The 101,542-nt window shown below is 44.6% G+C and overlaps 2 protein-coding genes across 11 annotated transcripts; both read right to left on the bottom strand.

Annotated features, from left to right (window-relative positions):
* Positions 1 to 34,147: 34,147 nt before the first annotated feature.
* Positions 34,148 to 72,153, bottom strand: LOC133402865 (filamin-C-like). 3 transcript variants are annotated; one of them, XM_061677097.1, is made up of 47 exons: positions 71,569 to 72,153; positions 66,667 to 66,915; positions 63,155 to 63,252; positions 61,804 to 61,954; positions 61,521 to 61,639; positions 61,362 to 61,439; positions 61,100 to 61,262; positions 60,734 to 60,934; positions 60,480 to 60,587; positions 59,853 to 59,990; positions 59,585 to 59,711; positions 59,361 to 59,497; positions 58,988 to 59,181; positions 58,807 to 58,920; positions 58,469 to 58,612; positions 57,136 to 57,259; positions 56,758 to 56,969; positions 56,577 to 56,667; positions 55,502 to 55,671; positions 55,301 to 55,418; positions 53,806 to 54,068; positions 52,226 to 52,823; positions 51,496 to 51,669; positions 50,324 to 50,486; positions 49,917 to 50,245; positions 49,677 to 49,800; positions 49,055 to 49,211; positions 48,787 to 48,976; positions 47,986 to 48,009; positions 47,658 to 47,899; positions 46,473 to 46,572; positions 46,255 to 46,395; positions 45,793 to 45,921; positions 45,512 to 45,685; positions 45,263 to 45,427; positions 43,708 to 43,911; positions 43,463 to 43,615; positions 43,149 to 43,271; positions 42,702 to 42,950; positions 41,746 to 42,015; positions 41,264 to 41,401; positions 41,003 to 41,118; positions 38,242 to 38,374; positions 36,859 to 37,035; positions 36,550 to 36,768; positions 35,363 to 35,587; positions 34,148 to 34,733 (listed from the first exon to the last, which is right to left on the bottom strand). In XM_061677097.1, the coding sequence occupies exons 1-47, from the start codon at positions 71,933 to 71,935 to the stop codon at positions 34,546 to 34,548; spliced, it is 8,271 nt and encodes a 2,756-aa protein (XP_061533081.1). In that variant the 5' UTR covers positions 71,936 to 72,153; the 3' UTR covers positions 34,148 to 34,545. The 3 variants fall into 3 exon arrangements, with proteins under 3 accessions (XP_061533081.1, XP_061533082.1, XP_061533083.1); XM_061677098.1 differs by having other exon boundaries at positions 56,758 to 56,918; XM_061677099.1 differs by lacking the exon at positions 60,480 to 60,587 and having other exon boundaries at positions 56,758 to 56,918.
* A 4,668-nt stretch (positions 72,154 to 76,821) lies between these two features.
* LOC133402977 (coiled-coil domain-containing protein 136-like) lies at positions 76,822 to 99,214 on the bottom strand. 8 transcript variants are annotated; one of them, XM_061677373.1, is made up of 9 exons: positions 95,796 to 95,882; positions 90,837 to 91,046; positions 90,022 to 90,096; positions 89,143 to 89,445; positions 86,808 to 86,925; positions 84,904 to 85,198; positions 84,596 to 84,727; positions 80,775 to 80,887; positions 79,433 to 79,537 (listed from the first exon to the last, which is right to left on the bottom strand). In XM_061677373.1, the coding sequence occupies exons 1-9, from the start codon at positions 95,869 to 95,871 to the stop codon at positions 79,525 to 79,527; spliced, it is 1,335 nt and encodes a 444-aa protein (XP_061533357.1). In that variant the 5' UTR covers positions 95,872 to 95,882; the 3' UTR covers positions 79,433 to 79,524. The 8 variants fall into 8 exon arrangements, 7 of the variants coding, with proteins under 7 accessions (XP_061533358.1, XP_061533357.1, XP_061533361.1 ...); XR_009768599.1 differs by having other exon boundaries at positions 79,513 to 79,537; positions 80,775 to 80,838; XM_061677374.1 differs by lacking the exon at positions 80,775 to 80,887 and having other exon boundaries at positions 76,822 to 79,537.
* Positions 99,215 to 101,542: the final 2,328 nt, after the last annotated feature.

Raw genomic sequence — 101,542 nt, 5'->3', positions numbered from 1 at the left:
AACTACAACAAACGTGCGTATGTGTCTTGCGTGTTTTGTTGGTCATCTGGAGAACTGCACGCGCTGTCTCACAAACTTTTTTGTTTGTTTTTGTTTTCCTTGACATGAGAGGTCTCTCAAATATTAAAAATCTGTTACGATATTAAAAATCGTCGCATGTGTGTGCCCGGCTTTAGCGAGATTCAGGCTTCTGTTTTTTTTTTTTTTGTGGTGATTCAGCACCAAGGACAGCAACAGAGCTCGAGCACGTCCTGCCGACGAGTCTCGCGGCTTCCTTTGGCTGTGGATGTCATATTTTATTCATATTTCCACCCCCCCCCCCCCCCCCTTCTCCCCTAAGATTCAGCTGAGCTCACAGGGGTTCAGAGTCCCGCTTAAGTCCAGGCGCATCTGTGCGCATCAAGTGTGCGAGCTGCCTCGGTGTCTTGCTCGCGCAAAGCGCGTCGATCATTCATTTCATATCCTTCATATCCAGCTGGAGATAGGTTGAGCAACAAGCGAGGGGAAAGAGCATACTAGTACATGGACCTGAAGAAGGATGGCAAGGATATCGAAGCGGTTTCAACGTTTTCGTCCCTGTCCCTGATATCTAGCCTGAGGTCAGACTGGTAGGCCAAAACTGCCTGTAGAAGTGGATTTTTTTATTTATTTTACTTCTTCTTCTTCTTTAAAACATTTTTTTTTTTTTTTTTTTACTAATAATACACCTCATTGTACTAGTGTGTCCTAGCTGTTCTAGTAGTACAATTAATAGCGCGTAGACAAAAAAGCGTACGAGTACACGGACCTTAAGATAGAAAGGTTACGGAATAAATGCTCAAATGGCTTTTAATATCAATTTCCTTGATTCATGTGCCGGTAGGCCAAAAGTGGCACTAGTAGTGGAAAAAAGTGTGCGAAATTGTTTTGCTAGTGAGGAACAAGAGCGCGCTCGTAAGGATATATTTGTTACATATTCCTCACATCCAATTTAAGATTGCGCAAGTACAGTGGACTCCCACATACTCACGGTTTGGCACCCACGGATTCACCTATGCGCAGATTTTTTTAAATTCTTGAGAATTGTTTTTATATCAAAAAATATATATATATTGACATTTTTTCCCATTTTTTTTTCTTTTTGGGGGGGAGAACCGACACCGACCCCGAAAACACTTAGTTGCAGTTTATCTCCGTTTCTTTAAGAATATTGAGTGTTTAAAAAAAACCCCAAAAAAACATTTTTCTTTCAACGCAATTGTAATGGTCAGTCAGTTATTTTCGATTTTTTTTTTTTTTTTTTTTTTCCCGCAGGTTCAATTCTTCCTAATGAGGAGAAAGAGCGTACTAGTGCGTGGCGCTTAGGCTGCATATGAAGGCTATGGAACAACTGCTCAAACAGCTTTTTCCATTCTCGCTCAAGGGCATCGCGACGGCGCAGCGCGCGTTCCGACACATAAGATGTTGCGTCAGTCCGACCTGTGGCCTCGTGCTTTTTTGTCGTCCTCCCAGCCCAGCGTTCGCACCGCGCAGCCTCTGCTCCCCTCTGGCACGGAGCCGACTTTGGCCTTTTTTTTTTTTTTTCTTTCTTTCCTAGGGATGAATGCACAGGAGTGTCAGTAGTCCCATTAGTGTGCGCCGAGCGCACTCGGTGTTCAGTGGCGGCAGTCGGGCCCGGGGGCGATGTGTTCATCAGGGCATTTAAATATTCCAGCGGTTGCCAAATGGCACCGAACACGGGCGAGCCGGGCGAGCTGCGAGCCTTGTCAGATAGCCTCAGTGTTCTCATGTAAAATCGCAAGAAAATGCTTGCTTAGCATTTAGATCGGCTCCGAGCTATGTGAAGATGTTTGCAGAAAAAAGAAATAGCTGCCTCAATTCAAATAAACCCCTACGATAAGATATCTGTTCAGCTGTCGTGACTATGTTTTTCTAGCGCATAGTATAATACAGTAATGCCACGAGATACGAAGTGCAATTCATCCGCTTCAGCCTTCTTGACTTTTTGGAGAGAAACGCTGCAAGCAAATTTTGCTCTGCGATTTGAGCCACTCCCCATTTTATGGAACGTAAAAAGTATCCCTCACATCATTTTTCTGCCAGAGCTCGGGTTTTCGAGTTCGAACGGAGCAGTCGGCTAACCGGAGACGAGTTTTCCGATCAGAGTTCAGGTCGGAAGTGCGCCACGGACCGCGTGCCTGGAGTTCAGAAGGCCCCGGTTCGTAACCGGTTTGGGCTTAGGGCAAAATTTCCAAGGAAATATGATCTGGGCTCGAGCACTATGCCCGGGTTCATAAACACTCTCGGCACGGACGTGGAAGGCTCACTTCTGCTTTGTCTTGTGCTGTTTTGTTTTTGCTCTAAATTAGCTCTCTGGTGGCTCCAAAAGAAACGGAAAACCGCGAACGATCGTGCTATTATTAGAAAGCCTGTTGAATGGTGAAAGAAGGAAGTTAAGAATCCTTGAAAGTGTTGAGAGTGGCAAAGCTGTCATTTTAAGAAGAAGGAGGCCACCCGGGGTAAAGACGTAACTGTTTTGAAGAAGCAAAGATCGGAAATTATCGAAGAGAGCGGAACAAATATTGCCGGTGTGGTTAAATGGAAAAAGATCCTTGGCGATAACGTGAGTGTGGTTACACTGTAATACTATATGCGCAAAGGCTAAGAATGTTGCTCAGTGATGTGTCAGCGAACACACCGTGTTATTTCTTCTTTTTTTTTTTTTTTTTGTCATTTTATTCATTGTTTGTCCCGTTCGCCTGTGAGGTCAAGCAGAATGGAGAATCTGGATCCCTCTCTTGATTTGGAGCGTATACATTGACAATTGTAGAAAGCTCGTTAAATATCGTAGCCTGCATAATCGCATAGCGGCCTCCTGGATCTGCTACTGTAGTATTTTATTGTAAAATGTAGTCTTTTATGGACTAGTATTGAGAGTCCTCTTTGTCTACACTTATAAAAGGCCGAGATAAACTGAGTGATATTCGAGTCAATGAGGCATTTTTCTTCTGACTTCGTAAGGTGTGTTTCTTGTAATAAGACGAGGTCTGTTTTAAGTTTAGTGGTATAATCCATCATCGTAATTCTCTTTGCCTGTGTTCAAATTTCTTCGTTATAAGGTGTATTTTCACTTCTTTCTAGCGTGTGTAAATACACACTGATGAAACACGCACACACAAAAACAACTTTGTTCATAAGATGGAACGGATTACTTCTTTTTCCATTCATTTGAACAAGAAACACTGCTTCGCTTCGTGAACCGACTTGTGACAGATGAAGTTTTTCTGACGCACTGTACCGAAGGCTGACCTGCGAGAGGCGGCACGGTGCCGTTGGGCAGAAGAAAAAAAAAAAACTAGTCGCGGAAGGAGTATCAGAAGAAGCTAGGCTAACGGTTAGCATGTCTAGGATTAGCGCACTTGCAAATTCTTGTCGTTTTAATAATGTACGAACACTCGACACAAGCAGTCGCTCCCCTATTTTTGTCGGGCAACAGCGCCATCTTCAGGTAGCTTTCGAGTTGCTCACGGTTCCTTTTCCTGTCGTAATCACAAAGGTCGCGGCTCGGCCCGACACAGGATTTCGCCATCGCGAATATCGAACAGCTTTCACATCTGCGATGGTTTTCCGAGAAGAAAAATCGTTCTCGGCACGGCACAGGATAATCGCTCGGGATAATCTTTTCGAGACATCCGAGATTCGGGCCTCGGCGGACCTCGATCCGACGCATCCTGATTGTGGGAATCGGCAAGATTTCCCAGCGTCTTTTCGGGGAGTTGTGGTCTGCTTATCAAGAAGAACTTTTACGAGGTCAGCGAGAGGCCCCCGGGATGAGCGTCTCCGTCGTACTTCCCGAAGTTTTCCCGATCTGCCGAGCACAACTTCGCAGACCTTCGTGGACACAAGAAAAAGAAAAGAGCCTTCCACGAACTGTCCTCGCAAAATCTTGCTCAGAGGAAGACCTAAGACCAAGGAATCCATTCCTAATGTTTATTGATTCATGAATTGATTGTTATGTCAAATGACTTGGCTGTAAGAAAACACACAAGATGACACGATTTAGTATGTGGAAGACGTTTATGAATGTGTTCTGTTGAAAGAAGTTCCAAGGTCATTTGCGATTATTAGTGTTGACTCAGGCCAGTGCGGACTAATGAATTGCCTCTCCGTTTATGGATTTACACTTTGGATCGAAGTAATCACCGCGTGTCCTGAACAAGGTTGAACAATTCATCTTGGCATTTCGCTGTTATTTTCAAGAAAGGAATCAACCAAGGTCTCCGCATCGATTTGTTGTTGTTGTTGTTGTTGTTGTTGTTGTTGTTTTCTCTCTCTCTTGTTTTTACTACAGCAAATTCAGATTGATAACGAGCAGCCGGTAGGATATGAGGCATGAATGTAAACACGGTGTAGGAGAAAAAACAATCACCGTGGAGCAACACAACACCTAATACGGTTGCACACAAAGACACACTAAACGGTCCGTTTTGGCGTAATTCGGACACAATTAAGGTTAAAAAAAAAACGACAACATTGGTTTAGGCATATCACGCTCAGAGGATGAATGAAAATTCATGAATGAAAGCCCAAATATTAAATTAAAAACTAAGTGGGCTTTCCTGCGAAATACACTTCTTAAATCATAAACGCCCCCTGCAAATAGGTTTGGAGACATCGGCGTGGTATTTTCCCCTGGCGGTTTCCAGTAATGACATAACCTGGCCTCCCGTGCTGCCAAATTGCGTTGGCTGACATTTTCAACCGCTATCATTCCAAGTCTTTCGGGATTAGATTGTGTAACGGGATGACGTTTGTAAACAGCGTCCTTAAGGCTGCTTCGTGTGGTGACGTCCAGGCAACCCACCAAAAACAAACACGCACGCACTCTTGGAAATCGGCCATCTCGGCGCATGACACGCACCCAAAGGCGCCTTGTTCGCGTTTGCTAGCCTTTCAGCTGATTTGTGACCTTTTTCGACGTGTTAGTCATTTTCTTTTTGCCCAGGATCACCAAGAGTACCGTTTGTATTCCTATGTTGCTGCAGCGTTTGTGTTCCAATAACGCCGCCACACGGATGCGAGTCGTTAGCTAGTCTATGGCGTTTCCCATCATGTGTTAGCATTAAGCTAGCGGACGTCAAGGCCAAGGTACAGTATGTTGTCGTTTTAAACACACAACCTGGAATTGTCTTTGTTCGATGGTAAACCTCAAGTGGGACCCAAACCCATTTTATTCAGATTGCCCGATGTAGTTTTGTTTCACGTGGCCACAATAGAGCCAAAAGGAACAATTTATTATTGATATTTTTAAAGAGCCGAGTTAGGGACTGAGAAAATCAGATCAAACTCCCCACCTTGGGGAAGTTTCCTTCCATTTGTATTAACGTCGCTACAATGTTTGCTAAAAAGGACACCAATGGCCGACGTACGTCGTACTGTGCTGCATCTCATCGAGCAATACAAAGTCTATCCTGCCTCGGCCACATTCTGCCTTCTGTGTTCTATTTTTAGCGCCGCGGAGTGACGGCGACGATAAAACAGACGTTTCCTCTTCCAGTGGCCAAGTCCGACCACCGGAGAACGGGACGGCTACTATTCAATTGCGGTCGTCCATTCGAAGATTTTGAAGCCCCAACTCATGAGCGAACAACGACTGCGTGATAAATATTTTTAGGCGCCGCACGGGATCACGACAGGTGACGAGGGACACGTTTGACCTTTATAATAAACACATTTTTATAGGGCGTTTCGGTCAAATGCAAAATAATAAAAGGCTAATCAAGAAAAAGCCAACAGGAGGCGCATTTAGGATCCGAGTTCAGGCCCGGAACGACCCCGGCGTGTTTTATTTCCATCCCGCTTAATGAAGTCATGAATCGTCTCCGTGACCTGCGGGCACGGCAGCGTGCTTTACTCCTCACGTAAACGACGCGCAGCGGCCCGGCCTCCTCGTACGCCGCGTCATCGCTCAGCCGCCACCCCGCCTCTAATGAGTTCTTGACCCCCTGCGGATGTGTAAAAAAAGGAGGGAGTCTCCTTGGTTCTTTATTGCGTGTGGCAGCCGGTGTGTTTTGTGTATGTGTGTGTGTCTCTATTACCGCCTGTGTGCAATCACGTGTGACACGATTCCACATGTTCATGTTTTAGTGACGCATACTGCTGGGACGTCCACACTGGGAGTCTGAGGCTGCTGCGTGAGGAGGAGGCCAGATCCACCCGCAAGAGGTCAAAATCCACGATCCAGAGAGACAATCCATCCACTCATCCTTCCATTGTCTTCCGCTTATCCAAGGTCAGGTCGCAGGGGCACACAGACTTCCCTCTCCCCAGCATCTTCCGAGGGGATCCCGAGGCGTTCTCAGGCAAGCCGACAGACGTAGTTTCTCCAGCGTGTCCCGGGGCGTCCCCGGGGTCTCCTCCCGGGGAGGCGTCCGGGAGACATCCTAAACAGATGCCCCAGCCACCTCATCTGGCTCCTCTCAATGCGGAGGAGCAGCGGCTCTACTCTGAGCTTCTCACCCGTTCTCTAATGGAGAGCTCGGACACCCAGCGGAGGAAACTCATTTCGGTCGCCCGTATCCGGGCTCTCGTTCTTTCGGTCACGACCCGCAGCTCGTGACCATAGGTGAGGGTAGGAGCGTAGATCGACCGGTATATCGAGATCTTCGCCTTTCGGCTTAACTCCTTCTTCACCACAACGGACCGCATGACTGCAGATCCTGCACCGATCCGCCTGTCGATCTCCCGTTCCATTCTTCCCTCACTCGTGAACGAGACCCCGAGATACTTGAACTCTTCCACTTGGGGCGGGATCTCATCCCCGACCTGCAGAGGGCATGGCACCCTTTTCCGACTGAGAGAGAGAGAGCTGGTCCACTGTTCCACGGCCAGGACGAAAACCACAATGCTCTTGACGGCATCCCTCATCGTTGGTGTCCGCCAACGGGTTCGGGGATTGCAGCCACGACAGGCACCGACTACCTTACGGCCACAGCTCCGGTCGGCCGGCCTCGGCAATAGAGGCGAAGAACATGGTTCTGACCCTAACCCGAGACGTGGGGGAAGTTCTGCCGGAGGTGGGAGTTGAAACTCCTTCCGACATGGGCTTCTGCCAGACATTCCCAGCAGGACCCTCACAATACATTTGGGCCTGCAAGGCCGGACTGGCATCTTCCCCCACCATCGGAGCCAACTTTTTTTTTTTTTTTTCCTGAGTTCAGTTGTTACGGAGGATTTTAGAGGCGTGTCGCCTCATAGGGCTGCATGCAAGCTCTTCCACGCCTCCCTGTTGAAAAACGTACTTGACGAATATGTTCGTCGGCGGCAGTAAACTGTCGGAATCCAGTTGACGAGTTGAAACGTCGATGGGCAGTGAATGAGTCAATTACTCTGCGTCACTTCCATTAGAGCTCAGTGCTGCCTGGCATGTTGTGGCACAACGTGGTACTGCGCATAACTCTGATTTTGGACTTGTCTGTGGACTGTGAAAATCATTTAAAAATCTGCGATATAATTATATATCTTTGGCGTGAATGATATATCGCAATTATAGCGGGAGGTTTGCTGGACTACGTTAATCTATAATCGGCATCTGTGTTTTGTTAGTACAAAAACGGCCGGGCGACGTTCGCAGCCCGCGACGTCCTCTTTGCGTTTCTCGGCATTTGAATTCGATTTATGTAGCGTCGCTCCCCGCCGGCGATTGGAGACAAAGGCTCTCTTGTGCCATTAGACGCTGAACAAAAACACAAAACTGTTATTTGGATGATGGACATACATGGATAAGAATGGGGGGGGGGGTTAATTGATTTTCACCCAGCTCATTCTCACTCGTGGCCATAAGGAAAATACGTTGTCATCTATGTGCAGGGGCCTCGCAAGAGGAAAGGATTAGATGAGAGGGATGTGTGTAACTGTGGCGGCATTGGAACACGTTGAGCGCAATACCTCACCGAACACAAGGACACGTAAAAAAAAAAAAAAAAAAAAAAAAAAAACGGCCCTGAAAGAGAGCCCAGCTCCACTTTGCCTCACCTTGCCTTGTCACTGTCAAACTTGCGGTATTTCACCCGGCCAGAAAGCTACCTTTTTGTTTGTTTGTGTGTGCGCGTCTCAAGACGGGCAATTCAAAGCCGCACACCTGATTGTTTCTCTTTCACAATCTTTCTGTCTGTAAAAGAGATTCCCGTTCAAGGTCGCGGCATCGGGACAACGCCGTCGTCATCGCGCGAGGCGCGGAGAATTTAAAGTGACGCCGCTGCAAACAACCTTCGCTCCAGCTGCTTCTGATGCACTCCGGTGCAAAGCTGAGAGGAGGGGAAAAAAAAAAAAAAAACAGAGATTAGCCACAGTGGTGCTCTTCGCTTATGTCAACACGTGCGCAAAAAAATAAAAAATAAAAAGGTGTACAATCTGTTGGCTCTGCGGCGGAGGCAAAGAACGACACGCCGCACTAATGGCATTTAGAAAAACATCCGTTCGTTTTGTCATCATTTAGTCCTTTCGGTTTATGCCTATAAAAACAGGGATGCGAGCTGTTAAGTGTCGGCCGGAGCGACAGGTGGCGCGACAACCCCTAACGATCGATATTTCCTGAAAGGCGCAAAAACAATGACGGTCAATCCAGGGAATGGGGAACATCGGCCAAAATCTCCTTTCTTTGTTTCGTCGCGACACCTCAAAATCACGTTTTATCGCCAATTTAATGTACTAAAAAAATCACGACGGTCTGCACGACGTTGGCCCGCCAACCAGAAAGAGAGAAAAAAAAACCAAAAAAAAAGCCTTGAAACCTCCCAAAAGCAAACGACTGTGTAACATCACCTTTCTTCTCCAAGGACTTCCAGTCTTGAGTTGCTACAACAAAGAAAATGATGAGCTGGAACAGGAACAATGTACAAATACTTTGTTGTTTTTGTGTTTTTTGCAGCTGATTGATCTTTAAGGCCAAAAGCGGAGCCACCGAATCCATTTTTTTTCTTTTCTTGTGGGTGACGCGAAGCGACCTGCTGTATAAACAAATACAATATGCAGTGCTACCTTGGCTTGCAAGTTTATTTCGTTCTGTGACCAAACTCATAATTCAAATTATGTGAATATCAAGTCACTTTTTCCCATTAAAATGAATTGAAAGTGAAAAAAAACCCAGCACTGAATAAAAACAATGTTAGAAAAAAAAACAAGCAACTAGTTTGCCAAACTGTAATTATTGCACATACTTTAGTGTCCTTGCGTTGGGTGTGCGCATTTAAGGGGCGTGGCCTCGTCAGTGACATCAGGCGCTGGCGTCGGATCGCTCAGTTCGTCTGCGTGTGAGCGTCTGTGCGTGAGTCGTGGCCTACAGCAGCTCCTTGCCAGTGTTCCAATTTTGGTTTTTGTATCCACACATTCTGCGTTGCGGCTGCAGTACCGGAAGATGTCTTAAACTCGAGACGCTCGCTCGTGTCACTAAAAGCTTCGTCGGTACGCCCCTTAATAATAATAATAATAATAATAATACGTAAAAATAAATGAATAAATGCAGTTCGAAAGGAGGTAAGGGTCATCAGTGGGCCATAGTCGGCGGCGCGGTTGTTTATTCAGGCGTCGCAGCGTGGCCTCCTCCTGACGTCATTTGTCAGGCCTTGGCATCGGTCGGCCTGACCGGCGACATTTGCTCTCCCGCCATGTGGCCCCCGTGCGCTTTGAGGCCAGATGGCAGATGGCGCCTCCGAAGCAGTCGACCCGCAAACACTCGCCCGCGAGTGCACTTCAGCACAGGCGCGTACATGCGTGCGGTCACAACAACAACAACAACAACAACAACAACAACTTTCCCTTTACTCAGCAGAAAAAAAAGAGGGAGAAAGCAACAAAGCGACACGTCGATTTATCACCCCAAAATAATTCATGAAGTGCTGATGGAATGCCAGAAAGTGAACTCGGGAGGGAAAGTAGATGTGTCGCAGCCGCAGCCGCGGTAGATTGATGCTTTCTTCGTTGTGGCTGAAGCGTTGTCACGGAGGGACGTTGCGCCTCACCTTTGCCCGGCTCAATCCATCTTTTGTCTCGTGGCCCTCGCCGTCTCTCCCTGTGACCTTTGTCCCCGTGGACGGCGAACTTGAATTTGTCATTGAACCGAGCGTTTCCTGCTGAGGGCGTCTGGCTCAGGGAAGACAAATGGGATGGGCGGAGGATTCGCTGTTGACTCAGCACTCCTGGAGCTTAAACAACCGACCGGAAGTACAACTTGGAAATCCAAATGTGGCACGAGTCGCCCTGCCGTGGCGCCAACACGGCCCTGAAGTCAGGACGAAAGCGCCGGAGGCGGCGGAGACGAGCGGTCGGCCGTTTACTCGCCGCTTCAAGATGAAGCAAATAAGACAACTTGACAACAGCGGGATCGGTGAGAAGGTACATTACATCCCATCGATGGCCCCCTGTCAAGGCGCAGTCGCGTCGGTGTATGCGCCTCTTCGGAAAGTCAAATCCTGATGTTCCCTTTGCGGGAAAACGTCCCGGCGAGATGAAAAGGTGCTCGTTTTTCCAACAGAGGAAAGGGTCAGCGCTGTTTCGACAAAAGAATTTGTCGTCGCGCGACAGGGAGCATTGCTGACGTAATTCTCTAGCGCCAAAGTCGTTTTTTTTCCGAAGGACTATAAAAAGCGCCCTTTCCGATCCGTGCGTGCTTGTCACATTTACTTCAGTCACGTTGTCGCCGGCAGTGACAATCACGACATGAAGCTTGCGTCGATGTGGAAATTCACTGCCGCCAGTCGTCGTTCATAATCGCGAGGTTGGCATTTTCTTTTCTTTTAGCGTAAATTATGGGCTATGAAAATAACGTTTATGTCCAATATTGGCCACATAAAGGTATTGTTTTGTAGCGTAACAGTAAGTCACGATTTCTCTTCTTAGTCATCATTATTTTCGGCCCAAATATCGCCCACTTAACCGATTCTAAATGCTTCAACATACCGAGATATTTTAGACAATTCTAAAATTCGGGAATATGTTGGTACTGAGTGCATGTTATAAAATGTTGACACAACAAAAACAGCTTTTTCTAAACGGTTAGCATACACCATTACCGTTAGCGTGCTAGTGATTACCATTTTAGGTATAAAGAAAACGCTAACTACCACTCAAACCGCTCACACATCATGCGATATGTACGTTACACATCCATCGGTGTCTTAAAAATCACTTTGGCTTTTGGCAAAAATGGCCCAACACTGCGTCCGTCTGCAATTAATGTCCGTGGGAAAACATTGGTTCCGGCGCCACAAACATTGGTTCCGAGCGGAACTTTTTTGCCAGCAGAGACTCGAGACAGAATTTGTGCGTCCGGAAGAATGGTTTCAGAATCCCCGTCTTTCCTTAAATATCTAGTGTCCTCGATCTGGTCTATGTTGCATTTACTGGGACTTCGGTGTAGGAAACATTTGGCAAGGTAATAACAAATGCAATTTCACACAGGAACGACGTGCGAACAGATGCACAGACACTTGGAAGTCGCTCGGAGCGTCGCGCCGAGGCTAAAACGGACCAAAATAGAACGGAGGTAATCACGGTAGGGACAGGTGGCAGGACACACGTGCAGGCCTGGAAGGCGATTCACACACGGCCAAAAGCGAACATCGACAGAAAAGGGCGGCCATCGAAAATAGACGCATGTTGTTTTTACATGCTCATTTGACTTTGCTGAAGGAGAAATCAAACAACCTGAAAGCAGTTTCCCGCAAATCAGTTCTGCCTTGATTGTTTCATCCATCAAGAGTATCACAGCTTAGCGGAAAACACAGGAGAGTTTCTCTCTCAATACATCACGCCTTCGCTCCTTCGAGCTGCTTTCGAAACTGGCGGATAGCGACGCGCCATCGACTCGTACGAAACTTGCGCGCTCGCTTCGACGGAGTCACGGGCGAGCAATTATTTTCACGGGAAGCTGAGCCCGATGACTCCTCGAATGCAGAAATGGCGCCGGAGGAAAACGGGATTCATTTAGCGGGGGGATAGCAAATGCATAAGCCCTTTAGCTGACTGGCGCCGATTTGGGGGGGGGATTAAGACACATCTGTCCGTGGAAATGTGGGCCGGGCAGCGCGACGTGAGGACGAGGAGCGCGCACATGTGGCGCTCCCCGAGTGTTATTTGCACTAACTGCTGTAAAAAGCGACGTGTTCATTCACAGCTGAACTGGAGCTTCTGTCCGGGAGCAACAACTTCCTATAGTCTTCGCCGGTTGCTTGGCAACAGCTCCGAGCCAATAAACGACCTTGTGCGTAGAGTAAGCCCACCGTAAAGAAAGAAATACAACTGGAATATCACCTTTCTGATTCACTGTAATATCACCCTGAATTAGTGAACTTTGGCTCGCTTTATTGCACTTTGACCCATTAGCTTCTTGCTCAGCTAGCACGAGGGGCTGCTAACCGCGGCCTTATTCTTGGACATGCGCAAGAGCGATATTGATCTTTTGATTTCAAAGCCCTGCAGGCGTACTTCTCAAAACTTCAAGCCACTCTATTACACTTTATTTCAGCCTATAAAAGCTGTCGCACGGAAAGGATTCGCACAGAATGTGAACGCGAAGGGTAGGGCATGTGTCATAAACGCAATTGTATTAACCTTTGAAGAAAATCTTTGCACGTAAGAGCCTTATATAAAGATAATGATGTATTTCAGCCCTGGCAGAAAGAGCCGTGTAGCATCTGAACGAGTGAGCGGCGAGGAATTAGGCGATAACCCGCCTATTAAAGATAACGGCGAGGTGTCGAGGTCGCCGGTTTTGAGGGGGGGGGGGGGGGGGGGTGGGCGGAGCGTCCTTTGAGAGTTTTGTAATTCATCAAAGTCCCTCTTTTCGGCGCAAACTATTTGACGTGTAGTTTTATCTGATGGTCTCCCACGTGCAAAGCCCTCGTGTGATGTGAGCCCTGTTTCTTAATTACTCTCAGATCACTGATACCCCCGCACGCACACGCGTCTGCGACTTCTTCAAGAGACAGAAAATCATTTTACAGCTGTAGATAAGTCCCCGCTGCTCCTTGGACACCTGTTGGCAGTATCTTATAGACAGACAGATATACACGGAGGCCGTCAAAACTCCTCAGGAAGCGTCAGTAATATTAGTCATTCTTTGTAGAGGATAAAGAATACATGCCTGTGTGTATTATGCTATTTGGTTACATGTGTTGGTCCACCGTTTGTGTTCAAACGTGTTGCTCAAAGGGGTTTAATTTGCTCGTATTTCAAGGCGCCATTGTACTTCCTTGTCACCAATTACTACGTCCATATTGTCCAGGGCTTTGGCGCCATCTCGTGGCATCTTAGAGCGCTACAGAAAGAGCACCAAAAAAAAATGCCAATTTGTGACGTGTCGCGCTTTCTTACGGACGGGGTCTCTCCGGCAGTCGCAGTCGGCGGTGAGCGTCGGAGATGTCGTGGTTCTTCGTTTTCATCAACGTGAAGGAAAAGGTACATATAACGTCGGAGAACGTTGGATGCGTGGCGCTAAAATCAAATCACAGTCACGGTGAAGCCCGAAAACTGTCATCTTTTATGACGCAAAGCCACGCGTTAATCTTTACTGTGAGCTGCTGTTTCTTTTGATGCGGAAAACTTTGAAATATACTTAGCGCTATAAATAAAGCTGCCACATGAAATAGCATTGCTTTTTATTTTTGAAAATACGCTAAGCCGTGTTTTTGTTAAGCGCAGAGGAAGGAAATGCCCGAGGGCGACGGGGTGGCTTTTGAGAGTAGCTCAGGGGCGACGCTGTGGTGGAATTAAACAAGACAGCGAAATAATACGAAGTGAGCGACCCGACGTGAACTGCGGATACGTCACACAAAAAATGTCAGTCAAAAAACGTCATTGGAAAGTATTCACAGCGGGCCACCTTGTTGAATTCAAAATGTATTCAATTCATTTCCCCCCCCCCCCCCCCCTAGAAATGATATTGGCACGCTCTAATGACAATGTGGGGGGAAAAAAAAAAAGAAATGTATTCAAAATGAAAAATAAGAGAGAATTTTCCAGAAAACCTTTTTCCACTTGTCATGCTTTTCTATTTTTATTCATTCCAAATAATGTTAGGACACGAAATAGGATACTCTTGACCAAATCAAATTCAACATTTACATTTTGTGCATTCACAACACTTTTGAATACTTGAAGACGAAATATGAACACATGAGTCTGCAGTGACATTAGTTCGTGTGGGAAAACGGTCAATGCAAAATTTTGCGATTGTGCGAGTATATATGTACGATTAAAAAAAAAAAAACGGCTCTACAGTAGACCGCATCAAGTGAACCGCGATACGGCGAGGGACGACAATATAATAACAAAATGTGGAAAAGTGAAGCGCTGTGAATACTTTCCGGATGCATTGTAAATTGTATTCATTATACACCTCTAATGTACCTACCTCACTTACATCCTATTTATGTATATACCTATAATGTACCATATATTCATTATATTTAATGTCTATTTACCGGTAATGGATATTTACATGTTAAATGTCTGCAGAGCTGTAATGAACAATATTTATTTATATGTTTATTGACCTGTAATGTTCATCCCCAATTCCAATGAAGTTGGGACGTTGTGTTCAACATAAATGAAAGCAGAATCCAGTGATTTGCAAATCATGTTCGACCTATATTTAATTGAATACACTACAAAGACAAGATATTTAATGTTCAAACTGATCAACTTGATTGTTTTTAGCAAATAATCATGAACTTAGAATGTTATGGCTGCAACACGTTCCAAAAAAGCTTTTTAGATAATCGATGACAGTATTCGTTCCGAGACCTTCTTTAACTTAAAATTGCCCAAATCCTCGGAATTTCACCCATGGAAGCAGACCGATTAGCTAATGTTTCATCAAGGTAAGACATTTGTAAACATCTGCTTTTACTTTGGAAAAGAACGATCAACATTTTTGCCATTGTTACAGACAAAAGCTGTAGCTAAATCATAATCAATTTGAATTTGTGCCTTTTCTGCACTGTTACTTTGAAATAATGTCCTGTTTTTTGTTTTTTTTAAATAAAGGGATGGAAATGAAAAAAAAGTTTTATTCAACCCAATTCATTCATTAATCCAAATATAATTAACAGACAGATTAACAGGTTATTGAAATATTCGTTAGTCTAAAGTTGTGTGGGCTCCATTCTCCCCTGACCTCAACTCCATTGAGAACATTTGAAGCATCCTCAGGCAAAACATCTATGAGGGTGGGAAGCAGTTCACATCCTTTTCTGATGTGGAAAACCCCCCAATTCAAGCATAAACCCGCCCCCCCCCCACCAAAAAAAAAAAACCCACCAGTCCAGTGGATTCAAGAATTGTGCAACAATTAATCAAATAAAGGCTCCTCCTGTTTGTTAAAACGTGACTTGGCCTGTTAAAGATGTGTTTGGCTAAAACAGCTTTTAATCGGATTTAATATGACTTCCTAATGCTGCACATTCAACAAACGACTATTTTCGGTACTTTACAGCTGATCAAATGTCTTGAAACTCAATTGTGTGTAAGAATCTGGAACAGTTTTTTTTTTTCCATTCATTTTTAGAAAAAAGAAGTTATACTCAAACGGACGATGTCTTGGAAATGACGCTGAGTGTCATTTGCATGGCTATTTGGGGAAAGATGAATGATGATGAAATCATTTGGAACGTGGCGACACTTTTTTTTCCGCAATCTTTTTTTTTTTGGGGAGCACGGAGCAAAGGGACGCGAAGGGGATGTTGCCTTCGGGGACCTATAGGACCCTGGAAGTTTCCGCGCTTGGCTTTACAAAGACACTTGCTGCTTAAGGATGCAGCGAATGCAATGACCCTCAGAGGATTAACGACGCTGTTTTCCATCGCACACCTCACTTCCTCTTTCTTTATTTCCTTTTCACCTTCCCAGGAGAAGAAGAAGAAGACGAAGAAGAAGAAGAACTCTGAGCGCCGCTGTCGGAAGAGACGGAGAGGAAGTGAGGCGCACGACTGCAGAAGGTGCGTGTTTGTGTGCCGGCTTCCCGCAGGCTATAAAATGCAAGAAAAGCTAGCGTACACCTGAAACCGGATTGAACCAGTATTATGTCTGCTTTATGGCCTGTGACCACCCCATCGAAGCTCTAATTAGGAAAAGAAGGAAAGAAAAAAATACAAATAAAGAAGAAAGGCCGTGGGATTGTGTCCCCTCACAGCCGCCCGCCAATCTCCTTTCGTTGTTTCCGAGAGCGAAAAGGTTGACGTGGCCGCCGCGGCGTTATGATGAGCAAACACGCGTTTGCGCCGGCGCCCTCTCGGTCCGCGCTTTCCGTTTGGCTTCCGTTTGAGCGACAGCGCGGCGGAAATGACAAATGCGGAAAGCCGACTGAGGGGCCTCCGGGCCACTAATGCAAATAACAGATATGAATCCTCCTTTTTTGCCCAACACGTCGCACTTGCCTGTCACGCTGCCACTGTTTGTGTGTGTCTGTGTGTGTGTGTGTGTGTGTGTGTTTGCCAGCGTCTCTCTCTCTCCGAGTGCCGTCAAGTTGTTGTCTTCGTATTGTTTGCGCACTCTGCTTGACGTTCTTCATTCATTTTTTTTTTACGCTCAGGTGAAGAATAAAAGTAATGCATTGGTGCCATTTTGTGGCATCTCGGTGCCATTGAACTGTGTTGAAGTGAGCGGAGGAGCTTCTGCCAATCATAAAATCATTTTTTTTATGATTATTACATCGTTGATATAGACATTTTGACTTTAACTTTGACCCCTCTACGATTAGCGAGCAGCTCGAGAACTATCAGCCTTTTCCTCTTTCCGTCAATGCCGATGGCCTGTGGCACCCCGCTGCCTCTCACAGGTCACTTTTAGGTACTACACCGGACAAAGTCGGAGGGAGGAGACTCGCGATTGTCGTTGGAGATCCTCATGTGTGTGTGGTGTTCTGAGAGCAGGCGTGACGATTATTTTTTTCCTCGTCATGTGTGGAGTCTCTCACATTGGAAATTTCCGGTTAAGATGCTAAAAAATTGTTTTTAGCCGACAGTAGAAACAATTTCAGTTTGCTTTGCATCTATTTGCTGTATCAGGACGCTCCTAACTTTCTGACTCTCACAACGGGCTGCCTGCCCCCCACACACACACACTTAGAGGGAACGATAATAATTGCTAAATATTACAAAGTGTTGATTTGAACTTTATCGGCATCACGGCAAGGCGCGAGGAGCAATTGAGCCGACGCACACCCTCGCCCTGCCGGCTTAATCGCAACCGGGGGGAAAGTAATTTGCAGGCGGGAAAAATACGAGCTGACAATCGATCCGCCGTTTGTCGCCGCAATTAATGGGCATTTCCCTCCGATGGGGAGCAACAACACAACAAGGAAACATGTTTGCCGCTTATGGAAACGGAAGAGCAGCGGGGGCAAAAGTACAAACGCCCCCGTGCGAGACGCCCGTTAGCCGCCCCTGCTGAAATGCGGCCACTGGCTACCCAAACATTCTGACAAATTCTGAACCTTTGACCGTATCAGGTTTTTTTTTTTTTTTTTAAATACAGTATATAATATTCATAAATATTATGTAATTGTTTCACATGCAATGATGGATTGGTTTTAGCGTGATAAGTCTTTTTTTCCATTTTTTAATTGAGGGTAATTGTTTGATTTGACGGGATAAAGCCCGGTGATCGGAAAAGAGGAGATGCGCTGATGTGGTAGCACGTCGTGTACTGTTGCCGCTGTCTGACTGAAACGCGGCAAGATTTGATGGCCAACGGTCTGACACAGCACCATCGTGAGAGACCGAATTAGTTTTCTCGTCTGTTCCAGGTATAAGACAAAAGTCGGACATGCGTGATGTATAATTGGGAGCCTTTAAGATCTTGCGCATTGCAGCTTTATTTGCTCAGCGCACAACAATTAAAAAAAAAAAAAAAAAAAAAAAAAAAAAAAAAGGGCTGCACACGTATTCATAACAGCACACAGACAGTCCGTCCGCCCAGCGTACCGTAGAGCTTTTCCACCGGCGGCAATCTATACATAGAGCCGAGCGGGGCTGAAGCGTCGTCGCCGAGGAACGCACGCCGGCTGTCAGCGGCGAGGAGGAGGAGGAGGAGGAGAAAATAGCTTTGGTGGCAGAAGGGAGGCGCGGGCTGAATCACTCAAATAAATTCTCACGGCTCAACTAGAATGGGACCGCGGGGACGGGCGGCGCGGCGCGGCGCGGCGCTCATCCTGCCCAGAAAATCCGATACCGATCATGAGAGGAAAAACACAAATCCTTGTTTTGCGCTCCTGCAATCCTGCAGACGACAAACGTGAGGGACGGTGGAGGCCATTTCAAGGAGAATGGCGGGCCTGCTTGTTGATTTTCACCAGCGCTTGCCAACCTTTTATTGCGCTAAGGTACAAAATACCGAATCGCAAAATGTTCGCGATGTTGGCCTTGCGGGTGACGTTTCAGGAAGAATGAAAAATGTCACCTTTAACCTTTACAGGCCAACCTAATTGGACTTTCTCCAAACTTTTCGCACAACTTGATGTTCTCTTGCCGAACAGCAAATTGCGCAAGAGGTGTCGATCCATGAACATTTCAACGGATGTCCGCTTATACGCCTTTCTGTGACTCTTCCGGTCTCTGCTGACCACACTCTGTGACACTTCAATGTCCTGTTTCAGTTCAAATTGGTATGTAAACAGTCCTCCTCGCATTTTGACATCGTGAGACCTAGACGACGTTGTGAGGCTTCGCGCAAGTTGCAACAGAAATACAGGGACTGTCGCTATACATCGCTGGCATAAATAGATGATTCGCAGTCAATAAGCAAAATAATTTGGGCCAATGGAATGAAGTTGGATCCTTTCCCACAGGACACCTGATCATCTCCCACGGCGCAGTGCTTGCAAATGACTGTTCGATATATATTTGTATGGCAACGCCGAAGTGGTAGTTTGCGACTGCGCGCTTTGCCTCGCCCTCGTCGCTGAATTTATTGTTGATGGACAAAATTACGGGATTTGACTAAGAGGATTAAAATGACATCAGTTAATAAGACACAGCTGGGACACTGGATCACAGCAAACAACAGTGTCAAACCCCCCCCACCCCACAACATCCCTCCGAGTTATAAATCCATCATTTCACAAACGCACGCTCCATCACGTTCTCGCTCTCGTCTTTTTTGTTTTGTTTTCTCGCATCCAGAGGCCAGAAGACGAGCTGCCACTCAGCCACATGCTTCTTACGTACACGCGCTTTAGGAACCAATTCAGATCAAACCAATTAAGTCGTTTTTTGGTTGTTTTTTTTCCCCAACAGGATTTAGCCCAAACGGGACACGCCGGGAATAATAGCATAATTGTAAGCCTCCCGGTTTCTTGTGTCAATTGGGGCAAGTGTGCCTTTTAACGCAGGTCGGGGAGGAAACGGGGGTCATGTGCAAGCGCTAATGAGGCCTCTGATGCCGGAAGCTCATTTGAAGGATGATTGCCGTCACGTTACCACGTTGGGCATGTGGTCTTTATCTGGATTTGACGAGCACAGTGGTGCCTTGAGATAAAAGTGAACCTACTTCAGTTTTTCGCGGTACAAGCCGTATTTATTATTATTTTTTTTTGCTTTGACTTGCGAGCTTGTGATACAACGGCTTTATGGTGGCACGTGACTCAACTTACTTCACGACAAGCGGTCATTATAATCAGTACGTTTGTATTTCTTTTTTAAAAAGGCCTCAACCTGTTGCCGCTCTCAGCTAACGGTTACTGTCAAACTAAACATAAAGCAAAGAGAATCACCCCTCGTGTCTTCAAAACAACCACATAGCCTCCGCTCCCTTAATGCTAACGTGCAATGAGAAGCCCCGTAGGCACACAATTAGCATCGGTGTGGGTGCAGTGTTGGCACCCTTTAAACAACAGATATCTGAAGACAAACAGTGAAGCAACACATGTAGACAGATATAACAATACTCACAAGCTTATATTCTTTATCCTCTGCAAAGAACGACAAATATTACTGCTGCACAGAGAAGGCGAGAGAGGGGCTGAGTTTCGAGTACAGTACTGTATATCCGTATGTCTGTCTTATACTGCCCCCAGGTGGCCAAGGCACACACACGCGAATGAGCAGCGCGACATGCATTGAAGGAGTAAGTGTGGGAAAAAAACGGTTGAAATCTTTATTCTATTTAAATGTCATTACAATATAATACATTATAGAGTGCTATGTGGAGTTTTACTATTAAATGTTATATCGATCGGAATTAAAACATTTTATGGGATGTGCAGTCCATTCAAAATAAAAAAGGCGATAAAATTGCCAAGCAGAAATGTTGCTCATTCCGCCTCGCCGCCTGACGTCCGTTCGCTCGGCTTCTGTTTGCTTGTCCCGTGCCCAGTTGTAAGCAAATGTGGCAGGGGCCTTTTTTTTTTTATTTCCCTAAGGTGACTATTCCAACATAGTTGCAGCAAAGCTCCTGAAGCCCAAGGTAACAGGTAAGCACGAGGCTGCAAGGGGTGCCGGCGACCGGCTATAAATTTGCCCACAGTGTGTGGCAAATGACTGTTGACACCTCGTCAGTGTCGCCTTCTATATTTGATAGTTTGCTTATTTTCCCGGGCGCGGTTGTTTCTTAAAAATCAAATTGGAGGTACAAAGTGGAGCCAGGTCGATGTTTTTGTTTTTCTTTTCTTTTTTTTCTTCCCCCCCCCCCCCCCCCCCCCCCCCCCCCCCCCCCCCCACCCCCCCCCCCCCCCCCCCCCCCCCCCCCCCCCCTACACATCATTTTACTAACTTACTACTTCCAGGTCAGATTGACAGTTTCAACAAACAACCCCAAACTTCGCCTTTCAGCCGAAGTGTACGGATAGTCAAGCTGCGAAGAAATACTGCGGTAAAAGTAAAAGTACTGATTCAACACTTTCACTTTAGTCAAAGTAGAACAAAAGCGAGTAAGATCACACGAGAGGCATTAACAGCAAATAATTATTGTTGTCTCTTCTAACTCACAAGATCTCAATTGGAAATCGTGACCCGCATTTGACTTTCCGTCTTCTTTTTCCGCGACGACAAGACAAGCAGGAGTATGTTGCACTGCGACAAAAAAGAAATGACGGCCTCTTATCCGTCGTCTGACATTGATTCATCGCCGATGCTTAAAGCGGTTTTTTATCAACTGCTTCGGCCGCTGCGAGGCAACGGAATAACCGCTGCGCATTATGTCTAATTTATCGAGCAACAGATAACAATTTACACATCCGCGAAATAAAGAAAAATGTGGCCAATCGTGTTTTAGACCTCCTGGTAAATCCAATAGTGGGATTACTTTTAACTTGATTTTCCCTGCCTGGAGGATATAATTGACTCAGCAGCACCGTCCTCCATGTTCTCCATATCCAATATGCGGATAATTTAGTTTATGTCCACCACGTGGGGCAAACAGTGAATATCTTTGTGCCTGCAAAATGCAGACAACGGCAATGTTGTTGCAAATGTACACTACACAGGGGCCCCTGTTTGCGACGGAGTTCCGGTCTTACAGTGGCGACCTAACGAGAACGACTACGTAACAGGTGTGCTTCGCTCGTCGACGTTAGTTGTAGCGGCGAACTTGAAATCTGATCGGTTGAAGAAACAGTCCCTTTTGCTAATCTAGTTACATGGGCCAGAACTACAGATTCTGGGCAGATTCGATTGGCATGGCAACTCACGGAGAAGGAAATCTGATTGTACTGGAGGCAGCGCAGCTAAGAGAAACGCTACAAAATGAAGAGAATAGACTGTTGGCAATACATTGATAAAATGTCAAAGAACAAATTATTAGACTTCAGGTTTAACATTTTGCGCGAATGTAAAAAAAGGCTACACACCCCTGTTCACTTTAAATGGTGGCAGGAGTGTGCTGACCCCCCATTTAGCGGGTTTGAATCGGATTGGTCGCTTCGAACATTGCCACATCCCCAGTTCCAAGCGGGTGTGTACACTTGTGCAAGCGTCAATTGTCAATCAATCATCGAAATAGGCCATTTATAGTGAAATAATAGAGATATTTTTACATATAATTAAAAATCAATACAAAGTGGTTCACAAAACAGGTGTTAAAAGATGCAAACAAGCCCCCCCCCCCCAAAAAAAAATATATTGATGGATTTAGTTAGTCATAATAACTTCAAAGCTAAACCAAAAAGGGTGATTGAGTCTCCTCTTAAAAATACCGACACTGTCTGCATCCCTGAGCTCCTCCGGTAGGCTGTTATATAAACGGGGGCCGCCGTGGGTCTTTGATCTGACTCTGGGTATTACTGAAAGGTCGCTGCCAAAGGACCTGAGGGTCCGCGAGGGTTGACATGGTATACGAATATCCCTGAGATAAGAGGGGCCAAGACCATGAAGGATTTCATGAACTAATAAAAGAACTACAAAATCGATCCTGAAAAATACAACGAGCAAACGCTGGGCCTCTAAAACCGGTGTAATGTTCTCTTTCTTTGTAGTGTTCCCGTCAGCAGGCGGGCTGCTGAATTTTGCAGTAATTTTAAGTTATTAAGAAGTTTTTAAGTTATTTTATTTATTTATTTTTTAAGGAAGACCAGAAAGGAGGGTGTTGCAGTAATCAATGTAGCTGGAGATGTGTTATCTTGAGAGAGAAATGGTTGGACTCTGATGATGTTTTTGTCGGTTGGAAAATCCAGCTTTCGCCATGTTATTAACATGTGAGATAACATTTCATAACAGCCATGTTTTTGACTTTGTCGGGAGTAAAAGAAAGTTGTTGTAATTTTGACATAAATTTCTTCCAGGACCGATAGCTGAAAAAAAGCATTTTGTCTTGGTTGAGCTGTATGAAATTTTCCATACGCCATCCAGGGCGTAATTCGAAAATAGTTTTTAAAAGGAAGTATCAATCAAGGTGGGTTCATCAGGAGAAATATAAAGCTGAGTATCATCAGCATAAATGTCACTATTGGCAGCATCTACAAATTAAAAAGCGTTTGGACCTAACATAGAACCATGGGGAACACCGCAATCAGATGACCTCCTGTCATCACCCACGGTAACATAAAATTCTCTGCCAGTCAGGTAGTGTTAAAAATGTAACTCAGGGGCCGATCATCCATTCATTCATTCATCTTCTGTAGCGCTTATCCTCACTGTGGTCGCAGGCATGTAGGCGGCTATCCCAGCTATCTTCGAGCGAGAAGATAGCTTAATTTCGTGTCGTTTTTTTTTTTTTGCATCATGCAAATCTTGCATTTGAACAGGGGTATTCTGACTGTACTCGGATTATAATATGAAATAAATGACAATTTTTTTCCCCCCTGTGATATTCTAATTTCTTAAGATGTCCCAGTATCTTGAAACTTAGCCAATGTTGAGTACCTCTAAAGCCGAGTTAAATATGAATTCCGCTCCCTGCGGGTGCATTCTTTTCTGTAAATGGGACCAAGTGACGTTCAACACAGCCTACGTAGAAACCCCGATGAGGATAACCGCTAGCTCATCATGAAATGTTCATCAAATAATATCCTATCAGAATCAAAGCCATTATCACTGTCAGCCCACATGTCCTCCAGTTTCTCCCAGTAATCCAGTCTTTCCATCATTTCTCTTATCTTCCCAGCTGCCAGTAACGATAGCTGCAATGCGCTGTGTACACACGCAACGATGCACAATATGTAATGCATATTTCACATTGATGACACAGTTACGGGACGTCCTCGTGTGAAGCCTGCAGCAAATCTACACACACACACACACACACACACACACACACACACACACACACACACACACTATAGACAGCATGCGTGATTCAAATTACAGGATGATGCAGGCCCGCATGGCACTCATGCGGCCTCAACATATATGCAAATGCAATATGAATGTTAATAAAGAGGCATCTTGTTTCCAGAGTCTAAATAATGTAAGCGTCACATCATTAATGATGGCTGAGAGTGCACAGAGAGGAGACCAAGTGTCAGCAAGGCATGGGGCGTGAATCCATACTGTGTATGTGTGTGCATGTGTGTGTGTCCATGTGAGCGGGGTGTTAATGATGGAACAATGATGCATTTCATTAAAGTGACATTCCCAGGGTCAATGTGCACTGCTGCATTTATTGACTACAATGGACAACCTCTACGGTTGAACGTCTGCGAAAGGCAAGCCAGCCTCTGATTGGTGTAGATCTCAAAGCAATTGTCCCCCCCCTATATCGTGTTTTACAGTACAAAGCATCTTGTACAACCAATTCCTAAAACACCTCCCCCTCACGAGTGGCACTGCGAAAACTTCGGGCATAATAGTAAAGACAAGAGATGAATGCACTAATTTCATGGTAGTCCACTGCAAATGTAATCTGAGCAACAAGATTTCCTAAACTTGTTTGGGGAGGAAAAAAAAGATTTTGCCCCAGTTTTGCAGCCAAACCCATTGACAGAGCAAACGGTGGTGGCTCACTGAAATACACTTCTTGCATAACGGTAAAGACATAAACAGCTTCGTAGCAACCATGTGAGTTGCACAATTTACATGTGCTGCCCTTCAAACTCTTCGGATACAAGTTTATAAATGATCCTAACTGCTCACTAAACCCGTTGCACTCTTGTCTTTATACAAAGCCCATTTCCAATGAAGTTGGGACATTGTGGAAAACCTAAATAAAAACGGAATACAATGATTAACAAACCCTATTCAGCCTATATTCAATTGAATACAGTACAAAAACAAGATATTTAATCTTCAAACTGATACTTTTGGGGCATGTTTACCACTGTGTCTCATCACCTTTCCTTTGAACAACACGCAGTAAGTGTTTGGGAACTGAGGACGCTGTAGGTGGAATTCTTTACCATTCTTGCTTGATGTACAACTTCAGTTGCTCAACAGTCCGGAGTCTCTGTTGTCATATTTGGCGCGTCGTAATGCACCAATGAGGGACAGGTCTGGACTGAACTCACACTCTTTTACTACGGAGCTACGCTGTTGGAACACGTGCAGAATGTGGGTTGGCATTGTGTTACTGAAATGAGCAGGGACGTCCCTAAAAAAGACGTTGCTTGGATGGCAGCATATGTTGCTTCAAAACCTTTATGTACCTTTCAGCATGACTGGTGCCATCACAGATGTGCAAGTTACCCATGCCATGGGCACTAACACACCCCTATACCATCACAGACGGCTTTTCAACTTTGGATTGATAACAATTCGGATGGTGCTTTTCCTCTTTGGGCCGGAGGAACCCGCGTCCATGATTTCTAAAAGCAATTTGAAATGTGCACTGGTCAGACTACAGCACACTTTTCCCCTTTGCGTCAGTACATCTCAGATGAGCTCGGGCCCAGAGAAGCTGTTGTATCACAGATATTCACCTATTGCGGGTTGGTGTGAAATGTTTTTGGGTGTTGTTGATATATGGTGTTCGCTTTACATGGTAGAGTTTTAACTTGCATTTGTAGGTGTAGCGACCATCTATTTTAACTGACATTGGTTTTCTGAAGTGTTGCTGAGCCAACGTGCAGGCAATATCCTTAATACAATGATGCCGGTTGTCAATGCAGTGCCTGCCGCCGGAGGTATCGAAGGTCACAGGCAATTTTTGAAGTGCATAATCAACTGTGGCCCTTTACCGTAAAGGTTTGACCACTCCTGTTTCAATATCATTGACAGTCGCTTGAAAAAAAACGTTCAAATGTAGATTAACATTTTTTTAGATGTAGCTTCAATGGACAAAATGCAGGTTGAATGCAGAAGGAGTGAGTTTTGGCTACTCGCTCGGTGAAATCTAGCTTTCGATGTCAGCTGTCAAATCAGGAAGATAAACCGTTGTTCCTCTTTTCCGCTGGTCAAGCCTGCATGGCGGTCTGACAAATTCTCCCCACACTGCACAGTGCCAGCTCGTCCAAGTCCAACAGTTAAGCCGAGCTCTTGTTTTGGCTACAAATGATCGATCTGCTCAAATATTTGGGAACATTTTGCCCCTTCCGAGCTCAGGGTACACACGCATTCAACAGGGCTCGCTGCTGTGATGAATTAGTGAAATTTCTTTCGGGTGTGCTCTGAATTCCATTATGGAAATATCAACAGACGGCCGGCCCATCTGCAGTGAGAATCAAATGAGATGTCTTTCTGTCCAGCCATTTCAAGCAGGTGGTGCAGGGAACAACCACCTGTGCACAGTAATGAAGAAATATTTCTCGATAAGAAGAGGCTGAGATGGAAAACCAAAAACAAAGCAGGTGCTTCCCGGGGGGCCAACGCAGGCCCAGGACGCTAATCTCTTGTTTTCAGGAGCGGGTTGGGACCAGTGACTCATATTCCCAACAGGGATCCAAAGAAGTTATGCTTCCATTTCAAAGCGGCCCGAGTCTCCGCCCCCGCACAGGACACGCTTCAGTGGTGTGAGAAATTACAGGATAGCACACCTTCCAATTTCCCCATCAGCGGACCAGGCTGTTGCAGCCTTTTGAAACGATTAGCCCAAGGGGACCACGGTAACCTTGTTTATAGCTCATTGAGCATCCACAGCTCCAAATAAACACGGGTAATTACGACCGTCTCATCTTCACCTAAATCTTCAACCAAAAGGCAGTTGTTTTCTGTTACGACCCCCCCAGGAAGAAGAAAATAATTTAGGACCCACCCGCAGTCCCTGCGAGTACACCTCTATGTAACATTAAACAAAAAACACTACTACGTCATAGAGCAAAGACTCCGAGAGAAGCGAGAGCACTACTGCCATCTACTGTAGTGGATGTGCAATTACACTTGTCGTACACTAGTACGACAAATCTTCTTCAGGATCTCACATGCACCCCCCGGCATCGCTCCCCACTATTTGAGAAGCACTGCTATACAGTAAGGCTGCACGTTAGTGGGAAAAAAATGAAATTGCAATGTTTTTGTTTTCACCTTGCAGTATATGTTATGATTCCCGATGTTAAAAAACTAATTTATAACATACAGGTAACATGTGAAATCCAGCATTTCTTTTTTTTCCCTCTCTAGATAAACTATGCTCAGTAGAACACAAAAGTATGGAGAGTCATTTGTATGAAGCCTACCTGTATTTAAATGCACTGTTGTGTTGAGCATTAATCCAGCCAGACATGAAATTTAAATCATTTGATTTCATGCCCAGTTATACTGTAGAGTCATTAGCACATTCCTAACACCATTCATTTGTTTTTATTCAATCTGTTATTTTACACCTGTTTTAACATATCCGTTAGCATTTCACTATTTAAGTACATTAGTTCAAACAAAACATGTTGTTTAGTACACCACAAGTTTGCCCCTGCAATAATGTCGTGGCTCTCCCCCCTCCCCGCAAGTGTAATCTGTTGCGACATGCATTCGTTCGTCACATTCTGCAGCGATGCAGCAAATGCAGGCGTGTTAGTTTCCTGTGTCCTTATTATTAGTTATCATACCCAAAAATAAGCATATAACACTAGGCTGTTTGATGGGTTATAATTTACCATAACATCAGTGCTAATCTTATTAGAATGTCCAACGATGTCCCTCTGCTGGTCACTTATTAATATTACAGTTGATTGACTGCATATCAATACACCAACATTGTGCAGGACCCTGCGATGTGACTGTTGCGCACACGTATATTGTGATGACGATATCTCAAACGATATATTGTGCGGCTCTATTTGACAGTGTGGCCTTGATTTACAAGTTTAATTCAATCCCCACCAAGCTCCTAACTCAATGTATTCATATATCAAAGCAACTTTCCCTATTTGAAGGAATTGAAATGCTGTTAATCCGTTGGAGACCCCCCAAAAATGTCTCAATTGTTTTTGTAAAAATGTATTTAAAAGTGTAATTACTGTACGCATCGTAGTATTGGTGTGTTGGATGTGTGCCTTGAAGGGGCGTGGCCTAGAGAGTGATGTCAGGAGCTGGAGTCGGAGTCGCTCCTCATGGCTCTTCTTACTTTGCATCAAGCTGTTTAGCTTTTTAGCTCGCTAGCTTGTTAACTCGTGGGCTAGCAAGCATAATAAACTTCAACGTTCCCTAAAGTGTCTGTGTTGTGTGGGTTTACACGAGGCACACTAGCAAGGCTGTGGAGGATTGGGCGGAGCCAAAACCAGTCCCCCGACATTCCACGAACCCGCTAGCGGCTAATGACACAGCCGTCCAACTCTCCGTGAGCCGCGTGCCGGCTCACCACAACAGTGACAATTTATCGAGTCCGTAAAAACTATCGTGTCCATTTTATTTCTTGAACAATAAGTCGATATAGTAATTATCGTCACAGGGCTAGGTGTAAACCACAATTCACACCTAGACTCTCACACGTAGACTAACCGGCCAATCTGGTTTCAGCTCCTGACATCACGTCAATTCACACCACGCGACTTCGAAGGACACAAATACTACATAACGCACAGTAATTACATTTTATTAAACCATTTCCCCCCCCTTATTTTATAATGTTTTCATACAATACAGTTCTGTCACCGTGACCTTGGATGACTGAGAATCCACGCAGGCATCAGTCACACTCTGTCGCATCGGTCCAACCCAATCTAGCTCTCCCTCAAACGTCCTGACCCCCTGCATGAAAGAAGACAAACAAGTTGTGTGACTTGCCTCTGATCTGCAGTCCGCCCTCAGCATGGGCCAGCGTCCGCCACACATGAAGGACGGCCACTCGGCGGGAGGGCCATCCATTAGCCCGCCAACCTGCCGCCGTCGTAGTGCCGCGGGGCGACAGGGGCGGGCAGACGGATTGGCTCTCATTAGAGACGGCGACACGGGGACTTTGGCCCCCGACGTGTACCCGCCGCGGCGCGACGGGATCGGGAGCGAGACTCGCTCGCTCGCTGGGAAAAGGCCTCGCTTGTCATCGGTTGCCAGTCGCTCGCCACACGGAGGGCGGCCCGTTCCTTCATGCCGCTTTTCATGAACGTGAGCCTGGAAACGGGAATGAAGGGTCAAGCTTGTTTGGCCGTTTCGATGTGTGGCGTCCGTGCGCGTGTGTGTGATATGTAGGTCGCTAGATACTTTATTTTGCATGCTCCAGTAGGGGGGAGAGACTACTAAGACTGAATTACTAATAGTGTTAAACGTATTGAAAAGTAGAAATATTAGCATCGTAAAGATCTGGAAAATAGTAACCAATGTCTACATAAGTATTTTTTCCAAGGGTGGGACTTTGACGCATTAATCACAATTAATGAATTAGTAAAAAAAAAAAAAAAAAAAAAAAAAATCACATTTTGTGTTTGAAACAATGCGAAACCTTTTGTCAGTGCACGATGTAGTGGTACACTGATTACACTGACGCACACGTCAGAGGTCGGCTACCAAAATGGGGGAATGGGATGAAACTGCGCTGCTCGGACTGATGGAAGGCTAACTTAATTTTTTTTTTAAATACCTGATGGAAGCCTTAATAAGCGTGATTTTGTGCAAAATGCGCAAAAAGTTGTTTTCATACCACTGAAACACTTCGGCCCTCCGATGAGATTCAACTTTTCAATCGTCACACGGAAACCATTTTTAAGGCAGTACTTTTCTAAAAGAAATTTTAAAACAAAAAACAGTCCTAAAATGGCACTTTCATTGTTTTTCTATTAGTTTTTCTAGAGTTTTGTATTAAAATGCAATTAAATGCATTTTTCCAGAGTTAACAATATTCCTGTTTGTCGATTATTTCATTCAGTAATCCACTAAAATCTATTCCAGTTAAACCATGTTGCTTTTTAGAAAAAATATTATGTGATTAAAATGCGATTAATTGAGATTTATTAATTACAAAGCCTCTAATCAATTAGATTACCGGTATTTTTTTTTTAATCGAGTCCCACCCTTTTTTCCCTTTTTTGTGTGTGTAAGTGCGTGGCTGTTTTAAGTGCGTGCGTGTGTCTGTAAGTGTGTTGATAAGAATCAGAATCAGAATCAGAATCATCTTTATTTGCCAAGTATGTCCAAAAAACATACAAGGAATTTGTCTCCTGTAGTTGGAGCCGCTCTAGTACGACAATTAAACCCCCTAAACTTGTCTTTTGAGTATTTATTACAACGAAATCAAGGAAACCGATTTGCAAGGCTTGGATCGAGTTGGAGCAGTTGGACTCCCTTGGTTCTCTCGTGGGCTCCGGAAGCCGAGTGGCTCTACTTTTCAGAGCGCAGTCCCTTCCTTAGGGGCTCCTTATCAAACCAGTTCTCGCCTGCTCTCAGCCTGAATGTTTTCAGTATGTCTGTGGTGCGCATGTGTGTGTATTCATAACACAGTGCGATCCGTTTTAACAAACAGAAACTAGTGTGTGCGTGTCCAAGTGTTAGCTGGGGTATGTATGTGCGCAGTGAAAAGCGCTGTCTCAACCTTTTGGCACACAGCTCTCACACCCCCGTCTGCCTTCCGCACAAATCCATCCCTCTTGAAAGGAGGCAAATTGTAGATGCACAACATGGCCAAAAAATGCTGGGGCACACATGGTCATTGCATTTATATTACTGCGACAATGAACCCCCGTTTTTCGAAGGGCATCCACCCGCAATAGGTCAATATCTGTGATATTGAGAGACCTTTTTTCTTAATACAGTACTTTCAACCTTCCTGCATGCTTTAAACTCATTTCAATTTATGAAAACACACCTTTTCAACTTTGAAGTCTTCATTAACACCTGTTCTCTCTCTCTCTCTCTCCCTCTCTCTCTCTCTCTCTCTCTCGCTCTCTCGCTGTCGTACTTTGAAAAAAAAACAAATAAAAAACCCCACTCTGTTATGAATATTTCATATTTGTTCTATATGAATAATACACGGCGCGACCCGGATTCAGCCGCAGGCCAACCTACCTTTCGTCGGCACCGCGTGTACGAGGAGGGATGAGCGCTCTGCCGGCAGCGTGTGCGTGCACGCCCGTTAAAAGATGCCAGGCTGCCCCACTGGCCTTTAAATGGAAGTGCATTCGTGGACGTAAACGCAGAGAAAATCAAGGGTATTTGCTTGACCTTACGCTGTATCAACAATGCATGAAGCAATTACATAGAAGGCCTGGGGGTGCCAATGGCGCCCAAATGGATGAATTCATACAGCAACGCCCCCGGCCCCACCAAACACACACACACACATACACACACACGCACACAACACCCCCCTCTCACTCTTTCAACACGTCCATTCATTCATTCATTCAACATTCATTTCGCTGTTTGTTTTCCGCTGCATTCGTACACGGGAGGTTTTCCCTCTTCGGCTTCTCCGAGAGAGGTCGCCGTCTTGTGAAACTCTCTTCAGGGATTCCCATTTGAAGCTGAAGGGAGCCGCCGGGCCGACAAATAAAGGTCAGAGGCACAGTCGGGCGGTGAAATATTGGAAGCTAGAAATTGCGAACGTGAATGCTGAACAGCTGACGGCTTGAAGCTGGAATGGTTTGAAGTGGTCAAGAAGTGCGAAAAGAGGATTTACATGTGAAAAAGAGCTCTTCATTTGGGAATTTTATTGTGATAAGGTGGAAATGCTTACGCCCTGAAAATGCATCTTTCTTTCAGGTAATCCACTGGTGTGGCTGCTTTAGAGCGCCTCGTTGTCATCTGTGAGTGCACACGTGTCACGCTGAGAAGGACAAAAGAGCGAGGAGCCGGGAAAACATTTTTGAAAAAGTGTGTGGACCGGAGCTTCGAGCTGGCGTGGCCGCTTTAGAGCGCCTTGTTGTCTTAGCATGGAAAAGCCCCGTGACAACCTGGTGGGACATATGTACCTTTTTCTTTTTTTTTTCTTTTTTTTTTTTTAAACGCACATATCTGTACTACTTCAATGCAGAGTGTGAGTACTTTTGCGACACCTGCGATGAGTCGTGGCTCGGCTCGACTCACAGACCAGGCAGCGGACGCCCACGTGAGCATTTACAAGGGACCGCAGACGAAGCGAAAGGCTGAACCTCCCTTCTCCTTTGTGGTCTATTCCTGCCTCTGCAGGTTGTGCGCCTCCAGCCCCTTGAGCATGCAACAATGGAAACAACCTCCACTCCCATAACACAGCCGACAGGATTAATTATGGGCACAATACAAGGTGACTCGTCTGTTTTCTTTCCGCTCTACAGGCTCCGGTGTGTAAAGGGAATGTAGTTCATCTTCATTGGGGTACAATGGACCTTTGGATCTGCTATGTAGATATGGAGGACAGCTTGACTATGCTGCCATCTTGTGATTGCGTTTAGACAAGTACAACATCTAAATGAGGGAGCATAATGCACACGTCACGTTCTCTTCGCGCCACGTTCGCATTTGGTTCGGCGAGAGACTCCCCAAAGCTGTTGGAAAGGGTGCCCACTTTTTTTTTTTTTTTTTTGTCCTGTTCGGCTGTTAGGTCAAGCAGAATGGAAAATCTGTATCCCTTTCATGCCGGAACAGTTTTACTTTGTCACAGTGGAGTTTTGAAGCTTCTGCTGTGGTATTGTAATTGAGGTTTATTGAGAATCAGACTCGATCAGTCGAACAGAACATAGTTTCTAGAAGGGAGAGAGAAACAAAGACAAAGCACTCATTGTAAACAGGATGAGAGAAGTAAATCATTACATTATCTTCAACAATGAAACATTAAATATGAGTGTTGCATGGGGCTGTAGTGCTTCACCCTGTGAGGGAAGGACAGGACAGGATAGAACAGGACAAGGTCAGGAGGGCTACCAGGCACTACTGCCTAGCAGCCAAACCCCCGACCCCCGCCATCCCCCCCACCCCCACCCCCACCCACGACCCACAGCCCCCAAGCGATAGGTGTATGTGGTGCATTAAAACATGGGGAGTGTGTGTGATGCATTTAAAATCCAGGAGGGCAGGCAGGGCGGAGGGGCAGGGCGCACGGACCGTGAAACAGCACAGACGTGCTGAAACCCGACCCGGCACCCACACCCTCCAGATACCGTACCAGTCCCCCAGGAACCCTTTGATACGTGTATGTGCCCAGATGTGTTTCGTGAGAAAAAGATATACAGTGAATGGTGTGAGTGTGTGCTAAGTGAGTGATTAAGAGGCATGGCTCCTGCAGGTCGGGCCCATTAGGCCGGATAACCACCGACTTAGAGGGTCATCCCGCCCAGACCCGCAGCACCAACTACCCCCCGCACCCACACCCACACCCACACACCGACTCTCAACGTAGAGCTTCTGTTATTAGGAGAAAATTGCCAGTCAGCAGCCCAGAGGGAAAGCAAGCGGTGGGCGTAAATCATTGTACAAGTTCAAAACAGCGAGTCGGGCTGAGCTGTGAGTCAACAGCAATGAAATCTTATTATCAAATTATCAGTGAAATCTTTATGAGGTCGGCAAAACTTGGGATTAATCCACAAATTTTGAAAATGAAGTCAGGACAGTGACATGCACTGGCAGCATATTGTCACCCATCTTAACATAATGTCACTCTGCAATGCAACGCAACACAGTAGGGTTTATGCGCAACCAACTTCCACGTTGGGCAAAACAGGTAGAAGCACCTCCTTGCGGTTCGGGTAAATGGCAGCGCCCTACAGCAGGAGACCGGGACAGAGCACCCGTAGGAACTTTAAACGTCTACCCCCGGTGCCGACCCGGGCAGGCGTACGTGCCCGAACACCAGCACGAGGCTGGCTGGCAGAGGCCTTCCAATGGCACGACATGATTTTACCTTATAATACATACATTCGGAACATGAGACATATTTTATTGGAATGAAAGTACGCCTTTTTCACAACCCCTTGGTACCGGTTTACATCCATACAATGTGACAATATGGTTTCTTTTTCCTTCTACCTATGTATATTACGCAGCCTCGATTTGTAATAATTTTTTAGGGGAAAAAAAATTGCTATACACAAAAAATTACTGTCATTAAGATTCGATAAATATAGTGTTTTACTCCCACAGGTGTGGTCTTTGTGGGTTTTTCGGGAGACGATGCATCCGCATGCCTTGTCCGGAGGAACACAACAAACCATTTTGCGAAAAATCCACTTTAAAAAGGCCAAAAACTGACCAAGGCTAACGCAACGCAACGCACTGCCGGGAATAGAGTGGTTGACAACACGACAACCATAAACTATGTGACATGGATTTAACCAATGACAGAGCAGTGCGGTTAGTTGAGATAGTGTCAAGACTGTGCTTCCAGCAAGCAATCGTACCCTAATGCTAACCCCGAATCGGACTGAGTTGGGAGTCGACAAGCTTTGCAATCAAATACATTATGCATTGGGGAGATTTATCCATGAAGTCTTTATTAGGTTTGCAAAAATAGGTTAATAAAAAGGCAATCATTCCTTCTTCAATTGTAGAAAAACCACAGTGCGCCTCACTTCAATGCTGTCGATTACTTTGGCTATTCCCGATTAACATTCGCAACATATTACACTTGCAGAACAGAGCGGAGGAAAAAAAGGTAAATCGCCAAACAAGCATCACTCAGAATCGTAAAGCACACTTTGTTTGCAACTACGCTTATTTGTAAATGCAGTGTCTGGTATTTCAAACATAATTTGACACACACACACACACCTTCGCTCACTGAAACCGCTTTTAGTCTTAGTGCAGTATATTCTGATCAGTCCAAAGTGAGATAAAGACAATTGGTGGGCTGAGCTTTGATGCGTTGATTTTAAGGCACGGCCACTTTGTAGGGGCTCCCGGGGACGTTGTCGTCGCCCCACTTGACGATGACGGTGTAGCTGCCCTTGTCCTTGACCGTGTAAGTGACGTTGTAGAGCTTGTTGCCCATGTGCTTCACGTACACCTCCTCGCACGGGGCGTGAGGTCCGTGCACGCCCACCATTAGCATGTTGCTGCCTGCGCACAAAAACAGCAAAGGTTAACGTGACAAATTAGGCTGAAGTACAAATACTTCATTTCTGTACTTAAGTGGATTTTTCAGGTATCTGTACTCGACTGGAGTATTTATTTTTCTGACGACTATTTCGGTTCCCGGAACCATGACTGCGCCACCAGAACCGGTGTTTCACGCTATTTTGTTTTTTTTTTATTTAATTGAAGAATTTGTATTCTAGAATTTCATTTGCAAAGTGGATCCGATATGACATTTGAAAGAGCTCCCCACAAATTAGCTCAAGTTCTTCTATGGGAAACGGATGTTTCCCCTTGCTAATTAGAAACAACTTACGAGGAAAAGGATGAACAACGACAGATGCCAACAAAATGAATCTGACTTCTTTTCAGAGCAAATTTGCTCAATATTATTGAGTTTTATCATCTGCTGCCTCTCTGTGCTGTGTTCATTGCCTTGATGTGCGTGCCGCTAAGAATGCTAGCAATAAGCTTGCATCTGGAGCAGACAGCTTGTTTTGTTTTTTTTTTAAACAAAAACAAAACAAAAACACATACACACAGGAGCAAATGAGGCCACCTACGTGGCTCCTGAAACGATGGCTCGTTGATGTTCGAGTACAAGATCAACTCACCTGCATTGCCGCAGTCGACCGTGAAATTGTTTTTCTGGCCCACCGTGGCCTTGCTCAGGCCCATTCCGCGGCAGACCACCTTGCTGGCGTCCGACGTCAGCTTGGACGAGGCGGCCGTTGCGGAGGAGCTGAAGGCCCCGCCGCCCACTTTGGAGGATTTGGTGACCGTCTCCACCAGGACGGATGACGTCTCGTGGAGGCTGTGTCCGCCCGACAGTCGGGCGCCTGCAAGACGGACGGCAAGGTCATCAAATAGGTCGGTGCAGCTGCTAGACCGGTGGTGGTTCCCGTTTTTTCTTTTTTTTAAATCCCACTACCACAACGTCGAACTATTAAATGGACAACAAGACTTGAGTTGTAAACTTACAAAAATAGTCAAGATATACAACTTTTTTTCCCCTCAAAATATACGGCTTTATCCTCCAAAGATTAGGACTTTAATCACTGAAATACAATGGACAACTTTCTGTCTCAAATACAAACTCCTGAAAAATATAGGACTTAAATCTCAAAATCCATCCATCCATTTTCTTCACCGCTTCTCCTCACGCCAGTCGCAGGCGGGAGGCGGCGTACACCCTGAACCGGTCGCCAGCCAATAGCAGGGCACATAGCAACGAACAATCATTCGCGCTCACATTCATACCTACGGGCAATTTAGAGTTCCCAATTAACCTACCGTGCATGTTTTTGGGATGTGGGAGGAAACCGGAGTTCCCGGAGAAAAGCCACGCAGGTACGAGGAGAACATGCAAACTCCACACAGGCGGGGTCGGGAATTGAATCCCAGGTCCTCAGAACTGTGAGGCAGATGTGCTAACCAGTCGTCCACCGTGCCATAAATCTCAAAATGACGACTTTAATCATTGATAATATAGAAGTTTTGATTTGGAAAGTTTAATTTTTTTTTTTTTATTACAAGCATTGACGCCATATGCTTGTAAAACATTTCGGAAATATGCCTATTTAGTCTTGTCAAATTATTTAACTTCCCCCGTGCCCTTAATACTACTTCTTTATCCTGTAGAACACTTCATGCCAGGTGCCCTTTGTCTTATTTTTATGTTGAAGTTTTTCGAGGTTGACGAACTAGAAAAAGAAGCCGTTGTTGCCAAGACAAGTAGCTGAGAAGTTTTTCTGACAACGAGAAATTGCTTCCATGACGGGTGAGAATGACAGGCGGTCACCTGTGACTTTAGCTTTGAAGGGGCTCCCCACGATGTGCTGCGGCCCGCCGTATTTGATGGTGATGAGATAGTTGCCGGGCGCCATGGGGATGTAGCTGACTTTGTAGCCTTCGGGGCACTCGCAGCAGTCCATCTTGACTTTGGACGGCCCGTCGATGTTCACCGACAGTGTCCCCGGGCCGGCGTTGCACGTGTTGACCACAAACTCGGAGGGCACGCCTACGTGAAGAAATCAAGGACGCCGACGGTTAAAGAAAGTCCCGCTCACCGGACGTGTTGAACCCACTCTGTGGCGGAGGTCGCGCCCACCCGTGTTTCCGCCCAGCAGTCCGGGTCCGTGTGCCGTGACCATGCCCGGATCTCCGACCAGTCCCGGGTCTCCCACCCGCACGTTGAAGGGGCTTCCGGGGATGTGGCAGCCGTTGAACTTGACGTCTATGGCGTGAACGCCGTTCTCCCGGGGAATGAAGCGCACGGCGGTTTTGTCTGAAAGGAGCAACGCACACACAATGTCAGGAGGTTCTGAAATATCAAGATTTTACAATCGGGATTCTGTCATGTTAGTGATGGTGTCGTGGTACTTCCGCCTGACTTCGGCGTGGATTCAGTCAATGTGGGTGACAATGGTTATCCGTGTCTATTGTGCCCTGCGACTAACTGGTAACCAGTCCTCGTTGTTGTCCGCCTGTGGCACGGAGTCAGTTGGGTTAGTCTCTAGGTCCCCGCAACCGTGAACAGAATAAGTGCTACAGAAAATGGATGGATTCTTTCAATTGGTGCGCTTCGTCATTCACAGATTTTTAAGCGCCTGTTACATTGTACAGTTTCACTTTCACGCCTTCAGTGTAGTACATTGGTCTCAGGCCGCACTAGCGAAAATCTGCGAGTAACTAACGCCCACACAAAAAAACTTTGGAATAGATGCCACAAAGCATTTTTTTCCTGTTAAACAAGGCTATGGCCAGACTAAATGAAGCTCCTCTCCGCACGTCAATGTAGTTGCTTAGCCACAAGAGGGTGCCAAAGCAGCGGTTTATATTAGACGTGGCTTTGGCCAGAGCACAAAAACAGCAAATAACGGAGGATACGTTCTGCAAAAAAAACATAAACAAAACAGTGGATAGGCAAATTGGTGAATGCCAAACTGCGAACATGCGGGCTTCACTGTGTCTCTATGCCTGTGAGTATTATGTAGTATTATATTGTAGTTGTAGTTGTTGGATGCTCTGTTTGTGTTGCCACTACGAGTGTGGTCAAGTAGCCGTTGTTTTAAGGTTATAATTACCGTAACATCTTGGCTAATTTCAGTTAGCCACTCTATGGGGCTATGCATTAAATGTTAGCATAAAGCTAGGGGACTTTCCTGAGACAAAATTAGATGGTTTGGTTGAACATTTTGGTGTATAACTATGCAATGTTAAGTTCGTATTTTTTTTTTTTCATTTTGATGTCAGACACTAAACCTCAACTGGGAGTGACAAAATAAATAGCTTGGAGCATGTGTGTGCTACCGGCTTTATGTTTACTTGAATTTTGGTGCAGGTTATTTCAATTGTAAACATAAACACTGTGGTATTTGATATGGGCTCCTTGAAGTAGATAACTATTACCAAAATAAATATCTGATCCCAGTCTTAAGTCCTGCAGCGGAGTAAGCTGAGACGAAATAGCGCTTTGAAGTAAGTGGCCTACCGCCATCCAGCTCGGTGACGTAACACTCCTCGGAGCAGCCGGACGGGGTGTGGACCTTGGCGTCCACCACACCGCGAGTCCCGTTGCGCTGCACCAGAAACGAGGCTTCTTGGTTTACCTTCAAATCCTTCTCCTAAAAAAAGATAGGTAAAAATGTGATCACATTATGTGTGTGCGTTTGTTTGTGTGTGTGTGTGTGTGTGTGTGTGGCCCTCCAGGGACACCGAGTGTGTGATTCATCATAGCCGGACGAGAATAGATGGAGCAGTTGGGCGTGCGAGGCAGGAAAGGTCAGAGTTTAGCACGCGGCGTTTAGTGTTTGTGGCCCGCGGGCGGACGAGCGGCCGCCGCAGACATGAGAGCTTGCCTGACATTTGAAATCCTGCTCTGATATTGAACTTCATCAGGCCTCTTGTGGCACAAAACGCTCTCAAGTGGCATCCCCCGGCCCCCCAGCTCCCCCTCCATATAAAAAAAACAAAACAAAAATAAATGGGAGTTTTAATATTGCTGGCTGTGAAAAGTGTGAAAGCAAATAAAATGTGCAAGTGTGAAGAGAGTCGAATCACTGACCCTGTATTTTTCGACACGTTTACGTGGACATTGGCGGTATTCCCTCAGTATCGCGCAGTGCCGTTCTACACACTAAAAACTGACTAATTTGTGTAAACTGTGCTATCGTTCTTAATCCTTGCCGTATTTTCGTGTCGCAGACACGTGGGAACTGTTTTCAATTGTGAGGGGGGAAAAAATGCACAATACATTTTTCACCAAAAGCTAGGGATATTGAGTTTTGGGGTAAATTTTCAGGATGAACCTAAAATGCCGCGTCCCTCTCAGAACAATATAAACTCAAACTGTGACTATCATAACCTTCACAGGTCAACTCCATTTGACCTTTGATTGCACATGTCCAACCGTTCAATGTTTCCGTACTTTTTTGCTAATGCTGTGTGATATTGCGAGGTTTGGTTTCGATCTGATACCGAGTAATTACCGAGGCCAATATCGTCAATACCAAACACCGCTACTTCTTAACAACGAAGGTTGATGAGTCATGGAAAAGCTCAATTGAATTTTTATTGTCCCCCTTTGGAATGTTCATTAGTTAAACATAAGGAAGGTATTTTAGCAACATTCATAGGTAAATATAGAAAACAATGATCATAATAGAAGTTTGTTCTCTTGCTATAGTCTAAATATAGCATGTACTGTATACAGTATTCTGTTTATAGTTTACACTTGCCTCGCCTCAGTGTGGGCAAAGTGGCGCAACCGCTCCCCCTTCCATTGTTGACGACTTTTGCCCTTGTCGAAAAGTTGTCTCTTCGTAATTTTTCAGTAGAGGAAGGCTAGCAAAACGTGCTTATGAAGAGTGGCCGCAAGGGGAGCTAATAATAATACACGATATCACATTCGCGAGAGCGCCACCCATCACCCTTCATCATCACTCGACAACTTCAAGGTAATATATCAATATAATTCTGTCTTAAAATGAACGTTTGCAGCCAGCTATGAGAGTTGGTATGTCTACAATCTGTCACATCAATTCTAGCGACTTGCTACCAAGGCAGCTAACTAGCTAACTACCACGACTAACATTAGCTCGTTTCCGCTCTGACGTTACTTTACAAAGGGGCGAAGAACAGAGAAGTCGCTACTCATTTTACTTTCTAAATGTAACAGATATTCTATTTGTTGTAGAAAAATGAAATTGATTGTGTTCAATGGGGGGAAAAGTTATTTACCCAAACATTTCAGAATATAACACATTTTAGAAGCAATGTAACAACAAAACATGGAATAATCACTTCAAAGGCCTCTAAAATCCTCCGTACCAAATAAATTCAAGAAAAAAAAGGACTAAAGTACATGCCCTATTCTACTGCCCTTTTACGGCTCGTCTCACGAATAATGTTCAATTTGCTATATTTAATTGGCGTTTATAAGGCAAGTGACACTGTTTGAAACGTACATGCTAATTTTGACCCGTCCACTTGAAGAACTCCTCAGATTTTCGGCCCGTGCAAGCTTATTGGTGGATGTTTTTAACTGGAATTTGTCAACCAATTGGAGAAGGGGCTCCCCAAGTAGCAGAAACAAAGTGGTCGAGGGCCATATGTTGAGAAATAATAGTTATACTGTTTTGCTCTAATTTAAAGGTGCGGGTTTTTTTTTTTGGTCAGATTTTGTGTTGGCGATACCACAAAAAAAAACTTGCCAAAACGGCAATTTTTTGCAAACTCTATTTCTCTGCAACCCATCATCAGATTTGGGACGTCTTGGCGCGTTGCTAATTTCAGCGCTGTAACTGCAACACTCTGATACCGTGAGACGTCAGGTAAAGTTATCCTCCCTTCTGAATCTGTCACCGGCCCATTGCTAATCTTGAAATTTCACCCCCAAGCACAATATTATCCGAAACATTTTGTGAGTCGTGTACAGTATGTCTGTTTTACCGTGGGATTGTGAATGAAACGCTCAGTAAAACCACGTTCTGGATTAGGTTGTGTTATTGTTGTCCTTGTCGCCATTGACGAGCCGACAGTCCACACGTAGCCCAGCGTGTGCTGATCGGGGGGAACAGTTAATCCCGACCTTTATCACCGTCCAGCTTGATCGTATTCCTCCCGTGTCTCTGCTTCATTAACACGTCAAGGGCAAAGAAACGGCTCCAACCGCTCACGCTGCCGCTCGACGCGTTTTGATTATTTTCGGCGACAAATTAGAATTCTCCCCGCGGGCGCGTGGAAGTTCTCACCTGCAGGCTTGTGAACGTGAGCCTGCGGGCTTCGTCTGACAGCGTCGCGATGGGAACGATGAACGGGCTGTCGGGGATGTGCTCGTTGTTGAACTTAATTGACACCTCGTAGTCACCTGAGGAAACAGATGGCTTTTTAGTTTTCAGCGCCACGCAAACTGGAGAGAAAAACACTGAGAAGAGGACAGACCAAACCGGGGGAAGGACACGCTTGGATGAAAATGAAAATAAGGACAATCAAGCGCCATGCGAGTTTGTTACCAGGTTCTTTCACGATGTAGGAGACGCCGCAGGAGCCGTCCTTCCTGTCCTCGAAGGAGATTTCCGCCTTGCTCGGCCCCTCCACGGCAATGGACAGCCCGCCGGCGCCGGCCTCTCTGGTCCAGATGCTGAATTCAGCTGGCGAGAAAAAAAAACAACTCGTCGAAAAAGTCCAATGCCATATCACGATTCATCGTGATGGGGTCTTCTTTTTTTCTTCAAAGTGATGTTATCTCTTCACAGCGAGTGTGACAAGTGAGAAGGAATATTCTAAAAAGCGTGTTTTGACAAGGTTCATAGTGTCTGAAGCGTGTGGGAGGGTTCAAACTACGTTTTGTAGTCATAGTGACCCTCTAAGGGAAACCATAACTACAATTTGGCCCTTAACAAGAGTGAGTCTGACACCACTGACCAATAGTTACGCGGGTGGTTCCCTCGCGATAAATGGAGGTTCACTGCACAGAGACGCAAACGTGACTTACAAGGTGCTGCGGCCACGCCTCTCTCCAGGCCAGGACCTCCCGCACGGACCTTGTGCGCCCCCCCCTCGCCCATTGGCCCCACCGTAAACTGGAAGGGGCTCCCGGGGACGTGCTGGCCTCTGTACTTGACGTTGACGGTGTGGGGTCCCATCTCCTGGGGGATGAATCGCACACTGTAGGTGCTGCTTCCACTGTCCACGATGTCGGCGTCCACCGTCTTCCCCCCGGGGCTGGTCACCTGGGCCGTCATGGCCTGCGAGCCCCCCTCAGCTGGCGAAGCGGAGAATCATAACGGGTTACAAACAAATAGGGCTAAAAGATATACAGTAATAGTAATATTTATCCTCATCAACGAGTGTGTCCAACTTGCTTTATCAGAATAAAGGGTTACGTGTTTTGTGCGCGTTGAAATGCCGTGCCCTCTTTACATCGAGGAACAAACTCCATTTGATGCATCAGCCTTTCAGACATGGGACTGAACTAATTTTCCCAGTTTTTTTGTAAAACTGGCTGGCGGTCCAAGGTAAATTTAAACTAGCGTATTGTGAAGTTCAAATAGTTTCATTGAACGTTATACTTCTGTTTGCTAGATTAAGTGCTTGCATTCTGTTCTCAGTCAATTAATCGTATGTTACTTAACGATGCATTTACACTACAACCGTGACGATACGAAAACAGTTTATCATTACAAACTTGTCTTACATTACCCTGAAAAATGAACAGATTAAAGATGATTTTTTTAAAATTATTTAAATCACTGGACGTGCCTGTGTACAATTTCTGCGAACAACTCTAGCTATACCTAGTTTCTCTTCCCCAACTTAGAAAACTTTCAGTCAAGACGAAGTACTTCAACATACTACCTTGACACCAATTCCCAGTTTTTCAGTGAAAAGTTAAGTTGCAGAGAAAAAAAACCCGAATGACTGAATTTGTGGGTCGTGAAGTGAGCTCACCTTCAGGTCTGGCCGCGATGCCGGCGAAGCTGCTGAGGCTCTCGCGGCCCAGGAAGTCTCCAAAGACGTCCCTGAAGGGGCTTCCTCCCCCGCCCACCTGGGTGCTCTCCTCCACCCGGACCTCCCGCTTGGTCTCGCCGCCGCGGGTTTTGCTGATCTCTGTGCGCTCGGTGCGCGTGTAAGTGTGGCTGCTGCGGGTGAACGTCCGGGTCAGCCTCTCCTGGGCGGACACCATCTGGAACCAGTTTCCTACGAGCAAAGAGAAGGTTGGCTTGCCCCTAATGTAGACTCTTTGCTCTGGACACATTGTTTGGAAATAACCAAGCTGCGCCATTATTTTTGATGTCACATTCCCTTTGATTGTTGTATTCCTTAGCTAAACATTTCCAAACCGTACGCTGGGGAAGTGATCTGTACTATTTTTGCGGAACTGGCATGTGTGCTGACCTGGAATTTTCAGGTTGAGTCCACAGGTGCTTCCCACCGAAGCAATCGAGGACGCCTGCCTCTTTCTGGTTATGCTCTCCTTCATCCTTCCTTCGCCGGTCACCTTCACTGTGAACGGACTTCCTGGAGGAAACAACAAAACGACAAAAAACAGAATAATATATTTTCCCTGTGGTGGGAGGTAACGGAACAACTGCTTTGTTCTGAGAACTTTTTGTTTTTCCATTTTGCCAAATTATCAAAACAGGAGTATCAAGTATGTATACTTCTACTTAAGTACAGAGTGCAGAGTACTTTTGCCACCAATTCCTAACCTGGGATGTGCTTTTCGGCAAACTTGATGTTAACGGTGTAATTTCCAGGTTCTGTGGGACAGTAGGTCACTCTGCACGTCCCGTCCTCCATATCTTCACAGTTGATGTCCACTTTGCTCGGACCCTCGATTGACAGCGCCAGCCCGCCGTAACCTAAAAGGACGAAATCGGCACTTTGGTGTTTTCTACATTTTCCACACTTATTTTGCCGTTGAAGCGGCAGGTGTTGTTTCTGTGGTGAGTACCGGCATTCCTGGTGTCCACGAAAAATTCGGCCATCTCAAAAGTATGCGCCTCCACCAGGCCTTTGCCGAAAGCTTTGACCCGGCTGGCCTCGCCGATCTCCGATTGGCCGACCATGATCTTGAAAGGGCTGTTGGCCACGTGCACGCCGTTCTTCCTCACACTCACTTCGTGCTCGCCCACCTCTTTAGGGGTAAACGAGATACCTGAGAGAAAAAGGGAGTAAGTCAACCAAGGTACACACATGCTGACAATCGGGACACAATTCAGCATTTTCTCTCCCTTCCAATCAAAGTCAGCAAAGGTCTGATTATTGGATGTTCATGAAAGATTATCCTGAGTGATTATCCTGTGGTGTGGGGTGTGTAAGAAGTGATTTTCCCTCCCCAATCAGGACAGATAATGGTAAATGATAAGGTGAACTCCCGCTATATTGTGATACATTGTTCCCGCCAACTGCCCTGCGATTGGCTGGCAACCAGTTCAGGGTGTACCCCGCCTCCTGCCCGATGATAGCTGGGATAGGCTCCAGCACACCCGCGACCCTTGTGAGGATAAGCGGCTTGGAAAAATGGATGGATTGATGGATGGATGTTTGCGCCAACGTTTTTCGTGGGTTTTTACAGTATACAGGCAATTCCCAATTTAGAGTTGCACGGCGTCTCTGTAGTAGCTCATTGTGCCACTACATGCCTGGAACATAATTAAGAGCCAGAAGAAGAGGCAGAGAAGGTCCATTATTGTCATCATGATTCCCACAGAGCAGAGAGAATGGATGCCTGTGAGTATTGTTTCTATTGCCCCGTTTGTATGTATTGCTCCTCCGTTTGTGTTTAGTAGCTGTTGTTTGAAAATTTATGGTTACCGTAACATCAATGCTCATTTCTGTTAGCCCATCTGTGGCGTTCTGCTTTATATGTCAGCAGTAAGCTAGTGGACTTACATCGGACAAAATATGCTTTGGTTGAACATTTCTGTTTAAATACAGTATACAATGTTTAATTCTTTCTTGTTTTATGTGGGAGTTTTACAGTAAACGTCAAGTGGCAAGTGACAAACAAAACAGCTTGAAGCAAGCACACTTTGTTTCTTATTTGGGGAGCTGTGCGACAAGAGTCTTCTTTTCGCTTCCTCTAAGTGACGTTATATGATAGTCTCCCATTTCTGAGGGACAGTGAGGGAGTGAGAACAGGTGCTAAGGGATCATTTTAAAAGTGGGTTTTAATAAGTATATGTGTATATCAAGCACCTGGGAGGGGTAAAACTACACATTACTTTTTTACCCATCGCTGGTGGGTCTGAAACACCCTGCTATATGAGGGTTCACTGTAAACCTGTTCGGTTTTTCCACTGGGAAATCCTTGTGTATGGTCAGAACAGAGTCAGGCCGAGCCAATGACAGAGCCAGAATAGGGACATGACAACAATAGCCAATCAGGATGCTTGGTGAAGCTTGCGCTGTTGCCGGACAAATAAAGGAGCAACCGTGAGGGGGTCTCCCGCAATTTCCAAGTCAGTTACGACATGAAAGATCGATGTGTGTGAATGTTCTGTCACCGAGGTGTCTGTTGGGCAGCCTCTTGAGCAGGCAGGGCTCCTCGTTGCCCGAGGGCGCTCGGATGCTGGCGCTGAGTGAGCTCAGGTCCGTTTCGGCGATCTTGAGCGACACGTCGGCGGCCGTGCCCACGTTCAGCTGTGACGTCCTGGTAATGGCGTCGTCGCCTGCAGGTGAGACAAAGGTGTTTTCTTTTGAGATACTTGAGCGCCAGTTGACTTGTAGAGGCCAAACGGAGCAATTTTCCTCACCGGTGATCTTGGCAATAAAAGGGCTGCCGGGAATGTGCTTGTTGTCAAACTTGACAATGATGTTGTAGTCTCCGGGCGCCGTGGGAAGGTAGGACACAGTACAGGTGCCGTCTTTGTTGTCCTTGCAGGTGATCTCCGCCTTCGACGGGCCCTCCACTGCCAGGGAGAGACCACCTGACAAACGCAAACAACCGGTCATTTTCTGCTACTTACGTAGAAATCATGTTTACTCAATACTAAATGGCAAGCCGCCACTGCCTTCGATCCTTGTTGGGTCATACCTTCTCCTGCGTTCTTAGTGACCACAGTAAAGGTGGCAGCTTTGTTGACCATGCCGTAACTCAGGCCCGGACCGTAAGCCGACACCACTCCGCTGTTCACGGCATCCACGAAGAACTGTAGAGGACTTCCTGCAGTGAGCAATGTGGTTGTTTTGTCGTTTACCTTTGTTAATTGCAGAAATGAGCAATGTCTTATTAATTGCTTACTCATGGAACCTGTTGGCATGTTACCTCAGGCATGAAATTGTTTTGGACATGAATTGATGCGTGAACAGTCAACGGACTTCATTAACGGATGTTTTATCTAATTCTATTTTGTTCATGAAATGACTTAGTCACTTACGTGCGACATAATACTAAGAATTACATTAAAATCCTCAGTAAGAATTCATGAATTGGGAATTTGCAATAAATTAAGTACAACTCTATTCAACTTTTGCAATACAAAGCTTTTTACTGGACCTGGGATGTGGTTGCCGTCATATTTGATGTCCATCTCGTGCAGGCCTCGCTCGGTGGGTTGGTACTTGATGGTGATGGTGCCATCTTTGTTATCCGTGATGTGTGGCCTGGCCGTCTTGCCCGAGGGCATCCGGACCTCGCCTAAGAGTGACAGTTGAATTAGTTGGTGAGCGCATGTGAGTGCAGGCCTGAGGTTTTCGTATGTTTGCGTGCGGCACCTGATATTTCTCCTTGCTGCGGCGTGAACGGCACGAGGAAGTTGACCGGTCTGAAGAGAGGATCGACCGTGTCGCGAGGAGCGACCGGCTCGTTTGAGGCCTTGCGGACACAAGGAATTTTAGTGGGATTTTTGCAAAAAATGAGCCCAAGATCAATCATTACAACATGAGATTTATAATTCTACACAGCTCAATTGAGTTGTTTTGATTCATTTTGAAATGGGAAGTATGTGTACACCGTCTGAAAACTGGGATGTGGCTGTGTTCTGAATTAACCAATCACATTAAAACTCATGTTAAATGGGAGTCAGCACACAACCATTGCAAGTGCCTCTGATTCAACCAAAATGAGTTTCACATGTTCTAGTAGGCTTTTCCTGACTTTTATAATTCCTTCTACCAAAATCTCCCAAACCTATGTTGGAAATGTGTTATGGCCCGATAAAACCAAGGCTGAAACTTTTGGCCATAATTCCAAAACGTTTGTTTGGCGCAAATACAACACTGCTCATCACCAAAAGCATCACACTGCTCATCAGTTGGAACTAGGACCTCAGTCAAGGTGGAAGTGGGAATTATCAGCAGGTCCAAATAGCAGCCAGTGCGAGTACAGAGCCTTCAGGCTTCAAATAGAAAATATAAAAATGTCAGGAATGCCTGCTAGGTAAATCAGGGGCACTTTAAATGGTGGCAAGTGACTCCCATTAAACATTAGTTTGAATGTGATTAGGTCATTGTGAACACATCCACGGTTATGAGGGTGTGCCCACTTGTGCAACGATATTATCATTTACATTTTTTTTCCAGGTTCCAGACCACATTAATAGTGGAAAAGGTTTTGAAATTTCTCTCTCTCTCTCTCATATATATATATATATATATATATATATATATATATATATATATATATATATATATGCCTATTTTGTTCCACAAAAAGGTCAGGAGAGCAGGGCTGTGCAGACCTTATCTATCAATCATTTAGCTATCTATCCATCTACATACACCCTATATCATAAAATAGTTGTCAATTTTAATAGATTTGATCTTAAGAGTGAGTTTTTGTGTTCCAGATAGCCAACATTATGAATTGCTGCTCTTTTCTAAAGAACAACTAAATGCTGTAACGATTTCTTGTGGTTGTTTCCCCCATGTGAAAGAACATGCAGCGATTTGTGGACCCACCACCACATGGAAGGGGCTCTTGGGGATGTTCTGTCCTCCAAAGCGAATGGTGATCACATATTTGCCAGGTTCGGGGGCCGTGTAGTAAATGTCGAAGGTCCCGTCGTGATTCTCCACCACGTCCATGTCCATCTCCATTCCTTGCGGGGTCAACACCTTGCACGTTACCTTGCCCTTGCCGGCGGCCTTGGCATCCACCGTGATTACCGTATCCTCCGAGGTCTGCAGCTTCTGAAGGCCCGCTGTTGGGAAAAAAAAACACGTGTAAACGTATTCACTTTAGAAGGTTTTCTAGCAATACAACAGAGGAATAATAAAGCTTACTTACATACACCATGTCCTCCTATGGACACTGCAAAGTAAAAAGGTTACTTTGTAAATAAATAGAAAATAATAACTTGAACAAAACCATCTGGATTGATGTTAAAGTGGACCCGTGCTATATTATTGTTCATCTTTCAATTTTGAAACAATTGTTTTTTTTTTTCCAGTACACAGGTACGTCAGAATTTAGAGGGTAGGATCACAGAGCGCTACTGGATGTACTCTACTTTAGGGCATCATATTTAATTCAGCAATTTTTATTTTAGCGGCTACTTCTGGTGCTTGCCCGCGGGCACCATCTTGATGACCCCTGCTGTAACATATATGCTCATTTCCGTTAGCCCGTCTAACATATAATGCAATTCGCATTATATGTTAGCATTAAGCTAGCTGAAGACAAACTGAAATTTTTTGGTTGAACATTTTTGTGTTCAAATATAAAATGTTTAATCCTCTTTTTTGTGTGTGTGTTGTGTTGACACTTAACTTCATCTGGGAATGACAAATTTGCCTTTTATTTGGAGAAGTGAGAAATGGGTGCGGAGGAATACATTAAAAAGTGTGTTTTAACAGGTTAACATGCATTTTAAAAGGTTTTTATATAAATGTGTTAAAAGCTTGTGGGAGGGTACAACTAAAATGTTTCTATATGGTCTGTCTATTGCCTGGATTTCCTAGAACGTATTCCTCACCTGATACTGTATACTGTACAGGATCCTAAACTACTTTCGGATGCCCGGTGCGATACAATGTGCTCATTAGCATCTCACTTAGTTCTGGCGTAAGGAGGAATCGATGGATTTACCTGTGAGGCGACACTTGCTGGCATCTCCAGTGGGATTCGACTGAATCCGGTAGGGGGAGTACGGAATCTCGTCCCCTCCGTATTTGATGGTGATGGTGTACGGGCCGATGGAGTCCGGTACGTAGGACACCGTGTAGGTTCCGTCCCTGTTGTCCTGGATGCTTGCGTTCTTTGGCTTGCCTTCTGGGTCCTGTCAGCACAGGGTTTCCGGTTATGTCATGCAGTTGAAGTGAAAAACGCGGGAGAGGCAGGTGGTGGGTTGACTGACCAGAATCTGCACAGTGAGCAGCCCTTCGCCAGCATCTCGAGCGTCAATGGTGAACTCCACGGGAAGGCTGGCCGACACACCTTTGCTGTCCAGACCCGGGCCGGTGGCTCGCACCTTACTGGCGTCGTGGCCGGGCTGAGACATTACCTTGAATGGACTGTTGACGGTAGAAATAAAATGGAAAGAGAGTCATCAATCCAGCGCTGTTTGCTGGCAGAGAATAGACAAGTGTTCTGTTATGTCGCAGATGATTAAGAAATCATTTTTTATGGGTTGTTACTAGATAAGTCACAATCACATCCCGAGTTCAAGTCAAGTCACTTGATTTTGAGTATCGACCAATACCGAGCCTGATCCGATACCTCGGCATTGCATTAAGAAGGTAATAGATGGATGAATGTACGTGTCTTGATTAAATGTATGACTTCATGCAGCTACGTAGTTGGTTGCTTAGCGCTCGACTCGGCTCATCTACAAACAACACAATTGAATAATTGTCTTGTCAAATGCAAGCAGTGGGGCACAAATTAGATTGTCACAAGATAATACGTACACTATCATGGCCGATTACAACTTGACGTAGGTTGGCAATATAAATCATTTGGTTTCTATGGATACATACCTATGTGGGATCTCCTGATCTGCATATTTGACAGCCACCGTGTACGCTCCATCCTGAGCTGGGGTGTAGTGAACTGTGTGGGTTCCATCACCGTTGTTTTTAACCCCCACTGGCTCCATGGTACCTTTAAATAAAACATAAGGCTAAGTGTTACTTGATGTACTGTTCATTAGCATGCGGCTGAGTGTTCAGATAAAAAAAAACAAAAAAAAAACATTGCAACAAGTGTTGCATCATTACCTGTTGGCCCAAAGAGTTTGACATCCAGTGCCGCCTGTCCAGCCTGAGTGCAGTCTGCCGTGAACGTTTGAGGGATGTGCGCTCTCACTCCAGAACCCAGGCCGGGACCGGAGCACTTGACCTTGCTGGGGTCCACGGGGTCCTTGACGGGCACCTTGAAGGGACTGCCGGGGATGGGGTGCCCACCGTAGTTGATGTTGACGTCATATTCTCCGGGCGTGAAGGGGACGTACTCCACACTGCAGCTTCCGTCTTTGTTGTCTTTGCAGGATATTTTGGCCTCGGACGCGCCCTCGATGGTTAGGCCCAAACCTCCCGTACCGGCACCCCTATAGACAAGCACGAGAGAGACTTTAATCATTCAGCAAATATAGACACTGTTGACTAATAGCTGATCTTCTAGATACCTGGTCTCCACAGTGAAGCAGTTAGGCTTGTTGGTTATTCCTCCTTCCAGACCCGGTCCGTACGCCCTCACCCGGGTTGGATCGCATCCCTCCACCACTGACACTCTGAAGGGACTCTTAGGTACAGGTACGTCGTCATAGAATACCTCAATAAGATGCACGCCTGGATGCAAACACATTGAATCAGTCATGTTCAAGGAAGAAAGCACATTTCTCTGCTTATGGCACAAATTAAATGGCTTTTAACTTATTCACAGCCGTGAACATTTATATTCTTCAACTGGAATCCAATGGTTTATTGGCACTGATGTATATATTCAAGTAGGTAAGCGTGGAAGTGGTTCTCGCCCAGCGTGTCTGTGAAATTTAGGCTTGTAAACCACAGTAATGACTAACAGACGCAGTCCGTAGGCCCTCACTTGGGTAGGATTGCAGAAACCGTTTTTTTTTTCTGGTGAAAGAAGATAGTCTACTCTTCTGCTAGGTTCGGTGCCAACATTGTCACAGATCGGACTATTGTTTGGGTCTTGAAAGATTACGTGTTCTGATGGCAATATGGAGAAAACAGCTGCCAGTGAATGAGTTAATCAGGAACCAGAAATAGAAATCTTTCATCTTGTGTAGAGAGGCTGTTGAAATTGAAAGCGTCGAATCTGCTCTATAGTCACAATTCTGTTACAACATATTTTAGACTGATGCATTTTTATTTTACTGATAGTGCGTCACCTCTGTGCTGTATGTTCAAGCTCTGTACTTTATTAATAACCCTTGTCAGGCTCCCACTGTATGGCAGGTGCGCTAGCAGCCTTCGGCACACATACCTGCCTGGTTAAGAGCTTCTGTTCCAGAACAGACTATTTATAAATCAGAGCCAGTCTGGCTCCCTCCTCTCATTGCAGCGCTGCATCATTCGGTATTTTTACCCTCCCCAAATCTCTCACACTGACTTTTCTCACTCTCTCGTCCTCCAACGGTGCACTGTACCAACACCTGTTAGTCATTTTATTTTACGCTTTGTGACATTTTGTGTTCTTGCAGAGGTTTTTGACCATAGGTGTCAAACTCAAGGCCAGTAGGCGAAATCCAGACCTCCATGTCTGACACTTATGTTTTGGACAACTTAAACATGAGCACTTAGTGATATATCATCATTTGCGTCCCTGTGCTCTTACCATCCTCAAAGGGCGTGTACTCCACTCTGTAGGTGCCGTCGCCCTTGTCGGTGGTGTAGCCGTCCGTGGTGGTGCCCGAGGGACTGACAATGCGAGCCTTCACGTGATTTCCTCCAAGCTTGTTGAGAGCCCGCACGTCCACAATGAAGTGGGTCGTGACTTCTCGCAGGACGCCTGGGAACAAAGCGGCCTTTAACATGATTTGTCGCTCGCTATTGAAACCCTTTGTCAACGCAAAGCCCTGTGGGTATTTATCTTCCAGGGCCTATCCTCAACACTTAGAAGATGACATCCGATGGCGGTAAATCAATATCCTAATCCGTTAATACGGTATGCTTCTCTTTTGTTATGGATAATATATTTTGTTTTGGCAGAAGGAAAGCGCAACAGTTGAATGTTTGACATTTTGCCTGATGAATGATTCTCTGGCGAAAACAAATCTCTAATGAATCATGCTGTCTTATTTCATCCATCTATTTTCTGTTGCGCCTCGTTAGGGTCTCCGGTGAGCTGGAGCCTATCCCAGCTGACTTTGGGCGAGAGGCGGGGTACAGCCTGGACGAATCGCCAGTCACAGGACACAGCTCACATTCAAACCTATGGACAATTCAGAGTCTTCAATAAACCTAAAACGCATGATTTGTAACTCAGAAAAGTCGGAAATTGGGGCCGTCGGAAATGAAGGTACCACTGTGTTTAAACAAATCAGCTGTTCCTTTTGTCATTTTACCTCTTGGCTCCACTCCTGGCCCGTAGACGTGCACCCCACTGGTGTCGACGGAGGGGTCCACCTGCAGAACCTTGGGGAAGTGGGGGATCATGTGACCTCCGTACTTGATGGTAATGGTGTGTGCGCCGTGGAACGGTGGGATGTACGTGACGGAGAACGTTCCCTCTGCCGTTTTCTGGATGTGCACCTCAACCTTAGCCCCGGTCTCCGATACGATCTCGATGGTGAGCTCTGCATCGCCGGCCCGCGTGCAGTCCACAGTAAAGGTGGCCGCCTCCCCCGCCTTGGCCCTCTCCAGACCGGGGCCGCTGGCCGTGACCTTGCTGGCGTCGAACGCGGGGCGTACTGCCGCCTTGAAAGGAGAGCCGGGGATGTGCTGCTCGGCGAACAGGATGTTGATGGCATACTCTCCGGCCTCGGTGGGCAGGTAGGCTACCGAGCAAGTGCCGTCGCCGTTGTCTTGGCACTCGATTTTGGCCTCGCAGGGACCTTCCACCGTTAGGCCCAGCCCACCGGCGCCCGCTCCCTTTGTGTCGATAGTGAACGGAGCCGGTTTACCCACGATACCGCCCTGAAGACCAGGACCAAATGCTCGGACCTGAGACACAATAAATCTGGTCAAACATGAGTTAACAATAGCTGATATACAATTTTCATCATTCGTGCCCCCGCTCCCGCAGATTCTTTCGTGCTCGTTTTTTTTTTTATTGGTTTTAACAGTATACAGGCAAATCCAAATTTAGAGTTGTGCCCCAACATGCCAGGCAGCACTGAGGTCACCTAAAAGAGATCCAGTGTAATGGAGTGCAAGAAGAGCCAGAGACGATCCCCAACTGCTGTAAGTTGTAGGAAGTCGTTGTTCCCACAAAGCAGAGAAAATATACAGTGTGCCTCTGAGTATTGTTGTATGCTTGGTTTGAATGTGTTGCTGCTCCACGTGTGTTCAAGAAGCACTTGTTTGAATGTTTTAGAATTACTGCAACAACCATGCTAATTTCCATTGGCCCGTCTATTGTATTTTGCATTATGTTAGCATTAAACTAGCGTACTATAGATAGACAAAATGATATGGTTTGGTTGAAAATGCTTAATCCTCTTTTTGTATGCACAGTTCGTATGTATTGCTGCTCTGTGTGTGAAAGTAGCAGTTTGTTTGAAAATGTATTATAACTGAAACCTTTATGCTAATTCCGTTAACCCGTCCATGGCGTTTTGCATTTGCGTTAAGCCAGGAGACTTTGGTTGTTGTTATAGTTTGACATTTGAAGAACCAATTTTTGGTTGTCTTTTGTTTTCTATGTCAGTTTAAGTGACAAATGAACAGTTTGAAGCAAGAATGCGTTGCTTCTTATTTGGAGAGTCTTCTTTTTGTTTCCTTAAAGTATGATAGTCTCCGTTTTCTTGACAGCGAGAGAGTGAGAACGGGGTCTTAGGAATACTTAAAAAGTGTTTCAATAAGTTAAATGTGTTTAAAGCATGTTTATAAGCGCTATCACAGATTTTCACATATTGGTCTTTAGCCCCACGCTAAACGAGGGTTCACTGTAATTGCCCAAGAGCACTTTTGTGAAAACATTTACCTTTGATGGATCAGCGGGCATCACCGCTTCCACCCCAAAGGGGCTTCCCATGACAGGGTTCCCATCATAGCTGACATCCACCTTGTACTGCCCCTCTTCTGGGGGGATGTACTTCACGCTGTGCGTGCCTTTGGCTTTGTCCGACTCCAGCTTGCACGGGATTGGTCGGCCGGTGGGTGAGGTCATCTTCACGCCTACGTTGCCCTGCCCGCCGGCACTCTTTGTGTTCACTGTGAATTCTTGGTCCCTTCCCACTTCCACTTCTGCAACAAAAAACAGAGTTTTAAGTGCAAGATAACCTATTTGTATAGCCAAATAAATAGTATGTAGTTAATGTTGAGTAAAGTTGTTTCGCTCGTGTGTTGTCTGATCAGAATCAGAATCATCTTTACTTGCCAAGTATGCTCAAAAAACACACAAGGAATTTGTCTCCATTAGTTGGAGCCGCTCGAGTACGACAACAGACAGTCAATTGACAGAGAACACTTTTGAGACATAAAGACATTGACAAAAACAGTCACTGAGGAATAAAGGGTTGCTAGTTATCTGGTAATGCCATCCATCCATCCATTTTCTGAGCCGCTTATCCTCACAAGGGTCGCGGTAGTGCTGGAGCCTATCCCAGCTATCATTGGGCAGGAGGCGGGGTACACCCTATACTGGTTGCCAGCCAATCGCAGTATCTGGTAATGCCGGTACAATTTATTTAATTTTTTTGGGACAATTGTGCAAAAAGATGCAGAGTCCTCTTGCACTTAGAGCAGTTTGAATGACTAATATAGCAATAGTCCGGTGCAATGATCATTGTGCAAAGGGCGCCGAGACTTCGAGGAGTGTGTGCAGTTTAAAGTGACGAGTACTGCGATAATTTGGGACAATGTCGATTGTGCAAATGTTGCAGATACTCCTCAATCAGTGTGCAAGTGGAGCAGATGCTACTCTGGCATGAGTGGCCAGTATTGGTCAACAACAGATATGCAAATAATGCAGCGTGGCGAGACTACTACAGTGAGTGCACGAGTAATATATAATTGGCCCGACGGAAATGTGACAACAAACTCGAGACAAACAAATTGGCAGCATGTTGCAATGGAACTGTAGGTTAGCTGTTTAAGAAGTTGATTGCAAGAAGGAAGATTAGTGAGGCACTTCCGGTCTTCGCTGCGCATATCTTTGCCCACTGAGTCTTGTCAAACATTGACATGCGCAGTAGTTCCTCTTCGCTGTAAGAGATTGGACTGAGGTGAGGCGCAACATTCCAGCGCCACGAGCTCGCCGACATCACATCCCGGCTCGGGCTTTTGTGATTTAATAGTCAAGGTTCTCTCATTGTCTGCTGGAGTTACTATTTATTTATTTCAAGTTTTACATTTCATCGTACCTCTGCAACTTTGAAGACGATTTTTGGGGCTGTATAAATCAAATGTAATTGAATTTTACCCATTTTTAATTGAACCAGGAAATGTATTGGTCCATTCATGGATTTTGTACTTACTGGTGTCTAATCCCTCCACTTTGACCTTCCCAATATCCAGCTGTGGTGCCACTGTGATGTGGAAGGGACTCTTGGGGATGGGATCTCCTCCATGGGTCACCGTGATGGCCATGTTACCCTGGAAAAACCAAAGAGTAAAGCATCACGGTGAGTCATTTCGGCATCCAGATGGAACATAAATGGACTTGGAATGTGGCGCACCTGTTGAAGAGCGGTGTATTTGACTGTGTAGGAGTAATCGTGGTTATCGATGATCTCAAAGTCACGGACCGCCTCTCCCGGGCCCGAGGCGGCAAAGCGCACCTCTGGCTTGGCTTTGCCTGCTCCCTTCGTGTAGATGGTGAAGTGGGTTGGCGTGCCCAACTCCACTCCTGAAATCAAATGCACGTGTTTTTGAGTTCAACCAATGCTGTTCAGATGTACTTTTGGCATGCGGGTGCATACAATGTACTCAACATACTCTGTACTTAATGAAATTACTGAATTAAAAGTAGAAATACTTGTGTAAAAATGTGTTTTTACTGTCAGTTAGGTATATACAATACCCATTTTGAAAAACAGTTTGAAAAACAACCTCTACACCAAATAGTTTCTCTCTTGTTAACTGTTGCTGGGACTTAGAAGAAAAGAAACTATAACGTTACATGAAACTTGCTGTTGTTTACGCGCTAGCTCGCGAGCCTCAGCTTTTATTGCTAGCAAAACAGCATGTTCCTATTGCTTTTCTAATGCTGTGAACTGAGTAACAAGACATTTTCGATGCGTGAATGATAACAAATGAAAAACAATACACTGTACTTGTGTGTGTGTGTTTTCAGATTAGAGAATTTTGAAAGCCATTCCCTAGTGGTTTGTAGGCTTCCAAACATAAAACATAGCAACATCAAACATAAAACATAGCAACATCAAATAAATAAGGCCCTGGATGGAAATATCTGCTCTAAATCCGTTGCTCCCTGCTTCACGTTCCTCCATGTCACTGATGTCCCTGTTTTTTTTCCCGCTTTAAAAGACACCAAGATCTCAATCAATTAATGAACATCTCGGGCGCAGTTGACTTTCCCTTCTCTCTATTTACATCTTTTTTACATTGCGTCGTCATCCGCAGAGGTTGAAAAAAGTATCAAGCGTATTTTGGCAAAGTAAAGATATCTGTTGTAGAAGTAGATAGATATAGATAGATATAATAGAAGTTAAAAAGTAAAGTTCAGATACATGTAAAATATACTTAAGTATAGTACTTGGCTACTCCCCCCCCCCTCCCCACTGTACGAACCTGTCTTGTTGAGTCCGGGGCCCTCTGCTCTCACCTTGCCAGCATCGTGAGAGGGGTCAACTTTGACTTTGAATGGACTGATGGGAATTTCCTGACAAGGTAAATGATGAGAAAATTCATTAATAATGAAAACAAACACTTCCTCTCCAAAGGTGATGTTACATAACATCCCTAATCTTACCTGGTCAGCAAAGAGCACCATGATGGTGTAGCGACCTGCGCCCGGGGGAGTGTACTTGACAGTAAAGGTGTCATTGTCATTCTTGATGATGTCAAAGTCGATGTCTGCCTCGGCAGGGCCAACCACCCCTGGGGCGCACTTGATTCCGATGCTGATGTCGCCTAGCAGTGCACAGCAGCGAGAATAGTTCAGAGAGGACGTTCCAAATCCGGCTATGAATGAAAATGGCCTTCTTTTGAGAACATTTCTGACGCTGACTCACTTGTACCGTGTAACTATGCAAAAGCCTTCTGAGCAGCATTCACAGGCCTCCTTTCATTGGGATTCACCTGGACTGTCAAGTCTTTTTATAACCATCATTTTCTCATGCGTGCTCACCTTGACCAGCCTCGCTGCAGTCCACAGTGAAGTATGTCGGCTCGTTAGCCTTGAGGCCCGTCTTCTCCACTCCGGGCCCATAGACCTTGACCTTGTCTGGATGACAACCCTCTCCGACCAGCACCTAATGAGTTCACAGTGTACTTTAGCGGCCTACGAGCAGTTGCCTGAAGTAGGACAGCTGCAGTCTTCTGTTAATAGACATTATTGCTATGCCGTCACATGTACTTCCGGGTGGCGAAAGCGTATGGCTAGCCCTTTGAACATAGAACAGCTAATTCACCTCAATTCAATACATCTGCGTGCCTTTTCGGATATCTTTAATCAGGTTTCCCAGCCATGTGGAGATCAATTGTGAATTCAGTTGGTTTTGTTCACGATATCTTGAATTCACCTCATTTAAAGATATCTACGTCCCTTTTCAGTAATCCCTTTTCACTAATCAGGAAGACGTTGCCATCTATATTATTAATTCCGGGTAGTCAAACTTGGCTTCTACATTTTGAAAATGCTTGCCATTAAATCACAAGCAGTCTCCAATTGCACCACAAGCAAACAAACCTTTACATGTCATTGACCAAGGCAGAGCGATTGAGAAAACAGGGTAAATGTCTCGAATTTTGATGTTATCCTTCTTCTGCATCTCTGTAATTTGAATGTGTGAGGTGTCAGTCGAAAAGAAGATGTTACGTGAGTTATTTGCTTGGAAAGGAAATGGAATGCCAGCCATAATTTAGATTCCAAGAGGTAAGTTCTTTCATAAACTGAGGTGGTGAAAATTCATACATAATTAACATGATCGCTGACTCATTTCTTTTTCTGTTCTTCGGATTTATGGCACGCACTTGCTCTTTTGACGATGAAATGGACAGCGCACTAGAGAGTGGACGTCTGCTTGCAGGCTAGCCATTATGATTTGCTAAATTACGAAAGACAACCCAACCAAACACTTTATACAAACAGGATGATGGACATCTGGTTCCTAGTCTGTCACTTTGTAATTGTCTACTCTGCCTCTAGGCAGTGTTTTGATCTTCTCTGTAAAATGTATTTACATCCACTCAATTTATCCTCCTCACCCACAGATTCCACCGGATTAATTTTCATTTTTATTTCGGAGGAAATAAAAACATTTCTCAACCTTTTGGGGTATACGTGGTGGCGCAACAGCCAACACAACAAATGTTTGTCATGGCTTCAGTTCAGATCAACAGTAGTCATTCACTTTCTTCTACCCAGACGTACTCTAGCGCTGATTTTCAACAAACGTGAAAAGATAAATAACATTGAATTCTTCATTGAGTGTGTCAGAGTGTAGCTGGGTGCATCTTACCCTGAAGGGGCTGTTGGGCACGTTTACGCCGTTCCAGGCGACGATGATGGTGTGTTTAATGGGCTTGGCGGGGGTGTACATGCACAGGTACGTGCCGTCACCTTTGTCGGTGATTTTGATGTTGATGGTGCAGCCTTCGGCATCCTAAGTGGATGCAAAAGCACGTCAAACCGGAGGATGCGCTCGCAAACGGTATACAGTCAAAACAGTGGAATCTCCGGAGTCAAACAGTATGGAAGTTGTACTTGGTAGTTGGGGAAATACTGTTTGTCTCTGTAATATCCTGTGTGTTTTGAAAACTCCAGCTGAATCTTCAAAGGAAACGGTGCTCTCCATACCTGGGCATAGATTGTGAGGGGACCCTTCCCAGCCATGCGGGCATCAATAGTGAATTCCGTTGGTTTGTTCACAGTAACGCCAGTTGGCTGCAGGCCCGGCCCGAACGCTTTCACCTGAACATTTCAATGTATTTGTTAACACCAGTGTGGCTTCATGCCTTTGTAATGCGGGAGTGGATACCTTCTCTGGGAAGCTTTCATTGGCGGCGGGGAGAATGTGGGCCATGAAGGGACTGTCCTTGATGTCCTCGTCGTCGCAAATTACATGGATGGCGTAGTCGCCGGGTTCAGTGGGCCAATAGCGGACGTCGCAGGAGCCGTCACCCTTGTCGTCACACTCTATCTTTGCCTGGGACGGGCCTTCAATGGAGAAGCCTTTACAAAAACAGAAATAATACATTCAAATGGCAGATTCATAGTAAAGTGAACTACACCACTATATCGCAGTTCATCAATGGCACCACCGCTATATCGCAGATTTTAACAGGTGGGTCTGGAATGCGTTAAACAGGGTTTCACTGTAAATGTTGTTGTAATAGTGGTCTGTGACTTACCCAGAGTTCCGACATCTGTGCCTATGGCCTCTACCACAAAGTCAGCAGATTTTCCCACCATCCCTGTCTTGAGACCAGGACCCCAGGCCCTCACCTTCTGGAAACCTGCCTCTGGTGCCACCTCCACTTCAAACGGGCTGCAGACAGTAATTATACAAGAACATCCGCAATATTATCTCTGTTGCATTGTTTACGATGCCCGGAATGCAGCGTTTGCCTTTTACCTGCGTGGGATGGGCTGGCCTCCCCATGTGATGCTGACTGTATATTTACCCGGCTTGAGGGGGTAATACTCGCATTCATAAACGCCGTTTCCCGCATCTCGCACTTTCACTTGCTCCTGTGCTCCAGCTGGGAGAAACAATGCAATATGGATTCTCATCTAGACAACATATATTTTATGCATGTATGCATTTGCTCCGCCAAGAAGCCAGGACGAGAGAACTTATCCAAAAAGGGAAGAGCGTAAGATGAGAGGGGTGTCTGACTCACTGGGTCCTCTGACTGAGACGTTCAATGTTCCACTCCCAGCTCCCTTGGTGAAAACTTTAAAGTCTGCAACCTCCTTTACTCTCACGCCCTTAGACTGAAGGCCTCTGCCTGTTGCTCTGCAGGCGTTTGGATTGATGGCTGAAAGGAATACCAACAACTATTTAGCAAGAAACTATTTTGTAACCGGAAGAAGCAGCAGTGTTAGTAGCAGAATATTCAACTGGGATTCCTTACAGATTGACTGAAAAGACCTGTAAATGAGAGAGATACCTTTTTCGATTACATAAACAGACACTATAAAGACATACCGAGCAACATTTTGACAACAGTTCAGTATGTCAGACATGAACGTTTGCAGGCTCTGGCTGAATGCCGGTAGATGCAAATGTGTGTGCGCTAAAAGCAAACAGGGCAGGCGAAAGTTGAACAAAGTGGAGAGAAAGGCCAAACAGGGATAATGACTAAAACTGTCAAGCTGGCAGGCCGCAAGAAGTTGAACGAAGCACTACACTGCGCCGTGCACCCCCACCATAGTGAAAGCTTCCTAAGGCATGGCACAGAGAGCAGTTCTTTTGGGAAGGTGAGCTGAGCACTGCGCGAAGGCTCATCCCAGTGGGCCATACTAACTTGGGCGGACTGGCTTTTTTGGTGGGGGCCCCTTTGTTCCAGGAGGAGTGAGCACTGACTGAGGAATTATCTGCAATGGAGCTCCCGTGAGAGGAGCAACAGGAGGTGCTAGAAATGACAGATAAGAAGCGTTATGGTCTAAAGTTGGAGGCTCCATCCTGGAGAAATAAAATGGTAACGAAAGGGTAACCCAGAATTTTACAGCATGCTAAGACATCCCTTTTTCTAAAAGAAATATATAACGGATGCTTCACCTTCTGCGATGTTGACAAGGAATGGGCTCTTTGGGATCTCATGTCCTCCAAACAGTACATGGATGGAGTGAGGACCCTCAATCACAGGACGATACGTGCATCGAAACACACTGTCGCCCTTGTTCTCCAGAATGATCTCCACTGTGTCGTTTTTACCCTGAGGGTCAACAATTAGCACGCTGATATCGCCATTGCCAGCACCTGGTTGAGAGGAAGAAAGATTAGTCACCAGTGGGCTCAATGTATTAATAGGACTGCCTTAAGGCTAATTTATTCCTCCCTATGACTGCTTGAGGAGTAAAGTGGTGTTTTATTCCTCAAACTCTCGTTACCGTGTCTGCAAACGATTGAATTTGACATTTTTACCGGCTGTGTAGATGTCAAAGTAGGTGGGTTTGTTGGCCATATTCCCAGTGCGCTCCAGACCAGGTCCCCTGGCGTGTACTTTACTGGGGTCACCCATGTCCTTCGCGACATTCACTGAATAGGGGCTTTTGTCAATATCCTGACCTGCAAATAACACCTTGACCTGACAGTTAAGGGGGAGAGAAACAAGTCAAATAAATATCAAGAAAACCCTTCTTTAAAGATGTCTCTAATTTAGGGCGTAATGGCTGCTTTATCTAACCTTGTGGAGCCCTTCAACTTTAGGAACATAAGTGACAGTGTAGGTTCTGTTCTTGTCCTTGTTGGGTTTCACTTTAGCCTGCAGATAGGGAGAAAAAAGTACAAGAGGGTTCAACGCAACAATATCCTGGCTTCGTCCTGTCCCTACTTTGCAACTTACCTCTTCTTTGTGTCCCTCTGGATCCTCCACATAGACCAGAACCTCACCACTGCCAGCTTCCAGAGTCTCCACAGTGAACACAGCAGGGTGAAGCACCTTGTTACCATGAGGCTCAATACCTGCGATGGAAACCATTCACACGTTATTTGACAACGGGAATGGCTAGAAAGGGAGTACTGTCACAGCACTGTATCGATGTCGGCCACAGAGAAGTCGATACTTTGACAGTAAACCTTGAGAACTGTTCATTATGTATACTTTGCTATAGTTTTGAGCTACCCACCGGGTCCGTAGGCTTTGGCCTTGTGAGGGAAAAGCTGCTTGGGTCTGAGAGCGGCTCCTGGCTTGAGCTTGGCTTTGGGGAACTGTGACAGGTAGGTCATCACTGAGTGCTCATCCACATCTGGATCCACGATCTCCTCAGGTGCAATCACCTGAAGTACAAACACATCAACACTATAAGTACAAAATTATACAGTACATTTCAGCTAAGCTACATTCATCACATTTTGAGCAAGTGGTGGCTGGCCCTTTTAAAACTTCTCTCTCATAACCACGGTGCAAAGGGATTTAACAGGAACTAAACATCTTTATTAGCACCACTACTGACTCGTCTCATACTTCTAGCACTTTGTCTTTCAGTCATTCGTTGGCACAAAGCGATGACCCGAGCTGGTTATATTTAACCCCAGTCCTGCAGGGTTAAGGACTGTTGCCTTCCGTAAGCTAGCCATGGGGATTTATACTTAGCCAGACCTCTCCCACATCTCCTTAACACCAGTGCACTGGAATCCAGCCCCCTTGAGCCGTCAGGACCGTGACATTCACCCTTCAGCGATCTGGCCAATGCTTATCCTTGTGGTGATTAGCTGGCGTAGCGTGTAACTAAACAACCTGCGCAGTGAGCCGTAGAACATCAGGGGTCATTAAAAAGGGATGGAATGGAAGCATGCAGCCTTGCTCTGATTACATCGTTATTCCAAGGGACACAGATTAGATCTTTTCTTGTTTCAGAGGCTGGCTCAGGAGTGTTTAAAGGTCTCTAAAAGCACCAAAATAGCCCTCCTAGACACAGTATTTGAAACCACCATAAGGCATTCTCTGCTTGTAAAAAACTTTCATTTTAAACTGAGCCTCGCATCAAACAGTTTGAGGATAATTGGTGTTCTTATTTTTCTATCTGCAGTGTATAAAATAGACTACAGTGCAAAGGTCCTGCGCCACTACCTTGTGTGTTATATCCCACATTCCAACAGTCTCGCTTTGCTCTGCAGTGTTAGAATGAATGAAAATATCTTCTCAACAGATGCCAAGAAAATCAAAGAAGATGGGTAGAGACTATTCCTTTTATGTCATACATTTACTTTCCAAGTACTACAGTACATTTTAAATACAAGTGCAGTGTTGACGTTCATACCGTGCATAATGTTCTAGTTGCTTTCAACATTATTAACTATACTTAAGAATAAAACCTTGTTTTTGATGAACATTTAATACACCTAATACACTACTGTACTTTATTGTCGGTCATTCATGGTAGTACTTGTTGTCAAATGTTTGACAACCTCTGACCCAGACAAGCCCCTCCCACCCATCTCAGCTACGTTAAATGAAGGTTATCCATCATGTCTTACCTGCGGCACACCCAGCCAATCATCCGCCTGCTGCATGGCTTCTCTGGCATTCTCCACAGGCTGGTTGGGGTCCCACTCGGCCCAATCAGGACACAAACCTAGCGGAATGCAAACAAGCCATTAAACCAGCCCGGTGCGCAGATGTCCACAGGCTGGCTTCCGCTGCCATTGCCATAATGAGGCCCCACTTGGACTGTCGCTACTATCGCTACGACACCTCCAGCTACAACAAGGTCCCATGACCTTACCGGGGCCGCGACAATGACGGTGTCTCTTCAAAACAAAGACGCGCGACAGGCGTGCTGCGGCTAGCATGCCCTGGGCAACTAATAGCTAAATTGGATTAGCGGTGACGATGGACTTCACAATGCTTTCATCCAGTTATTATAGACACAGGAGCGTAGTATGGATGGATGGATACATAGACAGATTGATTTTCTTTTAAATAAGGAAAATGCCACTTTTTCATATCGTAGATTAGAAAACCAGTAATAAAATCATGAGCGTGTTTAGCATTAAACAGATGGCGCCATCTTGGCCATCGGGGGGCAGTATATTACAGACATATGGCTATGGTCTCAGTAAGCTGCAGTAGTATTAGTCTTTTTCGCAGAGGATAAAGAATATTACCCTGTATTGTGAAATTGTCTATATGTCTATTGCTGCACAGTTTGTTCAACTTTCCATTGCTTAATTGAGTGATAACACTGCGACACGCTCGTGTATGGTGTTTTGCATTGTTTGTTAGCATTAAGCTTAGGGGATTTTCCTAAGACATACAGTAGCTATGTGGAGTTTTAAATATGCAGCATGTAATGGTACCTGTATTATGTTTATTTTGGCAGTAAACTTCAACTGGGAGCGGCAACAAACAGCTTGAAGTCTCTTTGTTTTTAAGACTTGTTCACTAAATGCCAAACTGCTGCCTGTTGTGAAATGAGTTGTTTTCATTGCCACCATACAACGCTTGTGTTTCAATTTTTTAGTAAAGTAAAAGCAAGGAAAATCATGTGAGCAACAGCTCGTATCTCAAGGCACTGCTGTACAAACAAAAAGAGCAGCATTGTGGAAGGATTGAAATAAAGTTAAATCTAAGCGAAACAAGAAAACAATTATTATGTTGCATATTGGTATATTTTAAGGAATATACATTAGTGTAATGATGCTACAATAATATTTTTACTATTGGTGCAAAGTGGGAAGTATATTATTGATAGGGAGATATAATAACATCGATATGGTCAGTCTAGTAAACATTTTGATATTTATAATAGTTTAATTTCACATCGAAACTGGAGAGAAATTAAAGACGTTAAAATAATACTTTTAAATTTTGTGGCAAAGCTGTCCAGAAGCCATTTTGAAAGCAAGGAATCTGTGTAATTGTTTAAAAAGAAACTGGGTGCACTAAAACAGGTCTACACCAGCCTTTTTGTTCACAATATTGATTTTTATCTCAGCGTGGACGATTTAAGATGTTTTTCACATCGGTGTGCAAACGTAAACCAGAGCCGCCGCGTGTTGTCTCTCGGCCACACGGCAACAACGTCGGGCTGATGAAACGACGCAACCTTGTATGGGCAGCATTGCAGCACTGAAAGATGCGTCTCCTCGCACCTCGTGTAAACACAGTCAAACAAGGCCTCGCGCTCGCCTTCAGCTACGCCTCCAAAATCCGCTCGGCCGAGGGGAATCGCAACATTCAGTGCGGGGGGGGGATGACATCAAGTGTGGCAGAGGTGGCAAAATAAATCACACTATGTACTTACGTAGGTGTACAAGTAATTCTGTACAAAAAAAAAAAAAAAGAGTGTTAAAAGTAGAAGTGCTGATTCAACTCCTTTATTTACGTAAAACAGTACAGACTCTAAAATGTACAAGGTGTGTCAGAAAGGTTCCAGGACTAGCATTAGCTATATTTTAAACCCAAACCATATGCCTTGAGCATACATGACAGTTACTGGTTGAGAAGAATATTGCTGTGCTAGAACAACCTCCCTACTTCCATGACCTGGCTCGGTGTGTGTTTTTTTGTTTTGTTTTGTTTTTTCTTTCCATCAATGGGATACGTTTTGAAGACGTGGACGACGTCAAGACGGTCATGACGACGGAGCTGCGGAAGGTCCCAGAAGAATGTGGCAGAGAAGGCTGAGAAAGTGCATTGACTCCAAGGGGATCTCTTTGCAGGGGGGAAACTTGAAAACTATATTTTGTGGCACCAGTCCTGGAACCTTTCTGACATACCTTGTGCATTTTCTGTACTGTTTTACTTCAATAAAGGAGTTGCGTTACTCAAGTGCAAAAAGTAAAAAATGAATGGGTTTCAGTTGGCTTTCCCTCTCTCTATTTTCATCTTTTTTTTTTTTTTTTTTTTTTTTGTCGTCAAAGTTACAAGCCTATTTTGACAAACAAAGGAGACCTAAGTGCATGTTATCAAGAGTGTTATATGTTATAAAGTGCAAGTGTCAGGAGTAAAACTAACAAGTCATCAGAAAATAAATGGCCACGTAAAGTACAGATATCTGAACAGTCTGCTTAAGTACACTGCCAAAGTATTTGTACTTGGTTACTTCCCACCACCAGTCGCTCACTGGCAGTGACTCAGAATTGCGGACGTCTGGTCCCGAGTACTGTGGCTTTTACGCTCCTCTCTGTGACACATCACTCGGCTTTTTGACGTCTGGCCAAGCACCCCCCTTCCGCAGTGGAGGAGGAGGACGAATGCTGGCCAAATTAGGGGGTGTAGTTGTAGGCGCAAAGGCAGAGAAAGAGGGTCGGGCTCGGGCCCGAGGACAGATGACAGCTTCAGTCGTTGCGGGACAGCTGGCTGAGACGTCACCTAGCCATGACTAACCTCTGACACGACCTGCTCTCCGCAGGCTGACGTCCGAGTGTGTGAGAGATACCAAGGAGGCAAATTCTGTCTGGAAGGTGTTAACGTTTCTAATGTACTGATGGACTGCGTGCTTGGCCTTGCCTAGCAACCGAGGAAAACTAAAACAGACACCTCATGTACCAAAGGGCCAGAACCTTAGGTCTACTGAACCCCCCGTTTGTAGTGGGGGATACCGTCCAGGCCCACCCACGATATAGAGACCAATAAACATGGTTAAACCCATTACAACACTTATTTTCTAAACACATTGTAAATGTGTCAAATCTATCCAAATATGCTTGACTTGGATCCCACGTGTAGGTTCAAAAGTAGTATAGTGTGGCCTCAATACTTGAATTGACAATCAAATGTGGTTGTAGCAGTCAGGATTATGTCGCAAAGACACTTTATCTGTTGCCGTGTGGGGCAGATAATTGGAAAGAAGCTCGACCAAAAGGAGTGTGGACTTTGGGAACTGAGAGGTTACTGAAACAGTTGGAACGGAGCGTGCTGGTGGTGGTATGTAGGGTGAGCAGCGAGCAAAGACAGTGTGATCTTGCAGATGAGTGTTTTATGATAAACATAGACCAGTGAATTTGCACCATTACATTTCCTGTTGTATTACCGGATGTCTTACCTGGAGCGCAGTTGTCCACCAAAGCTCCGAGGGCTTTGCCGTCCCTCCAGTCACGATTGAAGTTGTTGATGGGCAGCTGGGGCACTTTGTTCTGTATCCAGCCCAGCAGACGCTGCTTGGGCGTCATCTTCTTGGTCTCCTCGTCGTCGTCGTCGTCCCACATGGGCATGGATATAGAGTAGTGCAGGATGAGAGTCCAGATGAGACCCAGGATCAGCTTTAGATTTCCGTCAACAATGGCTTTGCTGTCTGTGGCGAGAGGACAGCAGTGAATTACTATACAGCACTTAAAAGTTAAGCTTTTTTTGTTTTGTTGTTGCTCATTTTCAGAGATTTCAGCAGAGGTGCTAAAAGTACTCACACTCTGTACTTGAGTAAAAGTACAGTTACTTGACTCAGGTAAAGTACAGATACAGTACATGTGTTTCTCCATTGTGTGTGTTCAAATCTCCATTATTGAATGGGCTACAACATTGCGACACTGATGCTATTCGTTAGGCCATCTGTTTTGTTTTGCATTGTAATTTAGCGTTAAGCTAAACTGGCGTTTCCAAGGCAAAGTCTCAAAATGTCAAGGCACCACTGTACTTGGGGATTTTTTTTTTTTTAATCATGCAAATTTGGCAGGGTTGTTAACAACACTTCTCTGTCGTGTGTCAAATTTACAAAACAAGCTCCCTTTGTTCACGTTCCTCCAATGTCGCTAGGTGATGTTCCTTTTTTTTCTGCCTCCTAAGACTACAAGGTCTCAACCACGGTTGACTTTATCTCTCTCTATTTACATCTCTTTTACATCCCGTCGTCTGCTGAAGTTGAAAAAAAAATGAACGAGCTTATTTCGACACAGTAGTGAGCAGAAATTACTCGTTAAACAAACAAAGTTCCGATACCTGAGGAATCTATTTGAGTATTTGGATTCAGTTACTTCCCACCACTGCTTTTCAGTGAGCAAGGACTTAAGACGAGATTTAAGAGCTACGCCGGGCATGTTTTATCAACGTTGGAGTGGAGAGCTGACCAGGCTATTCTGAGTAGGTATATAAACAACCGTGATTGACTGCCGGGAGGACAGCAATCTAACGCATCTCCGCCGCAGCCCCCCGGCCGGCCGCCTCCCCCTCCCGCCCGAGCCCCTTTCTTCCAGACAGCTGTCTGGCAGAGGAGCCCTAACAATCTGTCATGTGCTCACAATGCTACACTGAAGGCAGTGACAGCTGAGGATATGTGCAAGCGGATCTCTCGCTGCATAAATACCTCTTGGATTTCAATTACCTCCCAAAGTGGTAGCGCTAGCGTGCGATAAATCAACGGCTTGGAGATTGGCCGAATCGACGGCAAAGCGAAGCACTTCATTTCCTAAAAGTTGCCTGGAGAGAAAGTTGTAATTTCAAGATGCCATCGCTTAACCTCAAAGACGCCCTTTGACTTTTAATGCGGTCAGCAGTTTGTGGGCAGGAGATTCCTTTTACCCAGGAGCCTATTTTAGGAGGATTAGGTAAAGCTACTTTTTGGTTTCTGTCACATACGTTTTGGTTTGTTATCACATTTTAATGGCCACGTATAAGAAGAATCTGTTCTGTCCATTTATCCGATTATTATGCGACATTTTCCCTAAGTGAAGTGAATTAAGTATACAGAGGTTCTAGGTGTATGCAACGGCGACATAAGAACTTGGACTCTCGTCCTGATTGAAAGCTCCTGGACAATTGTTCAAGCAAATGAACTTCTGGGGTTTCTTTCACCCACAGATGCGAGCTGTCCTCGGTTTATGACGGCGCTCTGTTCCTACGGCTGCGATCTAAGCAGAATTTGTACGCAATTCGGAAGCTGCCGTATCACTCACGAACACCGTGTGAACATGCATTCTTATGCTGCTCAGCAAACTCGTTCATCCGTATTGCCTGACTTTTTTTTATGTTCGTCCATGTTTTGTCCAATTTATGTCTGATTTTGGTTACATTTTTCCCAATATTTGTCAGAATTTTCCATGTTTTTTTTTTTGTTCAGTGCTTTGCCCAATTTTGGTGAGGTTTGTCAGACTTTTGCCTTTTTTAATATTTTCTGTCAAGTTCGTGTATTTTTTTTCTGTCCGATTTGACACATTTTTTGTCAGGTTTAAGATTTGTTATATTTCTGGCAGTTTGTGTCCGATTTTTGTCTTTTTTTTTTTTTTTTATATATATTCAGACAATAACCCTAACCCTAACTAACCACTGCCCACTATTCATAACCTCAAAACGTATAGGTTGTTTCAGTTGGTTTGTATTCTTCGACTTACTGCGACTTATCGCAACCTCTTGGGTTTGTCGGCAGGATTACACAAACACTACGCAATCGATTGTCTTAAAACTTTGTTCAAGGGTGAAAGTGTCAAACAAAATTGCATTACATTTCGGTGAGGATATGAATTAAAATGTGGGTATAACGATATAGTTTCATTGTTCCTCTGTAATAGTCCACTTACAGTGCATTGGGGCCAAGTGCTGCAATTGTCGAATAGATCCAACGGATGGTGCTGGAGTTGAACATTATGGGCTTATACGCAACTCACAAAAAGTTTGGGATGGAAGGGCTTCTGGGGTGAAATTTCACAATGAACCTAAAATACGCTCTAACCTTTATAAGGTGGCCTTAACACATTCACTGCCATTGACGGCTTTAGAAGTCAAATCTCCATGTTAACTGGGAAGGCTGGCAGTGAATGAGCTAATTTGACTAACTGTAAACTTTTCAAGGTCTTTTCAAAGTCAAACGGACTTGTTTTGAATTTTTCTGCCTTGGCGGAGGTCTGCCGTCTCCTGCTTGACTTGAGTGAGTTGGTGGCCAAGCAGCTGCTTTCCGTCAAGCCGCACAGTTTGAGTGGCACAGTCAGGTGCGGCAAAAGTGGCCCAGCGTGCGTCTGGCCTGGGCGAGCCAATTGTCAGCACAAAGAGACATCCATCACACTCCGTGTGGACACACGCTGGCGCACATGTGCAACCGAGCCTGCTTGTGGCTTTTTATTGCCTCTGACAGTACGTGCGCGGATGCACAAGCCGTTAGGTCAAACAATTTCGAGACGTTTAGCGTCCGGAAGGCCGAACGGACCGCATGTGTTCATCCGCCGTATACACGAACGTGAGCTCACACGCTATCGGAGACGCACCGGGTGACGCCTGTCCAACTCATAGCCGTTGTGGTGACTTTTGCCTCCTGCGATCAGCAAATGTACAGTTGTCGCAGTCCGGCCAACAAAGCCTCAGATAGTGGGGATTTCACTCAAATGCAGTGGTGAGTGGTCAGCAACAAGCTTAATCTAATATTTGTTCCATGAAAATGTATGAATGTATTCCCAACAGTCTACTCTCTTCATTTTGTGGCGTTTGACTTGGCAGCACTGCTTCCAGTTTGCGGAAGGGGACGTTTGATGTTCTTGTCCAATCGGATTTCAGCCTCACTGTGTTGCCATGTCAATGTAATCTGCCCAGAGCCTGCACAACCAGTCGCGCTGTCGATGCAACTTCAAGTATATTAGCAATGGGACTGTTTCTTGAAACAATCGGATTTCAAATTCACCTCCCCTGCCTCAATGACATCAGCTTTTTCTGTCCTCTGATTGGTCAGTCAGTGCAAAATTTGTTACAGCCAAGTTGGACTAGTAAAACACGTGACTGACAACGATAACAATAATGTCAGCATTTTTCCATCCTCTGATTGGTCGGACAGAGCAAAACCTGAAAAAACTTCTCCGAACAAAACATCTCTGTAGCAATCTGTATCCATGAATACATTTAATATTCAGCATCTCTGGTGAAAATGATACATTTTCTTTATCGTTTCTTTTTTTTTTTTTTTTTGTCATGTTATTAAATAATAATGTGAACTGTTCCAGATGATGTCCAAGGCAAATGTGCGAGTAGTTATATTGTATTTCTGTACAGTATCGATGGGTTATTTAATTGCGACCGTGACATTGTTGGTATTAAGAGGTTAAGTCCTCACTGAGGACCCTGGTAATAAATACATAACCCGCTGCTAGGTGAAAGACTACGTTAAAGCCAAAAGGTAAAAATATGACTTTGTGTATTGGAAGCGTTGCTGCCAAGAATGTTGCTATGAAAAAAAAAAGAGAATAGACAGTTAGGAAACTCAATCCCCTTAAATTGTTTAAGTGTACCTCATGTACGGTGTCAGAAATATTGGAATGGTAGAAGTCCATCTGTATCCCTTAAGGTACAATTCATTCGAATGTACTGACCGGGGCTCATTATTGGACTCCAAAGTAGTCGCTTGTACCTTTTCCAGAGCCTGAAGGGCGCAATTACGGTCCCCTTCTTGTCACCAATTTTAAAAAATGACTGTACATACATTATGCAAAAGGTTAACCATCCATTAATTAGCCCTTTGTGGGCTGTATGCGTTTACGTTGGACCTTCAGGCGCAGAAATTCTCTCCAGTGGCAACTCTGCTTTAGTCGCACCACCCCATGAAATCCATCCAAGTGTTTCGCTTAGCGTCCAAATTCGGCCTCCCCCGAATTAACGAAGTGATAGACTCATGAAACGTGTTTCCCCCTCAAACAGGGAGTTTGTATGCTGCAAACATTAGCCTTTGTGGCACATTATACAGGGTTACTCTGCCTCTTCCACGAACACTTCAAACTTCCTTTTGCACTTGTGGTTCTCTCCCAAATTTCCCTTGGTGAAAACCGTCAGTTACCTCATTTAAAGGGCAGCCTTTACCACTGTTACGCCTGTTGCCAATTGCGTCGCAATCTAAGTAGATCGTGCGCAACACGTCCATCAACAGCGCACACAATCTGCTAGCGTGAACACGTAAGCTAGGGCCTGCCTTTTAAGAGCAAAGTAAATCCAAGCCCTGGTATCGTAAGATCCCCACATACTCCCAGTCTGTGGGACTCACCAATGGACACCAGCTTGATGTGCTCCCGGTCCAGGAACTCCAGGGCCACGGAGACGTTCTCCAGCTTCATCTGGCGGAAGTTGGGCCTGCTGTGGTACTTGCGGTACATCTTCTTCTGGCTCAGCACCTCCAGCAGCCAGATGAGCTTCAGGCCGTCGCTGAATTCGCGCTGCAGGTCGCCGATGGTCTTGTTGACGCACTTCAGGTGCTCGTTGCACCACCGAGTGAACGTGTTCTGCTGGATCTTCTTCCACGGCGCGTCCTCGGCCAGGTCCTTCTCCGTGGCCGGCATCTCGTCGTCCTCCTCCCCGCCAAAGTCGGCGGCCTGGTAGTACTGCGGCTCCTCGCTGTAGTTGTTGCTCATCATGGCGGTCCTGGTTGCTTTTTATACCCCAAGTTTAGCGCGTCGATGGCAAAGTGTGCACTGGGTTAAGTCGACTCGTGAATACAGCAGCGGTGTCAGGAACGGTGAACGATGTCTAAATTCCGCTTCCTCCCGGATTCGATTGGCGCACTCTTGTCAAAGTCGCTCCTGGTCCTGCGCAGCGCGGCCCCGGGAACAGGCGTGCGGCCCCGGCTCGTCTCTCGACGTGTTTGACTTGAATGTCCAGAGAGGCAACCGGTGGCTTTATAAAGGCCCCCCCGCCGCCCACCCGCCGGACCGCGTCATTCCGGAGCCCTGCGATCATGCTCCATCTGCTCATCCGCGAGGGGTCCGGGGGCTCCGGCTCGGTTTACTGGGCTGGAAGGGGGGGGCCTGATTGGTCAGAGCCCAGTCCAAGCATGCCGCTTATTTTTAGGCACTCCTATTTGGGAGTCTTTGTGTGTGTGTGTGTGTGTGTGTGTGTGTGTGTGCGCGCGCGCGCTCGTGATTGTTGACAATGTGTGTCACTCCCAGCACTTAAGAGGCTGAACAACTGAGCTAAGAAAAGAAAGTGAGAGAAGCCTTTCAAAAAATAAAACCAAAATGGAGAAGCGCACACATGCACTCTCTGGTCACTTCATTAAGTACACTTGTAGCTCCAGAACTAGAGCTGTCACAAAATCTGCCTTTACTAGCGTACTAGAGAACAGCGATCTTAACTGAAGACAGTTGTCAAAAGCATATGTCTTATAAAATATATATAAAATCTCGCCTAGATCGCGTCGTGCCGGCCCTGCTCAAGCATCACTGTATTGTTTTAATGGCTTTTTGTTGGTTGAGGGTATACGCATTCTGATAATCGGCCCAAATTTGATCACTTTGCCCCCTTTCCGATCAAAGTCAGCCAAAGGCCTGATTATCGGGTGTCTCAAAGATTATTCTGAGTGATTACCCTGTGGTGTGCGGTGTGTTCAAAGTGATATTTTCTCCTCTGGTCTGCTCAGGAAGACGCTCGGCGCCGACAATCGCAAACGTTAAACCTGTTCAGCATGTATGACTGCAAACCCCGATGCGAGCGGTCAACACCAAGTTTGACTGAGCCTCATTCGCCAGCAGTTTTAAGAAGGAAGTCAACCTGCTAACCTTTCACTACCAAGTTGGTGCTCAAAGATGAACACATCATTTTTCTATAGATAGCTGCTTGTGTGAGTGGACGTCAATGTCTTTATGGTAATGTCCTCACTTTCATGTCTAATTATACTTTTAAATGAGCAGAAAAATGGCACACACACACACAGCTCATGAAGTGGATCTATAAATGCTTGGCAGTGATGAAAGTGTTGAATAAAATTAATACACAGGGTTATTTGAGGATGGGGGTGGGGGTCCGTTCGGTCGGAAGAACTGTGACTTTTTAAGCCGACGGCCACCATGTGGTCGTGGTTCATCTTTTGCGCACCCGCTACGTGGTGGATTTTTAGGTGAGGTTTTTTTAAAATATAGATTTTTATATATCGAAGCGAGTAGAAATTTGGAGTGGCACACCTTCCGTGTAGTACCACATTGTGCCACAACATGCCTGGCAGCACTGAGCTATACTGGAAGAGATGCAGCAAAATAAAAGCGAGAAGCGGTAGAGATTTTTTGGGTTTTTACTTTGAAATTTGACGTTTGCTTTCATTTGTATTTTTGTTTTATTTTTGTTTTTACTTTCAGCTCTTCATTTAGTTTTATTTTCATTTTATTTGGATTTTTGTTTTTAATTTTTTATTTGTACCTCATCTACTTTCAGGTATGTGTTTTTATTTCCACCCTCTTCATTCAAGTGCAAACAGTTAATTTTATTGAATTAAAATGTTTATATCGGACATTTGGAAAGGAACATTTGAAGAGATTTTAAATATTTGGTTTTATTTGATTTGATTGATCATTTAGGTTAATCTTGTCCATGATTGTAATTTACTACATTAACTTGTATTTTATTTCAATAGTTAAATTATATTTAGCCATTTCAATTTGTATTAATCCTCATCATTCAGCAAAAACAAATATGAATGAATAATAATTTCTATATAATTATATAAGTAGAAGTTGTTTGATGGTTTCTAATTATGTAACATCTATGCTAATTTCCGTTAGCCCGTCTATTTTGTTTCACATTATGTTAGCATTAAGCTAGCAGAGTTTGGTTAGACGAAATGACAATTTGAACAATTCGGTGTTTAAATGTCCAATGTTGAATTATTTTTGTTTTGTTTTGCGTGTCTGTTAGAGAGTACACTTCAACGGGGAGTGACAACAAAACAAAACAAAACAAAACAAAGAAAGCATGTTTGCTGTTATTCTGGGCAACGGCGGGAGAGAATTTTCTTTGTATCTCCTCAAAGTCGCGTTAAATACTACTTTCCCATTTCGTGGCAATGAGATAGTGAACATAGGTGCTTAGGATTACTTTTAAAAAAAAAAAAAAAAGTGTGTTTTAATCCGTTTAAATGTGTTTAAAAAAGTGTGGAATGGGGTTAAAAACAAAGAATTCTCTGTATTGCAGATTTTCACTTGTTGCCAATAAATGGGGGCTCACGGTTCACATTTTCAGTGGGAACTCCTTATGCATTCATGCTCCTCTCCTGCCTGTTTTTTTCTGTTTAACAATTCCGAATCCAAACAAACAAAGACGTTAGGGTAGACTGCGTAAGTGTGTCCTTGCTTGACTTCTCCGTGTGATGAAATCCATGAAAACTTGAGAGTCTCTGTTAAAATCGGTCGGCGAACGTGAGTTGCATTTAATTGTATATTTAGCATTCCAGACAGCTGGGATTCATTTGAATATATTCATATGAGGAGACTCCCCGAATGAACGTTACATTAATGAAATCAAATGTCACGAATCAGACACTTTTCCAAAGGGAGAATTTTCATCCCTGCCGCTGTAATATTGTACCACGCCTCGAGCTTCTCCGGGTCTCTGCTCGACTTTGAAAATATGATTTTCAAGGGCCCCCTGTCAGTCATTGGCCCTTCCAAGAATCTTAGCTTTTCCCAAAGGGGAGGAGGTATACCTAATAAACTGGCATAAATTGTTCAATTGTGTGGGCAGGGTAGATTCCAGTCTTAAAAAAAAAAAAAAAAAACATCTTCCCAGTCACACCAATTGTTTTTTATTATTGTCATCCTTCACTTATTGTTGACATTTCCAGCCATACCTTGACTTAATAGTTTAAATTGTCCTGTGATCAAGCTCTGATCTTAATTTATTCATGAATCAAATACATTTTCCTCATGAAAATGAATTAAAATGCCATTAATCCGTTCCAAAAAAAAAAAAAAAAAAACACTGCTGTTTTTTCCCCCATGTTTAATCAAGAACAAATAAATAGCACTGTCTTGTATAAAACATCCCAAAACCTCATATGATATTAACTTTTGTCCCCAGAGAAATTGCATGCGTTTCATAGCGGCCCGCCTTTTCTCCTCCCCCACTCGACTTGATTCAATATTCCAGGCAGGTTTGGAAGGACCGAAAGATGGCAATTGCGACATTTCCCCCTTTAGGACTTGAGCCGTAACTCTCAAAGGGAAGGAGGCAGACTTCAAATTCAGATATTTACCTCCTCAGGAAAAAGGACTGAAATTTAAACCCCGCTCGTGCTTCGTCTTTGTGAAGCTTTATACCGATTACGCCGCCTGCTACTTTTGGGATATTAGCATCTTCTCGAACTTAGTCAAGGCTGAGCTGTGACAGTGAACGCGTCGTTTCCTGGCACGCGTTAAACTCGGCGAGCTTATGTCACATCCCCGCAGCGGGGGTTATTAATAGCCATACAAGCAAAGGGGGCAACAATGCTGAAGTAGAAATAGTTGTGTTAAAAAAAAAAAAAAAAAAAAGACTCATGTAAAAGTGAATTTATTTATTTCTAAATACATTATACATATTTGAAAATAATTGCTGAAAACATCCACAAATCAGGGAGAAAGTCATGGAAATTCCTTGGTCAAAATGTCACTCACCATCGTAAAGAAATGTTCTAAGTTTACATTTTGTAACGCTCAGGAATAAAAAAAAAAAAACTCTTTTCAGTTTATTACCGTTATGAGTCAAATGTAAAAATAAGTAATTTAAAAAATAATTAAATGTAATGACAAGGTGTAATGTGTTCCTTTTTTTTTATTTTATTTTTTTTTTATATACATTGTGTAAAGAGAAGTTAACCTCTGCTATTTGTAAAATGTAAAAACAAAAAAGTCAGTCTTAACTTTAATGACGAGGTGTAATAATGGTGATTTGCATGTATTTTCTTTTTTTTTTTTTTTTTACTTTTTTAAATTAACCTCTGTAGCTGTGTTCGTAACATTTAAAAACAATGAAAAAGTAGTTAATTAATTGGGTTAACCGCTGCTAAAATATATTTTAAAAAATCATTTGTGACTGAATGAAAAGGTTTCATTTGTAGGTGATTTGCTTAATATTTTTGCTTCTGCTATTAGTTAAAGTTAAAAACAATAAAACATTCATTCTTGACTTTTTTATTGTTGGATAAGTGGAATAAGAAGTTAACCACTGCCAAGAGCAAAACAAAAACAATCGACCATTTACTGATTCGCATCTGTTTTTATGACATTTTTAAGAATTAACCTCCGTTATTACTAAGATTTAAACATAATAAAACAGCAGGTCTTGCGCTCGAAAGGCGGGGTGAAACATCAATGCAACGTGTCAATTTCTTTCGTTTTTTTTTTTTTAAAGTGTAAAAAGAAGAAACCTTTGCTATGAGTAAAATTAGCTATTAGTTAAAAAAAAAAAAAAAAAAAAAGGTCAAATTGCAATTTTTGTGACGTCTGCGTAGCAACCGACTTTCGGTTTCCCAGTGTATTCCGATCGACGCTCCCAAAAAAGACGACATTCGTGCGTTGTGTTGCAGTGAGTTTAATTGCGAGCTGTGCGTCATCAGTTTGCATCCACAAGACAGTAAAAAGACATTTTGGATTTCCCCTCTTGCAATGTCGCGCCGTGGTCACGAGGAGACACGTCCACTGGCATCGTCAACGCATGCAGCCACACAACACCACCTGGGAACTTACACCTTATTATTATTATTCGTAATTATTACTCTTTCCAAACAAAGTCACCAGAAATAGACATTTTACATTTGACTATATCAAATATATGACGTGCTTTTTTGTTGTTGTTGTTGTTGTTAAAATAGAACTTTCTACAAAGCAAGTACAAATGGAATTTTCGGAAATAGCTCCGCAGTATCGTGCCCGTGTAGTTTCTTATTTACATGAATTATTCATCAAGTGACATCATGGTGAAAATACATTGATTGTAGTTTTGAATGGAAAGCGGTTGGAGCATTTATTCCATGTCCTTGATATCCAACTTAAAGTTCATGGACTAGTAAACTATTTGTCCTCACTACTCAGAAAACCCGGCGCACTAGTGCAACGGCCATGTTTTAATCGTGCCACTTTTGGCTTACTAGTACACAATTCAACCTTAACTTCGGTGCTGTGCTATGAACACTTCCACGGGGTCACGCACTAGTAGCTTGCTGATCAAGGGTATGGAATAAATGCTCAAACAGCTTTCCATAGTTTTGCGCATGCTTTTTTTTTTTTACCACAAACAGACAAAGTAAAGGATTTCACACATGTTAAGAAAATGTTCGTATGTACATATTTTGTTCATGGAGCTTTAAAGTCGTTTGTCTGGTTGGTGGTCCAGAGCAGGGTCTGTTCATAATGTTCATGAGGTCCGCAAACATATTTAAGTCGCCGCTTTCACCATCTCGTTCTGTAATTCGTAAGGGTAGCCGCTAACGTTCAATGTGCCGTTCACGCACCGGGTCGCGGCGTCCTCTTCCGCAAAATGACGTCTCCGTGCGAGACGATTCCGTCGCTTTAAAAGTTATGTGAAGTGCAGCGCTGGAATTGCACAATAATCATGATAATAAAGCACGAAATGTTTGAAGTTGTTGTTTCAGTTGGTCTTCAAAACTCAAATATGTCTTTTTCTCTGGACCGGTAAGATTGGAACTAGACAATTTCCCGAGGCACTCTGATGTTCTTTTGGGTCTCTTGACATACTTTAAGAAGTAAGTTGTGTACTTTTCTTACATTCCAGATTCTGAGTGCATCCGGGATATGCTGCGTCTTCTGTTCAAAGTTGGAAGATATCAAAAGAGTTCAAGCAAACAAGCCCATTTGTATTATTTCATTCCATGGCCCACTGGGGATTTTCTTGATCGGGAGCTCTCTCATATTTCTCGCATTAATTTAGCCGTTTTGATTTCCTCAAATGGGTTGATTAATATGGCCAAGGGATTCTTTCATTTTCGTCATCGACCCTGTCGTTAAATAATGTTTGTTAATTCAATCGTAAAATACAAATAGGAGTAAAATAATTTTACATACATTTCATATTTTGTAAATTGTATTTTATGAAAGGTACAATTTACCATCAAATGAATTACAGTGGTACCTTGACTTGTTACTGAAATTACTCATATGGTCTCAAATCAATGTTCCCCATTGAAATGAACTGAAATTCCATTCATCCGTTCCAGCTGTCCTGGAGGGAAAAAATAAAAATGAAAATAAAAAAATATAAGTTGCATTCCTTTAATGAAATAGAAATGGCATGTCAATGTAAAAACATAATGTGAATGTAAAGAAATAAACCGGTCTTACAAATTGCAATTCAGCTGAAAGTCACCACACGAACACTGTAGTGTTCGTGTGTTGACGTGTGCCTTTAAGGGGCGTGGCCTGCTAAGCTGCACTCAGTCTGGTTACGGCGCGGTTAGTTCAGTTTGCGCGGCTGCGAGTGTTTTTCATTTCCTGTTTGCGCTTCGGTGACTGTGGCTCTCCTTGCCCGGGCATCAAACTGCCTGAACTGCCCCGTTTGGTTTTTTTTCTTGTTCACTTCACTCAAGCGGCGGCGTATCTGGAGGTCGCTCATAACTGAAATTTGGGCTCGCAGCACCAAGCGATGCCGGAAAAATGTTGTTAAGTCAACGTACCACTGTAATGAAACAAAAAACAAAATGGAAATTGTTATTTTAATTCAACTGATGAACATTTTTACATATTTTACATGCGCATAACTTTTTTTTGTTTTTTTTTTTAAACCTCATACCCTCACTGTGAATTACTTTCCCCGCTCGGCGGCTTTAAAAAGCAAATGTGGCACAAGCTTAATGAAATAATTTGTACACTATCACTTTTGAAAAACACAATATTGAAGCCAAGAAAAAATAAATAAATCAAGATTAAATAAATCCATTGGATGCACGTCCAAGGCTAAAAGAGAGCTAATATTCACAAAAGAAGAGTGACAGTGTCCTCAAGCCGTCGCCACGGCGATCCTCCTCAGCCTCCGCCGCGTACGTTGCCGTACCTTCGCGCCGTCGCATCGAGGGGATTCCAGTTGAAGGCGAGCGGGCGGAACGCCGGCCGCTCCCGAGTCGAGGCGTCTCGGCGTCTGTTTGAAAAGCGGCCGGTGGCTCAACATCGGACGAGGGCCCTCAACAAGCCAGCCATCATGAGCAGCACGGCGGCGGCCGCCGTGACCGTCAAGATGGAGTTCCGAGCTAGCTCACTCCCCTGAGGGAACACACAAGCAAGTCAAACCACATCTTATAAATACTTTCTATCGTCTGAAACATATTTTAAACATACAATAATGCACAGTAGTACTGTACACTTCGAAGATTCCTTGTAATATTTCTTTTAATGACATTTTTTTTTTTTTTTTTTTTTTTAGGCTAGGAAGCATTTATTTTACCACAAAAAAATTACAACATACTCTCAAAATCCTGCGATACGGCGAATTATGCGCGATATGAAAATGGCAACAACAACAACAAAAATCCGCAATGCACTATAGCGAGGGAACGCTGTACTGATAAGCACGTTCTTTCGAGTCAAAAGGATTCTTGCTTCGACAAGATGCGATTGATCGTGCTGTGAAAAACAAACTGCCCACCCGTTCTGTTTTCCCACGAGCATGACATTTTCCTGCGAGACCCTCCCTCCCCCAAATACGGCCTTTTCTACGGAACAAAATGATTGTTTTTCCTCACTTTTCAGTGTCATCTAGCCATGCAGAGACATCCAACTAAATACAGCGCTGCCTTGAGATACGAGCTTCGTTTGTTGTTCCGTAACTATTCCATTCCATGATAATTCAGTGGTCATTGTGTGACTCCCTCTGTTATGTGCGACTTGATCAGTGGGGGGCAGTATAAAGGCAGTCAGAAATAATGTAAGTGACTGAGTAAATTGCAGTAATATTACGACAATCGTTTTTCACCAGTGATAAATAAAATATGCCCGTGACTATTGTTGTATTGCCCGTCTGAGTTGCTCAACAGGCTCACAACACTGCAACTATCCATGTTATCCCTTAGCCCGTCTATGTCATTTTGCATCGTGCGTAAGCATTAAGCTTGAGGCAGGCAACGTTTTAAGGTTGTATTAAATACACAAACATCATTTGGAAGAATTGTTCAACATCTACGAAACTGCTGCGAGTTGTCAAGTGAATCGAGTTCAATACCCATTCAGTGCTCTTATCTTAATCTTATCCTCGCAAGTCAAAAGAACGGAAAAAAACGTCTAGTCGGGTCACTCGCATCTCAAGGTACCAGTGTATATGGTTTGTTCATCGAACACAAAATCAGGAGCAAATCCCATTTTTATGTGCGGTACGTTTGATAGCGGGAACACAATTCTTTCCTGTTATATCCTGAAAGCCGATAAACGCTAGCGGTAACTGCGCGGCTGAGTACACCCGGCGCCTCAACCGAGACGTTCGCATGGAGACGAGCTCCTCTCATACCTTGCTCTCTGGGACGCCAACTCCGACAACCAGCACCAGACCACAGCCACTATTACAATCATTCCTATGAAGGGGATGGAGAGAACAGGGTGCTCAGACGGATGGATGAATCTCTGAGGAGGGAATAAAACAAACACAAGGACCATGGGGATGGCGAGGGTGAATGAACGGACGCATGGACGGAAGGATGCAAATCATAAAAAGACACGGATGCGAGTACGGCCACCACAGTGGGACACAAATCCCATCATTTCAAAGTGAAAAAATAATCTGAAATGTGGGGGGGGGGGGAAGGAGGGAGTGGTTATAATGGAGGGCTTGCTTAACATCTGCGTGTGATGTTCGAAAGGAACAAAGACAGAAAGCGTGAATGTTGGTATTTTTTTTTTTTTTTTTTTTTCATAGTGGGGTCGTAACCTTCACAGGCAATACAAAAAAGAGTTTGCATTTTATATTTCCTTTTAGGTTAGTTATAACAAAAAGCAATGGACATTTTTCAAACGTGAGCCTGGACCAAATGGTTGATGTCATCATCAAGAAATACACAGCTCAAAGGTTTGGAGACGTCGGATTTACTGTCCTTTTGGACCGTTTTGTATTACAGTAGAACCGCCGTTCCAGAAAGTCTGACTAAAAACAAACTGGACGAAATCCAAAGCAATATTTGCCATAGGAAATGATGTCAATCCCATTAATCTGTTCCAGCCGCCCCAAAATATTCACAGAAAAATTTGTTTCATCGAGAATAACAATAGTTTAAAAAAATGAACATATAACACCCCTTTTACCTTTATTGATTGAAGACGCTTGATGACGTGTATATGATACAGCGAGGGGGAGCGTCGATTTCCGAGTTCTTTCTTGAATTCTATTGTGTCTCTCGTCTTCTTTATCAAACGCCTCTGCAATCACAACTTTGTCATATTTTGTCATAAAAGAGTCTGCTCAGCAACACTCTGACAAAATGGCGGCAACATCGGAGTAGCAGCCTGTCTAAAGTCAGGCTTTCAAAATAAACGCACACAATATAAGGCTATTCCGTCACATTTTTTTGGGCCTGGTGGTGGCTTGTTTAGCAGTCGTTAGTTGCGCTTGTTTGTTGAGTACGATTGTTTACAAATGGCCACCATACGGCCCAAGAAAGTGTGGTGAAACCGTATTATTGTACGACCCAGTTTTATTTTTAAGGTCTTACTTTTGACAGCATGTGTTACACGGATGGCGCCTAAGCGTTGCCGAGGAGACCGGGAGTGTTATTATTGCTTTGTTAATAAAGGCTTGCATTGTGGGATACGCCTTGCCGTCTGTTGAACCCTCACGCGCAATTTACGAAACGCTTCAGATGGATGTACATCGATTCCGGGAAATGAATGGCCAAGTCATGTTTTTTTTTTTTTTTTTTTTTTTTTATTATTATTTTTTAAATCCGAGTGGAAACAGGGACAAAATTCAGATGGGGGGGAAAAAAATGTCAAAAACTGAATGAGGCAAAAACTAGTGCATGCGAAAACCGTTTCCGTGGAAACACTGCAGAACGTATGAAATACTTTCACAATGACCATTTTCTTTCCGTATCTCATTCGAGTAGAATGCAAACAACTCTCTGTTATGTACGTACGACAATAACAACAACAACAAAAAAGTACTATAAATGTTCAATCATTCCTTTATAAACATGGTCTACCAAACATTTGCGCATCTATGGCAAAGGCATCCATTATCCTTGAAATTGATGATTTGCTTCCTTAACATGCTCTACCGATTGGTCGAGCGGGTAGTGAAATGGATTTATTGATGATGTGGTCTACCCCCCCCCCCCCCCCCCCATACAGCGAAAACAGGCACGGGTAGACAGTTTGACACAACACACAGACGTCTTGTCACACATGCTGAGAGAGACAAAACACCTATGAAACACAACACGCCGTCACTTTAATTCCTTTGCTGACTTCATTAACACCACAAGGTCATGTGACTTGACCCCAGCCCATTTTAGAAACTTGGCTAAAATGTATGAAAGACTTGAAAGACTTGAACCACTTGACTTGTGTTACAATACAGTGGACCCCCGTTATTCACGGGGGGTAGCGCGAATAATTAAGACTCATTATAAAGACTTTTTTTTTTTTTACCCCAAAAAGTATTGAATAAGTGGGGATGAACTGCCAATAGGTTTTTCGGGGTTGGTCCTCCCCCACAAAAATGTAAAAAATCAGCAAATAGGTCAATCTGCAGGTGTCTAACTGTAAGTACACGTGTGTCCACTGTACAGTATATTAAATTTCTAAAACCACTTTTTATATCCAATTGTAATGTTGCAGTTTCATGTCGTCGGTTGAATTTGTTCTTTATGTTGTCATCTTTACCCATTGATATGTTACGTTACCTTGAACGTCAATATTTCCTGATATTACGTTTGTTCTTTTCGCTAAGCTGCCAGTGAAACAGCATCCGTTCAGCCTGCCGATATAATATGAGGCACAAATGGTGCGGAAATATCACTCAGTTTAGTATAATGGCTACGCTCTTAAAATGCCAGGGTGGCATTATTGTTGTTTTTTTTTGGGGGGGGGGGCAGGCTCAGTTAATTAAGACCACAAATGATCACTGTGTAAATTGTAAAGCGTGATGACTCATTGTCACGATGAGTCTCGTCGTTCCCGTTGAACAATGCGAGGAGCCGACTTGAGCCTCAGCGTGGCGCGGTACACATTCTTGTCCTTAATGCCGGGCTGTCCTCTTGGAGGTTTATTGTTTTAGTGCAGCACGTTTGTAAAGCTGTGCTGTCTCACGCAGAGATTAGAGGACAGACACTGTGGTGAGGTGGGGGGGGGGGGGGTTGGCGGCAGTGGGAAGGCATGTTGCCGCCTCCCATCTTCTTGAAGCACACAGAAAGCGATCCAGTGAAAAAACATATTGTTAGGCCGCCACAGCATGAGAGACACACAACAAGACAGAAGATACAGGAGGTGTGATGCCATTTGTGTTAGTTCACAGGGTGTGCGGTCGTTCATTGTGAAACAAGAGAGAAAAACATAACTTGCGGGGGGGGGGGGGGAGTGCCTACCCTGAAATAATATCGTGGTGCCTTGACTTACAAAATGTAGTTTGCTTCGTGACCAAGCTCGTAACTTCATTTACTCGTATAATCCATTCAAATGAACCGGAATGCCATGAATCCATTCCAGCCCCTAAAAAAAGCACCACCATTTTATTTTTGGTTACACGTTTTAATAAAGACGTGGTGTGCCACCAGGCTCTATTCTAGGGCCTTTCTCCCTCAATCTACTACCAAGTGGTTCCATCTTCTGAAAAAAAAAAATTATCAAGAAAAATAGCTTTGAATTGTATAAAAATATAATAGAAGAGAAGGTAAACAAATCAACTGGTTTTACAAAGTGTAACTACTCTACGTACTGTGGTATGCATGCGCTGGATGTGTGCCTTTAAGGGGCGTTGCCTCGTGAGTGACGTCAGAAGCTGGATTCAGGATGGCCAGTCAGTCTGCGTGTGAGCGTCTGCGTGTGAGTTGTGGCCAATAGCGGTTTCTGTTTTCTTATTTGTGTGTTTGACTGTTTGTCACAGTCAATAAATGGCGACTGCGATCTCCTTTTGAATTTTGGCTTGCAGCACAAAGTTAAAAAAAAATAAAAAATCGACCCAGCGAAAACGAAAAAAAGTCTAAGTTGGGGCACTCGTAAGTCAAGGTACCACTGTGTGTATGTAATAGTATATTTTTCTAATGTAAACTTTGTGCCTTGTCTCAATAAAGGTTGGGAAACACTGCTATATTGTATTGGACGTCGGGCGGTCTTACTCACCTGAGCCCCTCCAGACAACTTCTCCAGCTCTGCCTTGCAGCGCTGAAGCTCCTCCTCCAGCTCGTTCCTCTCCCTCTGACTGCTGTCGTACAGCTCCTGCAGCTCCTGCAGCTCCAGCTTTAGCCCGTCGCACTGGCGCAAACGTAAGACACCCGTTACCGGAGAATTTACTGCCAAGGTTTTAAATACGCAAGGTGTAATTCTCTTTGTTTAATGTTAAGTTAGACAGTAAACTTCAACTGAAAGTGCCATTAAACAGCCTGAAGCCTCTTTTTTTGAGGAAAATCCACTGCCAGACGTCTCCTCACCTCGCTCTGAACTTGCGAGGCCTTCTCCTCGGCCTGCTTCAGCTGCTCCCTGAGCGAGAAGATCTCTCCGATGCCGCCGTTCCAGCCGGTGGGCGTGCCGGGCTTGCCGTCGAAGGAAATGTTCTTCTGGATGGAGGCGTCCACGAGGCGGCAGTTGTCCGACTGGGCCATGGTCATGTAGCTCTCGGTTAGGACGTCGTCAACAATCTCAGTCGTCGCAATCTCCTTGCCCTCGGTGCCCTCGGTGCCTTCGGTGCCCGCGTCTTCCTCTTTCAGGGACAAGTAAACGCTGGAGCTAGGAGGAGGACCAAAAGGAGAACTGCTGAGGAGCCAGCTGGAATATAACCAAAAATATTCGGTCACCGTGCAAGAAGAAAACTATGGCGTTTGGGGAATTTGTGTCCATTCATCCAGAAGAACGCTCACGAGTGCAGACCTGTTATTCATTCATTCCGTTCCGCTTCTCCTCACTAGGGTCGCAGGCGTGCTGGAGTCTATCCCAGCTATCATCGGGCGAGAGGCGGGGTACACCCTGAACTGGTCACCAGCCAATCGCAGGGCACGTAGAAACAAACAACCATTCAGACCTACGGGCAATTTAGAGTCTTCAATTAACCTCGCCTGCATGTCTTTGGGATGTGGGAGGAAACCAAAGTACCCGGAGACAACCCACGCATGCACAGGGAGAACATGCAAACTCCACATAGGCGGGGCCGGGGATTTGAACCTCTGTCTTCAGAACTGTGAGGCAGAACCAGTAACCCATCCATCCGTCTGCATGTGCCCAAATCAAATTCACAAAAACCGCATTAGATCAGCTGCGCCAAAAATTAAACGTAGTATGAGCAGGTGTAAGTTTAGACGGACTTTGCGACGCCAAATCTGGCAAACAGCGAGCCTTGTGCATGCACGCAAGTCGAGATTTGCCCGTTTTTGCAGTCCACATAAGTCGAGCCCAAGGCGTACAGTCCAACTCGGTTAGTGAACGTGCGGATACTCTGGATACGTTTGTCTGGTTAGTCGAGTAGTCGACGAGTCGACTTTACTGCAAAAAAGGTTGGGGACCGCTGTATTGTGCTCAAAAAATGTCAATGACATCATCGTTTAATCAACTTTAACTCGACTTTCCTGACATTTTAGTTGACCACAAAAATCTTTTAGCCCCTCGAATTCAGCGTTGGTTGCGTTACGTCAGTGGATTTGAGTGGATTCCGTTGCCTTGTTTTCACCAGGCAGCAGAATTTAGTTCAGTTCAGTCCAATTTTGTGGGTATTTTTGTAGTCGTAACCAGTGATTTTTTTTTTTTATCCAATCAGATTTCACATTATGCGTTGCCGTGTTGATCTCATCCACCCAGGACCTTCAGAATCAGTCGTGCCCTTGCGACTTATCAATGAGACGGTTTCTTTAACCAATCAGATTTCAGATTATGTCCTCACAGGGCCAGCCTACTCGCTCTTGATAATGTCAGCATTTTTCTCTCCTGATTGGTTTGTTAGAGCAAAACTGTTCAACTCGCAAAACACATTTGTAGCGATCTGCACACAATATTACATTTAATAATGAAGCTCTCCGCTGAGCACAATGTATTTCTGTTTTTGTCCTGGTATTGGCTAAATGTTGATCATGGCCTGCTCCGGATGATGTAGGCGGCACAGTTGCAAGCTATTAAATTGTCTTTTTGTATCGTATTGTATTATTGCGACATGAGAGCGGTGCTATTAAAAAGTGGATCAAGTGGCCACCGAAGGCCCAGGTAGCAAATGCACAGCCCGACACAGCCGCGCCTCGTGTTACAACTACGCCACGGCCGTCGAACAGGTGCCCGGTGTTGCTGCCACACCAATCCGGAAGGTATCCCCGTCCGCTGATCCGCTAAGCGCAGCTGACGAGTGACCTCTCACCTTGTCCTCTGCCTGCGGAGCAGCTGCAGCCTCTCTGAGAGGCGCCGGTTGTCCTCCTTCAGGGCTTGGCACTCCTCCCGCAGGGTCCGGCACTCCTCCTTCAACAGATCCACGTCGCCTGCATGGGATAGGATAGGTTCAGGGAGACCGGGGAAGTAACCGAGCGGGGAAGTAACCGAGTAGAACTATTTCGTTACCGTACTTGAGTAGATTTTTCAGGTCTCTGTACTGTGCTTGACAACACATTTTTCTGACGACTTATTACTTGCGCTCCCTCCATTTGAAAACGGGCCTAACCTTTGTCAAAATACGCACATTTCTTTCCAACCTCCACAGATTTCAAAAACTTGTATGCTTTTGGTGTTCAAAAAAACTCTTCGTCCAATCTGAAAAAACCCGTTCCTGTGAGGTCCATATTTTCATGAGCTAATTTTCGTACTCAGTTCACAACTTTAGCAAAACATTCGGGAACATGTTGTTTTGATTTAATGAAGGTCGAGTCAACCGCCAGCTAGTTCTTAGTTTGACTAGAACAACAACATGCGACATAAAACGATAATTTTTGTTCTTTCATCTCAGTACGAGCAGTATATCTTGCTAAGCGAGCGTCTATGGCGTTTCCCATTATGTATTAGCATTAAGCTAAACGTCAAGGCTAAGCTGTGTGGTTATTTTGAAAACACGTGGAATTGTTTTTGTTTTGCTTTTAGTTTGACAGTAAACTCCAACTGGGCTTTGTAATAAACAACTGCGAGCCTGTTTTGTGAAGAACAGAAACCGCGCTGCCTGCACCAAAGTCAGCCGTGTGGACCACGGCACCATCAGTTACTGCGCTGAAATCAGGAAAAAAATAAAATGAAAAATGATAAAATAAGGGCCACCTTCGATCTGCAGGACAGTGTGGGCGTGTCCGCTGAAGGCCTTCACCCGTCAATCAAATATGTTCGCTTGTACGCTGCGTGCTCAAGGGTCTGTCGTTAGCTACTGGCTGAATAACGTGTGCAGCTGTGGTGATGGTTATTAAATAGTTAACTTTCCCGCGTGTGTGCAGCTGTGTGTGCTTGTGTGTGTCACGTGGGGAGACCCGCACGCAACAACTGAGCGAGGCGCTGATGTTTTGGACGACACCACTGTGGGCTAGCGAGCACCTCGTTAGCTCGCAGGCGAGCGAACGTGACAGACAGTTAACATTCCCTTAAATGTCTCTGTTTTGTGTATCTACGCATGGCGCATAGAGCGACGCTGTGGAGTACTGGGCGGAGCCAGCGCCGGTCCACCGGCGTCTAATAGCTACTAGCCTAGCCGCTAGTAGCTGGCCATTTAGCAGTGGACCCATCCAAAGCCGCGCGTGAGTCACCACAACAGGGACACTAGCCCAAATCATTCAAAAGACTTGAGGGAAGACGCATTTTTCGGGTTGTAGGCATAGCTTGACGGCTAACTGCACAATGCAGTGGTGCTAGAAATAGACCAAGGTATTACTAGTAAGTAACTCGCAATTCTGGCGAGTAGCCATCGCCGCTCGTTAGTTACTAAATATAGTGGGAGAGGGCCGACGCACGCCGTTCCCTGGTGACATCAGTGCGACTCCATGTTAGCTCCGCCCCCAAAAAAACAAGAAGTTCCACGCTATACCTCAGGAAGTCAGTGCGAAATTGTTTTCAGTCTTTGCGCCTTTTTCAGAACTTACCTTCAAATATATTGAATGGATTTGGAAACAAAAGACGCAAATGACTTGGCTGCAGCTTTCGGTACAAAGTGTGCGTACTTTTGCTGCCGCTGGTGCACAGCTATAAATGCACGGAGGGCGATGTTTGCAGTGATTAAATAAGATGAAGTATGTTCCAGTTCCACCCTGAAGCCCAGCGGTGACATCATGTGATATAAACGCTAGCCCCCCACCCACCCACACACACACACACACACGACTTCCCACTCGTGACTTAATGGGCCTGGTATCCTAATTGCGTACTCCGCTCCCTTGACACCGCAATCACAATCGTTCCACGTATTAAACGTCGCAAATGATTTACGGACTGTCGGACGCAAACGTGATGTGACGACATGCTCGTGGCGCACTTTGAAAGACGTCTTTTATGTCTCCTCACTCCTAACTCCCCAAAAAAAAAAGAAAAAAACAACAACAACAACAAAAGACCCCGCTTGGAGTGTAGTGCTTTGGCGAGGTCCAGGAATTTCTTGTTTCTCTCGCTGATCTACTACTGACTTTACACAAAAATGTTAAGACTGTGGAATGATGGGGAATAAAACTCTCGATCTGTGGGCCAATGGGAAGGCAGCGTACGGCTCTTCTTCTCGGCGGCGCGGTCCCCACCTCCGCTCCTCTCGGCCTCCCTGCGCCGGCTCTTCATGCTGATCTCGGCCCTCAGCGTGGTGATCTCCAGCTCGTACTCCTGCGTCTCGTCGCCCAGGCGCTGGAGCTCGGCCCTCCGCCGGCACAGCTCCTCCTGCAGGGAGGCGATGTCGTTCTCGCGCTCGGCCGCCGCCTCCTCGGCCACCTGCTGCAGCAGGAGCACCTCCTCCCGGGCCGCGCGCAGCTCCTCCTGGGCCTCGGCCAGCTCGCTCTCCTTCTCCTCCTCCAGGCTGTCCATCTCCTCCTGCACCGAGCGCAGCTGGGCTGGAGGAAGGGAAAGATCGCAGGTGGCCAAAGTACTCCCCCGCTCTACTTCAAACCGTAAGATCGGAAGCAGATGCGCTGGGAGGTCACTCGAGGAATTTGATTAAAAATCAGGAATTTGGTTAAAAATCATCCAGGAAATGGATTTATTTTGCACCAGGAGCATCATTACACCTAAAAATCTATACTCAAGGTCATGAGAGATTTTTCACTCGCAAAAGATTTTGAATCTTGGACGCAAGGAAGCTTTTTTGGTGGCGTCATCCAATAAAATCTTTAAATATATATTTATATACGTATAATTGTGCATCATTCTATCAATGTCCAAAGAAAAGCATTCATCACCAAATGTGATATTTTTCTACCTGTTCCTGAAAAAAAGTGTTTTTTTTTTTTTTTTTTTTTAAACTCTCTTTGAGCTTTAAATCATTACAAAATACTAAAATCGCTTTCCAATGGCTAGCGACGAAAAAATAATGAAGTATAATGATGAAAACTGTCTCTACTGTTAAGAACTGCAATTATGACATGAGGGTCAACATTCAACTGACGTGTTCTTCGACATCAAAATTCTACCTTGCAGATTCTGGATCTGTCGGGTGAAGGCTTCGGCCTGATGGGCGCTGGCCAGACGCTCGTCCTCCAACAGACCTGCAGCAGGAGGAAGATGAGGTGAAGGAGGCGGGGGGGCGGAAAAAAGAGGGAGATGTGGCAAACGGGAAAAGAGATAAGAGGAACATGTCAATTCAGCAGACGGACGGGAAAAGATGACAGCTCGATAAGCCGTTCGCCCTTGAAGCAAAATGCAGGGACAAAAGCTTTGCGGTTTGCTGTGCGCCCGCGTGTGCGTGCGTACGTGTTTCCACAACTCGAAATCTATATTTTCTTGCATTTTCTATAATCTGTCCGACGACAGAAGAGGAACGTGACGCGCGTGTGGGTAAGTGTAGCGCCGTCAGCGCCCTGAAATGCCCGCCTCGTCGACGGGGTAGCCGACCTCTGACCCCACCCCCCCTCGCCCCCTCTTACGTCACCCGCCGAGGAGGCCCGACAGTTGGCGGCGGGCAACAGCTGAGGCGTCTGTTGAGCGTGCGCACGTGTCCCGGGAATGCGCCCGCATTGGCCGCAGGTCATTATTACATTATTACCCACAAGGCCTCGCTGTGACTGGAAAAGATGACATCAGGGACGACATCTGGATGACGCGTTTGACTTGGTTTTAAGTTGAGCTCGTCGTGCCGCTTTGAAAACAAAAGCAGGGAAGAGTTTCTCCAAGGAAAATCATGTGGGCAACCGATCAGGAAGATGAGGCAGGACTCTCCTGGAAGTGTTTTTTTTAAATTTTTTTGATTCTTATTATTTTTATTCTTATTATTTGGGTTGCGCCTCACCTTGCAGCTCGGCGAAGCTCTCGTGGTGCTTCGTGGACGTCTCCCTGGCGTCCTCCAGCTGCAGCAGGAGCTGCAGGACTTGTGCCCTCAGCTCCTCTTCCTCCTCCTCCTCCTCCTCCCGCCGCATCGTCGCCTCCTCGGCCTCGTCGCCCTCCAGCGCGCGTCGCTCCTCGGCGGTGACGCTGTCGGCTTTGAGCTCGCTCACGTCATCTGACGCCGACATGAAAGTGAGGAGAGAGCTTCAGATGAAGGCGACAAAACAAAACATCAACGCTTTTATTCTGGGCCGCCGTTGTCTTTGGAATCAATGGCACCCACTTGTGATGCAAGTGCCTTTGAATGTTCTTTTGTGTGTGTGTGTGTGTGCGCGCGTGTCTGTGCGTGTGTGTGTGTGTGTGTGTGTGTGTGTGTGTGTGTGTGTGTGTGTGTGTGTGCGCAGAAGCAGGGGCCCTGATTTGAATATTCAAAGTTGTCATCGATGCTGCTCCGGAGACGGGTTGACAGAATGGAGCCGAGAGGACCACGTGCGCAAGTGACACTTATTTTGCAAAAGTACACACACTCTGCACTTAAGTTCACATCAAAAAAAAAAATAATAATAATAATCATAAAAAATAACATTTAAAAAAACACGTCCATTTGGACTAAATGAGTAGATTTGTTTTCAAATGGAGGGACGACAAGTCAAAAGTATTCAGGAAAATAAATAGTCAAGTAGAGTACTGATACCTGACAAATATACGCTACTTGATGACTGTAAAGTATTTGTAGTTACTTTCAAGTATTTGTACTTTGTGACTTAGCACCACCGCATTTCAGCTCCCTGCGTCAACATTTAACTCCAGCAGGTGGCGTGAGCGAGCTGGCTTCAGACTGGCCTGCTGACGTCATCGCCATGACTCAGCGCTGGGCAATGCAAGCCGATCGCGTTCAAAGCACGTGACAAACACACGCAACCACACGTCGTTTCAATCAATCAAATGTTTGTTTGTTTGTTTGTTTTTTTGTACTCATCTCTTTGAATAATTGTTTCACTGAGTCACTGCGAGTAATAAAATTTTAAGTTTTTTTTTTTAAATAAAAATTTTACATACATAAAATAAATACATTGTTTATTATAATTGCCTTAATTAGAAATAATAAAATAACATGGGAACATTAGAATAAACTAACATATTTTACATTTATTTTGTATTTTTATTCCATTTTGATTCATTCATCTCATTAAATAAATCCTAAAGTACTAAAAAAAAACTGCATGTTGTATCGCTTTATTTCTATTTATTCATCTTGTTAAATAATTGATTTATTATAATAAAATGTAATTACAAAAATTATAAAATTGTAGATACAAAATTAATATAAAAAAATAATGTGTTTATATGATTATATTTACATTAATTGTCAATAATACAATTAAAAATGAAAATGGCTTATTTTATTATTTTAATACATTTTAATTTTAATATTAACTTTGATAAACATGCATATTTTAGATGTAAAATATGTGCCATCGTGAAAATCGTCCAGATTTGTCTCGTAGTCTGATCCGGGGCGTTACGTGTTGTCTGTCCCACACCGCCGACATATTTTTTTTTAAATAACTTTATTGGCCGTCTGATATTTACAGTACTACGTCAAAAGACACGCGACAAGGAGGTGTGCCTTTCAGGGGCGTGGCCTAGTAAATGACGTCAGGAGCTGCAGTCGGGTTGGCCACTTACAGTATTGCGGTGTGAGCGGCTTCGCCCATGCTCCTTGTGAGTGCTCTCATTTCGCATTTGTGTTTGACTGTCATGTTCAACTGCAGCTCTCCTTGCCCACAAGCCAGGACGTGACAGCACATAATTGCATCAATATATATATATATTTTTCTTTTTGTTTTAATTCATTCTGAAGCGTACTCGTACCTTCAATTTTGCCTCGCGACACTAAAAAAAAAAAAAAAAAAAAAAATTCATATAATTTGATAAAGCAACGGCTTGTAACTTGAAAAACTCCTTAGATTGGGGCACTTGCAAGTCAAGGTACCACCGTCTAAATAAAGTGTTCATTCCCCACGTCGAAATTGCAGTTCAAAATAACTTTATTTCGCTAGAGGAGAGGAACAAAACAGCATTCGTGCTCGGATCGCCACTGCCGAGCACCTTGTTGAATACGTGGCCAAGTATTCTAATGAGCTTTGCCTCTCACACACACACACACACGGCAACAGTTTAGGACGTTGCCGTGGGCGACGTGCGCACACTCGCAACCAGTCTTGGGAAGATGACTTTGGAAATGTCATCGTAGTTTAACCATTTCAAATCGCAATGACCTTCTCAAAGTGATACAGCTAATTCAGTGTGATGACATTTTGATGACACTTCTTAGTTTTGAACGAATGCGTGAACAGGACCCTTGCATGAAAAACTAAATGCGTTAAAAGGTTCATTTGGAATGAACCATATATTTGTTATTTACACCAATAACAAACTGAAACACACAATTAAAAATGTGCTCGTTGCATGTGTGCACAGCATGTGGAACGCATGACGATATCGCTTCGTATGACAAGGCAGTTAAGTGAATGTTGCGTTCCAAAAAAAGTCCCAAATTATAAAGATGGAGTTGTTTTCAAAATCTCAGACAAATTCATAGATTGCGCCACAAGGCGGCGCTTCAATAGCTACCGTTGGAAAAATATGTCGTGTTTGAGACTGCGGCAGAGAGCGGCACGTGACCAGAGGGAGCCAATCGCGAGCGTCGGTTTGAGAAGGAGAAAGAGATAGGGGGAAAAAAAAAGGGAAATAACGCAAAGTGGGTCAACGGGAATAAATCTGCATTTCCGAGCTTTTTACGTCAACGGAGACCAAAACGAGGTCGCGGCGCAACACGCGAGCGGCAAATTTGCTTTCGTGTTTAGTCAAACTAAACACGAAACAAAAGAGCATTACCCTTTGTGAATTTGAAATAACCACACAACTTTGCCTTCTGCTAGCTTAATGCTAACAGACAATGTAAAACACCATAGACGGGCTAACAAATAGTATCGACACTTGTGGGGTTGTAACCCTGTCAGCAGCAGAAATTTCAACACGAGTGGTGCATCAACACGTAGACAGACAATATAACAACAATCACAGGCATGCATTCTTTATCCTCTGCACAAAACGAATCATTTTGCTGCAGTTTAGAGTCACTTGCGAAGTTGTTTAAATCGTCTCTGTTTGCCTTCATGACTAATATACTGCCCCCCGGTGGCCAAGTTGTGAACACCGGAAGGACCCTCAAACTGTTTCATTTGTTGATCTTCTATTTACTTATGGTATTGCTGTTAGTTTTTTTTTTGTTTGTTTTTTTTATATAAAGCAAACACAGGAAAAGGTTTTTTGGATTTATTCGGGGACGCCGGAACAGATTAAAAGCGTTTTTATTTGTATTTTTAGCCCGCGGGGATGTGAGTGCTTCTCACGGCACAGGGGGGGCGGGGCCACCGCACCGGAGGGAAGTGCGGGGACGGAGGAGGCCGCGAGCGGAACAACGTGTGGGCCGAGGCGGGCGCAATGTTGGATTGAGTGTGTTTTTTTTTTTTTGTGCGCGTGGGTGGCGTGGAGCGATGTCGAGTGGGAAAGCAGGCAGCCGCTCGCTGGCTCGTACGCGTAGGAGGCGCAATACGGTGGCTGAAAGCTGTCAAAAACAAACAAAACGCCTTGCGGATGTCATGATTCTGCGAGACTGCGATGCCCGACCGCCACCGGCGGATGGCGCTGTATTGAATACAGGGGAGCGTTGCGAAGCCGTTTAGCACGGGGGAGATATTCCACACCCGCGCGCAATAGGTGGAAATATGCCATATGGAAAACTCTTGTAAACAATTTCGCCCCTCCTACATGCTCTAAACTCATTAAAACACGCTTCTGAAGCACATTGTAGAAAGATGTACTTCAACAACAACAACAAAAAAACACAAATCACAAGCATCAAATGTATCAAAATACTCTCCGTATTGTATTATCTGTGCACACGCATGTGCCTTTAAGAGGCGGGGCCTGGACCACTTCACAATATTCATACAAAATGCCCAAAAATGTCAACTATGTCATGAAGAATACCTCGTCCTCACCAGAGATGCTGATTATTAAGTGTATTTGTGTTGTGCTCGTCAAAGTCGATTATCACGTTTTGCTCTGAACCACCAATTAGAAAACCAAAAAAAAAAACGATGACGTCATCGAGATTCTGCGAGGATGAATAGCGGCACACCAGTGGTTAAAAGACAATAAAAATAAATACAAAAATCATCCAAGGCTGAACAGCACTCTAATATGCAGTATGCGCCGCCAACATTTGAATATTTCTTAAAATAGTCACAGAGAAATTAGGGAAGATTTAAAAAAATGCAAAACCAGATTAGCACCACTTTTCCATGAATTCTTCCTTGACCAGTGCCCCTTCCGCTCCAGAAAGTTCAGTTGACATCAACAAAGTAATTTATGTGTAGCGCTGGTCGAAAACCAACAAAACGGCTGAAGACAAAAAAAAAAAAAAAAAGCAATTGCGGACGATAAAATACTGCAACGCTGACAAATGTTCATCAAGTCAGCACCGTTTTTCCATCAATTCTACCTCGACCTGTGCCCCTTCCTCTCCGGAAAGTTCAGTTGAAATCCACAGTGGGTTTTTTTGTTTGTTTGTTTGTTTGTTTGTTTTTGCATAGCCCTGCTCTAAGACCAACAAACGGCTAAGGACACAAAGAGAAACCGCGAACAAAAAAGAAAAAAGAAAATTGCTATGGACAAAAGTCAACCGAACGAGGCCCATGTTTTCTTCAATTCTTCCTTGACCTCTGGCCCTTTGCATCCAGAAAGTTGCGATGAAATCGACCGCGTGGTTTTTGTGTCGCCCCGCTCCAAACCCGACAAACGCCGATGAAAACATGAGCATAAAGTATCAAAACACCCACTAAGACTCCATTACCTGCCAGTGTGCCACCTCCATCCAATCCGTCCACACACGCGCCAGTTTGCTCGGCTGTTACAGATGAGCTCTCCATTTAATCTCCCCTCCTGCTGACCACCTGACCTCCTCCTCCTCCTCCTCCTCATCATCATCCATCCCCATCCATCCATCCATCCTTCGCTTACTTCCCAGCTAAAAATAGCCACCAGCACAACATCACGGCACACACGCGCAGAGTGACGAATCGGTAGCGCACAGACCTGTGGAGTCCAAAGCCTCCTCGATGAGCGGAGGTAAACGCAATCCATCCATAAGCTCCCGCAGCAGAGGCGCAAAAAAAAAAAAAAAAAAAAAGCACACACAAAAAGGGGGTTGCGCGTGGGCGAGAGAGAGGGTCACGGGCACTGCACGCCCACCCCGGCTGCAGGAAAAGAAAGAGAGAGAGAGAGAGAGAGAGGGAGAGGGAGGGGAGAACACCAGGCACTGAGCATCACGCACGCACACACACATACGAGAAGGAAAAAAAGCGAGGGGGGAGGAGCCAAGTGGCGGTGATGGGGGGAAAGATGGCTGCTGCTTTCCACTTCCTGCTCTCTCTCGGCTTTCACTATTTCTGCGCTGTTGATGTTCCGGTTCCTAGTTTTACCACTCGGCGACCATTGTGACCAAAGCAGCGTACGCGCATGCCTCTTTTTTTTTTTTTTTAAACATCTGAACGAGAGGAGCAACGATGAATCGGCAACTCGTCCGCCGTCCAATTAACCGACGACTATTTGGACGATCGATTCGTCGTTTAGAGCGCTCGTTTCACTTAAAATGGTCCAAATCCTCAGAATGTCAGCCTCTCACATCTGCTTTTACTCTGGAAAACGTTGATCGATATTTTGGCCGATTCTCTGACGTTACGGGCCAAACACGTCACTCAATCGGAATTATTTGGTTTGTACATTTTCTGCGCTGTCCATTTGAAATAATGTCCTGTTTTTTGAATAAAGGGGTGAAAATTGAAAAAAAAAAATTTTTCATAAGAGTAATCAAAAAATAATCAACAGATTAATCCATTAAGAAAAGAAGTGTTAGTCGCAGCAGTTGCAGTCTTAACGAGTGGAAGGAGCTGGAAATACTTGATTATTGCGCTTAAGTCGATTTTTCAGGTGTCTGTCGTATTTTTTATTATTTTTTTTAATATATACTTTCACTCCCTCCACCTCTGTAATTTCTACTCTTTGTCGGAATAGGTTCGCTACTTTTTTTCAATCTCAGCGATAACATTGTTTTGTAAAAAAGAAAGAAAAAAGAAAAAAGAAAAAGAGAGAGAGAGAGAAATGGAGAGGTGAAGTCAACTGGAACGCCTTCAAACTTGTAAAAATACACTTAAAATTGTTCCATAGTGCCTGTTTGACCTTTCTCGCATCAATTCAAACAAAAAGAAAATTCAACATTGAATATTTAAACACCACAATGCACAGCCGAACAGTTCAATTGTGTCTAATGAATGTCCACGAGCTTCATATTAACATAGACGAGGAAAACCCTGAGAGAGGCTCACGGGAATGAGCATAGATGTGACGGTAAATTAACGGAACTTTCAAACAGCTGCTACTTTCGCACATGAGCAGCAGCGCAGACAAACAGAGCACACAAAAAAAATGGTCTCAGGCGTATGTTCTCTCTGCTCTGCGGGAACGACAACTATGACCGCTTACAGTAGTTGGGGACCTTCTCCGCCAACGCGGGTGCTCGGAAAGAGATTTCGTCACGTCGGTTGAGCCAAAACACTAATTACCGGAATAGAGGTGCGGGCGTGAACATGTTGGATTTAATAAGTTCGTGTGCGAAGCGAGCGGCTTGAGAACGTCCGCCGATTCGTCGCGTTTCCTGTGAATGATCGCAGCTGGCAAAGGCGGCAAATATGGGCACACGCCAGTTGTTATGTTAGCTTCTGTCTTCCCTTCGAGTGGAACCACTCAAAGGGTTTCCAATGTGGTCGTGCAATTAGACAGGGATGCAGTTGCAAAGGCGCGAACACTTTACTTTGAGTTCAATAATTAGCCCCGATGGGATGTACTGTATTATATACTGTAGTGTACTGCAGATTGAGCCTTGAGGGACTGAACTGCACTCCTGCTTGTAGTTGTACATCTATTTATGAGGACGTGCTGTGAATTTCCACATTATTGCCGTGACGCGCCTGTGATGAGCACATGATAGTCATTTTTATAATATTCTTACGTCCGATTTTGGTGAACATTTGTGCTCGTCATAGCAAAAATAAACAAGAGTACACTAAATGTACACAGAGGTAGGTTTACATATTTCGTATTAAGGAATTTGTAACGGTATTGTATTTAGAAATTTAGCGCTGTACAGATGCAAGTTTAATTTGCGTCTCGTAACGTATAAGACAGACATACCGATGGATACACATGATGGGGACGGTCCTCATTAAGACGCAGTAATATTAGTCGTTCTTTGCAGAGGATAAAGAATATATACCTGTGAGTATTGCCATATTATCTATCTGTGTTCAAATATCCGTTGCATAAAGGGTTACAACGCTGCAACACAGATACTGTACGTTAGCCCGTCAATGGGCTGTTGCGTTGTTTGTTAGCGTTTAGCGAAATGGACTTGTATCTTGACAGCTATCTGGTTGTTTTCAATACACAACATGCATTTGACTCTTTTCATTTTGCATCTGTGTCTCTGACAGTTTGTGCCATTCAATAGAGGGCTGTGACTCTATACTGTATATATCTATCTACTGTGTAAGGGGACAGAAATGGGCAACTCGTGCACCCATCCAGTGGTTGAGCTTCTATTATCTAACTCAGTGGCTCTCAAATGTTTTACACCAAACGCCACCTACATGTGTACCTTGAACATCAACACTGTACAACACAATCAAAATGTACTGCACATAAAAGTTAAATCAAGAGTACCGAATCGAAGTTTTAAAAAACAAACTGTTCTTAAAGATTGAGATGACGTCCTAAAATGTTGAATACAACGGAAGTGGACTTGGCAGTGATTCTTGAGGGATCCCACGTTCCTCTCGTGGTACTAGTACCACGCTTTGAGAATCACCGAACGTACATGTTTTTGGCCTGTGTGAGGAAGCCATAGAAGCCAGCCAGGCACAGGCAAAACGTCGTGCAACGTCAAAAACAAAACAAACGACGTCTCCTTACATCGGTCGCCGTCGTTGATTTCCTGGGCACACAACCCGCAAGCCGAAAGGACTTTAAACTATCCATAATGACTTCCAGAGTCGGCTGGCGGGAGTACGAAAACGCATTCGTGATCAGCCGAGTTGGGGTGCCCCCTTTTTTTCTCTTCAGCTAATGCCTAACAGCGGCCTGCGGTCACCTTTAGTCTGCACGCATTCTTCTTCTGCTCGCATTTCTCACCTCTTCGCCGCTGTGTTGCTCACCCTCCCTCCCCTCTCGCACATCTGGAAGCTTCTCACCGAGCACGTCAGGCGGCAGAAATGCGAGGAGTGTCGCCAAAGAGGCCGAAAAGGATGTCAGTCTGGAAGGGGGCTGAAGGGGGCTAAATACCAACCGTAACAAAAGCCCAAAAATCAATCTGTATTAGAGTCGCACTGAAAAGATGAATAAAAAAAAATGTCATGTTATAAGAATAACCTCATAATGCTGTAATGTGACAACCTTATAGAAAATTTGAGATTTTGGACCTATAGTAAAATGATGACATTTTACTCATAAAACGACAAATTGGTTGTAGTAAAAAATCAGCTTTATTATCATGAAACTGACATTTTTTCGTGGAAGATTAAAACGATGATAGTAAAATTATGACTTTTTCTGTGTAAAATATAAATTTACCATTGTAAAATCTTTATGGTTCTTGGAAAAATTTGACTATTACAGTAAAATTAGGAAATTTTTCTAAAAAAAAAAAAAAATGCAACTTGTAAAAAATGTAAACTTTTTTCTCAGAAAAATAAAAATTTGTTTTGGTAAAATTGTGGTATTTTTCTCATAAATTAACACTGTATTATCGAATGTTTGTGACATTAAATTAGCTAAATTAAAATTTCTCATTGGAAAAAAAAATTCTCAAAAAAAGTTATTATCGTCAAATCGTGACATTTTTCAAAAACAAATCTTGCAACAATACAACTATTGTGATAAAATAAAGGGCACTTTACAAAAATACAACTTTATCATCAGTAAAATGACATTTTTCTTATTGTACAATTATGTTTTTGGTTTTCCACGTTTCCCTAGAAATGTCTACAGTGTCATTAGAAATGGGTTTTTGGTCATCCCGCACAGAGTGAGGTCACAGGGGGAAAGAAAAAAAAAAAAAAAAAAAAAAAAAAAAAGACATTCTCTCCAGTGCTCATACTAGCGTCTTTGTTTTGTCCAAATTGTCAAAGTCAGGGACGGACGGGCGTGACGCCCACAGTCAGCTCGTTTGTGTCGGCCGCAGGAATGTTGAGCGTGTAACACAAACGCTCACATTCATGCAAATGCAATGTCTGCTGTTTTTTTTATTTATTTTTTTTAATTACGATTATTTCATTGCCATTCTTCAGTGTGTCCTGAACACCGAAAGTAGCAAACGCTCGACCTCGCTCCAACCTCGGCAATCCGTGACTGGCAGTGAGGCTCGGGTGTGCGCAGCTGTGTTTGGGCAGGATTTAAGTTCAACATCTGCGTCTTCATGCAGATGTTATGGGTGGCATTCTACAAAAGTCCTGGGGACTTTTCTCATTGTTACTGTCTTTTAAAAAAAAAAAAAAAAAAAAAAATAGCAACAGAATAGATCAAGCCCACGCCTCCACACACCCTTGGGCAAAATTCGATTCTTCGGGCCCTCTATTTCTGGAAATAATAGTTAGAGATAGAGATCATTAGTAGTGCAAGAACAACAACAAAGTGTAACATAATGTAATACATATAAAAGATATTGTGTAAAAAAAAAAAAAAAAAAAAGACTGGTAAGATTATATATATGCTGTCAATTCATTTTTTGTTATCAGATTAATCACATTTGCATTTTGATTCATCGCGATTAATCACAGGTGTCAAATATGCTGCACTTTGCTGTTAGATGGTATTTAAAACTTTAAAACTGAAAAGTGAGTTCCGCACTGCACGAAATGGAAATGGAAATGTTCAATTCGGCATTGCTTTCCCATAAGTGTCTCAGAGACGGGCAGAGACGCGGGGCACCTATAACCGGTCTTGACTCACTCTCTCTTTGCAAAGATTTCTTCTTTTTTTGTAATAAAAACCCACAAAAGACAAGATTGTTTCATGATTTAATTTCCAAAACAATACACACACACACACACACATATATATATATATATATATATATATATATATATATATATATATATATAGGATCAGCCTCTGTGAATAAAATTAGCCTTGCTGCAGCATACCTGGAAATGACCTGACTAGCGCACTTAGTTAGCGCTAGCGGGCTAATTGGTCTGCAGTGACGGCGTATCATCGCCATTGTCAGCTGGCCTTGTAATGGAAGCTCGAGAGTCATAAAAGACGACGATGCAGGCCCGCCATCCACTTCCGCGCCGCGCTGCCAGCCTTAAACTCCCCAGCATCACTGCGGCGCACTGCGGTTGCCTAGCAACTGAAAGAACTCAGAGGTGCCTTTGAATTCGGGTGTTAAAAAAAAATAAAAAAATAACAAAAAGGTGATCTATTGCAGCACTTTGATGATACACACGTCCATAAATCTTGACATTTACTCCCATCTAGTTCGGTATA

Source organism: Phycodurus eques, chromosome 5 (assembly GCF_024500275.1).
Source record: "Phycodurus eques isolate BA_2022a chromosome 5, UOR_Pequ_1.1, whole genome shotgun sequence".
Lineage (NCBI taxonomy): Eukaryota > Metazoa > Chordata > Actinopteri > Syngnathiformes > Syngnathidae > Phycodurus > Phycodurus eques.
Note: the sequence above shows the minus strand (reverse complement) of the source record. Positions and strands in the feature narration are given on the sequence as shown.

Bases quoted from the DNA above. Each gene is read 5' to 3' on its own strand.
- LOC133402865 (XM_061677097.1), bottom strand. From the start codon at position 71,935: ATGATGAGCAACAACTACAGCGAGGAGCCGCAGTACTACCAGGCCGCC. The intron at 56,970-57,135 runs GTGAGCACGCAT...TTTCATTCATAG, and splicing joins CTGCAGCGAGGCTGGTCAAG to CCGGATTTGGAACGTCCTCT. The intron at 47,900-47,985 runs GTAAGTAAGCTT...TTTTCCCAACAG, and splicing joins CATAGGAGGACATGGTGTAT to CGGGCCTTCAGAAGCTGCAG.
- LOC133402977 (XM_061677371.1), bottom strand. From the start codon at position 95,871: ATGGAGAGCTCATCTGTAACAGCCGAGCAAACTGGCGCGTGTGTGGAC. The intron at 89,446-90,021 runs GTAGAATTTTGA...CCCTTCCTCCAG, and splicing joins ACAGATCCAGAATCTGCAAG to CCCAGCTGCGCTCGGTGCAG. The intron at 85,199-86,807 runs GTGAGAGGTCAC...TCCTCCTCCTAG, and splicing joins CTCCGCAGGCAGAGGACAAG to CTCCAGCGTTTACTTGTCCC.